This window comes from Vicia villosa, unplaced genomic scaffold (assembly GCF_029867415.1).
Source record: "Vicia villosa cultivar HV-30 ecotype Madison, WI unplaced genomic scaffold, Vvil1.0 ctg.000567F_1_1, whole genome shotgun sequence".
In the NCBI taxonomy this organism is placed as follows: Eukaryota; Viridiplantae; Streptophyta; class Magnoliopsida; order Fabales; family Fabaceae; genus Vicia; species Vicia villosa.
Window position 1 is genome coordinate 350,587 of NW_026705260.1, and position 144,179 is coordinate 494,765.

At 32.7% G+C, this 144,179-nt stretch overlaps 13 protein-coding genes and 1 non-coding gene across 14 annotated transcripts; 6 read left to right on the forward strand and 8 right to left on the reverse strand.

Moving 5' to 3' along the window:
- Nucleotides 1-14,713: 14,713 nt before the first annotated feature.
- LOC131629438 (putative DEAD-box ATP-dependent RNA helicase 29) lies at nucleotides 14,714-21,182 on the forward strand. The gene is made up of 11 exons (XM_058900223.1): nucleotides 14,714-15,217; nucleotides 15,348-16,509; nucleotides 16,604-16,661; nucleotides 17,960-18,064; nucleotides 18,222-18,267; nucleotides 18,969-19,042; nucleotides 19,181-19,233; nucleotides 20,163-20,244; nucleotides 20,365-20,421; nucleotides 20,512-20,650; nucleotides 20,821-21,182. The coding sequence occupies exons 1-11, from the start codon at nucleotides 14,872-14,874 to the stop codon at nucleotides 21,066-21,068; spliced, it is 2,370 nt and encodes a 789-aa protein (XP_058756206.1). The 5' UTR covers nucleotides 14,714-14,871; the 3' UTR covers nucleotides 21,069-21,182.
- A 5,256-nt stretch (nucleotides 21,183-26,438) lies between these two features.
- LOC131629440 (uncharacterized) lies at nucleotides 26,439-26,964 on the forward strand. Its single transcript, XM_058900226.1, has one exon. The coding sequence runs from the start codon at nucleotides 26,460-26,462 to the stop codon at nucleotides 26,808-26,810; it is 351 nt and encodes a 116-aa protein (XP_058756209.1). The 5' UTR covers nucleotides 26,439-26,459; the 3' UTR covers nucleotides 26,811-26,964.
- A 278-nt stretch (nucleotides 26,965-27,242) lies between these two features.
- LOC131629439 (ras-related protein RABA1f) lies at nucleotides 27,243-29,578 on the reverse strand. Its single transcript, XM_058900224.1, has 2 exons — nucleotides 29,170-29,578; nucleotides 27,243-27,850 (listed from the first exon to the last, which is right to left on the reverse strand). Exons 1-2 carry the CDS (start codon nucleotides 29,388-29,390, stop codon nucleotides 27,418-27,420), a joined length of 654 nt encoding a protein of 217 aa, XP_058756207.1. The 5' UTR covers nucleotides 29,391-29,578; the 3' UTR covers nucleotides 27,243-27,417.
- A 6,937-nt stretch (nucleotides 29,579-36,515) lies between these two features.
- Nucleotides 36,516-46,603, reverse strand: LOC131629441 (uncharacterized). Its single transcript, XM_058900227.1, has 19 exons — nucleotides 46,205-46,603; nucleotides 46,055-46,129; nucleotides 45,771-45,921; nucleotides 44,198-44,266; nucleotides 43,930-44,102; nucleotides 43,374-43,511; nucleotides 42,897-43,022; nucleotides 42,164-42,262; nucleotides 41,823-41,943; nucleotides 41,670-41,733; nucleotides 41,173-41,227; nucleotides 40,972-41,096; nucleotides 38,662-38,735; nucleotides 38,329-38,378; nucleotides 38,107-38,193; nucleotides 37,825-37,875; nucleotides 37,665-37,748; nucleotides 37,271-37,321; nucleotides 36,516-36,873 (listed from the first exon to the last, which is right to left on the reverse strand). Exons 1-19 carry the CDS (start codon nucleotides 46,508-46,510, stop codon nucleotides 36,790-36,792), a joined length of 1,983 nt encoding a protein of 660 aa, XP_058756210.1. The 5' UTR covers nucleotides 46,511-46,603; the 3' UTR covers nucleotides 36,516-36,789.
- Nucleotides 46,604-46,658: 55 nt separating this feature from the next.
- Nucleotides 46,659-46,731, reverse strand: TRNAR-CCU (transfer RNA arginine (anticodon CCU)). The gene has a single exon. It is a non-coding gene; the product is annotated as a tRNA-Arg (tRNA).
- Nucleotides 46,732-48,032: 1,301 nt separating this feature from the next.
- LOC131629457 (uncharacterized) lies at nucleotides 48,033-60,513 on the reverse strand. The gene is made up of 3 exons (XM_058900243.1): nucleotides 60,354-60,513; nucleotides 59,296-59,762; nucleotides 48,033-48,704 (listed from the first exon to the last, which is right to left on the reverse strand). Exons 1-3 carry the CDS (start codon nucleotides 60,511-60,513, stop codon nucleotides 48,033-48,035), a joined length of 1,299 nt encoding a protein of 432 aa, XP_058756226.1.
- A 2,432-nt stretch (nucleotides 60,514-62,945) lies between these two features.
- On the reverse strand, nucleotides 62,946-64,102 carry LOC131629458 (uncharacterized). The gene is made up of 6 exons (XM_058900244.1): nucleotides 64,015-64,102; nucleotides 63,860-63,945; nucleotides 63,647-63,796; nucleotides 63,431-63,533; nucleotides 63,200-63,313; nucleotides 62,946-63,010 (listed from the first exon to the last, which is right to left on the reverse strand). The coding sequence occupies exons 1-6, from the start codon at nucleotides 64,100-64,102 to the stop codon at nucleotides 62,946-62,948; spliced, it is 606 nt and encodes a 201-aa protein (XP_058756227.1).
- Nucleotides 64,103-69,958: 5,856 nt separating this feature from the next.
- Nucleotides 69,959-71,754, forward strand: LOC131629459 (LOB domain-containing protein 2-like). The gene is made up of 2 exons (XM_058900245.1): nucleotides 69,959-70,339; nucleotides 71,683-71,754. Exons 1-2 carry the CDS (start codon nucleotides 69,959-69,961, stop codon nucleotides 71,752-71,754), a joined length of 453 nt encoding a protein of 150 aa, XP_058756228.1.
- Nucleotides 71,755-77,501: 5,747 nt separating this feature from the next.
- LOC131629442 (glucosidase 2 subunit beta-like) lies at nucleotides 77,502-79,815 on the forward strand. The gene is made up of 6 exons (XM_058900228.1): nucleotides 77,502-77,682; nucleotides 77,792-77,905; nucleotides 78,047-78,142; nucleotides 78,363-78,545; nucleotides 78,630-78,773; nucleotides 78,904-79,815. Exons 1-5 carry the CDS (start codon nucleotides 77,565-77,567, stop codon nucleotides 78,731-78,733), a joined length of 615 nt encoding a protein of 204 aa, XP_058756211.1. The 5' UTR covers nucleotides 77,502-77,564; the 3' UTR covers nucleotides 78,734-78,773; nucleotides 78,904-79,815.
- Nucleotides 79,816-80,353: 538 nt separating this feature from the next.
- Nucleotides 80,354-81,574, reverse strand: LOC131629443 (zingipain-2-like). The gene is made up of 2 exons (XM_058900229.1): nucleotides 81,136-81,574; nucleotides 80,354-81,035 (listed from the first exon to the last, which is right to left on the reverse strand). The coding sequence occupies exons 1-2, from the start codon at nucleotides 81,572-81,574 to the stop codon at nucleotides 80,449-80,451; spliced, it is 1,026 nt and encodes a 341-aa protein (XP_058756212.1). The 3' UTR covers nucleotides 80,354-80,448.
- Nucleotides 81,575-103,856: 22,282 nt separating this feature from the next.
- LOC131629445 (basic leucine zipper 34-like) lies at nucleotides 103,857-107,002 on the forward strand. The gene is made up of 4 exons (XM_058900231.1): nucleotides 103,857-104,896; nucleotides 104,996-105,086; nucleotides 105,211-105,337; nucleotides 106,069-107,002. Exons 1-4 carry the CDS (start codon nucleotides 104,280-104,282, stop codon nucleotides 106,230-106,232), a joined length of 999 nt encoding a protein of 332 aa, XP_058756214.1. The 5' UTR covers nucleotides 103,857-104,279; the 3' UTR covers nucleotides 106,233-107,002.
- A 1,926-nt stretch (nucleotides 107,003-108,928) lies between these two features.
- Nucleotides 108,929-111,590, reverse strand: LOC131629444 (uncharacterized). The gene has a single exon (XM_058900230.1). The coding sequence runs from the start codon at nucleotides 111,509-111,511 to the stop codon at nucleotides 109,253-109,255; it is 2,259 nt and encodes a 752-aa protein (XP_058756213.1). The 5' UTR covers nucleotides 111,512-111,590; the 3' UTR covers nucleotides 108,929-109,252.
- Nucleotides 111,591-113,531: 1,941 nt separating this feature from the next.
- On the reverse strand, nucleotides 113,532-114,188 carry LOC131629460 (uncharacterized). The gene has a single exon (XM_058900247.1). The coding sequence runs from the start codon at nucleotides 114,186-114,188 to the stop codon at nucleotides 113,532-113,534; it is 657 nt and encodes a 218-aa protein (XP_058756230.1).
- A 24,578-nt stretch (nucleotides 114,189-138,766) lies between these two features.
- LOC131629476 (PLASMODESMATA CALLOSE-BINDING PROTEIN 5-like) lies at nucleotides 138,767-140,399 on the forward strand. The gene is made up of 3 exons (XM_058900261.1): nucleotides 138,767-139,309; nucleotides 139,492-139,519; nucleotides 139,956-140,399. Exons 1-3 carry the CDS (start codon nucleotides 138,979-138,981, stop codon nucleotides 140,116-140,118), a joined length of 522 nt encoding a protein of 173 aa, XP_058756244.1. The 5' UTR covers nucleotides 138,767-138,978; the 3' UTR covers nucleotides 140,119-140,399.
- Nucleotides 140,400-144,179: the final 3,780 nt, after the last annotated feature.

The following is a 144,179-nucleotide window of genomic DNA, read 5'->3' on the forward strand; positions in this document are numbered from 1 at the left end:
GTTATTTACATTTTTACTTGGATAAGATTAAAAGAAAATTTTAATTTACATTATTTTTACTTTTGTATCTTTTTATATATAAAATATTGATAATAAAAAAAAAAATATAGTGTCATCAGACTAAGAGAGTCACATTTGCTAATAACTATATAATAGTATTAAGAATTTATTTAAAAATGTAATTTCATGTATATTGTTCTTTAGACATAATTCATGTTTATGCATTAAGTTATAAATTTATTCTAAAAATTATAAACTTATTTTATATATGTATATGAATGACTAAACAGAAAATCGTGTTGTCCTTCATATGTGGCAGTTCAATAAATTTTTTGTAAAAAACCAAACCAATCCAAACCGCATTCGTTTGGTTTGGTTTGGTTTGGTTCAGTTTTATTTCTAAAAGTCAACTGAACCAAACTAAATTGCGCGTTTTTTCTCTTGTGAGTGGGATGACTTTTAGCGTGAAAACCGCCAAAACCGCACTGCGAACACCCCTAGGCCCTACCATAAAACCCGATAAAACTGACATGGATGTTAGACATATGTATACATTCATAAAATGAGGTGAAATGTGGAGATTTAAAAATTCTTGATTTAAAACAAAATCATTTTCGAAGTTAGAGTTTGAAAATATTTTATAAAAACATTTGAATAAGTATGCATCGAAAATTCAAAATAAAGAAATTAAGTAAAAAAATGAAGATAAGGGATGACAAATGACACTGGAGAATTATAGAGGTCCGTTCTAATGAAGTAACCTACTATTGTCCCTAATAATTGATCTTGAAAGTATCAATTATGCTTAAGAGCTTTTAGAAGGTTATGCCTATGAACCCCCTTATACAGGAAAAATAAAGTTTCGGGCTAACTTCTAACAAAACAACAAATAGAGCTTGAAGTGGTTAGTCTTCTAACCAAACAACGAACACAACTTAAAGCGGTTAGTCTTCACACAAAATGGAGATTTTGTAAAAACTAATCTTAAACCAAATTGGAATTTTAAGTTGGCTATCCTCGTAGCTGAACTGGGATTTTACACGGGCTAACGACACACCGAACCCAGATTTTATCAAACTGGTCTCGAACTTATGGAGCTTTTACATCGGGTTGAACTCATAAACCAAGAAGGATTTTACACCATGTTGGTCTCAAATCAATAGAGCTTTTAATTGGGATGAGCTTCAGAAGCATTGTAGAGATTTTCACTAGATGGTTTCCATTAATCAAAAGAGAATATTTTTTCACAAGCGGAGCTCATGAACCAAACTGAGACTAAAACTAATCCCCCAAAAACAAATAAGAGATTTTTAAGTGGTTTAACTCCCAACCAAAATAATCACTTCCTAATGAAGAACAATTTACTCAAGAGAAAAATCTACTCTTGGTAAATTTACAAGTATCCCTTCGCCCAAAATAATATTCTCATAGAGACTAAAGAATACTCTCAAAGCACTATGACTAATGAAATTTATCTGGTACATGCATAACATGTTCATACTAATATCTTAATAACAAAACTAATATTGAGACAGATGTTCTGACATCTGTTATGTAGTCATGAACAGAATTTTAAAACTGTGTGATTATGCATAAAACAAATATGCAGAAACAAAAATAACACACAAAATTGTTTACCCAGTTCGGTGCAACATCACCTACTCTAGGGGCAACCAAGCCAGGAAGGAAGTCCACTATAATATGAGTTCAAAGCCTAAACAAGTCACATGCTTACAATTTTCCATCCTAATCACTACCCTGTACAACCGTAACCTAAGAACCTCCTAGATATGAGAAATTTCATCTCACTTCCAATCATTGCAGCGATGTCTAAGGATATATGGGTACTTTATCGTAATCGGGATTCTTGTTATCGGAATGCTTGATCATAACAGCGATTGTCTATGGACATAGTAATTAGGTTGTGATGTCAAATATCTTTTCACTAAGGACTTAGGATTAGATACTCTAGAGAACCGGTAATCAACTGATGGAAATTATGTTGTTGCTTTAAGAAGGGAAATTGTTGCATGAAGAATCATTCACCGAGCCCTAGCGATCTACTTATCTCTGTTCATCGTTTCAATATTTTATTTTCTTACTTTAATTATAATTTTATTCAAAACCAATCAAAACCCCTTAGAACTTTTGTTTAGTTGAAATTGTCATAAAACTCTGTATCGTCAAGCAGTCCTTGAGATTCGATACTTGGGATTTTTCCATTAGTACTACATAGGCAGAATAGTACACTTGTTATTTTCCTTATCACCTGGGAAGAGGACCAACACACAAGTTACATGCTGATCATGTACACTTTGCATACGAGGAAGAAGATAGCATGCAGATTTAGATCTATCCAAGATACTCTCCCTAAATCCTAGAACCAATTTTGGTCACAAGGAACCTGGAAAACTTCCCTTGTAGCCTCAAGAAACAAAAAATAATTCTACCTTCAATGATTCAAGATAGAAGACCATGTGACAGAAGCAGTGCTTATTGAAGACCATGTAACAAAGAAAGATTATAACATACATGATGTTGGAACATTTGATAGAACATTCTGTACACAACCACAACTTGAGTAGCAGAAGAAACAAAAATGAAAAACCCTTATGACAAATAGTCATACTCCCCCTAAAGTTAACAACATAATGACAAAACCCAATGGCAGACACAAGACTATTCTCCCCCTTTTTAGCCACAAATTGACAAAATCATAGTTGAAATAATAACAGACTCACGAAAAATGAAAAAAGACTCTTTCCAACCAAAAAGAAGAGAAAAAAACAAATTACACCCACGAAACAGTCACAAGGACGAGAAAAAAACTTTGACAAACGCAACTGACACATGCAAACAAAACTCACCCAATTCTAGATAATTTGAATTTTAAGCCTTCATAATGTCAATACTTTTTGGAGGTTTGATTCATGAGAAACGCAATTTGTGAGAATGTTGAGGACAACTGGGTATTTATACACAAGGAAAGTTACTTTGGAATGTAAAAAAGCCTTGTTTGTAATGTCAGGTCAGTCAATGCATGCGTTTTGGAAGGAGATAAAATCAACCTTGCTAATGGTGCACCATACAAAATAGGAGAGAGAAGCGGCCTTGTTCAAATTTCCTAATTTCCAAGTTTTGACTGCAGGAACATGTTACAACATATTGAATGATATTCCTCATGTCATTGAGAATGTATTCTCTTCAGATTACACATAACACAAGGTGAAGAATTACAATTGGCTAACTGGCCAAAAAGTTACTTCAACACCCTTCTGCAGTGCAATTCCAAGATTACCCTTCACCACTTCAACTTGACTTGCATTTCATGCCTTAAAGAAAAGCCTTCCTTGAGTTTCTTAGACATATCAAGCTTAGAAACAACATCACTTGCCCTGTAGAAAGATCCCTGACACAATGATGACAATATCAATGACTTTGCTCTCTAAGCAGAGAAAAATCCTTGTACTTTGGTAGTAGTAGAATGTTACACTACAATGTCACGACATCCAGTTTGACATTGTACTCTCTTAGTAACCAACCCAAATTGAAATTACATCTTCCTTCATCACAATCTAATCTTTAAGACATACTAGGATTTAATTAATTCTAATCCAAAAGATCATAATATCCTCTAATAATACAATCTTCTTCAGACTTGGTAAATAGATTTCATACTCACATACTTACAACCATTACATGTTTCATTTCTGAAACAATTCATGATCACAAACGAAAATAAACTCCAAACAATGAACTCCCTTTTTAAGATGTTAAGAGCTTCCTTATTTAGTGCCTTATAGCCTTTTAGAATCTTCCACAATCTGGAGTAACAACCTGCTGAAATTATGTTCCAACATTTGGTTGAACATCAGTTCCTTTCAATGAATACATCACTGCATATGGTCCTGGTAACATCACCAAAAGAACTTCTCTCAATAGAGTAACTCAGAACCATACCTTGTTGTCATAGATAACTGATTTACTTTGCTTATAGATCACAAAAGAAAATCATATAAATGTTTCTATCCACCAGGTCACTTATCTTGCATTGAACTAATTTGATCCAAGAATAAATCCTAGAGCTTCTCCAATACTCTGATGTTGCACCTCCAGGTGTGACATCTTGACTTCATCTTCCTTGATCATTAAGTAAGAGAATAAACAACTAAATACTTGTGGCAAACACAAATAGCAATTGTTCTTAAATCCTCTCAAGAGCTTCATATATCCTATCAAATATAAAGCATGTTTTTCTTTATGACAACACCTTCAGACTTCACATAGATGATTTATGTTTATTACAAAAGTCATTAGTCATCATGTAGAAAGATAAACTATCATAAGCTTTAGAGAATTCACCATGAATTCTTCAATTCTTCAATGTCCTTCAACTTCTCTTTTGAAGACACCAACACACGAACAATTTCTAGAATGAAACTAAACGTATCACTAAAAACACTTTTAGTGCAGTTAAATGTCTGGAATAATTAGTGCCAAAATACCAAATATATTAGTTGAAGTTCTAAGAGAGGTATGAGAGAAAGAGGCAAAAACCACCTTCTCTGAGTCATTAACCACTATTTGGTTAACCAATGATGAACTTTACCTTCGAGGAAGTCAAACAAAAGGACCTGTTAAAATCACATTTTCACAGAAGACACATCTTCAGTTCAAGCATCTGCCTTTAGCATGAGTATACTGACATCCTTAACCCTGCTTTCTTCTTAATGAAAATATCCTTTTGTCACTTTGAGTTTTCCCTTTGTTAATAAGCGATGAAAACTTATCCTCTTTAAACTTCAAATCATCTTCCCTCTTGAAGAAACTCCCCTAATAGATATGGATAGTCCTAACAGACCTGATCAAAATATCAAGATTTAGGATTAAGAGTCACCTTGGAAAACACAGATTGTAGACATTTCTTCATTCTCTTAAGACATTAGATCAAATGCTAATTACCTCCTACTTCTTCATGGTTGACAACTCCTTTTATTTTAGAAGCACATACCATATAATAAAACTTCCAACTCATAATAAGATAAATCTTCATAACAAAAATCTTCATATGAAGTCCACCTTCCAGTCAAACCAAAATTACCTTGGAAAAAATAATCAGGAAACCTTTCCTAATCAGGCCAAGACAAAGAAAACCTATACAGTTGTCCCTTAGATAAGCAGTCCAATATCTCCACACTCATATGAATGCTTTGACATTGATAGATCTTTACTCAAGTTCCAGCTTTCTCTTTCAGCATCATAGACTTGTTGTCAGTACATATGTTTTTGAAATTTGGTTTAAACAATCTGTCCAATCTCCTCAACACCTGATTGGATCACCTTCCAAGGAACACAATCATAATAAGAAACCCTTCATTAGAGACCAGGACACAAGCTTATTCTGAGTTGTAAACAAAAGTCATGCTTTTGTTTCCAATACTTGTAACTTTCATGTCAAATATCTTGTGGTGGGGTGGGTAGGGTAGCTCAGTTGGCACTTGGTGGTTGAGCTTAAGGAAGCTGTTGGTCCAGGGTTCAATACCTGGCAGCAACATTTATTTGTAAACAGGTTGTTGATATTGATAAATCAACAACTTTTGAAAAAAAGGTCAAATATCTTGAATAGAGACCTGAGATTTTTCTTCTAAATCAGACTTTCTTCCGATAACTTCATACCCAACACACTAAGATGTACCTTTATGAGTGGTTGAGAATTTCCTAAGTCTATTTGGTCACAAAACAAGTGATAATGAGTCTGACAGAAAAACATACCAACCCCATATAACATGGCATTGATAACTTCGAGGTTACATATAACCAACTCACACTCTTCCATTCAATCTCTTCAGAACCATGATTATCCTATCCTGATTATTTTTCAAGACCTGTTGTCCAAGAATTCTATCATTCCAGTCTTCATAAAGAACAGTAGTACCAGAAAAATACTTTCTGAAGCTGACCCAATGAACCAGGGTGTCTGCTCTGATACCAATTGAAATTTCTCTGGTACATGCATAACATGTTCATAGTGATATCTCAATAACATAACTAATGCCGAGACAAATGTTCCGACATCTTTTATGACATCCTGAACATAATTTTAAAACCTTGTGATTATGTAGAAAATAAATATGCAAAACAAAAATAACACACATAATGGTTTACCCAATTCGGTGCAACATCGCCTACTATGGAAGCTACCAAGCCAAGAAGGAAGTCCACTATAGTATTAGTTCAAAGCCCAAACAAGTCTCATGCTTACAGATTTTCATCCTAATCACTACCCTGTGTAACCTCTATCTAAGAACCTAACTTCCATCTCACTTCCAATCACTGCAGCAATGTCTAACAGTCTCAGTCCCAGTTACTGTATCAACGACCTTTCACCTAACTAAAGATCACACTTCAAATAAACAAGTCACAACTTAGTGACAAGGGAATACTACACTTCCAGTAAAATATACTTAGTCTTGCTTCATAGCTTCAACTAAGAACGAAACTTGATCTTGCTTAAAAGCTTTGATTAAGAACAACACTCAACTCTAAATTTAGAAAGCTTAAAGAGTGTGAACAAAAACTCAACTCATTACCTAAAGGCTTATGAGTGAGAACAACAATGTCTATGACAAGTATCAGAAGATACAAGGGTGATGTACACCTCAAGTTACACAAGAGACTCTAAAAACCCTTACACCTTAAATCCTAATTTACAAACTATGAAAAGATAAAAACAAAATAAATGAAAAATACTAGGTCTAGGGCTGTCTATATATAGTTTTTAAAAGTCTTTGGGCTCTGAATTCTTTAACCATTAATGCTTGATCTACACGCTTGCAACTGTACCATTCTTGTAATAAACTCTCGTTAAATCTTGCAACAAATCTTCGAATCATTAATCTTTAATATATAAACATTAATTATGTTGGAGATTTGACTTCCTTATTCTAGATAAAATCATCTTAACCTGCGAAATATACTGAGATATATCTGGAATAAATCTCACATGATCCAATTAAATCTGTCAAGATTTAAAACAACTCTGCACTAATGTTCTTTTTCATGATTTTACGATATCTGTTAAAACATTTGTCGTTTCAAAGAAGCCCAAACTCTGTTGTACCAAAAATGTTCTGCTCGAAGTCCAATTTTGCTGTATCAGTTAGGATGTTATGACATTTTGTCTGACATCTTCATCAGAGGTATGTTTTAGCAAAATTAATGCCAACCAACCTCAAAGCTCATAGAGCTAACAACTAAAATATGTGAAAAAAAGTATGAAAGATTTAGAAAGATTATGAGAGAAATGAAAATTGGGGTTTATTTATTTTCAATTTACTTACTTTTTATGCAATGTTCTTAAATTTGTTAATGGTTGTTGTTTATCTCACCATAAGAGAGTATATTATTAAGGACGAGAGATTATGAGAATCCTTCTTATGTTAAACCTATACTAAGTTATTCATTTTATGACTATGGGAAGTATAAGTTGCTTTATTTAAAATTCGAATGCTAATTAGTGTTTATGTCCGATGCGAAAGCAAAGTCCATATAGATGTTCATCATGTATCGAAAGATAATGATTCGACATTGGAATGCGAATTAATAAATCACTGAGTTCGATGCGCCACTAACAAGGTGATTTGATCTCAGTTGAGAAACAATCAAGAATATGGCGTCGTGTGACAAGGTGTACACTCTTGATTGACATTTATAGTTGTGTATGAAACACGTTTAGATGTTCATGCCACAAAAGTGGGTGTCGCACATTTTTATCTAATTTTCTATAAAAATAGCTCAGAACTTCTCACAAATCAAACATGAATTATCTTATGGGTGCTTCTTGATGGATGATCATAATCCTAGTATTGCTTTTAATTATTTCTTAATTTCAATTTAAATCTGCAATCAAATAAACCATTTTTTATCACTTTAGATAAAAACACAGTTGAAGTAAGAATTGGTAATCACATATCACTCCGTGGGTTCGATACTTTTTACTACTTGATAGTTGACACAACCGTGCACTTATGGTTCACACACATCAAGTTTTTGGCATTGTCGCTGGGGAGATTTTATGATATCAAAATTTTATTTCCGTGCCGTTTAAACTAATGTACTTTTATCTCTTTTGTTGTTTGCGTAAAATCTTTTTTTAGAATGATTCTCCCAGGGGGTCTATCCAAGAGATAGGTAATTATGTGAACAAGAGCTTAATAATCTTGAGTTCCAAATCCTATAATCCGAAATGTGGCAATCGTATGAATATTTTTTACATGAGCCGTTCCCAACATGCCATGGGCCCAAATGGTCCCTAATATGGCACTATTACTACATTTGGGGATTATAATCTTGAGATATTAATGAAAAACTTTGTTGCGGCTCAAGCGCGCAAAAAATGGACATCTTATGGAATAAAATAGTTGTATTAGAAAAACTCTTGAGCAACTAATATCTATGATTGAATCCTTTGCTACTAAAAGCAAAACGTTAAAGACTCGAATATCCCAATTAACCATATCTCTCCAGGTCCAAATCTTGAGGTATGTGTGAATATTGTAACAACCATAAGGGAGAAAGAAACGGAGAGTCCTAAAGGGATTTTAGAGGATGTTCATACACCATTTGAAAAAGAGGTAGTCAAAGAGTTGAGAAGGAACCACCTTACGTTGCTACTCCTCACTGTAAGCTACCTGTCCATTTTCCACAAAAATTTGCGAAGGCTAAGGTAGAAGTGCAATTTAATTTTTTTATAACTTTTGAGAAAAATCCATCTTGAAGTCGGGGGTGATATATACCATCTCTGATAGTAAGCAGGATAGCCATGTTCATGTTGCCCATTTACACGATACTTCTCACTCTCTTACTCACTTAGATGTTGGAACTAATACCGCTTCAATTCAAGTTTATAAATTATCATTTAGTTCAAAACAGAAGAGTATGTAACTATTATATTTTTTTTTATTTTTACCATCAGTATCCGACGCACTGGACCGACTAATTCAATTTAGGGTCAGTTGATATCATGTGGTTTCAAACCCCCTTCCGATCGCAGTTATGGGAATCGAACTGTGATTCTCCCTATCAAATTCAGCGTCAATCACCATTGAACCAACTAACGATTGATTATTATAATTTTGTTTACATGTAAAAAATTGTTTAGAATTTAATTAATATACACCATCAATTAATTATAAATGTTAAATTTTATGAATCAACTTGAATAGTCATAAATTTTGTTTTTATAAATGATTAAAATTAAAATCAACTTGAATATATATATTTTTTATTTTAAAATCAACTTGAATTAAAATCGAACATTCACTCTATAAAATTGTTTTAGTGCATATCAACTAAATTTAGAATTTATATATTATATATAAATATATTATATATAAAAAACGAGAGACCAAAACCCTTTAGGTTTAGTGGACCGATAGAATTTGAAGCCTAATTCGTAGACCCGACCCGTGTGAGCGATTCACCTCCCTGCCATTAGGGCGAGATTCGGTTTTGCCCCCCTGAAGTTTTTTTTTTACGAAAGCCCCCTTATAAAAGTTATAAGCAAGTTTTACCACACCCTTTTACTTCAAATGCTGACTGGATTTTGACCAATTGGCTTATGTGGCATTAGCATTTGAAATAAAAAATAAAATTGGCTAACGTGTCACAACCAACTACTCCACTATGTTGCTACCTCCTTCTTGTTCATCCAACCTCAACAATTCCTCTACCTCTGCTACAAACTACATTCATTATCAACAACAACAACCACTTCTAGAAGAACAAAACACTTTTCCTGCTATCTGTGGTTTCTCCGGTTTACCACTTTTTCCATCTCAAAACAACCAAACAAACCGAACCAGCAACAGAAACAACTCTAACAGTGTTGTTGATGTTGTTAGTTCTTCTCCTTCAATGGAAGAAACCTCGGCTACAACGAACTGGATTGACGGTATTTTGAAGGATCTTATTCATACTTCAAACAGTGTTTCCATTCCTCAGCTTATCAACAATGTTCGAGAGACTCGTGCACAGGCCCGGCCAATGCTATAGGCAAACTAGGCAAGTGCCTAGGGCCTCAAAAAAATTTTTTTTTTTAGCTATTATGATACCTATATTATACTCAAGTGGATTACTAAAGCTATACAAATATTGCATGTGACTGTTAGTTTCTTGCTACAGTTTGAAAAGGAACCATTTTCCAATAAAAGCTGCAACGTTCACATAATTAATACCTATTAATATTTTTAATTATTCATTCTATATATAAATAAAAAACAAAACCTCTAATCCATTTATTCATTTGGCTATTGTTTTACAAAGAGCATATATACTTGTTTTGTCTCATCTTTCACACAAAAATATTCTCTTTTCTTTTTTATATCTGGATTTTTAATTGATACAAGAGTACAAGACAAACATCATTCTACTGTGCTTGAGGAAGACCTCTTTTCCTTTCCAATTTTGACTTCTCTTTGAAGAAGAAGAAGAAAAAGAAAACACCACAAAAGCATAAAATCAGGTTTTATTTATCTAACATTTTCTCATTTAGTTTTTAATTTTAGTATTTTTATTTGTTTAATTTAATTGTTTTCTATTTTATTAGTTTTGGTGAATTTCATTTATTTATTTTATTTTAGAGCAATGTCGACTCGAAAATTTGAATCTGGAAGTTCAAAATTAAAAAAAAAAGAAAAGAATTGATGCTTTAATTGAAGCACAAAAAGGAGCTTTAGATAAATTTATCAAAACAAACAAAAAAAGTAAATTTGAAAACTTAGGTGATTGTTCATCAAATGAACTAATTAATCATGTAGAAACTAACAACAGAGACATAGACAACCAAAATGAAAATATAGATAATTTTGTAGAAGAAGTTAACAATATAGACAATGATGAAAATGACAATAGTAATTTATTAACAGAAGAGCTTCATAGTGTTGACGCCACTAAAAATATATATGATCCAAGTCAATGGATAAATATTAGTACAAATTTGAGAGATTTATTAGTAGAAAAAGGTCCGATTAAAGTTACCGATATTGATTTTCCTAAGGATGAATCCACAAGACACTTTTCTTCCTCATTTTATATTCAAAAGTTGTCTAATGGAGAAAATCGTGAAAGAAGATGGCTAATATATTCTCAAGATTTGAATAAAGTATTTTGTTTTTGTTGTAAATTATTTAATACTCTTTCTAGTACAAGCAAATTAGCAAGTGATGGTATTTGCGATTGGAAAAATATGGGTAATACGTTGAGGAGTCATGAGATGAGTAAGGAACACATTGTAAATATGAATTCATGGATTGATTTAGAAATGAGATTGTTAAAAAATAAAACAATTGACACACATGTTCAAGATCAAATAAATAGAGATAGAGAACATTGGAGAAATGTATTGTTAAGAATAATTGCGGTTGTTAAAACTCTTGGAAAAAATAACTTAGCATTTCGCGGAACAAATGAAAAGATTTACCAAGAACATAATGGAAATTTTTTAAGTCTAATTGAAATGATTGCTGAATTTGATCCTATAATGCAAGAACACATTCGCCGAATTAAAAATAATGAAGTCCACAATCATTACCTTGGACATAGGATACAAAATGAGTTAATAAGTTTGATAGCAAATGAAATTAAAACAAAAATTGTTCAAAAAATTATTAATGCAAAATATTTTTCAATTATACTTGATTGTACTCCGGATATAAGTCATCAAGAGCAAATGTCTTTTGTGTTACGATGTGTAGATATTTCTTCTACTTCAATACAAATAGTTGAACATTTCGTGGAATTTTTAATAGTAAATGATACAACTGGAAAAGGTATTTTTGATGCAATTGTGAATGAAATAAATACTATTGGAATTGATATTAGTAACTTAAGAGGGCAAGGTTATGATAATGGGTCTAATATGAAGGGAAAACATCAAGGTGTGCAAAAAAGATTTTTAGACATTAATCCTAGATCATTTTATACTCCGTGTGGTTGTCATAGTTTAAATTTAGTAATTTGTGATATGGCTAGTTGTTGTCCTAAAGCTACATCTTTTTTTGGAGTATTACAACGCATATATACACTATTTTCTTCTTCTACTAAAAGATGGAAAATTCTACAAGATCAAATTCCCAACCTAACACTTAAATCATTGTCACAAACACGTTGGGAAAGTCGTATTGAAAGTGTAAGAGCTTTGAGATTTCAAACTTCACAAGTAAGAGATGCTTTATTAAAATTGTCTGAAATGACCGATGAGGCTAAAATTAAAAGTGAAGCAGAATGTTTAGCGACTTATGAACTTGAAAATTTCGAGTTTTTGCTAGGCATGACTATTTGGTATGAGATATTGTTTGCAGTAAACTCTGTTAGTAAAAATATGCAATCAAATGATATGTGTATTGATGTTGCTATAGATCAGCTAAAAGGTCTTGTTTCATTTTTTGAAAAGTATAGGGAAAATGGATTTGAAAATGCTCTGATTTCTACAAAAGAAATTGCTATTGAAATGAATATAGAACCTAAATTTCGTGAAAAACGTATTATTCGTAGAAAGAAACAATTTGATGAGATTATAGACAATGAAGTTATAAAATCACCTGAAGAATCTTTAAAACAGATTATTTCTTATATATAATAGATCAAGCAATAACTTCGTTTCAAAGTAGATTTGAACAATTTAAAATATATTATGATATTTTTGGTTTTCTATTTAGTATTAAGATATTAAAATCCATTGGCATTGAAAATTTAAAAGAAAATTGTTTTAACCTTGAAAAATCATTGAAACATAACGCCGAATCTGATATTGATGGATTAGATTTATTTATGGAACTAAAAGTTTTAAGAGAAATAATACAAGTGGAAAATGATACTCCAATTGACATACTTAATTATATAAAGAGACTTGATTCTTTTCCAAATGCATATATTGCTTATAGAATAATGTTAACAATTCCTATTACTGTTGCGTCTGCCGAAAGAAGTTTTTCAAAATTAAAATTAATAAAATCTTATTTAAGGTCTACAATGTCTCAACAAAGATTAAATGGATTAGCTTTATTATCAATTGAAAAAGAAATGTTAAACGAAATTGATTATAAAAGTTTAATAAATAATTTTGCTTCTAAAAAAGCTAGAAAAGTAAAATTTTAAATAAAGTATGTTTTTGAAAAAAAAATATTAAATAAAATAAAAAGCCTCATTTTTTAATCTCGCCTCAAGCCTCAATATGTATTGGGCCGGTCCTGCTCGTGCACCAAACTTTCCAGGATTTCCACTTGATGCACCGTCGAACTCAAGGGTACAGTAACGCTGCAAGACAAAACAGAGTAAATACTATTTTATAAGTGGATTAACAGTGCTGTAGAAGTTGATGAAAAGATCTACCACAAATTGGACAGCTGATGAGAATGTTTCATGATTGGAGTGCTGCAGATATTTCTACAACAAATGTATGTCATTATCCAATATCTAATTGTTAGTAAGTACAATTAACACAAATCTTACCATACCATGGATCAGTAAGTACAATTAACATCATATAAGTTTTGGACTTCAACATAGGCTCTTGCATGCACACTTGCAATGTCATCGGTCGAAGCAGGCTCAAAATGTTGAAGTTCAATGACCTCAGAGCCACGGAACTGAATCATTAAAAACATATTATGGAAATAATAATATTACTAATTACTATTTAGTAACCCTAAAGTATGGTTTAATCATAATACAACAGCACAAGTTGTCCAAATAAGTTGGTCTTTTTCTAAAACTGGCAAGCTTTTTCTTACTGAATCATGCGCATTAACCTATAGCCAGAGATTGCTCATGAAGGTTGATTTGTTTTTCAAACAAATATAAAATATTTCAAATTAAAAAAAAGGATATTGTGAGATTTTTGGACAATAAAATAGCTTATGTTTGAACTGGGAAAATTTGTAATCTAAATTCTTTCTTTTAGTGTATTCAAAATGTAAAACTAAGATTTGAATGCAACAATTCTTTTTTTTAAGTGAACATTAGACATAAATAAGTTACTAAATGTCAATGCCTATATGTAATATTAAGAAAAATGCCGTAAGAACATGTCACCAAAACATATAAAGGTAGAGATTCTAAAGAGTAGTGTCCATTGAGTTTTAGAACTTTGGAAGTGAGTTTCATTTCTTCCAGAGCTTTCACAATTGCAGGAACTCTAAAATGCGACTCTGGATGAGACTCCTGTCATAAGTGGAATAGCTATATTAATATTACCAATCACAATAATGTGATTTCAGAAATAGAAACAAGTGACAACGTGTATACTCTTATCCATCATTGAACTTCAACAATTTGAGCCTGCTTCGACCGATGATAATGAGTGTAGTTTGTAGCAGAGGTAGAGGAATTGTTGAGGTTGGATGAACAAGAAGGAGGTAGCAGCATAGTGGAGTACTTGGTTGTGACACGTTAGCCAATTTTCTTTTTTATTCCAAATTTTCTTTTTTATTTCAAATGCTAATGACACATAAGCCAATTGGTAAAAATCCAGTCAGCATTTGAAGTAAAAGGGTGTGGTAAAACTTGCTTATAATTTTTATAAGGGGGCTTTCGTAAAAAAAGACTTAGGGGGCAAAACCGAATCTCGCTCTAATGGCAAGGGTGAATTGCATTTAACCCATTTAGAATTTATATATTATATATAAATATATTATATATAAAAAACGAGAGACCAAAACCCTTTAGGTTTAGTGGACCGATAGAATTTGAAGCCTAATTCGTAGACCCGACCCGTGTGAGCGATTAGCATACACATCCTTTCTCTGCCAATTCTGAACTGAATTCCTAGTCGGCGCTGCGGAGGAAAAACTTCTGCACGCCGTATCGGAAAAAATGGGAGGCTTCATGTTAGGTTCGAAGAAAAAGAAAAACAACAAAACTCAAGGCGGTTTTGAAACCATGGGTTTGAATCCCAATGTATTTAGAGGAGTCAGACGTAAAGGTTACAAAGTGCCGACTCCCATTCAGAGGAAGACGATGCCGCTAATCCTCTCCGGCGTCGATGTTGTTGCCATGGCTCGTACTGGTTCCGGCAAAACGGCTGCGTTTCTTGTTCCCATGCTTCATAAGCTTAACCAGCATGTTCCTCAGGCTGGCGTTAGAGGACTCATTTTATCACCGACTAGGGATTTGGCTATGCAGACTCTCAAGTTCACTGAAGAGCTTGGTCACTTTACAGGTTCTTTTTTTCAGCTTATTTTGTAATTGATTATATGATTTTTTTCAGCTTATTTTGTAATTGATTATATGAAGGCTTTTTTAATATGGTTAATGTATTCTGAATCTCTGTTTGCTTGTTTGTGAATCAGATCTTCGTGTTAGTTTGTTGGTTGGCGGTGATAGTATGGAAAGTCAGTTTGTGGAGTTATCTCAGAGTCCTGACATTATAATTGCCACTCCTGGGAGGCTTATGCATCATTTGTCTGAGGTTGATGACATGTCGTTGCGTAAAGTGGAGTATGTTGTTTTTGATGAGGCTGATTGTTTATTTGGTATGGGTTTTGCTGAGCAGCTACATCAAATTCTTGGTCAGCTTGGTGATAATCGTCAGACCTTGCTTTTCAGTGCGACATTACCTAGCGCTCTTGCGGAATTCGCTAAGGCTGGTCTGCGAGAGCCTCGCCTTGTTCGTCTAGATTTGGAAACTAAAATTAGTCCTGATTTGAAGCTTGTGTTTTTCACTTTGAGGCAAGAAGAGAAGTATGCCGCTTTGTTATATTTAATCAGGGAACTTATTGGTTCTGATGAGCAGACTTTAATTTTTGTATCTACTAAACATCATGTTGAGTTTCTCAACTCGTTGTTTCAACAAGAGGGTATTGAGCCTTCTGTGTGTTATGGAGACATGGATCAAGATGCTCGCAAAATGCATGTGTCTAGGTTTAGGTCAAGGAAGACAATGTTGTTGATTGTCACCGATATTGCTGCTCGAGGGATTGACATTCCGTTGCTTGATAATGTTATCAATTGGGACTTCTCGCCCAAGCCTAAAATATTTGTTCATCGAGTTGGAAGGGTTGCAAGGGCGGGTCGTACTGGTACTGCTTATTCGTTTTTGACTACCGAGGATATGGCTTATCTCTTGGATCTTCATTTGTTTCTTTCAAAACCAGTCAAAGCTGCTCCCACTGAAGAAGAGGTCTTGAAGGATATGGATGGAGTAATGTCAAGAATTGACCAGGCAATGGCAAACGGAGAAACCATTTATGGTCGTTTCCCTCAAAAAGTTATTGACCTTGTTTCTGACAGGGTTAGGGAAGTTATTGATACTAATGCGGAGCTGGAAGCGTTGCAGAGAACCTGTAAAAATGCATTTCGTTTATATTCTAAAACTAAACCCTTACCCTCAAAGGAGTCCATTAGAAGAGTAAAGGATTTGCCACCAGAAGGTCTGCATCCAATTTTTAACAAAGTGTTGGGGACGGGGGAGTTAACAGCACTTGCATTTTCTGAGCATTTGAAAACATTTAGGTGAGTGCAAGTTTATATTCATAAACTGGAATTATTCTAAACAACTCTCTTTAAAGGATTTTATAGGCTCATAGTTTTAATAATTCAATATCAGGCCAAAGCAGACCATTTTGGAAGCAGAAGGAGAAGCAGCTAAAGCAAAGCGTAAAGCAGTATGTTTCTATTTTCAATACATTGTCCATAATCCATATTTTGTTTGATTATGGTCTAATTTGACAATTCTATTTCCTTTTTAGATATTTAGAATGAAATTTTCAAGTTCCTCCTTCAATTGACTAAATTTCACGATTCTCTTATGAAACTTAACATTTTCCAAATTGTTTTCCATTTTAATATATTTACATGAAAGTTGGATACGGTGGATCATATGGTTTTATGCGTCTTTTATCATCTGTCATCAATTCTTCTGAAGTCCATTTTATGTTTTTAAATGAATCTAAAATTGCGCAACAGATTTTGGTTATCAAATATTAGTTGAGAAGTTATATGTATATCTCTTCTTGCAGTGTTTTCTCCTTCACTTAAGTCCATGCTTTTTCTTTCCTATTGCCTCAATCTAATAAGTACCGTTCAAAAATCATAACTGTCCGAATCAAAGTTACTAAACGATTAATCTGTAGGGAAGATGTATTTGTCCTATTGAGTATAGGGAGTGAAGTAAGTTGCTATAGGGATTAATTACTGTTTACCTTGTATATTATGTCTATCTAGTTTGATAGCTTGCTCTTCATTGGAAGGTGTAAAATTCTTAGTTGGCAAAAATGTAAATATCATAGTATTTATCTCTGGCTCAGCCATTCCTTCCTTTTTTGTCTTTCCACTCCAAGACTCTTTCTCTTTCTGATATGCATTGCTGCCTGCTCCAACTTTTTTATACGAAAGATTTTGCATTATTCATAGATAGTTTGTGATAAATGATTTTGCATTATTGAGTTTTGGGTGACTCAATTCATTTGTCTAACACGATTTTGATATACCTGTTGTTTATTCCTTCTACACCAGACACATGCTTGTGTGTTGGCAATAGTAAAACATTCTAGCCATGTCTTGATGGTATTTTTCAAACACAAAACATGCATAGTGCAAGAATCACATTGTACATATTGTAGTTGCTTTTAAGAAACTCATTTGGTTATGAAAACTTTAATTTGTTTTGTTTATTATACAACTAATTATGTTTTGGACATTAGATATTATGATATAACATCGTTACAAACACTTGGCTTTCATGTCAATTTCTTATCTTGTTCTTACAGTTTGAATTTTGCTGCACTTTATTGACAACTATGATGTAGATGTTTCATTCATGTTCCATGCTATATCATATTGGACTTTGCATCTAAACCCAATGAAATATCTGTTTTGATGTACATGCCTAAATTACTGTCTTTCTGCTTACCTTTTACCTTAAGATTAAAAATTTAAAGTGAAGCTCAATAAATATTTGCAGGGCCCTTCTGGTCAATGGGTTGATGTGATGAAAAGGAAAAGAGCCATTCATGAATCTACTATAAATTTGTTTCTTGAACAAAAGTCTAAGAGTACTAGTGAAAAGGTACGTAGCTATTACAGTAACTTGGATTTGTACTTGTTCGACTACCCTTTTTTAATTAACCTTCTATTTTCTTCTGATTGACTGTAATCAATCTAGTTAGTTTTATTTAATCATTTTATTTGTATTCATTGAGGACAATACATATGTTTCCTTGCAGGAGGAATATCAACAGGAACCTACTTCAGCAGGGAAAGGGAGAAAAGGTCTTGTTCTATTTCAATGTCATTAGATGTTAAAATTGTTGTACTTTTTTGGTTTGTAAAGTATATTGTCCTCATTTGGTGCTCTTGTATTTATCTGTTTGAAATGATATATTATGCTAGGATTTTATGTTGTTTGTTAATCATGAACTATATCTAGTTCAACCTAAGGTAGGAATATGTTGTTAGGTGATATTTTTGAACCTCAGCTTTTAGAGGTTGCTATGTAGGCTTAGCAAACCTGAAATCTAGGTAGTCAATCCCAAGTAACGGCATGGAGCGGCTGACCCCAAAAGGGGGATATCAAGATAGCATATAGTGGAATGACAGCTATTTGATCATATTTTGGACTAATTACATGAATAACTAACTATAAACATATATTTAATGTAAAATTAAACAAATAACTCAAAACCCATAAAATATTCATAACTCAAAGCACAAGGCTTAGTAAAAAACACTTAAAACCAACAAGTCTCAATCAAAATTCTCAATCAACATCAACAAGTCTTAATCAAAACAGTACATCCCAAAGTTCAAACTTATAGGCCTAAATATTAAAAACAAGGAAAAAACTCCCATGCCAAGTCATTATTATTACCCGTGGGTTTAAACTTTTCAGCACAAGAGTTTCACTAGACGTGGAAGACAAAAGATGATTATTTTCTGACTCTTTTCTGATTCTTTTCTTATGGTTTCATCAGCACGTGGTACTAAGAGAAAGCAAGAAAGTTTCAAGGACGAGGATAACTATATAAGTTCCATACCTAAAAATCGTGTAAGTCACTATCTGTATTACTTTTATTCACATTTATCTAGATTCACATAGACATATACTTGTTATGTGATAGTTGTTAGGCTTTTGAAACAGAAAATTCAACTACCCGTTTAACTTATATCTTGTTATCATTCACAGCACATGGAGGCAGGCCTCGCAGTAAAAGCTAATGAAGGCTTTTCTTCAAATAGGTAAAATTTACTTGATTAATTACTAATCAGTCCTTTTTTTACATATATCCCTTTGGCCATACTATCGGAGCTTGTTTGGCCTGACTTTTAATTGCCCTGTCTCCTCCTTAAAAGAGAAGATAGGCCAAACCACATTCAGTAAAAACTCTTTGAGTAAAGTTACTTTCTTTTTGATAAAAAAAAAACAATAAAAGGACCTTCTTCAAAAGTAGTTGAGAGGAACTTTGAAAATTCTTTTGCGGAAATTTTGTCGTTCAACTCGCTTTGCAACCACGGGCTGCCATTATATTATCTTATTCGTACATACTTGCATGCTCTTCACAGTTTGGGGCGAGGGCCAGTGTGTAATTAAACCTTAGAGCTAACGGTTTATGTGACTATTTTGCTACTACAACAAAGGATTATAACTATACCTTTTCGAATTGTGTTTATCAAAATGAGATTATAACACCTGATCCTTTAGTTTGCTCCATTTATTTATCTCATTTATGCCATTTGTTGTTGTATACGGTTTCCACTACCAAACATTCATATGTTTCATTTTTTTTGTATTGTGATTATAATTATAATTATAATGATAATTAATGATGCTAATGCTATTATGCTTAAGCTCTTCAATAATTTAATTAACTTAGTTTATTAAAGTTTTTAAACATGATGCATTTTATGTCTTTTATAATTAATGTCTTTTATGTCTCTTTTAGTAAAACTCATTTTACGTCTTTTAGTTATAGTTTTTTTTCTAAGCAATGCCTTTATTTATCAAATATATCATTCATTTATAATAACTTGTAATCAAATCAAACATTTTTGTGAAGATATTTTGCCTAACAGCTTTCAATTTTAAATTGGCTTTAAAGTTATAAAACAACAATAGTTAAACAACTTTACCTCTACTGTATTTCTAAATCTCTTATTCTTATGTACAGATTGGAAGAAGCTGTCCTAGATCTAGTTGCAGATGATGGTTCTGGCATTAAGAAACAAAAATCTGTATATCACTGGGATAAGGTAAATACTAAACTGATGTAGTTGAGTTGTAAAAAATAAATAAAAAAGGACAGACTATTTACTTTTAAATCTTTTGCAAAATTTTCCATTCATCTCTCTTATAAACGTTTTTGCTGTCAGAGGAGTAAAAAGTACATCAAGTTGAACAATGGCGACCGTGTTACAGCAAGTGGAAAGGTATATTCATAAGCCTCTATCTTTTATGCCGGTACTCGGTACATAGTATGCAAGTGGAAACGTAACATTTTTATTTGTACCTGAGTACAGATAAAGACAGAGAGTGGTGCAAAAACAAAGGCCAACAAGACTGGCATCTATAAAAAGTGGAAGGAACGCTCACACTCCAAGATATCTCTTAGAGGGACAAATACTGATGGTGATGCTCAGGAATCAACAAGTTCGAAAGGTAGTATACTTAATTCACTACTTCCTGAATCTCAGTTTTAAAACTGCCTCATTTTCTATGTCATGTTTCTTACATGCCGGCTGGTAAATCAAACAATGATTTATGGTGGTAAGATTTTATTGTTGGTATTAACCGGGAATGATATGCCTTTCTGATTTTTTGTAATGCAGGATCTTACCGAGGAAGTGGTAGGAATTTTAACGATAGGAATTTTAGAGACGGCAGGAAGCAGCATTCAATGCCAAATGCTCATGTGCGTCCAGAAATCAAAGATATGGATCAAATTCGAAAGGAGAGGCAGAAGAAAGCCAGCAAAATTTCTTATATGAAGAGCAAGTCGCCAAAGGGCAAAAAATCTGGCAGAAAGGGGGGCAATAAGGGCAACAAGGGGGGAAATAAAAGAAGAGGGGCTAAGTAAAGTAAGAAACTCAAGTGATAGGAAAACATGAATTTTGTTCATTATTATTTTTTATTTGCCAACAAATTTTGTATGTTCAAACTTCTAAGTAATATATCACTATGTGTTGCTTTATATTATGGATCTTGCTCCTTGAGTTCTTGTGCATTTCGACCCCGGGTTATTCTTCGTCTATTGCTACAGTTTAGTTTGATGACTGTTGTGTGAATATTTCTCAATATTTACAAAGTGGTAAACTCGAACATGAACATCCCTTCCGCTGATGTTGAAATATGAATTCGCTTTATAGTTTTTATATATTAGTATTCGAGTTAGTTTAGTGTTCAACTAATCTACTATATTAGCTTTTGCTAAAAAAAAATCTACTATATTAGCCACTTGAAATTTATTCATTAAACCCTATCCATATATAATAAATTGATATTTAAATTAAGTTTTGCATTCTTCAAAATAGACATTTAAGATAAACAAACAAGGACTAAAATGATAAGCATTCCCTTACACCAATTGAAACATAATTTTTCATTAGTGTTCAGTTCAATATGAACAAAGATTGAGAGTATACTTGTTCTTTGACAGAAAAAAATATTATTAGATAGAAACGCAACTTTGAGAACCACATTTAAAAAGTATAAGGTCATTCTTCTCCTTCATTGTGGTTAGAATTCAACTTTAAGAACCATTATTGAGCATATGTCTTGGGGATTTTTTTTAATGCACTATATGGATTACTAGCACACATTATGAAAATATAATAATACCCAAGATTTTGGAGATGCATCTCTGAATGCACCCCAGACACATACAACAAATGTTGATTTTTGAATCACTCCCCAACTTTGTATCTAGCTTGATTCAGAAAATACATCTTGTAAGCTTTATAAAATTGTATGTGTGGAGATACTGAAGCAGAAAGCAGACAAAAAACAGAAAGTTGTTGTTTGACGAAATATAATTAGCATTGATAACATAAAATCAACATGACATAGACGGTGTTAACATAAATCAAACATTACATTTCAATCATGTGGACATTTCAACATCTTCATTATATTTTCGACCAATCTTGAAGAGAACTCTTGTTTCTAAACGGTAAAAAGTATTCCACATAACCCTTATGTAACACTCTAAATTTTCAGATGTAAAATAATAGAATAATTCAAAGGTTTTTTTACATAATCACATAGGGAATCACACACTCTCAAAACAATCATCTGCTCTGTAACACTTAGAATTTTAAAACAAAACATTCAACACTTGTCATCGCATGCTCACCTTCACTTAGAGTATCATCGCAGCAAAATTTCATCAACTAGGCATGCTTCATAATAAAAAATAAATTTCATGCAACACTTTATTGAAACGAAAACAATTAGGCAAGACTTTCACATTTAGCAACATCAAATTGTCGAGAGTATGTCATCTAACTCTCATTAACAAAATACAAATAACAAAATAATAACGTTCGTGCGCCTATTGTTACAAATCAGAGCACGTATTCTAAAATGCAAAATAAAAGGAAAAGAAGAATAGCGTCGCGCCATCCTCCACTCTAAGCATCTACTCAGTTACCTGCTTGTCGGTACTCCAAAGAGGAGCACAAACCACAATAACAACAACAAAGGGGTGAGAAATCACATTAATAAAGTAAGTTGTACATACTGCAAGGTAGAGTATCAACACATATACATATTCTATAACAAGTGCATCACAACATCTCACGAACACATTCGCACGCCAAATCTTAACAATCACACGCAAATCAACATTATGCATACACTTTATTTATGTAATGCAACTCGATGCATATGCATGTGGTACCAACTAATCAAAAGGTTTCTAAGCGAACCAGGTTTACCCTACTCGAACCCCGAATCCACCATGCTCAGATTCGGGACAAATCATCAATCCACCCTGCTCAGATCATTTGAATCGACTTGTCATTAAATTTTCTTCTGAGGTGATCAGACACATGTCTATGATCAATCTTGAAGGTTCTGTTCTAAGACATAAGAGCCTTCAAGATTAATCTATCACTTGATTCGATAACTCTCATAATTCTATCTTCGATCGATACTTTGTAATTCTTATCGATCAATTTCCCTATGCTAAGAAAATTTCTTTTCATTGGAAATTACTGACCTTTTGCCATCTTTCCTCATAATCAGAACATCATTAACACCTTCAGCAGCTAGGGTGTTGTCATTTGCTAATTTCACCTTGTTCTTCATTGAGGAACTCATGCTGACAAATCAATCTTTCCTACCACTCATGTGTGATGAGCATCCTGATTCTAAGTACTACTGGTCTTTGAACTTTTCTTCATCTCTCGTTGTGACCAAAAACAACATTTCTTCTTCTTCTTCTTCTTCTTCTTCTTCTTCTTCTTCATGTTTTGCAAGCCTTGCACTATTGTCTTGATTCTTTTGTTTTTCAGGACAATCACTTGAATAATAACCATACTTCTGACAATGGTAACATTGAATGTGACTCTTTTTAGGTTTTCCTCCACCACCTCTTCCTCTACCTGCAACACCACCTTTATAGTTGCTCTAGTTTGACGAGTTCCTCTCTTGCTTTCCTCTACATGATGAATTATTGTAGCCTCCTCTATTTTTATTGCCGAACCATTTTTCTTTGCCTTTCTTTTCTTTTGCTGATTGCGCCTGTAGAGCTACATTTCTCTTCGACTTACTTGCAGATCTTTCAGCCATTCTTTGTTCGAGAGATTCAGGTATTCATTGAAGTTATTCCTTTGTCAATATTGACAAATCTTTTGATTCTTCTATGACTACTACCACGAGATCGAACTTCGGAGGCAATGACCTCAAGATCTTTGTGATAACTGATCTTGATGTCAACGCTTCTCCACATATCTTGATTTAATTCACCAGTTATGTAACCCCAGTGAAGAAATTAGTTATGCTTTCACTTTCTTCCATCTGAAATAATTCATACGCTCTTTTGTGAGTTTGTATCCTTACCTCTTTCACCTTCTCTGCGCCTCCAAACGATTTTTCCAAAATATCCCAAGCTTTTTTGTTGTTTCTACATCACTCAATTTTTCAAATATATCTGTACTAACACATTGATGAATTGTAGAGAGATATTTATAATCTTTCTTCTTCAATTCTTTATGTGCAGCCTTTAATTCATCTGTAGCATATTCTCCAATTGGCGTTACTCCTTCCTTCACAAGGTCCCAAAGATCTTAATAGCAGAAAACGATCTACATCTGCTTACACAAATTCTCATAGTTGTTATCTTTCAGAATTGGAAGACTCGCTAAGAAATGATCGTTCGGATGATTCATCGCGCTATGCTTTCCACGAATCACAGAGTTAGTGCTCTAGATACCAGATGTTGGATTTAAACCCCAATCTTGAGGATAATTCGAATATATCTTGGTGAGCAAGAATCAATCATTCTGATTGATTTCTTCTCTTGTTCTTCACTCTTCATTCGAGTGAATCAACCATACATTGATTGCAAGATGATTCACGCTGTCCAAAAAATTTAGAAGAAAGAAAGATGAATTGGGAAAGAAAAGGGAAATTAGGGTTTGGGAGAAAAGGGGAAGAAGAAGAATTACCCAGAGTTTCTCTTTCTCTGCATTCAAAACTAAAAACGGTTATTCAACTTTTCTCCACTACTTTTTAAATGATAGGGTACCTCCCTATTTATAGTTGAGATTGCGTACACCAAGCAATCTCTAACTAATTAACTCAACTAAAACATGCAAACAAAATGCTAAGTTTATGTTCGGCTTCGACATTTTGACAACTTCCTTCAAAACACAATAATTCTGACAACAACATACTCTATCGGATTACTTGCTTTGACATAAAAAATTATACTTTCAACAAATATTTCATTGATTGTAAAATGATTTATAATTTAGATTTTTTTTGTTTTCAAAATGAATTATAATTTTGGATATAGTATTCAATTATCAAATAATAACTTAAGCATGACATATTAGAGACGAGTTTGACTTTAGCCAATTTATCTATCCTCTAACAAATGAATTCTATTAACAAATCTCATTAACTTTTTAGTTGTATCTACCCTTCTTATAAATAGACACTAAATATAAGATATATAAATAGAGGAAAGTCAAACTCACTAGAGACTAGTAAAAATAAACAGCCAATATAGTGTAAAGTGTGAACTATCAACCCTTTATGTGTTTTTATGTAACAAAGTAAAAGTTGTTCTTATAATATTGAAGTGTGCTTTCAAATATAGTGTCGTCTTCATGAACAACTTTAATTCACTACTAAAACTACTAACTTCATTGAATAGTATTAAGAAAGTGAAAAGAGTGCAAATAATCATTTCTTCTCTTAATTAAAGTAGAATATTTAGTAAATACAAGATTGAGTTCCAAAATTACTTCCAAAGTATATGAAAGGCAACTTTTAGAGTAAGATTTTATGAAAAAGATATTTGCACATTGAACACAAGTCTGAAAATAAATATGAAATGATTGAGTAATATTTAAGACAGATTTATAATATTTCCAAATTTCTTAAAAATAAAAAAACACGTACTTATCTAAAAGAAAAAAACACGTGCGACTGACGTGGAATCGATAAAATGTATGATAAAAACATGTGATAAAAATCACATATAAATACGAAGAAGGGTTTTTTTGGCGCATTGAGTCTCTCTTTTTTCTCGTTGGCGCTTAGTGGCGGCGGCAATTGTGTTGGTGCAAAGGTGTGCTTGACTTTGACTGTCATAATTCTTTACCTCTCAAATCCATCCACCTCAGGTACTTGTACTTCACTCTTTTTATGTTTTTGGCATTTTGCTATAGCTTTTGTTCTTGAAAAATATGTTATTATTGTTATTGTTAATTGGATTGAATTAGATCTGATCTTCTCGAGTAAATTTCACTAAATGTACTTCATTCAATTATGTATCATTGATGCAATATATATCTGTTAACGAATTTTGTGAAATAAAATTTCCATCTAAGTAGATCTGTTTGTGTTACGGACGAACATAGCATCTAGTGGTTCAGATTCCACGACAAAGAATTTTATAGAATATGATTTGTTTCTTTGTCGTAGGTAATGTTGTTAAATAGCGGGGATAGCTTTGCTATAATGATATAGCACGGCAAAATAAGCCCCAATTGTTATGCGTTATGTTATTTAGTACAAAATATTGAGAAATAGTGGCGCTATAGCATTTGTGTCTCGTGATTTGAACAAACTATTATATTCTGTCGTTCACAGTTGACAACAATGTCGGGAGGTAAAATTAGGGTTTTCTTTTCTTTCTTTCTTTCTTACATTATATATAATGATAAAAATGGAATATTTGTGGATAATTAAATCTAACTTTACAAGTGGTGTATGTGTGTAGCTGAACTCGCTTCAAATGGATCAGTGCAAGGAAAAGCGAGATGCAGTGGAAGTGAATGCTGTTGTTGATGATGTTTCTTCTCCAAAAGCTAAGGAAAAAGTGAATGAGGATTTGGAAGCAGAGTCACTTTTGGCAATGGCAGTGATTAAGAATCAGCTGAATGGGATCCACATTGATTCAAAAAATCACAATTGGAGCCCTCAAACACCTAACATAGGTGTTTTCGACCCTTTTGCTCCTGCATCTGAAGACATGGTGCGAGCACCCCGCTCTCGCAAGTATCACGAAGAAATGAGGAACGGTATTACTCGCAAACTTCTATTCTGTTCCGCCACTCAACATCAAGATGAATCTGTTTCAGAGTAAAAGCTATTGCAGGAAGCTTTTCTTTTGTATAATTTTCAGTGAACAATTGGCATTTGACCAAAGCTAATAAATAGATGTAGCATTAGCAATAGCAGCAACACTAAAGTACACTACTTTTGATGTTAGATTGTGTTACAATGAACTACATTCTAGTTTAAAGGAATAATTTCTCTGTTTGTCACATGTGTTTTGTTATCATATGTATTTTATGCTTTTTTAATAAAGCTTTTCTGCTACTTATACCTTCTTGTGTGATTATTAGTAGTAGTACTAGTATAATAGTATAATGTTTGTCAATATATTTATATATATACACTACAAATTCAGGATTGAACAATCTAAGAACAGGATATCCTTTTCATTCAATACAAACAGTAATTTTGTATATCTAAAGGAAAATTCATATAATTCCTATGACCAAACAACACTTAGTAAAAAAAATCGACGATAATAAACTCGATAAAGCATGTAGAAAAAATACAAAAAAGAAAAAGCTTAGGTATTAAAACATTTCGCATGAATCTCAAAATGTTTGAGAACTGGTTGATTCATGCACAGATAAATATACCATTGGTTGCGAAGACGATCCTTTCTATTATCTGTCAAACTACGCGGAACAGCATCCAACCTTTTTAACAGCTGAGACATCATCTCTACTGCCAACATTGATTGTTTGCCCTTTTGGCAAGGCGGCAGGGTCATCTCCAATCTCAAGAGTCTTCCTACTAACAACTCGGTATATTTGAGTAAGTACCTCTGTGAAGGAATTATCGACATTCAATGACTCGAGGGCAGACGTTTCCATAAAAAACGTGTTTTCTCTTTCAGCAAATGCTTTAGCATCCTCGGTGGACACGGCACGCAGGTGACGAAGATCAGCCTTGTTCCCCACAAGCATAATTACAATGTTGGCATCTGTGTGGTCACGAAGTTCCTTTAACCATCTTTCCACATTTTCAAAAGTTACATGTCTTGTAACATCATACACAAGCAATGCACCAACAGCTCCTCGATAATATGCGCTTGTAATCGCACGATATCTGTGGAAATAAAAATTAACAAATCTGAGATGGATATATACAGAACAATGGAATACAAAATACAACAGGGAAAAAAACTCCTATACTAATCTTCCCAAATACAATGGTCAAAACTTCTGTCCTTAAAAATACCAAGTTAGTCCCTCAACCATTGCAAATGCCTCCTTTCCACTCTAAGAAAGAGCATGTGTGTTGTGAGTCACTCACTACGGTTGTCAATTGCAAAAAAAAAAACAGTGGTTTATTCAAACTCCGCTACGCTCTAGCTACTATTTGAATAAACCACTGTTTCTTTAGGTTGATTGCTGAATAGTGAGTTGCAGAACAATAGCGATTTGTTCAAATTCCTAAAACTCAGGGTCACCGCCACCATGCGGTAACTAGAAGCTTTAATGTATAGCTTCAATTCTAATTTCTTTGAAGACACGAGAAATACATGTTGTGCCATGTTTGTCCATGAAAATACCAGTCAAAGTCAAATGAAACCAAACCAAAGTATAGTATCACATTAAATCAGACACCGTAATAGAACAAATAACCCTCCTAATCCGACACTGCACTGCACACAGAGCCAACACTCTAACTTTGTCAAGCATTTATCAGAAATTCGAAACATATTCACATTTTAGAGTTAATTTACTGGTCACAGACTCAAACCTCTGCCCCATTTAATTTAAGGTAAGTTGCCTGACATGTATCGCAAAATCCATCGAACCAGATTATTTTCGGAGCAGCATATTACTTAAAAGTCGAAAAGGAAAGGAAAATTGACAGAAGATTATACAAAAACCAACAAAACTAGAGGAAACAAACATAGGTCAAAGTCATCTATTATTTTTCACACAGAGATATACTCTAAACCTTCATCAACTCTTCAGCAATTTCACCTAAAGAACTGTTTCTATGACATGAATATGATGCATCCCAATCCCCTCCCCCAGAAACCCTGGTAACAAAAAGCCTTAAATCTATTCACCATTTTACAGAAAAAAAAATCATCAATTTCCCAACCTTCTCAATACATGCTTCAAATCAAATATACCATAAACAAACAATATAGAAACAATGTCTCATAAAGCTTAATTTTCTGGTGTCCTAATCATCCAGATCAAGAACAACAACAGAAAATACAAAATCCATATTCATTATCATTCATCTTTGCTAAATCAAAATCTCAGTTTTTTAATAAAAATTCAAACCCCATGAAAATTTAATCAAACCCCACTAAAAAATTTGGTCCAAACAAAGCACAAACAAAAACCAAAAAAAGAAATCTATAAAAAAAAAAAAAGAGATCATAGCGAAGGCAAAAACGCAACCTTTCTTGGCCTGCGGTATCCCAAATTTGTGCTTTAACAATCTTATCATCAACGTGGATACTGCGAGTAGCGAATTCAACGCCAATGGTGGATTTGGATTCCAAACTGAATTCGTTTTTTGTGAATCGTGACAAAAGATTGGATTTTCCGACGCCGGAGTCACCGATGAGAACAACTTTGAATAGATAATCGTAGTCGTCATCGGCTCTGTACGCACCCATTTCTTGGATATTGTGTGAGGATTGAAATAGAAATGGATGGGTGAGGAATGAAGATTAGGGATTTGAAGGAAGGGTTTGGGAAATGAATGGTTTTCAAGTTTCAGAGAGAGACATTGTTGTTGTTGTTTGGAGAAAGAAAGATAAAGAAAGGAGGGAGGAGAAGTATTCAAAGAAATGAAATGGAAAAATATAAAAGAATTGCAACATGGTTGGTTTACTTCTTGCATTTTACTTTTTCCACCCTTCACAAATTGATTTTCTTTATTTATTTCAAAAACTAAACCCAAGTTGAATATTTGTTGTTTCTAATTAGGATCTAGATCAAACCTCGTCTTGATAAGTACATCTATATAAGTATTTGTTTTACGGTAAATATGATAAACTCACACCTCCTAATTTAATTTGAGCAATTGTTGAATTTGTTATACCAATCGCATTTCAATTATATTATCCTCTTCTGAATTCAAAATGTTCTAAACAACTATTTTAAAATCTATTTAAAATTCAATAGCTCAAAACCCAAGCTCTTTTGATAATCTTAATACTTTTAGCACACCTTAAAGTTCAGCAGTATATGCATTACAAGAACCTAAATATCTTCTGACGTCTTCAAGTCACTCACTTGCACAACCTTTTAAAAGACCACCACATCCAGCTATCAAGTCATTCTTACTAGCTCTACTAGTGTTCAATCTCACCCAACCCAAAGGAGGAGGATTCCATCTTAATTGTTTAGCCTCTCAAGTCAACTCTATCTTACTATGCAACTCAGCTGCAAAAAAAAAGTACGAGCAACTTTTGTAACATACCGCCACAAAATTCTAGATCTTAAAAAATTCTCATCATGTTGTTTCTTATTCCTCCATATCCAAAGTGCATGTCAACAGTTTTCCTAGAGTTCCGACCACGACGGATCTCCGCTAATACTAAAATCCAAATGCAAATTAGTATTCACTCTTCTTAATATTACTAGTGACAAAAGAGTCTCTCATATCCAACTAAACCACATTAGTCAAAATAACAAAAGACAGATGATAGACGCGTAAGACATGAATAATGGATTTCACCTCTATCCTACAGTGACTACAAAAGGGTCCTTTTGGTTGCATTTTATTTTTTTCTCTCATTGGTCATTATCCTACCATGATACACCAACCAAATCAAGGACTTTATTCGTCCAAGGACTTGGTGAAATTAACCAAAAAAATTCTATATCGACCTCTAACTATCCTCGTCATTTTGCCTACTAAAATTACACATTAATTTATAACTTGCTGAAACAGTATACTCTCATTTTTTATCACTTGGTCAACAACAAATATCTCTTCCATTATTATCATCGGAAGGGAGAATACCTAAAATTTTCGTTACCACATTTTGAGAAAATAGATGCTTTAAAAGATCCACATTCCATATATCATGTTGATTCAATAAGTCCTCTACATGTTAATAAAAAGCTATATTGACAACATATGTATTAATATCCATTAATTCTATACTCTAAAAAGGAGACCAAACATTTATATTGGCACCATTTCCTATAGACCAATATGCAAACTGCACAAACTTATGCCACAATTTATCCAAATTCTTCCACAAACTAGAACCGTTTGCCTTAACAATCAATTCCTCATAACCAACATTGTTTTTCCACAAATTGAAATCATTTTCCTTAACAATTACATCCTTATTATAACCAACATTGTTCCTAATATATTTGTCACGCGTAACTTCACCGCAAAGAGATTGTTCATTACTTCAAATGGTCCAACTAAGCTTCAAAAGACAAGCATTATTCATAAAATCCAACTATCTAATATCCCCATCCTCCTAAGAGCTTTGACAGTGTCATCACATCTCACTTACCCTAGATAAAAAAAAAACATTGTAACTTTTGAATCTCATGCAAACAAACTTTAGGAGAGTTATCTGACCTATAAAAGAAAGGTGTTGAGCTTTCTAAGAGGCCGACTTCGACTTAACTTACTCCATGATATAATTAAAATCATATATTTCTGATGCTCTACCGAGGAGATGGACGCCCAGATATATGTCAAGTGATTGTGTTTCACGGAAGATATACATAACAACCCATTTACGATGAACAGACACAAAATTGTTTATAAAAAAAGAATATTTGTTTTATCAATACTCACTTGCTGACTAGACATAATGTAAAATTGATTGATAATATTTTTTTTTTTTTATCATTTTGAATCATGAAATTGCATATTACTATTAAATTGAAATTATGGGTATGTGGGGCAACTCAACTGAAATGTGTTAACTAAATTAGATAGATGTAACATGTTTTTTTTTAGTAAGCAAGTTGTATTAAAAAGAGAACTAAGGGTTCTCAACACCTGTTTACATCAAGAAAGGGGAAACAAAGTCCCACCAAAAAAACCGAGAGAAATTACAAACCAATTAGCGCTACGAAAGAAATAACAAAGGGTCTTTGTTAAATTCGTAAAAACTACAAATGGGATGTGTAATCTCTCCTATAAACGACCACTTCCAAACCAAAACTTTGATGCTCCAAATTGTATTATCCACATTCCACACTTCATTCCTAAAACAAACCTAATTCCTAAAAAGCCAAAGGATCCATAAAATGGCTAACCAAACTACTCCTACTTTACCTTCTTTAACTTTCTTTTTTTTACAAAAGGAGAACCAATCCATAAAGCCAAGAAAACAATCTTCCTCCACACCGTTAAACGGTTTTCCAATCCACATAGCAATCACAATCCAAACCGCCTTGACCGGAGAACAAGAGAAGAAGGAATGATTCCGACTTTCCGGATCTACTCCACAAAAAACACACTTTGAGTTATCTACCGACAAAGAAATACCCCTTTGTAAGAGTAAATCCGTAGTAAGAAGTTTATTAACAAGGATTCTCCACCCAAATGCCTTAATTTTGAAGGGAACCTCCACTTTCCACACCAAACCTAACGCCCCATCATATTTATTAAACGGACCAAATAGAATAAGCGAACCGGCATAGAACTTATAACAAGATGCTACGGAAAAAACACCATCCGGCTCCGCCCTCCACACCACATCATCGCCCTCCACACTACTCGGCCCACGGGCGTCCAACGAAACGCACAAGGATTCAAAATCCAACTTAAGATTTGGCTCGGATAACACCAACGAATTAATCCCACAATGATTCAATCTCTAACTGCATCATTTATTTATATTTATATATTAATATCAATAATTTATTGATATTTATAAATTATCAAAATGATGTCATATCACACTTAATTTTAAACTCAAGTTTCTTTGAGTTCAAAATATAATTTTTTATGTAGATTTTTAATTATTGTTAATTATTTTTAAGATTGTGATGCTAAAAGTTTACTAATGCATAAAAACACAAATACTTATTTTGATAAATAACAGTGTGTTTAAGTATCACTTAAACTTTGTTTGAGAGTTTAAAAGAGAAGATAGGAGGACTTAAAAAAATTGAGTAAAAAAAATAAAAGGATTTAGGTGGAGGATTTTGAAAGATTTATTTTTATTTAAAAACCAAAATCTCTTAATTTTAACAATTAAGAAAATGTATTAAATAAAAAATTTAGAGGGTATTGAAGGACTTAGAAAAAAAATTTAAACATAATTTATTTTGTCATAATATTTTTAAAATTAAAAATATATTAATAATAAATACTATTTTTTCTCAATACAAAAAAAAAAAATCAAAGATCTCTCTATAAATTATTTTTTAAAAAAACTTTAAAATCTTTCATTCTTCTCTCTTCCAAACTAGCAAACAGAATCATAATCTTAAGTGACACAACATCACCTCTAAACCTTTTTTTTATTTAAGTGATATGTTGAGGGATATGTTAAACAATTTGAGGAAGCAATTTAACATTTCAAATATTTGGAATTGAATTCCGAGGCACTTGCAATTTTAAAACTCAAAATACTGTTACTCCATTCTATTTTCTAAATTTAATTTATTCTTTTGAGTAAAATAAAAATGTCAATCATTTTAACATTTCAAATCACTTATTCTAGGCCTAGGAAGCAATCAAGCATACAAATGCAAATGTCATACCAACTCTTTAAAAAGTAATTAAGTGTACTAATAGTTTGTTATACTTAAATTGATTTTAACATGTTTAATTATTTTGTAATAAAATTAAATTTTTTTAATTAAAATTAATTAAAATTTAAATTTAAAATTTTTAGTTTTGAATTTTTAAAATTGATTTTTACACTCAATTTTGTTATTTACCTTACTTTTATGTGAATATATCTCTTTTTTAATTCAAGTTTTAGAGAGCAGCCCAATTAAATGAAGATGAGGCCATTAACATAGATTGTACATCTTTTACCACAGTTTTTTTTAATCAAATTTTACCATAAAGTTTGATTGGATCATTTAATTTTTGCATACCAAATATGAGTATTAGGGGACAGAATGGGCAAGCATTTCGTGTACCTGTTGGCAATATAAATAGTATCTTGCTTTTCTTGTTTAGCTGTTTCAGTCCCAAAAAAAGCACATTTATTGAGTTAACCATTACCTTGCTGAGTGAGTTATGTCGAGGAACCTGGATCTGTTGCGCAGTCCACGTCATTGACAGCAACCACTTGATATTTTTGTCCTCTATAGGGTTCAACACTAGATACTCTCAATATATGACAAGATCAAATTCAGCTATTACTCTTTAGCAGTCCACAATAAAATAGAGTAACTACCCTAACAAACACTTCATTCAACTAACAAAGCCTTAATACTAATTAACACCCCGTCCCTCTAATTGGAATAGAGGTCAATTTGGATACAATTTATTTATTTATTTTAATTTTTAATTTTTGTTTTTCGAGTGATGATGGATGATCTTAGATAAAAGCAAAAACTAATGGTGGTGGATCCATTAAGAAGTTTAATGAAAATAGTCTTGATTTCTATTGAAGATTAAAAGTGATTATTAAAATAACATACATGATCAATAGTTCCGGTATCTGAATTTCAATTATAAAAATATAGGTTAATGGGTTTAGATAATGAACATTTTTCTAAGTGTTTTGAGGTGAATTTTGAAGTATTGCAAGGAGATCATTTTGTTAATAAGGAATGAAGATAATGTTTTTTGAATTATTAGGAATGTCATTGATAGTTTATGAAGTGGAATCAAGATCATTGACTATTCTAGCATTGAATGAGTGATTGAGATTGGTTTTCTTGAAATAGGGTGGAAGATCATGCCTCTTGAAACAAACACAAATAATGTGGTGTTTCCTCGACCACATCATGTAGAGTTACCTCTACCATTTTTTTCTCATGCCATGGCCTCGAGTTGATGCTTTGTTAGAATTGGAAAAATAATCTACAATTTTATTCTCATCAATAGGAATGGAATTTCGGTGTTCTTGTTGAATGAACATTGAAAACACACTGTTGATGTGTGTGAGAGAGATAGAGAGAGGGGCATCAGCATTATTTAGGAATGAACATGAGCAGATTAATCATTTAGGCCTTTGAGAAGATAAATAACAGTCATATTCACGATAATCTTTGATCTTAAGGAATAAATCACAAGAACATTTTGACATAACATATACAAATAGGTATAGTGAAAATTATCCACTTCCTGACACAATTTTTTCAAAGTAGTGTAAAAATAAGTGATAGATTAATCACCTTGACGAATAACATGAATTTCTTTTTAAAGATCAACGATGTAGAAGATGGTGCCTTAGTATTAGTATCATTTTCATTATTGTCAAATGTCTTGTAGACTATTTGTGTATCTATGTGTATGTTGGAGGTAATTCGAGGGGGTCAACGAGGGAGCACTTTATTTTGGACACACTTTTTGTGAGAGACACACCACATCTCCACCTAAAACCTTAAGGTGATAGGTGTGTGAGTTCTCTCACTTATAAAGTGTTCATTCTTTCCTTTTTTAACCAATGTGTGACTTCTTCCTCACACTTGATTCTCAACAGTGTACACATGTATGACCATCCGTTAGTTTTGATGATGACAACTATAAAGTAACAACTTTGAAGAGAACAACTCCATAAGTCAAGCGGCTTGTGAATGTTGAGAATTCTCTATGACAGAGAGAGTTTAATTCAATTGTTAATTAAAGCTTCTGATGATGGCACCTGATCAGGAATATATCTCAAGCCTCATCAGACAAAAGATTCATGTTCCAATTGAAGTGTTAAGTTAGTGTTGTATCAAGCAAGAGAACTTGGAGATCTGAAGTTGTAAAAGTGTGAAGCTCGCCTAATCACGTGCTTACTGTCTTAGAGTAATCAGTTAAAATGTAACACGTCAAGAGTAAGTCTTTAATTTGTTTAAAAATTTGGTCTATTGGTTCTTTAGTTTAGCTAGTGTAAAAACTTTATTTGTCTATTGTTGAAGGTTTATAGGAAAATTTCATAAGAAAATCTCAAGTGTGTTTAGCAAAACTGTCAAGATGAAACTCTTGAGGATAGTAATAGGTCAAATGATTAAGTTGAATCTATATAAATTTCTGGTACATTCGTTCTTTCTTTTCTCTCTTTTATTTCTATTATCCGTGATGTGTAGTATATCTCTCTTCATATAAATCTTTTTTCTGTATTTCCGTTGTCTTATCTGTATGTGATTATCAATTGTTTTAAAGAACAAATTTTTTGTAAATTGATTTTGATTTTAAATCAACACCATTCACTCCATCCAGATGATTTCTATTTTGGGCCAAAAATTGCTTCCTCAATTAGTGATCCAAAAGTAAACTTGAACTTTAAAAATAATAAAAATGAACATTAAAAAAATGCATAATTTCAAGCATGATTAAAAAATAGAGTATTTATTTGTGTCCGCGTGCAGTAAAATCAGCATTGTTGTCATTGTAAAATTGATTTCTTTCTCATAATAACAAATCAAAATGTGCATTTGATTTAATACCACTTTTCAGACCACATGGAGGCTCTTGTTTTATGACGCCAAACATGAATAAACATTGAATAAGAGCAATATATATCCATCCATCCACTTCTTTAGACCAAATGGAGGCTCTAACCTTTCATATGACATCAGTTGTAAATAAAATTACCTTTATGACCAGTTCATGTTTAAATATTAATATTCTAAAACACGCATTAAAAATATTGATATATTATTACACAACAATGAGTAACTTATTACCTGCAATAGGTAATTATCATTTCTTCGAAATACAAAATTGAGTTGCTTTATTTATCACTATCAAAGAATATGCTCTTTCTGCGGTGCTGTATTACAGTTTTTGAATTTAAGTTAGAACCTGAAGATGAAAACTTTTGCTCGTACTATTATACTATATGGTGAATAAATTAATGTTACAAAATTTAATAGAAGAAAAGCTCCTCCTGTTCCTTTGCCTTCTTGTCCTCCTCATTCCTTTGGCCTTTTACTCATGGTTTTACGCTTGTTAACATCAAGGTATTTCTTTCGTAACCGGATGGTCTTTGGAGTAACCTTCATTCAAATAAAAAAAGTCACAATCGAATAATATGTCTTCGAACGAAAACAAAGTGATAATTTATTATGAGTAAAAAATGCAGTGATATTTGTAAATTGTAACCAGTAAACTCTCGATTTGTCCATCAAATTAGGGTGTCATCACATTAGCCTTCTAAACATTTCCATCACAAAATCATTGGCTGACTATTTGATGGAAAAAATTGTCAGAGGATACACATGACAACATGATATTTGAAGAACCAATTCAGGATTTAGTCATAAGTCATAACCCTTTAGAGGGTACTAGGCATGAAGTGGAGGTGGGTTGGGGAAGAAGCACCCTTACATATTTTCATCGTAAAAATCAGATAAAACTTTTTACAGCATTTTTAAATCCTAGATTGGAGCATACCTCGATAAGCTCATCTGAAGCTACATATCCTATAGCTTCTTCAAGCGTCATCTGCAACCAGAAATCATTAGGTGTAAGCTAGCATATCAAACTTAAGAACCGTCATCATATTAGGCTTTTCTGCTAACTACTTTCCAGTCACATACAAATTATTTCACACAGCCACAAAATGATGCCAGATCTAGTACATAAAATTTGCTAGAAATGCAGTGTCACAAAAAACATATTGATAATTTTCTATTTCACCGGTTAATATCATTGAAATTCATCCATGCTTCATTGCTGGACATCTTGGTGTTCAAATGCACTTAAACCATGAATTAAGTAGGTATCAAAATTCTCAACTAAAATAAGCAAGAATTAAGGGAATAATTTTTGGCATATAAAGACATACGAGGCGAGGTGGAGTCAGCTTCACATTCTCATCCTTGGAAGCAGAGCGTATATTTGTAAGTTGTTTAGCCCTCACTGGATTAATCTGCAATTTATATCAGTCTTTGTCAGTGAGTCGCCAACATTGACGTAACACTGGCAGTTAGGCTAAGAATTCTTACATCAAGATCTGTATCCCGTGAGTGTTCTCCAACAATCATACCATCATATGTCTGTAAACAGAAGAACAGGCATTACAGGCAGTATGTACGAGAAACTTATATGTGCAATACAAGTAAAAGCTAGATGAAACAGTATAAAGTAATTTAAATTAAGCACACACTCTTGTGTCTCACTATTACTCCATGTTCAAAGTATTTGAGCATAATTTGAACAATGATCCAGAAGGAAAGTATGTGATACAACATATAACACATGAAATAGCAAAAGGGATTGGCTACTACCTCCATTCCAGGAGATACAAAAAGAGTCCCACGAGCTTCTAAGCTCATTAATGCATGAGATGTGATTGAACCACTACCCACTGACACCTGTTCAGTTAGAGTAACATCATTCAGTACGCAGGAGTTTAAAAACTTGACCAAAAACACGCTCAAAGCAGCTTTATGATTTATAACAAATATATCATGTGAGTAGTAACGCGATGTGATTAATAACAAACATACCAGTACTCCTTTCCTCACATTGCCAAGAGGGCCTCGAAATTTTTCATATGCTGCAAGGTTACAATAATACACATTGTAAAATATATGAATGTAGGATGTAGGTATAAAAACAACTCTGATAATAGCTTCATTATAAGTGCTCAAAAATAGTATGAGAAGTTATTCAAAATTCAAATAAACATGCATCATGATCCACAAACATAAATTATGAGCATAAACTAAATCATGGGGGCAGCTAAACAGCATGATTTGGAAAACATATAATAATCATACTGAAAAACATCTTTGCATGCTAGATGGAAGAAGAGAAAGTTTTTAGTAGAAGGTGCATACTGAGGAAAGCACGGTGCATGAACCCAGTTCCACGTGTCTCACTGCTGAACACACTCCTGTAACCAACCAGGCCCCTGAACAAACAGTAATAAAGAAGTTACTAGATTTGTTGCAGATCTGATTTCACTCTAACTGTAACGTATGTTGGAAAATATTAATGTTATACTCCCTTCGTCCCAAAATAAGTCTTTTTACCTAAAAAATTTGTCCCAAAACAAGTGTCAGCTTTATTTTCAGTGCAACATCAAATTCAATTTTAACAACTTTACCCGTAATTAATATTGTCCACTACTTTCTAGTTATTAAATAATACTATGCATTTATGACAAAGAATAATAACCAACAGTAATTACGGACAATTTTGTAAAAGTGTCACATTTGTTCCTTCAATCATTATGTTTCTCATCTCAGTATTTAGAGTATCTCTTGAGATTGGTTTTTATATTTCTTTATTATTATTATCATAATTTCTTTCCATATTTAACTAGGATAATTAGGATCTGGAGTCATGTATTAATATAATAAAGGCTGGTGTTCGGCATTTTTTTAATCAAAGTTTTCATGCTTGCATTTCTTTCTTTATCTAAAACTCTATACCATTTTGTCTGGAAAAACCAGACTTATAAGAAATGTGGCAAAAAGGGAGATTTAATGAACATGCTGTGCCGCTATGCTCAGATATAAGTGTTTTGTCCAAAAGGAAAAGTTCTTATGTGTCTCACTAGGATGTTACTCAAAATTTTGTACTACATTGTGAAACTTTGTTAACATATCAGCTTTGAATTTGATTGGTTTATTTAATATAATTCATATTGCTAATCTAATACATAATGTAACTTTATAAGTTTTTGTTCGAAAATGGAAAATGTTATTATAAATTTAATTTCCCATGCACCTTACGGTTCCAAGATCTAGTACCTTCAATATGATATTGGGAGTCTGCTATAATAGTTGTATTTGTAATCCTTTTAAGAACATTGCTGTCTTGTCGCTCTTTGGCAATCAGGTTTTTGTTGTTGCCCGGCATGTGAGGTTCACACTCCACCTGCTTGCCGTCTGTTCACTGTGCTCAAGTTTTGTTTGCCAATCCTACCTGTTCAGACCACTTTTAGCTTTGTGCGTCTCTCATTTGAGTTTAATTCAACACTGTTTGCAGCTCACGCGGCACCTCCTTGTGATCCTTGTTTCTCCAATACAACCTAGATAGAATGTTTCTCTGAAGACAATGGTTTTGTCTAAATTACAGTTTGCCACTGGTTGTCTCAATTGTGGTTTGGCATTCAGTTTGTCTCGGTTGCAGTTTTTCTTTGGTTTTATCTCAGTTGCGCTGATGCACCAGTTGCAGTTTTGCAATGGTAGACACAGTTGCAATTTAATACTGATTTTTCTTAAGTGCGGTTTGCCACCATTTTATTTGTTCCATGGAGTCTTTTTGTCCCGGCCACAATACGGTCTGAACTATGTTCTTACCTATTTTCAATATCAAATTATATTATTATTGTTTTCGAAGGGTGCATTTGTAACAAGCTTAAGCTTAAGTCTTAACTCGAGTGAGTGTTACAAAATATGGCAATATCTTCTAATATTCTTGTTATTATCTGAGTATCTTAGATAATCTCAATGTATTAGTTTCTTATCAGTATTTTAGAATATCTCCTTAATATTAGTCCACATTTCTTGTGATTATCATGATTTGTTACACTATTCAATTAGGATTTTTGAGCCTTGTGTTGGTATAAATATAAGAGTTGGTATTTGGTCTTTTTTGTATTAAATAGCATAATCATCATCAATCATATTATGAACCATTCTTAGAATTCAAAATATTCATTCTTTCACTTCTCCCATTGTCTCTTCATCGATATAAGACAAATATTGGATAATAGTGAACTGAATTCCCAAAGCTCAAATTATTCAATTAGCTCACGAGACCAAACAGTAAACAAGAAATCTCAACTGAGTTAGTAAGATGTGCTATCTGCAACCAATCATGAAGCCGAAAGCAATTTTTTAGTGAGAAAAACTAGAAAATTCATATTAATTAACGGACAACCAACTAGTGATTGAAGAGATGCTTAAATTTATCCCGCTTTCCTAATAAACGTCTCAGAGCAAGATTACTCAAGATAGCCTGTGGGTTGACAAAAAAGGTAATCGCTTCCACGAAAAAGGGCAAAGAGGTATGTATACATATGGGGTTTCCATAAAAAAGATATACATCTAAATTTTGTTATCTGTGATGTGTACAGTACATGAGGTTACATATCAAAGAGATAAAGTCAAGATGAAAAAAGAGACAACAAAACCAACCTTGATGGACAAGTCAAGGACAATCTAGTTCGCCCAATAGCTCCGGCGACAGGACCCATGTCGGTAACCTCAGCTCGTCTGTGAGACAAAGCCTCCATTACAAAGCCAACGTGCTCATCATTTACCTGGGATAGATCCATTGTGATGTTAAAAGTTAAACTCATGTACAAGCATACTATGAACACCAAATTGAATTATTACCTCAATTGTAACTTCTTCTATTGGCTCAAGTTTCTGACCTTTTTCGGTTTTATACCTAATAAATTCATAGCAAAATCACATTAAAATGAAGTAACATAACATAAAACTAGGTATCAAACCAGTCTTGAGACTCCAACTTAACATAAAACTAGGTCCCTGAAATGGTATTAGATTGCTATAACCAAATGTTTACGAGATCAATTCTTGCAGTCCGTTATTTAAAAATTAATTTAAGTATATAGAAAATGAATTTGGGCATTAATCATCCTCCCCTATATAGCTTAAGCTTTATAGGAGACCTGGTCTTTGAAAAACTCAATAGTCTCCGTCAAAATCTAAACAATAACACGCAAGATATACACAGGAAACTTAAGTATTTGCTCAGTATTATTAAATAGAATGACAAACTCAAAAACAACGCTATGCAAGCAAAACCACATCAAGTCAAAACCAATAATCACACTAAAATTTTAGAGCTTCAATCCTCAGGAACTCACATGACTTTAGGTGGAGAGACGGATAGCTCAAATCCCTCACGCCTCATATTCTCAATTAAAATACCTGTTAACATAAATGCGTTGAGCAGCAGCCTAAGCACAATAAATCATAGAATTTTAACATGTATGCAATTTCAGTAAACAAGAACAGACCCAGCTGCAGTTCTCCTCTTCCTTGAACTTCAAACGTTTCTGACAAGCCTGGAAGCACATTTATGGCAAGGTTGGTTTCAGCTTCAGCCGTTAGTCGATCACCAATTCTTCCCCCAGTCAACTAAAAAAAATCCAGCATTAGCCTATTTACTTGATAGAAACAATAACTACAACTTAATAACATATAAGTTTATTTAAGGAAAAACTATATAATACAGCTTCAACAAAGACCATATGGTAATGTCAGAGTTTGGATTTGGATTTGGGAAATCTCTGACGAAACTTGTTACACAGACAACTAAAGCAACAAATAAAGTAAAGGTAACACAAACACAACTTACATGAGTACCATCACGACCAGCTAATGGGGAGTCGTTTACACCAAAGGTCATAGAAATTGTTGGTGGATCCAATTCAACTGTGGGTAATGCAGACATAATCTAAGGCATAAAAACACGAAGTTACTCCATGATAGTAAAATTCTCAAAATACAGGACATTAGTTACATATAAATTGATTGTTAAACATAAATAAAATAAACAATGTTTATCTCAACCAGCAACAAATGGATATTAGGGTGATACTAGACAATTTGGTTTAATTATTTTATCCTGGTTTGGATTATCTTATTCTGATTTCTAATTTAGAAGTTAGAATAGGAATAGATAATTAGGGTGATTGGCTTATTAGTAGAGTAAACATTTGAGATACTTTCATTATTTTAAGATGTTGAACTTTTCGTCAATCAGATAATCATATGAGCATTACGCCTTAGTGAAGTACTCTAGGTTTATCTCGACTTCTGAGTACCAAGCTAAGAGGAATACTCTTAGATTGCCCTACGATAACTTTGGTATTCAAGAGACTAATTTGGCACTCTTGTTTGAACATTGAAGTTATCTGCAATATTAACTATCATCTGCAATACTCAAGAGCCTTATTTAAGCATGTCTATGCCTTGGTTTAAAATTGTACAAAAATGAAAAAGATAATCTTGAAAGTCACATCATATGACACATGCCTTTTTCATTAAACTATAAAAAAGGAAGTATAAATATGAAAACTTGTAAATACCTCCACAGTAGTGACTGTATGACCAATAGATGGACTTGCCAAACCAGCAATTGAAATTATATCACCAGCTCCAGCACAATCAGTTACAACCATGGCTGTACCCTTCTTTTTCATCAGCTTCACCACCTTTTAAACGAAAACTCGTGAAATTAATGCTTCCAGTAGAAGTTCAAGATGTATTTATCTCATAAATGCTATTTAAGAAACAATACTAAGGATTAAGGACTTCAACATTTCAGTTTTTACGTTAGCCATTACAGAATAATTTGTATTAAGGAGCTATTTACTGTTTCCATAAATGACTTTTAAGCAAATGCTGTCTACACGGTGAACAGTAAAAATGTCCAGTGGATAGTTTAATAAATTAACACATTAACTGAAAACTGTTTAGCTCTTACCACTTTCCATCAAAATATCAGACCAAATTACCATTATATCCAACTATAAATGTAATTGAGGGCTCATAGATCTACAAACCTTTCCTTCTTCAACCTTTTCAGCACCAGAATCTTTGTTACGTAGTCCGTGAACCCTGTCACCAACACGAACAACCCCAGAATACACACGTCCGGTCAAAATCCGCCCAAGATAAAAGTCCTTCTCCATCATAGAAACCTGAAAATCACTATTAAGCATGGTTTTTCACTGGTTTTAAAGTATAAACCCAAGAACAGTATCGGGAAACACAATAAAGAGAATTTGCACAAGAACAAGTGAGACCAGCCTTTCCTAAAGCCATTCTGTTTTGGTAATCTCTTATAATTAGTTGTGACTTGTTATTGTGATCATTTGAATAAGGGAAGCAGATTTTGAAGTAATGAAGCATGAACATTCAGTTTGCATTCAAAATTCAATAATAAATAGGATCGAGCTATCTGAAAATCCTTCTATATAAACTGCAGTTGATAAAAAGAGAAAAAGTGCATTGGCAACAAAAGAAAAGAAACACTGCATCAAAAAGACAACTTCCACGAAAGGAAGCTTATCGGATAAAAGCGACACTAATAAATTCATCAATATTTTAAAAACTAACCAGCATTTGGAAAGGTGCATCAATGTTTGCATTTGGTGGAGGAACATGTGTTACGATGGCATCAAGCAACTGTGACATATTTTTGGCCTCGGCAGGAGGATCCTTGGTATAGGTGGTGGATGCCCATCCTTCTTTAGCAGAAGCATAAAGAACTGGGAAGTCAAGTTGCTCCTCTATAGATACAAATGTTTAATAAAACATTAAATTTCAGAAAACAGAGTTGGAATTACAAAACAATCAAGCATAATCCTCATTTTTTTTTGTGTACCTGTAGCACCCAGGTTCGCAAATAGATCAAACACCAGACTCTCAACCTCATCGCATATCTCCTCAGTAACTACATGAAATAAAAATCACGAGATTTAGGGATTGAAGACAAGAACTATTTCATTCCATGTTTGATTTTTTTAAAAAAAATATGGAACACTAAAAATCTAGAAATCAGGTACAAGGCAAAACTCTAAAACTTTATTATTCAACAAGTTATGGGACAGCTTTAACAGTGCAGTCCAAAAACATTTTTTTTACTCAACAGTCATTCTCTCTCCCTCTCACTTCCCTCTCCTCTTTCTATACTTATTTATAGAAAAATATAATAACATTAAAAATTATCATATACACACAAAACACATATATCTTAGGAATCCCACTTGCAGGCTGTGAATCGAATCCTAAAATATCTCAAAGGCACTATCTCTTGGGGATTGCACTTGGCTCCTACTTCTGTCTCTCCCATTTCTCTTCAAGCCTATTGTGATGATAACTGGGGGGTCTAACCCTAATGATAGAGGGTCTACTTCAGGCGCTTGTGTGTTCCTAAGGAAGAATCTCCTCTCTTGGTGGGCTAAGAAGCAGCCAGTGATATTTCGTTCCAGCACTGAAGCAGAGTACAGAAGTTTGGCTCCTAGTACTGTCTCTCCCATCTCTCTTCAAGCCTATTGTGATGCTAACTTGGGGGTCTGACCCTAATGATAGATTAGAGGGTCTACTACAGGAGCTTATGTGTTCCTTGGGAAGAATCTCCTCTCTTGGTGGGCTAAGAAGCAGCCAGTGATATTTCGTTCCAGCACTGAAGCAGAGTACATGAGTTTGGCTCTTGCAACCTCTGGGCTTCTTTGGTTTCAATCTCTACTATAAGAATTGAGCATCAACTACTACTCCCCCAACCAACTACTGTGACAATATGAGCACTATTGCTTTGGCTCACAACCCTATTCTACTTTCAAGCACATGGATCCTAGCCTTTTCTTTATCAGGGATAAGGTCCTCAACAAGCAACTAAGAGTTGTGCATATTTATGGTCAACATCAGTGTGTCATGAATAAGGCCCTATCTCCAGTCACGTTTGAGGGGTTTAGGTCCAAGCAACTATGTGGAAATTTTCCTCATCCTCCTTGGTTAAGCTTGTAGGAGAATATTAAAAGAAACAACCTTAGAAAGTTCTAGAATAGTCTGGACAGTCACACCACTGCAACTACTGTACATTTGTTGCACAGTATTCCTACTAGGTGTAATGTGACTAATCCCTTGAACTTAGGAAACTAACTAACTGAAGTTAATTAGATTCTTGTAATCTATAAATAGATCAAACCTCTTGTAATTCAGTTAACTGTCATAATATACAAACGGAAGAGAAATTCAGCAGAGAATTTTATGCATTTCTAACAAAAATCCAGAAAGAGGATACATGGAGAATAAAAAGGAAACTGGAAAGATTGAAAAAAGAAGTTGGTGCAGTTTCTTGGTCTGTTTTTAATTTTTTTACTTGCATGTCATCAACATAAATTATATTCTTCATAAAATGGTATTGAGATATTGTGGCAGAAAAACAGGGAACCAACCTGCAGGCCGGTCTACTTTGTTTAAAAGAAGAATAGGCCGCAACCCATACTTTAAGGCTTTCGCAAGAACAAACTTAGTTTGAGCAAGTGGACCTTCCCCGGCATCAACAACCAAAACTGCTCCCTCAACCATACCAACTACTCGTTCAACCTAGTAATAAAAGAAACACACAAATAATAAGCTTAGAAGTACACCACAAGTAGTATGCAGTTCTCACTAACTCGCATCGAAAACAAAAATTGAACATCAAATAGCAAAAGAGTGAGTTCAATCTTAAATTTACCTCGCCACCAAAATCAGCATGTCCAGGAGTATCCACCATGTTGAGCTCATTTTCTTTCCACGCAATAGAAGTAACCTAAAAATAAAAACTCAACCATTCAAGTTACTGCAGATCACAAAGAAGCGTTGGATAGAAAAAGGAGAAACAAACCTTGGAAGAGATAGTGATGCCGCGCTCGCGTTCGAGAGTGATGGAATCCATGGCGCGCTCGTGCGGGATATCAGCGCCGCACTGGCGAAGCAGACGGTCCATGAGCGTTGTCTTACCGTGGTCGACATGAGCTATGACGGCGACGTTGCGAAGGCGGCCGGGGTCAAGGCATCCGGTGGGATCGGAAGAGGAGGCGGCGGCGGGAGCGGCGGAGAAAGAGCGGGAGAAGTAACGAGAGGGGTATGAAGTGGAAAGTGACTTTCTGGTGGAAGACAAGAGAGAACGAAGAAGAAGAGGACCCGCCATTAGGGTCTTGGGTTGGAGTACCTGTTATGCGAGGGTTTTAGCGGTTTACCACTACCATGAACAAAGTAGTAGCACTAATTTTTTATTCTCACAGTACCATTTTCGAAGATGTGAATTTTTGCCAAAAAAAATAAATAAAAATATAAATCGCGCCAGGAAGGGGTCGAACCTTCGACTTTCTGCTTAGGAAACAGACGCTCTATCCACTGAGCTACAGGCGCTTGGTTGTTAGTTTCCAGTGCAAATCATAATAGTTGTTAATATCTAAAAGAGATGGCTTATGTGTTTAAATGTTGGTGATCTTAGGGGAACAAAAAAATAACCCCATGATTAAAGATATTCATTGTGTAGTTTGGCTAAATTTATTTTAGCATCAATTTTCATTTTAATGTAAATCTTAGGATGCAAAAGTAGAGTAGAATATTTCAAATTTTTAAATTATTTCTATTAAATAATAAACAATGTTTTTTTTAATTAATTTGATAATATAAATTGCGGTACAGTAAAATAAAATTATCGTTATCCTGAATAGAGTAGTATAAAGGTTATAAAATTTTGTTGTCTTCTTATAAATTTTATAAAAGAGTATAATTTATTGTTATTCTCTAATTAAATTGTGAAATATTTTTAAGAGGCCCTACTTAAGCGTAAATTAGCATTGAAATATATAATCGGAGGCCCTTTTTGCCATAGCTTAAACATGAAAAAGTGTGAGGCCCTGTGCTGTAGGTCGCCTTGCACGCCCTCAAAGACGGCCCTGTATATAAGTAATACTCCATCTGTCTCATAATGAATGACTCATTTGAAATAAAATTATGTTCTAAAGTAAATGATCTATTTCAATTTTTAATAAATTTTTTTGAATTCTAGTCTCTAATTAATATAAATTTCACTATTTCCAATACATGATAAAGGTACTATAGTAAAAGCAATATTCTCTCTTACTTTTATACATTTTTCTTATTATACTCCCTCCGACCGGATTTATAAGCAAAAGTCTTCATAATACTTTGGCCTTAAATATAAGCAAAAGTCAATATATTCTACTTTATTTGTACCTTTATTCCAAAACTACCCTTTTTCTAATTTCTATAACATTAAAGACTAAGTACACATATATGTATACTCCATTTAATTTTGTCTTCCGTGTATTTTTTTTCTATCTCTTTCTTTTATCTTATTTTACATTTTTTTTCTCTTTTTTACTTCCTACTTTTATTTTGAATTACTATTTGAAATTGAAGAATAAATTTTAACGTCCATTTCAAATTTCTGCTAGTAGTTTTTTTTCCTAATTCAAATTGAATATTTCTTGCTCATTCTTCAATTTTTTATTTAAAAAATAAAACAAATAGTACGAGTACTGTTTAATTTCATATTTGAATTAATTTTATATTTTATACATATCAATTTTTTTCACTTGAAAATTAATTAAAAAAATAAGTACTAAATAGTTATAATAACTCATGCAATTCAACCATTTCATTTTCATAATTTAAAATTTTAAAATGATACAACATATTTAGCCAATATAATGTAAATATTCATAAGTTTTTTGAACTAATTCTCTATCACATTTGAGTTGAGTGGGTAGCCTTCCTTGAGCAAACAATGCATCTTTTTTCATATGAGGAAGTTTATAATTATTTGATCCTTTCTTCTTCATTATTTCAACCATACATGATTGAAGTGTGAGGAAAATCTTGTTTGAACTTTTAATATCAAAAGACTCATAAGCATTTTCCACGACTTGAATAAGCTCATCAACTGAATTAACCACTTCTTTTTGTTGCAATGATTGTATGGCACTGAAAAAACCTAAATCCAAAACATTTAAATCGGGAGAATTAGGTGGTTGACAAGTCAAACGAATGTCGAAGCCTCCTTCAGAAGCTGCTCCACGAAATTCTTCATCATCTAAAGAAACATGACACGGTGCATTATCTTGCTGAATAAAAATGGTCTCACATGCATGCTCTCGTGGCCATTTTTCTTTGATGGCTGCTAAGATCTTGTTTATTAAAAACATTCGACTGACCTCTTTGGTGATAGAAGTAATTGGTTTTGTTTCAAGTGTCCCTGTTGTTCGATTGACACTTGACCTTTTTGCTGGCACTTTATCAACTAGTGGAAACACACCAATTTTTCCAGTGAATGTCACATTATCTTCATCATCAAATCTGGGTCTAGCCACCTGTCATACCCCAATTTTTGACCTGCATATTTCATTCAACTTCGGTTTGTCGCATTTTTATTTCATGTGTATTCATCGTTAAAAAAAAATTGGACTTTTTATTAAAGTCAACAAAAATAGCTTTCATTCACATTTTCGCATGTTTTAACTTTTAGTTTAATTTCATTTATAAAAAATTTAGTTTTAGATAGTTTAGATTAATTTTATTTATTAGTACTAATATTATTTTATTTTAGCTTAGATTTATTTTAGTTTATTATTGGTAAAAAAATATAAAAAGAGTAGAAGTTTAAGTGTATTTTGAAATTGTAGTTTAGGCCCACTTCCCATTTTATTATTCCTTAAAGCCCATATCTTTTGACCTAAAAAAAAACTCTAGAATGTCACTATATATATTCTTGCATGAGCATTGAATGAGGGGAGTCTGAGGAGCCAAAACCTAGCCGCCACTTGCCCTTTAGTCTCTCACCAAACTTTATGAAAATCTCTATCCTCCTCTCATAATTTCTCATCACTGTTCATGTGAGAACAACAAAAACTGTCACAATAACTCTTTCATGGTATCACCCTTCATATTCTCATATTTAACACACCTCTAAATCATAGCAACTTTCTTTCACCATTCAATAGCCAGCTCACCTTTGAACTCCACTTCCAATACCATAAACAAAAAGCTTCTTAACATCAACTTTCATCAAAACACCATGTAAAGATTTTCCTAAAACCTTTTATTTAATATTTTACTTTTTTTTCCACTTTTATTCTTACACGTATTTTTTTTTTCATTCTTATAGTTCTTCTTTAATTTCTTTTGCTTAATTAATTAATAAATTTGTGTTAATTTATGATGGTTAGATTTTAGTTTGTTATTTTGTATATCATTTTAAAGTTCTGTGAGATGTGGTCATGGAGATTTTTTTTAAAAAAATTTCTAAATGATGGACACATGAGAACATGAGAAAGTATTGAGGTTGTTCACTATGTTTTTTTTTATTTTGAAAAAAAAGATTGTTCATTTAGAATAGAGAGAGATATGGAGAGTGATTATTGAGGTCACGTTTTGTGCCTGCAGTGAAGCCATTTTCACTTTTGTTTTTTTCTTTAATAATCTAAATGATTTAAAAAGGTCAAACATGATTTTATTTTTCATTTGTTTTATGTTTATATGATAATAGGTGAGATTTGGACTTTGGTTGTAATGTGGGTTAGTTTATTCTTTAAGAGTCCATTAACTCTCTCTATCACACACCCCATTTCTTCCTTTTATTTATTTACTACATTGTTTTAGTTTTCTTTTAATTTGTTTATAATTTTTATTCTATAATATATAATAATAACAAAAATACCAAATTTAGATTTAGATCTTATATTCATAAAAACTCCAACAACAAAAGAAAACAAAATATTTTCTTTAGAATTCCATTTAGATTTTTATTTCTTTCTTTTAGAATTCTTTCGTAAAAACTCCAAAAAATAGCTTTTTCTAATCGAATCGAATTTTGAGTCTTAATGGATGAATCAAGGAGGGTTCGTACGTACTTGTGCGAGTTGTCCTAAAAGTATTTGGGTGATGGCCGTTAAGCTTTTATTCGAATACTTGGATTTCATTAAAGGCTCCATAAAACTCGATTTAATTCACCCTCTCTTTTTTTCAAAACACTTCCTTTTAATCAAATTATTTTAGTCTATAATGGATAATGAAGAAGGGTTTGTACGTACTTGTACAATTTGTTCTTCAAGCGGTTAGGCGATGGTCGTTAAGCCATTGTTTAAGCGCGTAGACTCCGTTAAAGACTTCATAAAGCTCGATTTAGCAAATGCTCTTTCAAGCGTTTAGGCGATGGCCGTTAAGCTTTTGTTTGAACGCTAGAATTCCAATAAAGATCTTTCAAACTCAATTCATCTCTCCTTTTTTACAAAACAATTTTAATTCACCTTTTCTTCTTTACAAAACACTTTCTTTTAAACAATCAAATATTTTTAAGTCTATAATGGATATTGAAGAAGGGTTTGTACGTACTTGTACAAGTTGTTCTTCAAGCGTTTAGGCGATGACCGTTAAGCCATTGTTTGAGCATGTAGACTCCATTAAAAGACTCCATAAAACTTGATTTAACGAATTCTCTTTCAAATATTTTAAGCGATGGCCGTTAAGCTTTTGTTTAAATACTTGGACCCAATTAAACAACTTTCTCCCGCCCTAGTGCGAATCCTTTTTATCACCTACGAGGGGGTTGTACGTACTTGTACAATTTTCTCTTTCAAGCATTTAGGCGATGGCCGTTAAGCCTTTGTTTAAATGTTTGATTTCTCTTAATAAACGACTTCAAATTTATTCACCCCTTTTAATTTTAAAATCTTTTTTTTAATAAACGAGACACTTAGTCAAAATTCAAATGCAATTATATTTCCACATGTGAAAATTGAATGTTTTCCACTCGAATGCGATGATGGCCAAAATCTTGTTTTAACTTTGATTTAGTCATCCATTCTTGTAGTGATGCAAACAATCTCTTACCCATGTGCGTATAGTATTGTTTGAATGCGATCGAGTACCTCTCACTAAAACCAACCAACAAACTTTTCGTGGTTCTTTAGCCCGAACTACGATTGCTCTGACTTTCCCATTGCACTAGGGAATACGTAGGCACAAGATACAAACGTCTTGGCGAGCATAATAATAATAAAAAAAATCTTTCCTCTTTTCACAATAATAAAAAAAAACAAATCCCGTTTCTTTCTTGTCCATATAATAATTAGAACGCAAGTAAATAATAAGCTAACAATCGATCACGAGATTAACTAAATGGGTCCCATCGAGTACGATGGAGGTAAGGGGTGCTAATACCTTCCCCTTACTTAACCGACTCCCGAACCCTAATCTGGTTTTCATATTTATTTTATCTTTCTTTGTGGGTTTTATCATTATTTTCCCTTTCCTTTTGGAATAAATAAAATCTGGTGGCGACTCTGTTATATTTCGAATGTTCAAACGCTCGAATATTTTTAGCCGGCCGCTACAGCTGGCGACTCTGCTGGGGACTTCCAAGAGAGTCAACCCTAATTTAGTTTTATTGTGATATTTGCTAGCTTTATTTACTTGCTTCTTTATTGTCTTTATTTTATCATTGTTTGATTGCTCATTATTGCGGTTAGAATCTCTTGATTATTGGCGCATGTGAGAAAAAGCTCTACACCCGAGCTCGAGTGATACGTAAGATAAGATGGTGGTCTAGTATTAAACTCGCTTGACGTAGTGTCAAGTGGAAGATACTAAAACCCCGCCTGGAGTAGGTCCTTTGAAGAGATATTTGTGACTAAGTAAGTTATTTACTTGGGCTATGATGTTTCCAATTCGGACTGCCGACTCTAGGGACCTTTAGAAAAACCCTAAACCATGACTTTTAGGAAATGGTGGTTTCGCACCCAACTTGCGTAACGTAACTATTACTGTGGGTAAGTGCGAAAACCACACTCAGAATAGGCTTCGTTTGAAAACACAGTTGGATGGTAAGTTATTTACTAGATGACTGAGTTTTCAAAAGGAGCTCGCAACTCTGGGATCCGTGTCTAGAACCTTGTCGATAAAACCTTAGACTGTGTGCCAAGTAATTTGAATCTTTCTGTATCTAGTTGATTGAAAATCCATTACTTGTGAATCATACATGATATGATATAGCATTCATTTTTGCATTAAAAACAAAATAAAAATCATCATGCATTTGCATTCATTAACATGCATTCTCATTTCCAAAATCCAGTACTCATACTTTTCTTCCTCCAACGGTTGGCAAAGCAAGTCAATTACCCGACACTCTATTAGACTCGAAGCATGTCTCAGAAGACGCTGGGTGAGCTCCAAAAGGGATAAAAAATGAATTCAGAAGATTCGTGGTCAATATCATGGAAATGCTTCAAAGCATTAAACACCAAGAAGGGTTAACCTTGACACAAGATATGGTTAAACAACCTCGTGACCTGAAGAGTGCCAAGACACTGGGAACATGCTCAAAAGCCAGTTATCAGACGAGAAAGCTCATCCTTGTTTGTATTGTGCTGTATTGCATTTGAATTTTGTCATTCGTAATCGTAATTTTAATGAAATGAGCATTGCGTTTGTTTTGAATCAATCATAACATATTTCCTTGTTTTAATTCCGTATCACTTACACAAAATCCAAATACAAAAAGAAGTTTTGCTTTTTCCACTTCACTTTCTTTATCAGCTTTTTGTCCAAGCAATATTGGAGGGAGAATGATGAAAAATGAATATCCAATTTGCATCAGTGTGCTTTCAAATAAAGCTTTGTTGATGATGTACAGGCATTCTTTCAAATCCCCATACACTGGAGATATAAGGAAGATAATCCCTAGTCAACCCCTTTGAGCCTTAGAAGTAGGTGTTTTCTTTTTTCACGAAATTTAAACCCTTAATCAAAACCTGGGGCAGGGTAGTTGTTCAGCTAAAGTGTTTAATTCATAAGATTTCCAAGAGAATCATTTCATGGGAACCATTTCCGACCAAAGGTTCAACCGCATCCTCTCTTCGTACACAATGTCGAAGTAGTAGTGAACATCCAAAGCTTACAACAGTTGTTTCCCTTGGAACATAAACATGGCAGTCACAACTCTCAAATTCTCATATTATTGTACAAATGTCATACAAGTTTGTTTTAAAAAAAAATCAAAGAAAATCCCGCTAAGTCAAAACCTAAAAAGGAGACTTAGGCAAAAATTAGGGATACAAAAGTCAAAATAATAAAAAGAGATCAAAATATCATTGTCAAAAGAAAAACACGAACAAACTTGTGTGACTTCCAAAGAAAAGTAGGTGAGTGCCACCTATGAAATCATTGGTTCTCAACCATCATATGCAAATTCTCTTGGAAGTCGAATACTTGTTAGAGTTAACTGAACTTAGGACTGGAGTACATCACGAAGAATGGGTGGGTTAAAAATAAAAGTTTTGAGCCTATATCATTTGTTTCTTAAACCGTGAACCTGACCACGTTACAACCTTCAAAAGTCCTAATTGAAACAAGGTTTCTTTTGAAAGCATACTAAAGCAAGGTTGTGTTAACCTGACTCCTAAATGTTTGCTAATCATTTGTTTTGATACCACGATATCACATCATCTTTCACAACTTGAATTTCAAACTTCCATTGCATCCTCATTGGGATCTATTCATCGTATACTGCAGTTTCATTTTAATAAATGATTTGTTTTTAAAACTTGCATGCACGTCGCATTAAAATTACCATTTTGAATAGAATAGTTTCATTTGTAAATAAGCACTTTCCATCAAGGAAGTTCCAACAATGGAAATCGTTCGAAGAGCCTAAAGTGGCATCAGCAAAGTCACATCACTTCAAAAGTCCATCATTCAGGGGCGTTTCATTCCAAAGTTCCCAAGTATTGGGGCATGGCATCTCAGGATCATCAATTTGAATCCAAAAGCTTTGTTGAAGTAAATCTCTACAGAGACTCAGCATTCTGGGGCAAATCAAGGCCAGGATCTTTCCTTCAAGTAGTCCAAGTTGGCTATGCCATATTAAATAATCCTCAAACTCGGAATTAGTGTCGGGAATTATGCTTGCACAAACTTCCTACCAAGGGACCTTTCCCACTTCATAAAAACAAAGTTCATTACCCTTCACTGGGCATCCCTTCAAATATTTCAAACCATAAATTTCATTCATTGCATGCATTCATAAATCATGCATATCGTTCATGGGGAATCATCCCACAACATTTACAAATCAAAAATTCAACCCTTCTTGGCCTTTTCCATTGAAAACCAAGCCTGATCCATCATGGATACTCAAAAAATTCATTGCCCATTAGAACACATCCAGTAAATTCCTTACTTGCATTGATCAACCATCATACATCATTACACGTGCATCAATTTGCAAAAAAGAAAAAACAACAAGGATGTCTCAGACATAAGCAAAAAGCATGCATGGATTCATAATCCCCAACGATGCCACTGCTATCATTATTCTCTTGCTAATCCACTAATTGAGCATGCTTGTTAGCCTTTTCCAACCCGCTGGTTGAAATTGATTATTTACCTGCTGGTCTTTTGAATCAGCCTATTGGTTGAGAACCGTTATGTTCATTTTTGTCAACCCACTGGTTGAAGTTTATCTTTTTCGTGTCAATCCACTGATTGACTATCACTTGTTTTGTCAACCCACTGGTTAAAGTTTGTCTTTTTGTGTCAATCCACTAATTGAACATCACTTGTTTTGCCAACCCACTGGTTGAAATCTATCGTTCATCTTGTTAATCCGCTGGTTACAGTCAATCACTTAATTTTCAAAGCAACCCACTGGTTGAAAACAGTTTTTCTTTGTCAATCCGCTGGTTGATAGAGTCAACTCACTAGTTGAGAACAAATTTGTTTCACCTTCATTAATCCACTGGTTAATGTTAGTCATGTCTTGTTTTAAAGTCAACTCGATAGTTGATGGCATTTTGTTTTACCTCCATCAAGTTAATGTTTTTCCTCTCTCCAATATCCATCAATCCTTTTGTTTCCCTACCTTCAGTAAAAGTTGGTAGTTCACCTTCAGTAAACGTTGGTGTATCCCTTGTTTCTCTACCTTCAGTAAAAGTTGGTAGTTCACCTTCAGTAAACGTCGGTGTATCTTTCATTTCTCTACCATCAGTAAAAGTTGGTAGTTCACCTTCAGTAAACGTCGGTGATTCTTTTGTTTCTCTACCATCAGTAAAAGTTGGTAGTTCACCTTCAGTAAACGTTGGTGTATCTTTCATTTCTCTACCCTCAGTAAAAGTCGGTAGTTCACCTTCAGTAAACGTTGGTGTATCTTTCGTTTCTCTACCTTCAGTAAAAGTCGGTAGCTCACCTTCAGTAAACGTTGGTGTATCTTTTGTCCCTCTACCTTCAGTAAAAGTTGGTAGTTCACCTTCAGTAAACGTCGGTGTATCTTTCATTTCTCTACCATCAGTAAAAGTTGGTAGTTCACCTTCAGTAAACGTCGGTGATTCTTTTGTTTCTCTACCATCAGTAAAAGTTGGTAGTTCACCTTCAGTAAACGTTGGTGTATCCCTTGTTTCTCTACCTTCAGTAAAAGTTGGTAGTTCACCTTCAGTAAACGTCGGTGATTCTTTCATTTCACCTTCAGTAAAAGTCGGTGTGTCATTTGTTTCTCTACCAGTGAGGTATTTTCCCCTGTAGATTTGTAATATGTTCTCTAGTGGACTTGGATTCCATTCCCTAAGTGGGTTTGGATATCCCTTTGTTGCAATTCCTTCCCCATTTGGGTCGCTTTTGTCGATATTCCCTTGTGGAGTTCATCCGTCTTTTACTTTGTTTCTATGGTGGTAGTTTGTCTCTTGTGACACCTTGTACCATTAATTTCTCTCATATGCATTCACGCATATCATATCATATCATAGGTATATTTGCAGTTCCTAGGGCCAAAAATTGCGTATTTTTGTATTTAAGTCCCTTCAATCACGTCGAGACGAAGATTTCAATCTTCATATCTCTAGATTGAAGACACTTAAATAGGGGCATCTGTCATACCCCAATTTTTGACCTGCATATTTCATTCAACTTCGGTTTGTCGCATTTTTATTTCATGTGTATTCATCGTTAAAAAAAAATTGGACTTTTTATTAAAGTCAACAAAAATAGCTTTCATTCACATTTTCGCATGTTTTAACTTTTAGTTTAATTTCATTTATAAAAAATTTAGTTTTAGATAGTTTAGATTAATTTTATTTATTAGTACTAATATTATTTTATTTTAGCTTAGATTTATTTTAGTTTATTATTGGTAAAAAAATATAAAAAGAGTAGAAGTTTAAGTGTATTTTGAAATTGTAGTTTAGGCCCACTTCCCATTTTATTATTCCTTAAAGCCCATATCTTTTGACCTAAAAAAAAACTCTAGAATGTCACTATATATATTCTTGCATGAGCATTGAATGAGGGGAGTCTGAGGAGCCAAAACCTAGCCGCCACTTGCCCTTTAGTCTCTCACCAAACTTTATGAAAATCTCTATCCTCCTCTCATAATTTCTCATCACTGTTCATGTGAGAACAACAAAAACTGTCACAATAACTCTTTCATGGTATCACCCTTCATATTCTCATATTTAACACACCTCTAAATCATAGCAACTTTCTTTCACCATTCAATAGCCAGCTCACCTTTGAACTCCACTTCCAATACCATAAACAAAAAGCTTCTTAACATCAACTTTCATCAAAACACCATGTAAAGATTTTCCTAAAACCTTTTATTTAATATTTTACTTTTTTTTCCACTTTTATTCTTACACGTATTTTTTTTTTCATTCTTATAGTTCTTCTTTAATTTCTTTTGCTTAATTAATTAATAAATTTGTGTTAATTTATGATGGTTAGATTTTAGTTTGTTATTTTGTATATCATTTTAAAGTTCTGTGAGATGTGGTCATGAAGATTTTTTTTAAAAAAATTTCTAAATGATGGACACATGAGAACATGAGAAAGTATTGAGGTTGTTCACTATGTTTTTTTTTTATTTTGAAAAAAAAGATTGTTCATTTAGAATAGAGAGAGATATGGAGAGTGATTATTGAGGTCACGTTTTGTGCCTGCAGTGAAGCCATTTTCACTTTTGTTTTTTTCTTTAATAATCTAAATGATTTAAAAAGGTCAAACATGATTTTATTTTTCATTTGTTTTATGTTTATATGATAATAGGTGAGATTTGGACTTTGGTTGTAATGTGGGTTAGTTTATTCTTTAAGAGTCCATTAACTCTCTCTATCACACACCCCATTTCTTCCTTTTATTTATTTACTACATTGTTTTAGTTTTCTTTTAATTTGTTTATAATTTTTATTCTATAATATATAATAATAACAAAAATACCAAATTTAGATTTAGATCTTATATTCATAAAAACTCCAACAGCAAAAGAAAACAAAATATTTTCTTTAGAATTCCATTTAGATTTTTATTTCTTTCTTTTAGAATTCTTTCGTAAAAACTCCAAAAAATAGCTTTTTCTAATCGAATCGAATTTTGAGTCTTAATGGATGAATCAAGGAGGGTTCGTACGTACTTGTGCGAGTTGTCCTAAAAGTATTTGGGTGATGGCCGTTAAGCTTTTATTCGAATACTTGGATTTCATTAAAGGCTCCATAAAACTCGATTTAATTCACCCTCTCTTTTTTTCAAAACACTTCCTTTTAATCAAATTATTTTAGTCTATAATGGATAATGAAGAAGGGTTTGTACGTACTTGTACAATTTGTTCTTCAAGCGGTTAGGCGATGGTCGTTAAGCCATTGTTTAAGCGCGTAGACTCCGTTAAAGACTTCATAAAGCTCGATTTAGCAAATGCTCTTTCAAGCGTTTAGGCGATGGCCGTTAAGCTTTTGTTTGAACGCTAGAATTCCAATAAAGATCTTTCAAACTCAATTCATCTCTCCTTTTTTACAAAACAATTTTAATTCACCTTTTCTTCTTTACAAAACACTTTCTTTTAAACAATCAAATATTTTTAAGTCTATAATGGATATTGAAGAAGGGTTTGTACGTACTTGTACAAGTTGTTCTTCAAGCGTTTAGGCGATGACCGTTAAGCCATTGTTTGAGCATGTAGACTCCATTAAAAGACTCCATAAAACTTGATTTAACGAATTCTCTTTCAAATATTTTAAGCGATGGCCGTTAAGCTTTTGTTTAAATACTTGGACCCAATTAAACAACTTTCTCCCGCCCTAGTGCGAATCCTTTTTATCACCTACGAGGGGGTTGTACGTACTTGTACAATTTTCTCTTTCAAGCATTTAGGCGATGGCCGTTAAGCCTTTGTTTAAATGTTTGATTTCTCTTAATAAACGACTTCAAATTTATTCACCCCTTTTAATTTTAAAATCTTTTTTTTAATAAACGAGACACTTAGTCAAAATTCAAATGCAATTATATTTCCACATGTGAAAATTGAATGTTTTCCACTCGAATGCGATGATGGCCAAAATCTTGTTTTAACTTTGATTTAGTCATCCATTCTTGTAGTGATGCAAACAATCTCTTACCCATGTGCGTATAGTATTGTTTGAATGCGATCGAGTACCTCTCACTAAAACCAACCAACAAACTTTTCGTGGTTCTTTAGCCCGAACTACGATTGCTCTGACTTTCCCATTGCACTAGGGAATACGTAGGCACAAGATACAAACGTCTTGGCGAGCATAATAATAATAAAAAAAATCTTTCCTCTTTTCACAATAATAAAAAAAAACAAATCCCGTTTCTTTCTTGTCCATATAATAATTAGAACGCAAGTAAATAATAAGCTAACAATCGATCACGAGATTAACTAAATGGGTCCCATCGAGTACGATGGAGGTAAGGGGTGCTAATACCTTCCCCTTACTTAACCGACTCCCGAACCCTAATCTGGTTTTCATATTTATTTTATCTTTCTTTGTGGGTTTTATCATTATTTTCCCTTTCCTTTTGGAATAAATAAAATCTGGTGGCGACTCTGTTATATTTCGAATGTTCAAACGCTCGAATATTTTTAGCCGGCCGCTACACCACCGCTACTAAAAACATGACCTTTTGAATATAATTTTTGTTTCTGCAAGTCCTATATGGATCATCCTCATTTGCAAGAAGGTAATAATTTGTTGAATTTTTTGACATATAGAACCATTTTTCATCTATGTGCACAATGTTATGCATGGATTTAAAAATTGGATCATGAGGAATGCTACTTTCCTCAAGCATGCTCAAGCATAATCTAAGACATTGTTTCATATTATCATCCTTCATATGTGGCTTCAACGCACTTGAATGTTTACGCAATACACCTTCAGACACATATTTTTCCAATATTGACTTGCTTCTAATACCTAAAGCTTTTGCTAAAGATTGAAAAGTGCTACGCTTAGGTAACGAAATATCACGAATTTTTTCAAAGTCTATCTCAACTCTTTTACGACCATAATTTTTTGTTTTCTTGTGGCATGCATCACCTGTTTCAATAATCTGTCTCCAAATCCGATAAATAACATTTGTAGAGACTGAATAAGAGGAAGCAACTTTTTTAACAATTCCACGATTAAGTTTTCCTTCACTACAAAAATTTATCAATATTTCATAAATAATTTTCCGCTGCGTTAACAACATTTCCTATAAAAAATTAAATAAACATTAACAATTGTTTTAACGTGAGTTAAAAACAATAGCTCAATTACTAAAAATATTTAACAATCTTTTATTTATAGTCTAAACCAAAACAATACTAGTACCCCTTCATTTAAAGTGAGTTTAATTATACTCAATTTTTTTCTATGAAAATAAACCAACTAGCCTATTTTAATAATCATAATACAATTTCATGTCTTTAGCTTATGGAAATGAATATGCAGCAAACTCAGCATTTAAACTAAAAACATAAAAATATAAGTCAAATAGAAATTCAGACTGGTGTCTTCTTAGTACTCCCTACGCCGAGTATTATATCAAATTGAAAAAGAAACAATCAGTATGGTGTCTTAGTACTATGTCAAGTAAAAATTAGGCATTTAAAATAGAAACATAAAAATATAATAAATGGAATAATATAGCATGTCTTCTTTAAAATAGTTCATGATAGTAAGTAGAAAAATTACCTATTATCTCATTTGGAGAGATATCAACATGGTTGTTTATCTGATTGATAGAAGAATGAGTTCCAGCTTCATTTTCATCAAAAGCTTCTTCATATGAGAGATCAACATTCATCAAATCATCTCTACATTCTTCTTCTGCTACTTCATATGAATGATTCATATTTAAATTAATATTAGATTCTTTTTCATTTGAAGGATACACATTCAAATCAACATATGAGGGATTTACATTCAACTCAACATTAGTTGTTTCTTCTTCATATGATAAACACAAATTTAAATCAATATTAAGAGGCATTTTAAGACATTAAAAAAAACTAGATTCATTTTTAGTGTTAGTTTTAGTCTTGAATATATAGAAAGTTAAGTAAAAAATTAAGGAGGGGACTGTGAAACTTAAACCGGGAAACATTACCACCAAAAATTTCGTTTAGAAAATTCAAATAAGCATCTAAAAATTTTAAGAAAACTAAAAGTTATAGAAAGTGTGCTTGGCATTTTTTTTTAATGTACTAACCATATAAAAAATGATTTATTAGTAGGTGTATGATGCTATTAAAGGCTACCATTGCTAATTCAATCATGAATAACACATTACCAAGTAAACGTGGGCACCATATCCAATGCTACATTTAATTCTGGCTGAGGATAATTTGGTCCATCCAACTTAATTTTCTCACAAAAGTAAAAATTCTTAATAAGTGTGAAACTAGGAAAATTTGCTTATAAATCCGGCCAGAGGGAGTATGTGAAATAGTGTACTGAGTCACTCATTATCGGACAGAAAGAGTATAATAACATAATTGTACTTTGTCTAATTTGTCTTTCCCTATTATAATATTTTACAATACTTGACAAATGAACAAAATTATTATAATCCAATCTTATCAAGTTTTCCATTTTAAAGGTGGAAAAAAATGTTTAGAGAGAGAATCTCTCCCCTCTCTCTAAACTTAGGGTTCCCCAATGTTCCCCTCTTTTGATGGGTATCACCTCCCCTATTGTAGGGGATCCTCCTCCCTCATTGGAGCTATTTACCACCATTATGGTGGTCATCTCCTCTTCGATGGAGGTTTCTCCCCATTGTAAGTTTCTCCTCCTCTCTTTCCATTTCTTTGAAATCCTCACTCATGTCAGATCCATACATGTTTCGTCCTCCAACCTCCATCAAGCTCCTCCTCATCTCCACCATCAACCATCAATCGTTTGCAACCCAAAGTCACCTCTACCAACTGATGGTCCAGGGTGGTATCAACATGGAAAACAACCCCCATCAGAGCCGTCACCACCGGAATATAAGGAAGCTCTGGTTTTTTATGTGTGTGTTCATGTAATAGTTTATTTTATTGTACTTGTTTTGCTGTGAGTTTTATTTTTTCTTGTTTGGTTTGTTTTGTTGGGTGTGTTGTTATTAGGCTTAGTTTGTTTTAAGTTTGTGCTCAAGATATTTGATGAAATGCCTCAAAGAAGCTTAGATGAAGAAAATGTGTTTTTGAGTAAGAATCTTACTTGGGATCTGGAAAATCAAACTCCTCTTTTCAGTCAACAATTGTTTCATTCACAAGTTGTGAGATTAATTAATATTTTGAACCTGGATAATCAATTTGAGCGTGATAAAGCTAGTGTTAAAGCTAAAGATATGATCTGTAATTGGATGGATTTAAAGATTGGAGTTCCAAAACTCACTTGTCTCTTGAGGAAGAACTTTGCTTGGTTGATTGGATTAAAGTTTTGGTTTGGTTATATCTTCTCAAAGCTTTTTAATGTCCATAGCTTGTTTGTCTTAATTATTAGTGATGTTGTCAATTTGTGGATGGAAAATGCCCTAACACATTTTTTTTCTCTATGTTTGTACTCTCTCTCTTTTTCATCTAATAAATGAGATTGTTTTCTATCAAAAAAAAACTTCTCCGTTTTAGATTTATCTCATTTCAAAATTTCTCCACTCTTGACACTCTTTCCAGTCGGATTCCACTTTTCCGCACGCTTTCATCCCCATTTTCATTTCTTCCTAATTACACCATTTATTCTTTCTATCCCTTCATCGCATAATTTGTTGGTTCATTTGTGAATTGATGGTTACAACCCTTTTCCCCATTTGTGTGAGATCTTTGACATTTTTTGTGTTTCAATTGATGGTACTTTCTTCTTGTTTCCACTTCTTCCATTATTCACACTTTCTAATATAGGTTTTCAGAATTCCATTATACCTTCACACTTTACCAACTACATGTTTTCTTCTTTGTACATCTTGATCGAAATATTTTGTGGTTCTATTGTGACTTGATGGTTACAATCCTTTTCTGCTATTGTCTAACATCTTCAAAATTCTATGGGTTTCGATTGATGGTGCTTAATTTGTTTTTGTCTCTTAGCAATCGTTTATGATTTAGGACTTTATCATGGATTGATCTTTGTTGTTCATTTTTTTGCTCAGTTTATGATTTCTTGATTTATCATTCATGGTGTTGTGTTTACATCCCTTTTCCCCAATTTCTTGACATATTTTACATTTTCTTTGTTTGATTAATGGTGCTTTGTTGTTGTTTATTTTTTCAAATTTTTTGTGTTTTCATTATTTTATGCTTAGATCTAAAGAAATGAAACAATACTTCCATGCATATCAGATAACACAAGATTCAATCTCGCAGCACAATCTAAAGAAATGAAACAATATGTCGTGCCAGTATCAATAATAGCAATCAAAGGTGTACTATTGGTAAAGCATGTACCTCGGATTAGTTTATCATCAGTAGTAGTCTCGGAACTAGATAGAGCAAACACTTTCCCCTCTGCATGTTCCTTCTTCGGCTTGTCACATGTGGTACTAATGTTCCCTTACTCACCGCAGTTGTAGAAAGTCACAGTCGAACCAACTCTACAATCATTAGTCGTGTAACCTGGTTTGCCAGACTTGAAGCACTTCATTTTAGCACATATGCACTCAGAAGCACGATGACCTTTAACACCACACATATAGCACTTAATAAAAGTAAGAGCTCCTCCCTCACTCGACTTCCTGTCATAACCAGCTTTCTGTTTCCCTTTATCAGCATAATGTTTTCCTTAGAATTGACCTTTCCCCTTCTGATCATTTAATGATTTGTAGCGAGCAACACTCTCCCTACTATCCTCATCATAAATCCTACTCTTATTAACCAACTCAGTAAAACGCGTAATCTGTTGATAACCAAATCGCCTTCTTGATATAATGTCTCAAACCATTAATAAACTTGAGACACTTAGATATCTCAACATTAACAGTGTTGTAATGAGGACAATACTTAATCAACTATTGGAAACTCCGCTACAGTTTCATTACCCTGCTTCAGCTCAAGAAATTCCACCTCTTTCTTCCCACGCACATCTTTTGGAAAATAGTTATCCAGAAATTCATCACGGAAAAGATCCCAACTAACCTCTATTCCATCTTCATCAAACCTCTGAACAATGTTACCCCACCAATCCTAAGCTTCATTCTCAAGCATATGAGTACCAAATTGCACCTTTTGAGCATCTGTATAATTCATAACTTGAAAGATCTTCTCAATCGCCTTCAGCCATGCTTGTGCCTTATCAAGTTCATGCCCTCCTTCAAATATCGGAGAATTGTTCCTTCAAAATTTTCCCAAAGCACGGAACTCATCCTCCTCCCTGTTACCAGCATTCACATGCGGAGGTTGCCTAATAACATCAGCCAACCTCGACAATTCCTCAGCAATAGCATCGTCATTCCTTCCTACAACCATAGTCTAAACAACCAACAAGCTAGACATCAGACAAACAATATCGATCGTGTCACAAAAACAAATCGAATACAAAAGGAAAATAAACATGTGAATAACCTTGGCCAACTGACCAATCATGCTCTAATACTACTAATGTAACACCCTCTAACCCCACGACAATTATATTTTATAATGAGAGTAAAAACATGCATATCAAGAAGGGCACCACGTGTATTTCATAATACGACAACAAAATAACATAAAATGCATTTGGCCATGTTAATAACACGCATTTGAATATCATGTTTCGTATGCAGATAACAGCAAAATAATAAAATGATACCATTAATAATATCTTAACATAGTAATTCATGCTTACAAGCATTAGGCACTAAAGTCACATATCACAAAATCTCAACATATCCAAAACGTAAAGAAAATAATACAATATCTTTCAAACATAAACATGAAACGAACATATCCACACTGTTACATAACCAGAGCATGAACTCTCTACCTAGGAATGCGATAAACAAATGAATAACTCATAGACTAAATCCTCGTATGCAAGCGTCTCTACTCCTCGGTACCTAAGCGATATTGTATAAAACATCATTTCAACAAAAGGGTGAGAATTCATATCATTATGGAAATATATAATAATTGACAATATATATCAACATACAATAAAAGAATTTATCACACTTCCAACGTACATGTATTCAACACTTTATAAACACATATCATATATTTATACGTACAGTATAACTCAATAGATTCAAGATACCAAGTAATCCAATCACAATTATCAACAAGTACTAATTTACACAATTAACACATAAACACAATTTATATTGACACATGTAACTCCAATGCGACTCAATGCAAATGCATGTGGTACCAAACTTTATCCTTAGTGGATTCCCCACGTCTATCCTTTAGACAGATAACCACCAAAGTCCGTCCTCTAAGCTTTCAAACCAATCCTCTGGGTTTGGGACAAATCATTAGTTTCCACCAACTAACGAACATCACCTCTTTCATCAAATGAATGCATGTGCAATATCAACAATTATATGCAATTAAGACCATCTCTCAATCTCAATAATACAAGCATACATCACATAATTCAACACATTTGAGTTACCTCATCATTGCACAATTATACACATCACATGTCATTCATTACATATAGTGCATTCTCATAGCATTCATCACATAAACACATTATAATAACATGTATCAAATAGATCCAAATCATGTTAATCTAAACCATCATCAATTCACAACATGCTCTTACACAAAATCAAGTTTCATGTAATCATAAATATTTGCTTCAAAAACCATCCAAACCATTTCAAAAAATTCTGGAAAATTCACCACAATTCATGATAAATCACAAGTATACAATACCTAACTCAGTTTTCAAAAATATAAAGTTTTGGAAAGCAAGTCTCGCTAAGCCCGGTCCATCGCGCTAAGCGCCCTTGCGATTATGCAGAAAAATTCTGCTTCAGACAACATTCTATCTTCTACGAATTTCTCCACCAAAACCCACCCAAACAATTATAAATCATGGGTTAAATGTATTCTAGCATATATCTAACATGTAACATCATATAACATCATCAAAACATGATTTCAAACATCAATTTCATGATTTCACATTTAAACTCTAACGTATCAAAATATATGAAATGAGAACAAATCCCTAATTTCATGTTACTACCCATCACATATCATTACATATACCCATAAATCAAAGAATACCAATCCTTACCTTAGATTCTCTCCTCCTAGGGTTGTCTCGTCTTCTCTTTTTCTATTTTATCTTCTTTCTCCTCTTTTCTTCACTTCTCTTGTTTTTTCTTCTATTTCTTTACTATCTTTCTATTCTTTATTTTAGTTAACCCTTACTAACTTAATTCACACTAATGGGCTTACTAGCCTCACTATCACCTTTTCTCATCCTAACACACTATTAGGCCAAAATAACTATTTTATCATTTCCCCACTTATTAACCCATATATATATATATATATATATATATATATATATATATATATATATATATATATATATATATATATATATATATATATATATATATATCACAAAACACATCATTTAATTAATTACCATATCACATAACAATTAATAAAACAAATAAATAATAAAATAACCAATAAAAATCGAGGTGTTACAGCTACCATTATGCTTTAACACCCAAATGCAATGGATTGACCACGTGCATACACTTAATGAACACTCACATATCTGGTTCTGTCTCAGAAGGATTTGGTCTTATGAAAATAAATGTGTGTTTATGTAATAATTAAAAACATTGGAGAGTATTTACTAATCAAATTCATAATGTGTATTTTAGCCTTAATATTAGAGGCTCCCCAAATATTTCAAAAATGCACGTTGACTTCTTTGAAACCCAACATAACTAGTCAAGTTGATGGAGGTGACAAAGCAAGTCCTCGACACGAGAGAATTTACATAACATGATCCCATTCAATGCGAGTTCCACAAACAACTTACTCTTCTTGAGTAGCACCCTCATCTATAAACGCATTTGTTATTTCCATCTGTCTAACTTGATGTCAATTTAAAATATATAATACTCTATCGAGTGATGGTCTCCAAACTCGAATTTACTATGGGAATAATATAGTTGTATTTAGCAGTGCTAGACACATCCTTTTGTGTTGGACATGAATAAAAGTTAGCCCAATTTTGTGCAAAGACACACTAATAGCATGACATGGTTCTAAAATGAGAGACTTGGCCTTGGTGCGTGGGTCCCCTCTATGTGTTGGCTGACGCGCGTCTGGGGTGAATATACTCTTATCAAATCTTTGCTTTTTGGAAATCGCGCCAAGTTGATTAGGTCCAACAATTTTGCTGTCAACGCTTGTTCCTTTTAAGGAAACATAAATCTCCTAGATTTTAGAACTCCCCAAATCTCTAGGCACATTATTGGGTAAATAATTCCCTAGACCATAACTGACTCTTTTGTTACATTTTTTCCTCTGCACCACCAGCCAATCACCCTGAACTACATTTGTTTTTCCTGATTCTTTTGATACAATTTCAATGTTATCATCACCCATTTCATGATGCAGTTCTGTTAGTCTTATCTTTGTTTTTTGTTGGACCTCTTGGTTGCGCCATCGTAGGAACAACCGATTGTGTTGGATTATCTGGTGTTTTCTTACAACGGTGTGATGTCCATAACAACCACATTTGAAATAAATAATGTGAAGACCTTCATATTGTACGTTGTACCATTGACCATTAACATTGACCTTTCTGACAACCAACAAGGTCAGATCAATCCCCTTACAAATTCTCGCAAACCTTCCCTTATTAATTACATTCAGTGTGTTAGTATTTACCTTAGCAGGAACATCCATAACATATGCAGAACCAAAAATGACACTTTCATTGTAATACAATAAGTTAAGCCCTAGAAATCAAATCTAAACCAGAGTCTTTTCCACTTCTGCGAGAGGAGATGCAAAGTCCGGAGTCCATCGAGCCACTGCCAAATAATGGTCAAACAACATCCACGAGCCTTCTAACACATTTTTCTCCTCATATGTGAGCACTTCACAATATACCATAAAGAAATCATTGTCAACGTCTATGATCTCAAAAATCTTCGGTAAGTTTCCACAACTTCTTCAACCTATCCTTCATCAAATGAAACCAACGTTCTTCCTAAGGAGTTTAATGACTAACACTTCCTTCCAAGGGCTGCAGAGTTATTGAAAAAGTTTCTCATCAATTGTGACCTTTAGTAGCAACCAGTTTTTAAGTTTCTTTTTAATCAGGTCCACTTTCTCCTTTACAGTAGTGACTCCTCTGCCTTCAGTGAGAATATCTTGGAACGACGATCTATGAGACTTAGATGCACCTTGATCCATCCAATAGCTTGACTGACAACAGCAATGTGGAAGCGGCAAAAACAAATGACTCTGTAGAAAAATGCATCTACTATTCAAAAAGTTATTGCTATTAATCTAAACTAGTTGTTAAAAATTAACAATTTTTTAAAACAAAATTGTGTTGTTAATAGATAAATAAGTGATAAATTGAATATAATGAAAACTTCTCATGTATCTTTTATTGAAAGATTTAGTGTGAATAGAACTAAAATGATAAAAATAATAATTAAAATGATATATTTATTTTTTGAGATACTTATGTCAAATATAAAAAAAATATAGTTTTTTAAAAGTAGGAAAAAAGAAGAAATATATCTAATTTGTTGAGATATTTATGTGAGTGAATCTCGATCCAACTTAAAGTCTTGGTTCAAATCCGATGAGAACACACAAACACAATAGTGTGATTTTTTTTTAAAGAAGAGTTTTATTACTTTATATGTAGTTATACTATTAATAAATTAATTGACACCTACTATATACTATTTTTGATTGATGATGATAAAAATATAATAATAAACATAATGTAAGAGTGAGTGTGCATGGGTGGAAGTAACGAAACAGTCTCAAGCTTCTTTTTTGGAAATGTGTTGTTACTGTTTAGTTGCTGTTTTGTTTTCCCTATTTTATCGGATTAAGTTAAACTAATACTCTGTGATTAGCTCTAAAGCAAAACATTGTTATTTATTTTTGGGCCTAAACCCTCTTTCTTAAAAAAAAAAAAACAATGTTATTTTAATGTGATTCACTATTTAAATAATAACCACTCCAAGACACCCTACCTTAGCCATCTTTTCATGCTACTCCTACCCTCAACAATACTGCTTTTTATAGGTAAGTCTTATTTATAAATTATATACTTATTCATTATTGATTTTGATTCATTCCATTAACTATTTCACGAGGTTTGTTTCTTCCATTATTCTACTCTTATTTTCTCTACTTTTTGTGCTCCTGTTTTTAGAGAGCATTAACAAGTTTTGACTCTCTTTAATGGTGGAGATAGTAAAGGGATTTTATATTATAAAGGAATCATTAATTCAGTTATGATTTCTTTTGTTACAAAACGAAATTTTAATTATCCAACCGCACTTGATTGAGATGACAAGAGTCTCTTCTAACTTAATCAAAAATTTCATCTCTGTTCCGAGCATGCATCATTGTCAAAAATTTTGAGAGAAAATTTCACTGTCTAAATGATCCTATATATTCGATTCAAAGAATTAGTCTATACAGGTTATAAAACAATATTGAAGAGAAATATTTGATCTAGAATGAATTTTTCTCTCTCACCTTCAAAATATAATAATCAAACAAGAGTGATTCATATATTAGTATTCATAAAACCAAACCCTATGTTTATTAAATAAAACGGTTAGGTTTAAAGATTTTGTAAATAGAAAGAAGGCGAAATCAAATTGAATAGGTCAATTGATGTTAAGTTTTCTTAGTTTTGTATTATTGTAATTATAATAAATAATAAATTTTATTATTCAATTTATTTCCACCAAACCCTTTTCAAAAATACTACATTATAAGTTTATGAAATAATTAATATATATTTAATTTATATAGATCAAAACTATTAATTATTTAACAAATTTTATTTTTATTAATTAATGATTGAAATGTGTAATATTGATGTTTGCGCATTTAAACATTTTTTTAAAAAATAGCTTAAAAAAATCATTATATTATTATATGATTATGTTCTTATATATGAAATTTCATTTCAAATCTCTTTACAGGATGCAAGAAAATATCAACAACAACAACAACGCGACGCAAGCATGTTCAGCATGCAAACACCAAAGAAAAAAATGCAGTGACAACTGCACATTAGCACCCTACTTTCCCTCAAACAAAAACAAAGAATTCCAAGCAGTTCACAAAGTTTTTGGAGTAAGCAACATAACAAAAATGGTAAAAAGTTGTGAAGAAACAGAAAGAAAAAGAGTAGTGGAATCATTGATTTGGGAAGCAATTTGTAGACAAAAAGATCCTATAAATGGTTCTCTTGGACCATATAAAAAAATTTACAATGAGTATAGAAGATTGTTGCATGAAGTTATGATGCTAAAAGGTCAAGCTCATTTATTGCACATGCAAAGTAATCAAGGTTTAATGTCAACTAAACCAATAATAAGTGATTCTAATGGAATGGATTATCATCTTCAGCAGAATAATGGTGTTATGGATGCTGCTGCATTTTATAATGCTTATTATTCACAAGATTTTGATAGTTTGAGGAATGAAGTTGGTATTCCGATTCAACAACACTCATCACAGGATTTGAAGCAGGTACTATACAAATTATAGAACTTTATAAATTATATGGTATATTTTGTTTTGTTTAAATATAATTTTATTTATTAAAAAAAAACTGATATATTTATTTTAATAAGATTTAAGATTTTTTTTTAAACAATATTTTTGTATAATTAGAAATTTTGTGTAATTTTTTTATGTACTTAACCACAATAAAGTATCATATTTTAAACATAAAATTATAAAGTGATTTAAAAATCAGAAAAAGTTAGTAAATTATTTTTTAATTTATTTTTTATCGGTTTTAAAGAAATAAAATGGGATTGAAGAAATTTTCTTTTTTTAAGGAGGTGTTGAAGATGGTTGCAAGTTTTTATTTTAAAAAGTCAAATTTAAAAACAAAATGTTTTTGAGTAAAAAGAGATTGAGTTTGTTTTTTGACCTAATTTTCTAGTCAAACAAATATTTAAGTGAGTTATTTTAAATCAATTTTTACTTGAATAACCAAATTACGAAAAAATAGATTTTATAGTTCTTATTCAAATTTTTTATTTAAAAATAAACAATATTTAAAAATAAAATATTTTTAATAAAATGGATTGAATTTGTATTTTTTTTTGCCTACTTTTAAAACCGTTTCCAATTAAATATATCAAAAATCACCAAAAAAATAGCTTTTATAGTTTTATTTCTTTTATTTTACTTTTATTTTTGTTTTATAACCCCAATTTTTAAGAAAAAGTGTTAATAATTTAGAGTTAAGTTAAGAATCAAATAAAGTTTGGATGAAAATTCTTTCATCTAAAATTCAAATTTATCGGAACCACTTGAAAGATTTTTATAAAAAAGTGATAAAAATTTATCAAATAAGTCGGAGACTCTTCCAGCTTAACTAGGTATTCGATTCAAATTCAGTTCTGAGTACGTGTTAAATTTTTTAGGAAGAGTTTGTTTGCGCATAAGATACCGATTTATATATATATATATATATATATATATATATATATATATATATATATATATATATATATATATATATATATATATATATATATATATATATATATATATATATATATATATATATATATATATATATATATATATATATATATATTGAAAATTCTTCAACAAACACTCCTCCCTCTCCTTTGTTTACTAACCATACTCTCTTGATTTAAATACTGTTTTTTATTTTCTTATATTACGGAATAAATATGTATTGCACTACTAAAAAAATAATTATTTATTCGAATTGATATAATTCATATAAATAACACAAATATATATTATATATTTCAGCGTTACATGTAAATTACCATTTAAATTAAACAAATATAATAATTAATGTATATTTTTCTGTTTCGATATTTTAGGTGATGAATTCAATCAGTGAACAATGGGAGCAAATGGAAGAAGGCACTAGGGTTGGCAATCATACCGTGTGAAGAAAGTTTCATACTTGGATTTGAAATTTCAAAACTAAGATATGAGCTTTGATTTTTAGCATTTTTTCAATATTATAAAAATGTCTTTTTTAAGTTAAGATTTTATTTTTTAGAACATATGCATTAGTTTTGCATATGAGCTAGGGACACCTTTTTCTTTGTTTTTATATTTTCTAATGTAAGTAGAAGGAATAAATTATGTTTATCAATCAATTTTTATTAGGTTACCGAAAAGAATATACATCTTGTTGGTATAGATAGTATCAATCAATCTTTATAAGTCTTTCTCCAACCATACAGTCTCATATCTGCACACAGCTTCAAGATCCCTCTCATTTCGAATGAATTCGGCGACCACTTCTCGCCCTCTTCAGTCTCAGGAGTGTCTCATTGTCATGCCTCATGCACCAACAACCATTCCTCGTCCTCGTTGGCCTTGGGTGTTACAATATTCATTCACTACATTCATTTTATATTATAGTATCAAAGGTATATATGATTGTAATGGAACCTAAGATTTCCATTGACTTGTATTGTTTCCTTGATGCCATGAAGTAATAAGTGAATCACGTACATAAATCTCCCTATAAAATGACGAATTCACTAGGTAAGCCACATAACCAAGCCACCACTCATGCTTTCAAGGTGAGGATGAACAACTTACATTTCTATGAATCTCTACATGCCAAAAGTTTTGGAGGACAACTATGAGTTTCATATGTTCATCTGGGTCAATGGTTTCTTCATATCTCCCCATTCATATCAGTTTCTAGAATTCTATGTGGATGGGGTACTAACTTGTTCTTATAAGGAAATAGTTTATGTTTGGGAAATTTATGTAGCCATCTGTATGATCAATTGACAAGGAGAATGAGATACTGACATGGATGTCACCAAGACTCATATATGGATGGTGGAAACCTATAGGGTGTAGGGGAATGAGTTCTACATCTTCTATGATTGTGTGACTGGGTAATGATATAATTCCGCATGATCTTCATTGTATTATGCAACTACTTCACCATCGACCGAATCAGACCTTTCATTGGCCTCCTGGGTTCTAGTGGGATTTAATAGCTTACATCGGCAATTTCAATCCTTTGAAACCTTTTGTTATGTAGTTCTAAAGTCGTTGACTGTCTTTGAACGACATCAATAAACCCATTAGTAATTCATTTATTTTGTCATTGGCCACTAAAGTTGACATGGCTGATGTAGGCAGTGGTGTTGTCGTCTCCTTGACAGTTTGGAGACAATAGCATAACTTTCATGTTCAACAAACAGATTTCTAGAGGTGGGATGTTTTCGAGATGCCTTGGAAGAGAATGTCACGATTGTTGGTAGCTAGTGATGAGATTTACTCTCCTTGATGCGATAATGATGTTATGAGCCCACGTCAGGACATTAATTAACCCAGATGATCTCCCTAGTCATAGATCGACGGGGACGGGTGGAAGTAGGGGTGTTCATGGGTTAGGTAAGCCCAGTAAAACCCACCCAAACCGACCCAAAAAAGTGGGTTGGGTCGGGTTATTGGGTGAATACGGTTTTCAAAAATGAAAAATGAAAACCCATTCAAAATAATTGGGTTATGGGTAAACCCACACCCAATCCACAAAACCCATGAGTTATTGAGTGATTATATTTTTTTTCTCTTTTTTGTAATTTGACAAGTGATGACTTTGATGTTTTTAATTTTACTTGCTTCAATTTCAACCTTTTGAACATCTTTTATTTAGTAAGTAATGATTTTAACTTATTTAGGATGTCACACTTTGATTATTTTGATGCTAATTCTAGTAAGTTGCAAGTATTTTATGCAATTTTAGGTTTTACTGTAATGTAACTTTGGTTTTTACAAATATATGTTTATGATAAATTTCATTGTACATTTAGACATTTGATGTTTAAAAAAATAGCAGTAATATGTTAAACTATTTATTAAGAAAAAATGTGACATATCATTAAAAATTATATAAGAAAAAAAATATTGGGTAACCCACTATCCAACCCACAAATTTGTGGTTTTACCCAAACCAACACAATGATATTGTGGGTGGTTATTTTACCTCACCCAAACCAGTGTACCATGTACGGGTTGGGTTATGGTTTTGGCTAAATTCAACCCAAACCGACCCATGTGCACCCCTAGGTGGAAGCCCGAACGACTCTTTTTCCTCGATTCATCATTCTATTGTTATTTGATGTGATGGAAATGTTGATGAACGATTCTCACACACGATGCGATTGATCTTGCAATGACTAAAGATGCTCCTAAGTATGAGGGTAAATTAAATCTGGTGGCGAATTTTGGTATACCACTAATTTTTGGATGTTATGATCTGATGTTGATGAGGGTAATACCTACAAACAACTTAACATCTAAGTTAGTGGCAAATGTGAGATATTTTAGGGTTAGAAAATGTGTATCTTGATGTGGCACCCTAGTTATTTTTTATAGCAAAGTTCTTGAGTTTTAGAGACCTAGAACCTTCGAAGTAGGACATATGTCCAAGAGAGGAACAAACTCTCTCAAATCAAGATTCAAACATGAGATTTTGAGAGAAACACACTCCCACCTAACGAGATTGGAACCTAATACATTGAGAGGAGCACACTCTATCACTCTCAGAATCCATACATTCACAATTAAAATAACCCATAAAACTATATTCTTGTATAGTCTTGTTCAAATAATTAATTTAAACACCATTCCAAACCTAAAACTCAGCCTCAAATACTCCAAATTATCATTATCAAATATTTTGAATTAACTACCAAAATCCAAAATTAGAATAACAATACCATCCAAAAGATTAACAACATGAACGATGATTAACAAAAAAAAAAAAAAACCCAATATGCCAATTATCTAATCCCACACCTTAAGATGAACAATAAATTCAACTTACATTTAAAAAAATATCAAAATATTCAATCTCACATTAAAGAAAATAGAAATGTATTGACAACTAAAAACTTCTAAGAACTAATAAATTACCATTTTATAATTGGAAATCTCTCTTCTCAACCTTTGGGGTTCTTATGCACCATGTGCGTTTCAAAAATATCTTTTATTTTTGGAGGTGTATTTACGGAAACACTTATTTTATTTAACGTTGAATTATTCTGTATCTACGAAACCTTTTTCTTAACGTTGTATAAATGGTTCTGTAGATACATCTACGGAAGAATTTAACGTTAGATAAAAAAATTGCTTATACAAAAATGAAATTTCGCCAAATACCCAAAAATATTATAAAATGGATTGAGATATCTACTATTCTACTATCTACTATCTAACCTTTATTAAGAGATTGACCAAACTCCCTAAATTGTTCTTTCCTCAAAAATAATTTACACTACAAATTGGACATTTTGTTAACTAACAAAATAACTCTTCACATTTTTATCTTTTGCACCAAGTGTTCCACTTTCATTGGTCCACACACTTTCTACAACATAATACACTACCTCATTCTCTCTCTATAAAGTAAAATTTAAATTGAAAATATAATATAGTTGAATATTTATAATTATTATTCATTTATAATTAAATCATTCATTTTAAACTTACATGTTTTTAAATACATTTTACACAATATTAAATAAATTTACATGTTATTAGGCTGTATCTTATGGGTCACTATCAACATAATACATATCATATTTTATAGCATATCAATTGCATGATAGTATAATGTATTTTTTTTTTAATTTTAATAATATTAAAAATGTATTTATCTCACGGGTCACTAACAAAACAATATTTATATTAAATTAATCCATAATTATTTTAATTCAAGAGACAAAATCTTTATTTTTAAATATTAATTTTTTCTCTATCTCATAATTATATTTCTTCTTCTCTTCGTATGGTTCTTTAATATAATTAAATCTATATATTTACTGTTCATTTAAAAAAAAAAGTAAATTATTTCAAATTTGGCATTTATATCTAAAATTTTACATTTGTATTTGATACTATCTAAGTGTTATGACATTAAGACTCATTCATGTGTTATCACATTAACAAATATTTTGTTGTTATTTTTTTATTTCATAATTATTATTTGAAGATTCTAAATTACTACATATTTTTTTAGTTATTTGCACAATATCATAATTAAATTACTCATCCTCAAAATCCACACTGTTGGAATTGCAAAGCATTGTGAAATTGAGTATGAAATAGTTGTTAAACTTGCTAAGGTTTATCCGTCTTCAATACTTGACTCTATTTTGTGATTGTGTTCTTGACTTATCTTAAACTTTTCTGTGGATCATTATTTTAAGTTAGAGCATAATTTTCATACTACTAATATTTTATTGGTAAAAGGCGAAAAAAGAATAGTTTGCTTTGTACTTATCACATGGCTCCGTACTAATATTTTATGAGAAAAGTTAACATGTGCCCCAAGGGCACAAGTTAATGAGATATTAATAGAAATATTTTTTTAAAACGCGTGAATTCAATGCATCGAAACTTTAAATATGATTTTATTGCATTTAATTACATTTAACTTTTTCTATTTATAGTATCCTTAGCATGTGCCCTTAGGGCACATGTTAGCATGACCCATATTTTATTAATAAAAAAAATTGATGATTAATTTCCATTTTATATATGCAATTTGGTCAAACTTTTTTACTTCACATTTTTTTCATATCGTTTAAGAAATACTACACCACAAATAATACACACCCGGCACACCTGAGCGACGACACGTGTCTCTCACTAGTTGTCTTAGATTATTTACAATGGAGGTGTTGAATTTTTTTTCAATAGTTGAATTGGTACAATGGTGTGTTGAATCATATGTTGAAAGTGATGTGGATTATTTAGTGTTGAAAACATTCAACATGTTGAATGAGAAATTAGTGGGGGCCACATAATATTTTTGGCAAATTATTATTGGTTGTTGTGAGTGTTTATATTTTTATTTCATGATAATTATTTAATGTCATTTATTTTATAGTAAATAAATTTTTTATTTATTTTTATTTTCACCAAAATTCATCATTTTTTTTGTCTATAAATAGAGACTTGGTTCATTTGATTTGGACACACCAAAAAATTCCACTTTTTTCATAATTTTTCATAATTTCAATTGATAATAATATTAATATATAATTAATAATATTAAAATTCATCATTGAAATTGATAATAATATTAATATATAATTAATTTTAATATATAATCATAAAACAAAAATATAAAAGAAAATAAGAATATGAAATAAAAGTAGTGGGGTAGGGTGTTGAATTTTATTAAACAAAACTATTGTAGTGAGTAAAAGTTGAATGTGTGTTGAATTATTAGGTGGAAGAGAGAGAAGATGATGTGGAGTATAAAAAGTAAAAAAGTAGGGTAGTCTTATATCTCCAATGGTAGTATTTTTCAATGAGTTCTCCAACTAGACATAAATATAATAATTAAATATTGAATCAATTTGCCATGTCATAGTAGAGTTGCATTGCAATGCAACTAGTAAAAAATTATGGTACCCAATCAAATTAATTTATAAGATAAAGTTGTGGGACCCATTTGAATTACATCACTAAAATAAATATTAAATAAATTATTTTGAGATGATATGGCTGGTAGGACCCATAAAGAACTCAAAAATGAGTTGCACCATTGGAGATGGTCTAATAATCTTAAAAAAAAAACAAAAAGTATTTCATTAGAATGAACCATTTTGAAAGTGTACAAGGACAAATTTGTAAAATGAAAAAGTTTTATCAATTTTTGCCTCAACTAGAGAAGAAGTAAAGTCAAGTCATTCAGAAACACTACGAGTACTCCATGAACATCGCCATGGACTCCTATTACTTCCGCTCTATCGTATCTTTTCTCCTCCTCGCTTCAACCGCATCTTCCCTTTCATTTCCAAACCCTTCTCTCCTCGGCATTCATCCTCTAGGTACGTAACCTCTACCTACCCCCTTTTCCCTCAATTCAGCGACGAACCCATTTTTTTCCCACTTTTTCCTCAATTTCTTATTTTGTTGATTTTCGTTTTTTGGCTTCAGATGTGAAATATTATAGCTCTGAATTCATCAAATGCAAGGATGGATCAAAATCCTTCTCTAGAGACCGTCTCAATGACAATTTCTGTGATTGCCCTGATGGCACTGATGAACCTGGTATTCTATTCTATCAATCATATATCACACATGATTAATTTTATCATTTACTTAATTCAATTAAGTTTAATTATTATTCTTTTTATTTTATGCAAAAATGTTTGATAGTTTGTTAAGAGGTTGTTGTTCATTTATTTACAGGAACTTCAGCTTGTTCAGCTGGAAAGTTTTATTGCAGAAACCTAGGAAGCAAGCCACTGTTTATAGTTTCTTCCCACGTTAATGATCGGTTTTGTGGTAAACATTTTCTCCTCTATTTTTTTGGTTGTCATGTTTATCTTTCTAAGTTTCTTGTTTATGTTTGTCTTTGGCTTCAACTTTGATTTCTGATTTTCATTCAATATTGAAAATGATGGAATGTCTATGTTTCAATTTGAAGTTGTCTGGATGATGATCGAATAACACATTTCTTCTGATTTCGACTTTGAGTTTTGATTTTCATTCAACGTTGCTGCAGATTGTTGTGACGGGAGTGATGAGTACGATGGAATTGTTCGTTGTCCAAACGCATGTGTCATGGGTGGAAACACAGAGAACATGTATGGTAATTATAATTCAAAGGTAAGCAATCTGGATGTTTTTGCTGAAAAAGAAACAGAACATGGAGTGAAGTCGGAGGAGTCGGCTCATAGCCTTAGTGGTAACTAACTTGTTCGTTTTTATCCAACAACTTTTTGAATGTGTTTAAAATTTTGGTAAAATAAATTCGAAGCTGCTTGTTTAGGTTTGAAGCTGGCAGTTATTCTACAAGTGGCTCTAGTTGCTTTTTTGGTAATTCTATGGAGTTTCCGTTGCCACACCAGATATAGGAGGAGGCGTTCCCGCTGAATTCAAAGAGACCTTGGTGTTTACATGATTTTGAAATGTGGTAATATTTTAATATATTCCTCATTTCCCTTTCTTAGTACTTCTTGAATATATATGTTAAGAACTTTCCATACATTTTAAGAAAAAAAGCCAAAGGGGTTTAAGTATCTATTTTTGACTAACCGTTGCAGGTTTCATGTTCATTATGGTGCTAGGTACTCCAAAACTATATAGAACTTTCAGTAATGGTGATTGGATAAACAACATAATGTATATTTTCTTCTTCATTCACACCCATTTTTGAACCATTGTCCTTCAGTTGTTCATTATCTTCAAAACCTTGAGCGCCGTTAGAGTTCAAGCAGAAATAATAAACTATGAGAAAATTCCCAACTTTGTCAATGTCAATTATTTGTAGTTATGCAAAATATCAAATCCCTTTTTTCATCCTCTCCATAATCCAAGAGAGAAAATTATTTGTGAAATGCTGCAGTATTAGTACCTCTCAAACCTCACTGTAAACCCCACTGAGCCTATTCCTACATACTCTACGTTTTGGTCATTTTCAAGTTTCACAAGCCCGTATTATGTACTCCTCTAGTATGCTTGGTTGGTTGTAGCCGAAACACTTGCCCCATTCTATATCTAATATTTGCCGGAGAAGCAAACTATTGGATATCTTGACTGAAGGACTTGTAATTTTCTTACTATCTCATCTTTGTACCATCGATCAGCTGTCTGATGCTGTCAAACTCCTGAACGGCACGGGTAGAGCTGGATGTGTTCCTGCTTTAGAGAATTATACAACACTGTTTTAGGTGATTCACAAGGACATTTTGAGGCGCCCCCCAGATTTGATGAAGCAAATGGTGAAATCTAGGGTCAGCCCTGAGACGAGGAACCATTATGAAATTATTGGCAGAGCTACGGTCTAAATGGGAAATATGGAAAGCTTGACAGAATTCATTTCCTGGAGATAGTCTTATCCAGTCGGATTTAAACTATGTAGGTTGCAATGTGTGATCGAATGGTTGTTGATTGCTTGACGAGTGTACCAAATTGCAACAACAGTATAGAAATTAAGATCATTGTTTTGTTATTAATTGCCTTTTTGTCAGGTCTTGTAGTGTTTGAAAACTCAGTTAAAGTTGGGATGAAACATCAAATTATTCGGAAAATGAGAAAGAAAAAAATTTAGAGTATATTGCTTTGCACTTCCTTCTCCATCACAAATTAATCAAATTGAGTAGCATATTTTAGCCAGAACTAGTGCATGGAATATGGCCTGGCCGTGTGACTAAGATTTTCAATATAGTACTCAAGTCTTATATGTTGAATTATTTGTAGTGGACCAATTTCATTTCTATATGCTAAACTAGCTGGTACATATAGCCAAGTCTTCAGACAATCCGAATCCTGAATATTGGTGTCGCCATTCTTATCTCAATGACACTTTTAGGATGAATTTTCACATTTAGAAATGCACACTGTTTTCAGATTTGCAAAATATTTGGGAGCATGAACTATGAAGTGGCAACACTTTATCAACTTATATGTTAATAACCTAAATCAGTCATTGCTTCTGTTTTACTACTGATTCCTTTTAAGAAAATTAGTGCATATAGAATCAAATTACTCATCTTTTTTATTTCCCTTTTCATTATTTATATTATAATCTATAAGGAGCATCACTCCTGTCTTTTACTTTTAGTTGTAGGTCAATAAGCTAAACTACACTAAACAGGGTAGCTGGCTAACTTGGCAATGCCACAAAGACCAGCTTTATCAAAAGTGTCGCGCTTCATCCTGATATAACCAGATTCACCCCACCCAGTACCCCACGAATTCTTCACAATCCAATACTTCTTTCTATTTTCTTCTCCATAACCAACTACAGTCACAGCATGATTAAGTTGCTTTCCACAAAGGCCAGAGAAAACACCTTCTGAATAAAGTTGAAATAGATAACCTCCCGCGTCAATTCCAACAGAGACGGGTTGATGAGCAGCTGCAGCTTTCAGTTTAGCCTCGTTATCAGCAGGAACTTTTTCATATCCACTTATACTCACAGCATAATGTTCAGCTTTTTCCGTGTCACAGGTACCATCTACCCCTTTGTAAGGATAGTCTTTCTCAGTGGTTATTCCACCGTTGTTTATGATGAATGTAAATGCTGTCTCCATTAAGCCACCTTGGCAGCCTTGGTTATCACTTTCGACATCACAATCTATCAGTTCTTGTTCCGATAGAGAGACCAATTTTCCTGTTTTTATTTGGTGGAGGCCTTCTATAGCTGCCACTGCAGCGAATGCCCAACAACCTCCTGCATGAAGACATATCATGAACTGCATAATATGGTGAAATTGAAATAACACATTTCGAAACACCTTAAAGCTATGCAATTGTATTACAAGAAACATTACCACACTGGCCTTGATTCTTGACTTTAGTCACTGCTCCCTCCTTTCTCCAATCCTTGCTTTCCGGAACATCACCATGTCCATCATACCTGAATCCTGTACGTGAATGCGACCTAGTTCTAAGACCCATGTAAGTTCTTCTAAACTCTTCATTTGTAAGATCTGCAAATTCATTGTCTGTGAGATTGTACGAGTTTTTCTGTGCATTTATGCATTCTATGTACCGAACATTTGCTTGGTAAATGTTGAAACGGACTTCCCATTCATCACTATGCTTGTAATTTCGACCATGTCGTTTCGTCCAACCTTCAAACCTCTTCCTTAATACTTCTATGTCAGATGATTTCTGTTTGTGTCCTGAAGGACATTCGCGTGCAGTTATGCATGCATTGCAGAGCATGAGAAGAATGAAGAGAATGGTGGTTAGTATTGTACTTGTCATTATGTGCCTAGTTGTCAATGCAAATGAGAATAGGAGCATTGTGTTCTTATTCTTGTAGACTTGTGTTTAGGGGTGTTTCAAGTGTACAAATATCTCCTTCTGATCATGTTTTTGGTGCTTGCATGTTTTAACAAAACAAGACTTTTGTTTCACAATTCATTTACTCTGCATGACCTTGAGAACATGTTACGTATAGGAATGATAGTTCAGCACATTAGAATGTTGGCTAAGTTTTGTGATCACTCATCAATATGGAAAATTACCAGAATATCTAAGTTTTATTTTTAACCGATCTTCGGATTATCAAAATCATTCACCTAAGAACTAAAGGGTTAACACTTAAAAACAATGTCTAAAATTAAAACACTGAAAAAAGAAGATAATCAAATTGTGACGGGCATAAAATTTAAGTCAGTTCTATACACTTAATTTTCCTTAAGTATCATCGTGGTATCTAAAATTGGATACTTAAAATATAAATGACTAAATTGTACAAACAAAAAATTCAAACCAAAGTGTTTTTTTTCCTTCTCCAAATTGTGCATGTGAGCAACCAATAATAGGTGATAAGTTAGACAGCTATCAACTTATGATGGCTTTTGAATAATTGATGAAAAAAAGACTATATTTGGAGATTTTCTCTCAAGGATTTGTTACGATTCATTTGTTTCGAAGTAGTTGGGATTCTTCTATTTATTTATTTTTTAAAAAAAAGGCAAAAACAAAATTTTGTTAAATATAAATATAGCGAGATAAGGAAAATTAATACAAAGTCTAAAGATTTTGATAAGTCATGTTAAAATATTTCACTTGTCATAAAATCGGTCTTTTTAAGGAGTATTGTCACGAGAGGGGGGGTAAAGGTAATTGTGTGAGATAGAGATGAGTTATGAACTCAAGATGATGGTGGTTAAGAGAGTGTTGGTGCATTAGTGGTGAAATAGATAAGTGTTAGATTATGGACTTATGATTCTCTTATCACATGTGTCCAAAGAAATAATACTTTCAGCCTTTGGAGCGGAAAGAAAGTGGAATCATTTGATTAATTAACAACAAGTCTTGCAAATTTCATGTTATTTGTACATTTAGACTTAAAATGTTCGATTATCGTGAGTTTTTTATATGCGATGTGAGGTATGTTCCCAAAGTTAAGCGAAATTTGTTGTCTCTACGCACGAGGAGTGTTAAATTTTTTGCATGGTTTATTGATTATGGCTAAAGAATCTTAAATGTGTGAGTTGTATATTTTAGATGGTTTCATTGTTATTTGTCATGCATCGTAAGCTAGTCAAGACTTCATGCAAAACCAAACTATGACATTTTAGATTAGTACATGTTAGCGAAAGAAGTTTGGTTGAGCTAGCTAAACAAAATTAGTTAAAAAGTGAGAAATTGAACAAATTAGAATTTTATGATCATTCCATATTATGAAAACAACATAGGGTGAATTTTGAGAGTGACACGTAATTCTAGTATATCGTTTGAGTTCACTCAAATTTACGGGGTCCGACAAGGGTGCAACTCATGGGGTAGTTTCTATTTTCTCAATATTATCAATGATTTTGCAAGAAGAGTATGTGTCTACATTTTATAATTTTAAAAGTGACACCTTTAAAAAGTTTAAGGAATCACGTACTCTTATAAGAAGTCAGTTGGAAATTAAACTCAATATTTTTAGATATGACAATTTTCGGGGATTTGTTTTAGATCAATTTAATGAGTTTTCCAAAAAAGAACGTGTCAAGAGGAATATAACCATTGCAACACACATTAACAAAATGTGATAGCTGAATGGATAAATATGACCATTCTTGAGAGGGTAAGGTGAACGTTGTTGGGAGTTGGATTTGTCAAAATGTTTACGGGGTGAAGTTATTGCTACATAAACTTACCTAATTAACATGTTCATTCTGAGGAATATACTTGAAGATACTTATGGAGTAGAAAACCAAAAGACTATTCTAATTTGAGGGTCTTCAAAGCTTTGGTGTTTTCGCATATCAAACAAATAGTGAAATGTTTCTTTATTAGTTATCCCTAAGGTGTGAAAGTTTACAAATTATGAAAGATGAAATATATAGGATCAAAATTTATTGTAAATAAGGATGTTATTTTTTAATGAGGCTATAAAGTGCAATGCCATAGAAGTGAAAGAAACACAAACTACGGTGGAGAAGACTCAATTTGTGGAGAACGTTCTAACCAATGAGACTAAAGATGAGGAAGAAGTTGAAACTCTCACTTCTAGATCTAGTAAGGGGCATAACCTACCATGACTTCAAATTATGAATTGACACATGATAAAGGAAAGAAATTCTACTATATATTATTATACTTATATTGTTTGTTATGCTTTAAATGTCGATGAAAAATTACAAGACTCAAAACTAAAATTTTTTAGGTAAGTATTCAAAAGCAAATATAATTAAGATGATTGAAGACAATGAATAGTGAGATACATTCACTATGAAGAGTTTTACTTACGAGTTTGTGAAACTAACTCACTATGAAGAGTTTGTTCGCAGATTCATCCTTTTTGTTTTTGGCGATTTTGAATTTGTATTGTAACTATGTACTCTATCCATTTGAATTAATGGATATCGTTTATTTTTAGTAAAAAAAAATTCACTATGAAGAGCCATACTTACGAGTTTGTGAAACTAATTAAGAAATAAATGACTGATTGAACGACCAATATTTAAAAAATAACTTTATCATTATTAAAGTTGAAAAACTTATAAATATATCATATTATGTAAAAAAAACATGGGGACAACTTCTCTACCCATCACAAAAAGTTTGGTAGTGTACCTTCAACCAATGACAAGGTTCCATTTAATTTTAACACATTTAATTAATTATAAAATAATATAATTTTTTGTTATTTCCAAGAAATTTTACATTGAAGGTAACTTTACCCAACTTTTTAAGTTGGGTAGATAAGAATTAAAAAAAAAAAACATTAAAGTCATTTCATTACGAATTTAACAAATTGTTCGTACGGAAGTTGTATAGTTCAATTCAATCTAAATCTCCTATTAAACTAACTAATCATACTTGAATGTTCTAACTCCAATTTGAAGGGATTGGAGAAGACAAGATCAACATTACATGTAGATGCTGCATCTTAAAAATTATAATATTCTTGGATATTCTGTTAAAGTTGTAATAAATGATAAATAAAAAAGTGAAATATAAAAATACACACATTGAATATGAGATACGATATCTGTATTATAATACATAAACAATACACAGCTGTAAAAAATATAATTAAGTGGATCCACAAAGATGCTTTATTGGCAGGCACTTCCTTGATTTAGAAGGAGGGAAATTTAATATATCCCCAGCATCTCTAATGATGATTTAAAGCTTGTCAAAGTATCTTGTCCATTAAAAAACTACAAGAGTTGCAGTTAAGATAAGATCATGGAAGATGGAAGAAGGTGTGTGGAAGGTCATCCACAAAGAGAGAGGGGACATATTATATTATATGCCCTACATGTGAGAATGATTTGTGGACAAAGCAAAGAAAGATAGCATAATGCCTGCAAACAATTCACATGGCTGCATATAACATATTCCTTTACATCATATTATTATATGGCTTCACTTTTTTCTATCTCTAACATATGAGATATTATTTGCTCGAGAAAATAGTGATTTCAACTTTAATAAAGACTTATTTAATAGATAATCGATAAATATTTTTATAAATGTTTGTTGATTTTTAAGTTCTGCTGGTTAGTTCTCACTATTCAATTCACCTAAAAAAATTTATTAAAAAAGTTAAATATTATTTTTTTTAAAATAAAAATTATTACTCTTAGTTCATGATATTGCTATTATATATGCTAGATCGATATATTAATTTAAGTGATTTTTTTTTGGACTAGAGACATTAACATTTTAAAATTTTAATTATAAATCGTCTCATATAATTAGGGACAATAAACTGTGAAAATATTTAGCTCAAACCTTACAAAATAAGATATCTGAAGCTTGAATACAAATAGTCAATTTTTCTTTTCTTTTATCAATTTTCAATCTGGAGAGGAATTTCACTATTAATCTCTTTCATTCATTTTTTTCTTGTGACTTTTCTTTTTATTTTTCATGATGGCACTAGTAAGGTAGCAAATTTAAATTTTAAAAAAACAACTGAAACAAACAAATTCATTAGTTTCAAACAAGGAAAAGTACAAGGGAGAAAACTTCTATGTTTTTGTTACTAAAAAAACATTGTTGAACATGTTGGATATCTATGTTTAAACAAATTCTCGCATTTGAAACTTCATCCACAACTAAATCATCCTTCCTTCGACTTCTTGTTCTTTTCACAAAATTATTTTTCTCCTTAATTTCTTCTATTATTGATTGAGTCGTTTCATCTGGTGGCTTGAATTTTTCCTCTTCTTTCTCTTTTTCAACTCCTCTCTCATCGACCACTTCCCATTTATTTTTCAATTTTTTTTCTCAACTTCGTCATCTTTAAGATGGTTCAACATATTCACATTAGACTTTCCACTTACATATGGATCATATATTGGCCTCATGTGATTTTTCATATTCTGCAAGGATGCTCTTATGATTTTTCATAGTAAATCTAAACAAAAATCTTAATTTTAACTTTTATTAATTTAACCTTATATTAAAAATAAATAAATATAATTATCATAATAATAATATAATATAATATTTAGCCACAAATATTAATAATAATTTTATAAATATGTAATATATAATATTTATGAGTTTATATTTTATTAATTTGTTAAAAAAATCAAAATATTGTTATAAATGATTAATAATATTTTATTTAAATTCAAAAATAAAATGTAAGTAATTTGTAACAAAAAATTAAAATTCCTTATTATTTAGTTTATTTTAGATTTAAAAATAAAAATAAATTTAACATACGTTTATATTTTATTAATTTTAAAAAAAATCAAACTATTGTTGTAAATGATTAATAATATTTTATTTAAATTAAAAAATAAAATGTAAGTAATTTGTAACAAAAAATTAAAAGTCCTTATTATTTAATTTATTTTATATTTAAAAACAAAAATAAATTTAACATAAGTTTATATTTTATTAAATTTTTAAAAAATTAAACTATTGTTATAAATGATTAATAATATTTTATTTAAATTAAAAATTTTTTATGAGTATTAAAAACCACTTTTTTATATCTAAACCTTACTTATTTCATTCATTTTTTCAATTGTTAATTAATTAATTTTATAAAAAGATCTAATTCTATTATTAGTAAATTTTTAATATTGTAACCAAAAGTTAAAAATCTTACTTATTTAATTCATTATTAAATAATATTATAATTTTTGAATTAATTATAATAAATGTAATGACAACCAATCACTACATATTATTAAAAGAAAGAAAATCAAATTATTGTTATTAATTTTAGGCATAATAGTTGAGCATATATTTTTTTAAAACGGTGGACTTAATACCATAAATTTTGAATTAACTATAATAAATGTAATGACAACCAATCACTACATATTGTTCCAATAAAAAATCAAATAATTGTCATTAATTTTATGTATAATATCGAGCATATATTTTTTTTAAACAGTGGAATATAAACTAAATAAAACAAAAACGGTGGATTATAATAAATGCTACAACTATGAATTTCATTAAAACAAAATTTAATCATTAATACTTGATTCTCTCATATTAAAAATCAAGCGTGTGATCTGTTTTATAGTTATCCTTTTTTCAACTTTTCCTCACTAACTCCAAATTAATTTTTTTTTATTACTAAATAAATTTTGTTAAAACGGTGAGTATTATTTCAACAAAAAAAATTTAATTAATAAATTGATGATTCACTCATTTATTACATTAATATAAAATTTTAATTAATAAATTGATTAATTACTATTTTTATTAATTGGTGAAAATTCATAACATAAACCTTTGAATTGCTTTTGTCCCTTCGCATTCCTCCACACCTTTATAAACAACCTTAATCCCGCATTCGTTATTTATTCACTTCTATACCCATTTCACTTATTTACTATTTTTTAGAATTTTTCACTATGTCTATTATCGATAACAACTTCAATCCGAAGTTCTTCTTTCATTGCTATGTTTTATAGATTTGTGTATTTTAATGAGTTGTGCAAATTATTTCAAAAATAATTTGTAGATTAGTTTATCTTATTATTAAATCTCATACTAAATTATTTTATTTTCATGTTAAATATTGTATGTTTTTGCAGATTTAAGGTAGATAGGATAGGGTATAACAAGAAGAAACAATGAAAATTATATTTTCTTTGAAATAAGTAAATGCAAGAGATCGGAGGTAAATCTGGGTAGAGTGTAATTATTTTCGTCGGAAATATTTGGCTAAGCTCCTTAAGTATCTCAAAAACAAATAATTAAATTGTAACTTAAATATAATTTCTCACATACATGGAGAGAATGAAAACCATAGACATTACTCCATGACCTCTAAGATTTTTTATTCTCCTAATTTCCTTTCATTTCTAACACTTGATTTCCTACCTGCGAGGATGTAGAGTATGTCCAAACATTCTCATCATTTATTTGTAGTTCATTATTATTTTTTGTAAGAGCTTTGTTCTATCCATAAAACTTTAGATACAAGGTGTCTATTTCTCCATTTTATTAATTTAATATTTATTTATTATTATTAGTATTAGATTAGTAGTTTTATGACTATTGTGTTTGGTAATATTTTTATTTAATAATTTCAACTTCACATTATGTAAGGATTTTCTCCTTAATATTGACACTTAAATAATAAGTCTACTCAATATTTGTTTCTATTGAAATTATTGTTTATGAGAATCAAATGAGTTGATAATCTCCACCTCCTCAATGTTAAAAAACTGAACACAAGAAAACTTTATCGTGTATATAATATGCTTATTTTTAACACTTTGAAAACTCTATTGTAACTAATTAATGTGCAAGAGATCGTATGTACGAACTTCACAATCTTTCATATCTATAAGGATATAAAACTGATTAAGATATTAAGATATTGAAGTTACTTTCTTCATATTTGTCCTATTTATTTTATTTGACTATTTACTTAGTCTATTATAAATTTTAGTTTTTTAAATTTGATTGTAGTAGTCATTTTATTGCAATTATATATGCCACTGCTTTTTACCAAAAATAAATAAAATATATCATTATAGTTTCCTTATATTTGAAGTATAATGTATTGAATATGACCTAAATTCTTTTGTCCAATGAATTATATCACATTAACAACTTTAATAATATATTATAATGTTGCTCTAAAATTAGACCTACAAAAATATCCATCTCAGTTCACTAATAACTCGAATTTGTTTTCTCGGTATCTTATACAATATATTATAGGTAAAATCAAATCAATAAAAAATTTAATTAATAAGTATTATATCCAACCTTTTTAATCAACAATTAAAAATATTTATTTCCATTAAAGAGGAAATTAGGTATCCATATTGGTGACAACATCTTTAATTTAAATTGTATAATTTTAAACTCGAAGAAATTCTAAATATTATATGCAAAAGATAAAATAAATAAAAAATATAGAAGAGCATGCTTTAAGATTCTTAAAATTATAAACATGGTAGTTTTAATAAATTATAATTTCAAAAAGTTTAAGATAAAAAAACATTTTAAAGTCTTACCGCGCAACGCGCGGGTCAACATCTAGTAATAATAAAAGTACTCAATAAATCTCAAACAACCATATGATCCAACATATTAAAAATAAGGTTCATCTAAAAAAGACTTAATCTAGAGAAACTTAACTACTCATTGATAAATTAACAAATACCATGAGTTGAGAAGTTTTCATCATGACATCATCAAAATCTTTGGAATAGTTACTCCCTAACGACTCCAATGTCATCCAAAATCGCCCCTTGAATGTCCCTAGACGTCATTTTCTCTCTAAAAATTAGAACCCTAAAAAGTTGGCAAAAGACCTTTGAATAACAACTATGCGTGTTAGAAAACACGTCCCATCATGCCGTGATGCAAGTCTCATCGTGCCGAGTTGGAATGCATCGCGGGCGCGATAATTCTAATGGATGAAAGGTATCATTTTTAGCTTTCTTTTGCAAAAACAACTCCGTCTCAATTCAAGTTATGAAACTCCAGATATAATCAAATTACTAGACATACATCATGATGTAAATTATGCTGAAAAATACTCGCTTCTTCACAATTTCTTCACTTTTTCTTCATGATTCTTCTAACTCCCAATTCTTCCACTCATTATTCTTCATACTTTGGCATGACTTTACTCATTATTCTTTCGATTTTATCCGAGTTTGCTTGTAAAAATCACGTTATGACGACTATCATCATGTATCTGCTACCCGCATAGGGATACCATGCACTCATGTACTTTTTAACAAGTATAGTGGCACCCAAGTAAATATAACCTGGGTCACACCTCTTTCATTATCACCTTCTTTGTCTTCCTCCGAATATGGCTAACAAAACTCTACACTATAGGGTCGGCACCATAGCTAGGGGTTTCATCGACAGATGAAGTTCCAACTCATCCCAGATGAAATACCCTAGACGGGTGCAAACCGCAAACATAATATCTCTTGGATTCCCAAAAGGAAAAAGGGAGAATCAAGAATCGACATCACCTTTTTTAGCAGTGATGTCGTTAGAATCATTCCCCATGATAATCACCCCATGGTCATCACTGTGCAACATGGTAACTAGGATGTCAAGTGAGTCTTGATAGATCCCAAGAGTTCTGATGACGCCCTATTTTAGGAAGCTTTCTAGAAACTTCAACTTGATCCTAATGACATAAAAGTGTTTTCTAATTCATTAATAAGATTACTAAGTGAGTAGGTACAAGTGAGGGGCCGCGAGAACTTAGAGACAACCTGCGGTGAATGAGCAATCTCCAAGGCGATTTAAGTCAGATACCTCATAGTGGACACACTGATCCTACAATATCATCTTGGGCTGACCTTCCAATCAATGCATTAAAGCCGATTATTTCCACCCAATAGTTGGTCCTGAAATATCTGTTACCTGGTGGGCGAGTCAGGATAGTATAACATTATCATTTAGCATTTCTTTTGGATATTTATGCCATTTTGGTTTACTGGTTGACTGCATTTTAATTAACTGTGACTCTATTTTAGATTATGTATCTGGTGACGAGTTTTAATCACATGTGTATGATATCTATATGATTCTTTATATGCTATCTATTTATCGATATTCTTTCTTAAATAGCGTATTTGGGATAGTTAATTTTGTGTGCAATTTAATAGGTGATTATGTAGTTCGCTAAGTATGACATTTTATTTTTGACTTTTGTTCTACCTTGTATTCATATGGTTGTGTTTTTTCTCTCTATCATTCCTCTCTTTTTTATATTTGTCAAAGAGGGTGGAGGTATCAAGATACTATTAATATTCGTGTGTCTTAAGTGTTTAATGCATAAGGAATTTTACACCTTTTACAACTCAAGTGAAGAAATGTATATTAGTTCACCTGATTCATTTCATCCTTCAAATTCCAAATAACGCCTTAAATAATTGATCAACAATAATATCTTAAATGTGCTAAATATAAAAAAAGGAGACTGAAAGTGCAGTCACAATATAGTATGGTATCACTTATTTGTTTTGATGTTTTTATAAATTTGATATAGCCATTTTAGTACTTGCGTATTTGTAATTTGATTCTATAATTGTGTGCTTCTATTTTATTCCGTATTTCATTTGTAATCGCTTCGACTATTGTGTTGTTGTATCACGAAGAACCCTCCTTACTCATTTAATAAGAGTATTTGATCCTTGATATGATTTCTTTTTTAGCCTAGCTAGTTTCTACTTTGTCGTTTCATCAGGCGTAGTTTGAATCACAAGTTAGAACTCTTAAATCTGGATTTTTAGCATTTGATTCGAATCAAGTGTAATATATGATTTAAGTCAAAAGTTGAATCAAAAATAGGGATGATTCGAATCACAAAATAGGCATGATTCGAATTACAAACTCATGTGATCCGAATCAAGTGTAAAAATGATTTGAATAAACTGATTCCATGAAGCTATATTTGGGCTCTGCTCAAATTGATTTAAATCACAATTTTCACTTGAGCTGAATCAAGGTTTCAAGACCCATTTTTTAATCCTCGATTTAAATAGTTGTTTCTTTTATGAAAGTAACAAGTGAGTGAAACATATGGGAGAAAACCATAGAAACATAGAGTGATTTTGTTTCTCTTCTTAGTGTGTATATACCCATCACTATGATTCTTTCTCTTCTTCTCTGGAACAACTTTTTGATTATGAATTCATATCAGATTCATTCTACTTTTTGTTGCATCTTGTTCGTGTATAGTTTTTTATTATGTTGAGTGAATTAAAGAGAGCAAAGTGATAAATTTTATTGTGTTGTTCATGATTAATCAATCTCATGATAACAACCAACGCCAAGATCCATTTACCCTGAAATTTGAGAGAGCATTATGAGTGTGTGTTCTTCACTCACATCCATCTAAACCCTTGACTAACACCTTTTGCTTTTAGAGTGATTGTGAGATATTATGGAGTTGTTCATCATCTTCATCCTTAGTCATTTTCCATTGTTCAGGACCTTCATCTCTAAAGAATGATTATTAAGGGAAATTTGTGGTATATTAAGCTATCTAATATTTTTGTGTGAAGTTTGATGTGTGTTATAAGTCCATATGTCATTTCTTAATTTCAGTTTGACATTTGTTGTTATTCATCAAGGGGACAGTTTCATTATACTCCAAGGAAGACTTTCGCAAGATCAAGTATCAATTGTCCATAAGGCAAATATGGAAGTTATACATATTTGGGGGAGTTGGATAGAGACTTCTCGCAGAAAAATTTGGAAGTTGTCTAATCAACGCTTAGCTAATGGAAGTTGCTCAGACAAGAGATCGGTGGGATCAGGTGGAGTGCAACATATGAATACTTGGAGCAGAATTATTATGGATAACAAGGTTATTGGATCAAGATCTTTTAGAGATCTTATTTTCGTTAGTAATTGAGTGCCAGCATCACTGGAGGGAATTATTGTTTGATAGTTCGTTGTAACCAAATTGCTTGTAATCAAACTTATCAAAATAGTGGAAGATCGTGATTATTTTCCAATGGTTTTCAACATCATTGAAAAGTGGAGTAGGCAAAACAAGAATAAACTCCTAACCATTATATATCTTTGTGTATCTTTTCTTCTTCCTTTATCCTCTTTTAATTTTCTAGTATTCATTATTTTGCTATTGCATTAGTACATTATTGCATTGATTGTATGTCATATAAGATAGACTTTGCTTATAGATATTTAATGTACAAGCTTAGGTCTATGGTGGATCAATCTTATTGAAGTATCATGAATCCAATTATGTCTTGATAGAATACCTATATAAAGAATTTTGAAATAGCTCTCTAAAAGAAGTTTTGGTTTCTTGTGCTTGACTTTCTTTAGAAGCAATCAAATACTTAGTAACATTATGTATTATTTCATTCGGTTTGATTCATTGAGATGCTTCCAAGCTCTCTTATTTTTATGTTTTGCTTCCGCGCTTTTTAAAATCTCTTATTTTGTACATGAGACCTGAAATATTTTTGAAATTGTCTTAAAGGGAAATGGTCTATTCAACCACTGTCTAGACCTCTATGTGTCCATATTCTCACCCATCATTGAGGATGTTGCATTGGAATACTATGAAAATTCTCTACCTAAAAGCAAAAAGTTATGCCAGAGTTAATGTTAATGATTTGTTCTTGATGTGGTTACTGCTACACCTATCTGAAGTCAACTGTGTGAAATATATAATTGACAAGATAATGATTTATAAAGAAAATATGAACCAACCTCTCTTCTACACCTCATTCATTAAGTTAATCCTTGAAAAGAGTTGTATCTGGTTTGAAGAAGTTTATCTCGTTAAAGTACTAAAGGTGTTCGATGTACATGTGACAATGCAAATGAAATATTATCAGGATGAGAAGGGAGAGTTATCATTATCAAGATGACTTCTTTAGGATCTACGAGGATAGGTTTGTTGTGTGCAAGGAAACACCTGACAATTTTATTTCCCTAGAAGCCTACTCCTTCGTCTCCTCCCATATCATATGATAGTTTGTCACTTGCTGTCAAAGCCTGCATCGACAGTTGTTTTGATAGGATTTTTCTTCATGTTAAGAAAATGGAATCACACTAAGAGGAAGATGAAAGGGCTGGAGAAAGTGTCATATTGCTTATAGTGAGAAGATGGCAGCTAAAGCTCAAGCAAGAGAGAAAGATTGACTATTCTATCCACCTCTGTGAAGGAAGTTGTAACTGCATATGGTCCGGGTTTATCTTTCAACCTTTTAGATTGTTCAAGAGATGATCAATTTTCTTTCCAACTCCCATAATTTTAGTATTCATAGCATTTTATTTCATCCTATTTTAATTTAATTTTAATTTTTTATTAATTTTGGATATTTATCATTTATTTTTGTCGTATTTTTCTAACTATTGTTGTTTTGTGTGATTTTGTTAATAATGCATGATGACACGTTTTATCCATTTTAGCTTGTTCTTTTGTTGGTAATTATCATAAATATTAATTTTATTTTAGATATGAGTAATATATGAAATTGCATTTAAATTGTGTTCAATTGTATAATTTATGTGATATGTGTATTTTGGTTGTGTTGCTAGTAAATAGTGTGATTTCATTTTGATGTGATTTCTTTTGTTGATGTGTGTTATATTTGTATTGTTGCTTGTCTCTTTTTGATATTTGTCAAAGGGGTAGAAGTGTTATGAGATGATTATCAAATTTTAACATACATTAAGTGTTGAATACAAGAGGTGATTGAGAGCTCAAGAGCTCATGTAACAATTGTCTCAAGAGCTCAGGAATCAACTATGTGATGATCAATAACCAAAACCAAATCAATTTGTTTTATTCAAATAATATCTTGAATTTTTTAATACATCAAAAAGAGGGAGGTTGAAATTGCTCCGTTGGTAAAAAAACAATTCATTTGTATTTTCATGTTCCGTAGTTTTTTGGTGTTTGTAATTTGAATTTTTAGTTTGTTGATTCATTTGTAATTTGATATTTGTGGTAGACTTGTATTTTGAGTCAATCCTTACACTTAATTAGAATTGAATCCATTGTAATTTGTCTTTAGCTTAAGCAAATTGGCCAAAGTTATTATACGCGTGTCTTGAATCACAAGTTAGAAATTTTAAAACAATGAGTTTTTAAAGCTTGATTTGAATCAAGTATATGGCTGATTTGAACCAATAATTCAAATCGAAATGTGGATTTTGGCATTGTATGAATGATTCAAGTCAAGAATGTCTCTTATTTGAATCACATACCATTTTGATGTGAATCACAATATTGTATGACTCGAATCATGATTAAACAAACTTTTGAAAAACAACTAGGATTTGAATCATATGATTTCATGATTCGAATCACATGTATCAAATCAAGATCTAAACCAAAAAAGTCATTTCCTTATTTTATCACCTTGACCCAAGTAATTTTTTTCTCAAATTTAAATCATAACTGTATGATCTTACTCGAATCAATTGTTCATTTTCTCACATATTTTGTGTCTAACCTATTGCATCAATAGAAATCATTTTTTTCATTCTCTCCAAAAATGTTAACAATGATTAATGGTGTTAATATGTCATAGATGGTTGTTACCAGTTGGTGTTCAACATTGAAAGTAATCCCAATCCATACTTTTCGCAAATCTAGAAAACCTTGAGTCTTCTTCTTTCACGCCTTTTCTCTTCAAGTCAAGCCTATAGAAAAAATATAAAGTATGTTGATTAAGTTAGACTTGTTTAGAAGTCGTGTGAGTTTATTCAAGATAGCCAATCACCTTAAACCTTGAATCAAGAAAACTCATTGTTATGGTACTCAACTCTAAAGGTTGAGTGTGAGTGTTAGATACAAGGTACATTAAGAAATTTAATGTATTTGAGTTTATTAGATTGAATATTCGATATTAAGATTATGGTGCTTAAAGACTGATTTCTTGTAAAAAATAGTATTTTATGCTTCATTGAAGACTTCGGTAGTACCTAGTGAAGGTAGTTGTGGAACAAAGTTTGGAGTTTCCAAGATCCTTGAGTAGAAAAAATGATCATACAAGAAATCGGTAGAGTCGAGTAAAGACTGCTGCAGCACAAAATTTTGGAGTGGAACTTTGGGTTTAGCAAAGCATTTGGCTCAAGATCAAGTGAAGATCTTGTGAATTTAGCAGTTTTGAGTATTCTGCTACACTGGAAGGGAAATCCAGATTTAGACATATGTTGGCTTAACTATTACTCCCTCTGTTCCTTTTTAAGTGTCATTTTACCATAAAGCTCTTCAACAAAGATAGCGGATTGTTAGAGTTATTTTTTCTATTGTATCCTTATTTATTTTCTCTTTCTAAATAAATTCAATCATCACTATCTTTTTCAATTACTAATTAAGGGAGTTATTGAGAAAGTAGGGGTATACTTGACAAATTATAACATTAAACTATAAAAACGACACTTAAATAGAAACAAAAAATTCCTCTAAAATGACAGTTAAAAAGGGATGGAGAGAGTAATTGACTTGAAGTGTTCAGTGGTGTCTTGATTATTCGTTGTATAAAAAAATTGTGTATTAATTTGCAAAATTGTGGAAGACTAACGAATCTTTAGTGATTTGCCCCTGAAGATTAGACTAAGCGCGAATTGAGAATGATCACACTAAATCATTATAAACACTGTGTTCAATATCTCTTTGTCTATCCTTTTACATTTCAATATAAATTTGCATGTTCTAAGTTTTATCGTCTTCTAGAATCACGTGTTAATAGGTTTTATCTGCTTATAATGATTTATCATATAAGTGTGTGTCTGTGATAGATCCAAACATTTGAATACTTTCTAGCGATTACGACTATGTAATCGCTTGATGTTAGATTGAATACTCTATTAATTCAATTCAATTTAAATCTTGTGTTAAAATTAAATTGTGTTAATTATTGAATTGCTTGTTTAGTCAATTTCATCTTTTTCAATTGTTGTAATTTCTGATGATCCTAGTTAACTACGATATTCATCGAATATTCAATCAATCTCTTACATGCACCTCAGATTGATTATAGATGTAAGATGAATTTAAAGGATTCATCCAGTTCAAAAGTCAATGTAGTTCTCCCATATCTTTATATGTTTATTGTTTGTTTTACTTACTATTCTCTATATATTTCATATTTGTTTTGATGTTTTTGTCAATTTGATATAGCCATTTTACTACTTGTGTATTTGTAATTTGATAATATAATCAAGTGCTTCTATTTTATTTCGCATTTCATTTTAATAGCTTTGGCTATTGTGTTGTTGTATCTCTAAGAACCCTTCTTACTCATTTAATAATAGTATTTGATCCTTGATATTATTTCTTTTTTAGCCTAGATAGTTGCTAGTTTTTTCGTTTCATCAAGCGTAGCTTGAATGACAATTTAGAACTCTTAAATCTGGATTTTCAGTCATTTGATTCAAATCAAGTGTAATTTATGATTTGAATCAAAAGTTGTGTAAAAAATGAGATTTGCCTCACGACCATTTAATTTTAATCACAAAATAGACATGATTCGAATCATAAACTCATGTGACCTGAATCAAGTGTAACAATTTATCTGAATCAACTGATTTCATGAAGCTATATTTGGGCTCTGCTCAAATTAATCTGAATCATAGTTTTCACTTGATTTGAGTCAAAGCTTCAAGACCCATTTTTCATCCTTGATTTAAATAGTTGTTTCTTTGGTGAAAGTAACAAGTGAGTGAAACATATGGGGTAAATCCTTATATACAAAGAGTGATTTTGTCTTCACTTATTAGTGTGTATATACACATCACCGCGATTCTTTCTCTTCTTCTCTAGAACAATTTCTTGATTATGAATTCATGTCATATTCACTCTCCTTTTTGTCGCATCTTGTTTGTGTGCAGTTTTTTATTGTGTTGAGTGAATTAGAGAGAGGGAAATGATTAAACTTGTTATGTTGTTCTTGATTAATCAATATCTTGATAACAAACAAAGCCAAGAGTCATTTACCTATAAATTTGAGAGAACCTTGTGTGTGTATATTTAATTCACATTCATTCAAACCCTTGACTAACACCTTATGCTTATAGAGTGATTTTGATATTATGGAATTTTTCATCATATTCATATTTAGTCTTTTTCCATTATTAAGGACCTTCATATCTAAAGAACGAGTATTGAGATAAACTAGTGGTACATTAGGGTGTCTAATGTTTTTGTGTGAAGTTTTTTGTGTGTTATAGATGCAAATATCATTTCTTGAATGCAGTTTGGCATTTGTTATTATTCATTAAGAGGAGAGTTTAATTATACTCAAAGGAAGAATTTGGCAAGTTCAAGTATCAAATGTCCGTAAGGCAGAGATGGAAGTTGCACATCTTTTGTGGAGTTGGAGAAAGATTGCTCGCAGACAAAGTTGAGTGTTGTCTAATCAACGCTTAGACAATGGAAATCACTCTGACATGAGATCGGTGGGATCAGGTGGATTTCCACATGTGAATACTTGGAGCAGGATTATTGTGGATATCAAGGTTATTGGATCAAGATCTTTTAGAGATCTTGATTTTTTTTGCAGTTGAGTGCCAGCATCAACAGAGGGAATTATTGTTTGATAGTTCATTGTAACCAAAATACTTATAATCAAATTTATCAAAATAGTGGAAGATCGTGATTATTTTCCAATGGTTTTCAACACCATTGTAGAGTGAAGTAGAAAAATCAAGGACGACCTCCGAACCACTATATATCTCTGGGTATCTTTTCTTCTTCCCTTATCCTCTTTTAATTTTCTAGTATTCATTATTTTGCTATTGCAATAGCTCATTATTACATTGATTGTATGCCATATAAGATATAATTTTCTTATAGAGATTCAATGTATAATCTTAGGTTTGTGGTGTATCAATCTCATTGAAGTATCATGAATCTAATTATGTCTTGATAGAATACCTATGTGAAGTGTTTTCAAATAGCTCGTTTAAAGAAGTTTTGGTTGTCTGGTGTTTGGCTTGCTTTAGAAGCAATCAAATACTTAGTAACATTGGGTATTATTTCATTTGGTTTAATTCATTGAGATGCTTCCAAGCTCTCTTGTTTTTGTGTTTTGCTTATGTGCTTTTTAAAATCTCTAATTTCGTACTTTAGACCTAAAATGTTTTTAAAATTGTCTTAAAGGGAAAAGGTATGTTCAACCCCTATTTTAGACCTCTTTGTATCCATATTCTTACCCAACTACGACGATGTTGCATTGGACTACTAGGACAGTTCTCTACCGAAAAGCAAAAAATTGGGCCTCGGCTAATGATAATGATTTGCTCTTGATGTGGTTACAATTCAACCAATATGAAGTCAACTGTGTGATTGACTAGATAATGTTTCGTAAAGAGAATATGAATTGTCCTCTCTTCTACGCCTCATTCATTTTGTTAATCCTTTAAAAGAATGGTATCTTGTCTGCAAAAGTTGATCTCGTTGAAGTGATAAAGGAGTTTGATATACATGTGACAAAGCCAATGAAATATTACCAGGATTAGAAGGGAGAATATCACTATCAAGATGACTTGCTCAGGATATACGAAGATAGATTTAGTGTCTGTGAGGAAGCGCTTGAAAGTTGCATTCCCTGGAAGGCTACTACTCCATCTGGTCCCGCCTCATCTAGTAGTCGGTCACATGTTGTCAAAGCCTGCATCAACAGTTGTTTTGATAGGATTTTTATTCATGTTAAGAAAATGGAATCACACTAAGAGGAAGATGAAAGTGCTAGAAAATAATGTCATATTGATCATGATGAGAAGATGGCTGCAAAAGCCCAAGCGAGAGAGAATGATCGACTGCCCTATTGACCTCTGTGAATGAAGTTGTGACTACATGTGGTTTGGGTTTATCTTTCAACCTTTTTGATTTTCCATGAGATGACCAATTTCCTTTCCAACTCCCATAATTTTATCATTTATAGCATTGCATGTAATCCCATTTTAATTTTCTATTAATTTTGGATATTTATCATTTATTTTTGTCATATTTTTCTAACTATTGTTGTTTTGTGTGTGTTTTTGTTAATAATGTATGATGGCGCGTTTTATCCATTTTAGCTTTTTTTTTTTGTTGGTATTTATCGTATCTATTAATCATATTTTTTATGCAATTAATATCTAAAATTGCATTAAAATTGTGTTCAATTGCATAATTTATGTGATATGTGTGTTTTGGTTAATTGTGTTGCTAGTAAATAGTGTGATTTTATTTCGATGTGATTTCTTTTGGTGTTCTGTGTTATATTTGTATTGTTACTTGTATCTTTTTTTTTATATTTGTCAAGGGGAGAGAAGTATTATGAGATAATTATCAAATTTTAACACACATTAAGTGTTGAATACATGGGGTGATTGAGAGCTCAAGATCTTATGTAACAATTGTCTCAAGACCTCATGTATCTCTTGTGTGATGATCAATAATCAAAATCAATAATCAAAATCAAATCAAATTATTCTATTCAAATAATATCTCAAATTTTCTATACATCAAAAAAGGGATGTTGAAATTGCCCAGTTGGTAAAAGTACATTTCATTTGTATTTTTATGTTTTGTAGTATTTTGGTGTTTGTAATTTGTTTTTTTTTATTTTGTCGATTTATTTGTAATTTGATTATTTGTGGTAGAATTGTATTTTGAGTCAACCCTTACCCTTAATTAGAATTGAATCCATTGTAATTTGTTTTTAGCTTAAGCAAATTGATCAAAGTCAATTTATGTGCATCTTGAATCACGAGTTAGAAAATTTTAAAAAGTGAATTTTGAAGCTTGATTTATATAAAGCATATGGCTGATTTGAATAAAAAATTCAAATTGAAATGTGCATTTTGACATTGTCTAAATGACTTGAATCAAAGATGTATCTGATTTGAATCACATACCACTTTAATGCGAATCACAATATTGTATGGCTCGAATCATGATTAAACAGACTTTTGAAAAACAACTAGGATTTGAATCATATGATTTCATGATTCGAATCACATGTATTAAATCATTATCCGAATCAAACAAGTAATTTCCATATTTATCACCTTGATTTGAGTAATTTTTTTCTTAAATTCAAATCATGACTTTATAATTGACTCAAATCAATTGTCCATTTTCTCACCTATTTTGTGTCCAACCTGTTGCATCTATATAAATCATTTTTGTCACTCTCTCCAAAAATGCTAACTACGGTCAATGGTGTTAATACATCATAGATGGTTGTTACCAGTTGGTGTTCAACATTGAAAGTAATCTCAATCCATACTTTCACAAATCTAGAAAACCTTGAGTTTTCTTCTTTCACGTCTTTTCTCTCAAGTCCATAAATATATATAGTGTGTTGATTGAGTTAGACTTGTTTAGAAGTTGTGTGGATTTATGCAAGATAGTCAATCTCCTTCAAAGTTGAACTAAGAAATCTCATTGTTATGGTACTCAACTCTAAAGATTGAGTGTGAGTAGTAGATACAAGATACATTAAGATATCTAATCTACTATACAAACAATTAATAAAAGATTGACCAATCTGACTATTATGCCCTTAGTTAAAAATTTCTTTACAAATAAAAAAGGGCAATTCGGTAACTAACAAAATCACATATCACTTTTTCAACCTTTCAATAACCAAGCGCCAATTGTCGGCCTCTCATTGGTCCAACTTTTTAACTTTTCAATAACCAACTTTTTCTCCCCAACACACTTCTTCTCTCTCTTACTTAAATTTTCAAATTTCTTTCACATTTCATTTTCCCACACTTTCTTACTTTCATTTTAATTTTTTTTCATTTAATCACAAAAATTATTAATAATCTATTTTTTTAACTTTAATAAAATTAAATATTTATTTATCTCACGGGTCACTATCAATACAATATTTAATTTATTTTAATCGATCATTACACACTTTCTCTTTCTTAATTAAAATTTCAAATTTCTCTCAAATTTTCTTCCCACACTTTCTTACTTTCATTTTAATTTTTTTTCTCTATTTATGTATCAACTCTAAAAAATAATTTATTTTTTAATTTTAATAAAATTAAAAATATTGTAATATCACGGGTCACTATCAACATAATACTTTTTTTATTTTAATCAATCATTGTTTTTATTAGAGAGATAATATCTTTATTTTTAAATTTTTTTTCTTTTCTTCATTTCACGATTTTTTTTAAAGATTATTTAATACGATTAAATTCATATGATTATTTTTCATTTTACATTTGTATTTAAATATATTTTATATCAGATCAAATAAATTTTTTATTTCACGGGTCATTATCAACAAAGTATCTATTTTATTTTAATCAACAATTACTATAAATTGAGAGATAATTTTTATTTTTAAATGTTAAAATTTCATTTTTTTTATCTTCATCTTTCAAATTCTTTTTTATATAATTATTTAATATAATTAAATTTATATAATATTTTTCATTTGTAATTAAATCATTTATTAAAAATTTATATGTATCTAATTAATTTCATACAATATTAAATAAATTTACCCGTGCGGAAGCACGGGTATCTTACTAGTGTTTTTATGAAATTTTTGTGTTTATTAGATTGAATATTCGATATTGTGATTATGGTGTTTGGAGACTTATTTCTAGTAAAAAAAATTATTTTTTGCTTCATTGAAGACTTCAGTAGTACCTAATGAAGATAGTTGTGGAACGAAGTTTGGAGTTTCCAAGATCCTTGAGTATAACAAATGATCATACAAGGAACCAATGGAGTCGAGTAAAGACTAATGCAGGACAAAAGCTTGGAGCAATACTTTGGGTCTAGCAAGGCATTTGCCTCAAGATCAAGTGAAGATCCTGTTAATTTAGCAATTTTTGAGTATTCTCCTACAATGGAAGGGAAATTCAGATTTTTGAGTATTCTCCAACACTGGAAGGAAAATTCAGATATAGACCTATGTTGGCTTAACTATTAGTTGACTTGAAGTGTTCAATGGTATCTTGATTATTCGTTTTACCAAAAAAATTGTGTATTAATTTGCAAAATTGTGGATGACCTACCGAAATTTTAGTGGTTTGCCATTGAAGATTGGACTAGGCGCAAAATGAGAATGAACACGCTAAACCAATATAAACATTGTGTTTAACCTCTCTTTGTTTATCCTTTTACATTTCAGCATATATTTGCATGTCTTAAGTTTTATCGCCTTCTAGAATTACATGTTGATAGATGTTATCTGCTTATAATGATTTATTGTATAATAAATGTATGTCTGTGATAGATTCAAACATTTGAATATTCTTTCTAGCGATTGTGATGATATAAGTCAGGGATCTGTAGTTGATGTATGTACCCTGTAGAGCCGAGAGAACCCATAAGATAGGGGAACTCACTGAGATTTAGTAATCTCACCCCATTCATCTTATTATTTTTTCAGGTACCATGCAAGATCGAGTTTTGCTAGATGCTTGGATCAAGAGCTTTTGACCAGATGCCGTGAAGACTGTGCCTGATCTTTTCTTCCGCTGTGTATTATTATTATCATTGTGTAGATATATTCATTGTATCCATCTTCAAGATGATTTAAAATGTATACATCTTATGTTATTATTCCTGACTTTTGTATGTACTCAGTACCAGTTATTAGTATTCTGCTGATATGATTCTAGACACATATTAGTAGGCTGTTACAGTTGGTGATTGTGATGATATAAACTCTTGATGTTAGATTGAATACTCTCTTACTTAAATTCAATTTAAATCTTGTGTGAAAATTTAAATCTTGATTATATATGTAAGATGGATGTGTATGATATATATAGACTCCAACTCGAAGAGAATGTTGATTATTCTCTATTTGCAAAAGTTAAACTTAAACTCTAACATCACAAAACACATTGTAATTTCAAATACACATCTAATTTACCCCAAAGAAAAACTTTTGTATGTACATCTAATCAAAACACATTTAGTCTTGTGACCCTACAAGATTATTAACTCAACTTTGATATTATAAGGACATCCCAAACCCAAATCCATCCCACTAAAGAGAGGGTCAGAAGGGCACGTGGTGGCTGATTCCCACTAGTCTTAATTAATCATCATCAATGTAGTAATAATAACAATAAATAAACAAAACATTGGTGACTTTCAAGTAATACCGTTGAGTTGATGAGACCAAACACAAAACATTTTCTCCTCTCCTTCCTTCCCAGCTGTTCATAGCTGTCCAATTCCTTTCTCCATGTGACCCTACTACATGCAGATGCAGATACCCCCCACACATTTATTTTTTTATTTATTGTCATTTCAATCCCCAAAACAATAATAAATAATAATATCACTATTATATTGAATTCAGTTCATATTGTTCTTCTTCTTGTGCCTTTCTAACATTCTCTCTGGCTCCTTCACATTCATACACACATGTTTCTTCATTTTGTTTTGTCTACTTGACACACACAATAATACATATTCACTCACTCACACATTGCATATATATAAATAACATCAACACATTCATTTGCTGAGTCTATTCCATTGTAGCTAGTTTCTGTTTGGTTATTGAGTTTATAGCTTATCTTTCAAATGGCTCAATTGCCACCCAAAGTTCCAACTCCAAACATGACACAACCTTGGCCTGAATTTTCTCCTCATCAAAAAATGCCTAACCTTAAAGCTATTTCACCACTCAATGCTTCAAACTTTTCCAACAGTCAACAAAACCCTTCGTGGGTGGACGAGTTTCTCGACTTCTCTTCCACCAGACGGGGGGCTCACAGACGGTCGGCGAGTGATTCTGTGACTTTCATCGAGGCGTCAATGATGGAGCATTGTCGCGGTAGAGACGGGGGCAACGAGTTTGAAAGGTTTGATGATGAGCAACTGATGTCTATGTTTGGTGTGGATGAGGTTTCTGGGAAAAACATGATGCAGGCGCCTGCAAGAGCAGTAGCGGCTACATTGTCCTCTAACTCAAACCCTTCAACTCCTTCTGATAATAACAGCATCAATGATGAAAAAGAGGACGAGGAGGATGAAAAGTATCACCAAAAGAAACAATTGAAGCATGAATCTGATGAGGATGAATTCGATGAATGCAAACAGGAAATTGCACGAGTCGTCAATGATGATGAGGATGATACTAATGGAAACACAGCAACTTATTCAAGTCAGAAAATTACTGATCCCAAGAGGGTCAAAAGGTAGAATTCAAACATTATTCATGTCACAGAATTGTCATACATGGCTTATTTTGTTGTATCATTGATGTGATTATAATTATTGGTTTGTTTTGTTATCAGAATCTTGGCAAATAGACAATCTGCACAGAGATCAAGAGTGAGGAAACTGCAATACATATCAGAGCTTGAGAGAAGTGTGACTTCATTACAGGTATATATATACATGATGGTAACTAAATTTTATACAAAAGTATATACTAATTAATATATTAATGATATGATTTGTTAATTTTGTTTGATGTTTGAACTAATTATGAATGTGTTGATGAATGAAGGCAGAAGTATCAGTACTGTCACCACGAGTTGCATTTCTGGATCATCAGAGGTTGCTTCTAAATGTTGATAACAGTGCTCTCAAGCAAAGAATCGCAGCTCTTGCCCAAGACAAAATCTTCAAAGATGGTACTTATTCTCTCTTCCTAAACTATTCTCATTTCACCTGTTTCTGTCATGCAACATTGTAAAAAACAGTCCATTAGTATCGGAAGGTGTCGATACCGATACCGTTATTCACCGTTTTTATGATAAAAAAAAAAGAAATTATAGTTAATTCACACCCTGACAACTGCAATCAGTATCGCAACACCGGTACCGATCGAAATCGCAAAAGCCTTTAAGCGATCGCGACTATTATTTAAAACCTTGCTGTCATGTATGTGACTAGTAATCTGTGGTTTTTGCTATCAGTATGTCATGTTAAAATTTAGATAGAATTATAGAAAGAAAGTACAATTTAGTTTATAGACATGTACTTTACAATTGTACCACTAAGCTTGCAATTGCAACTCAGTATTCTCTCTAGGAGACAATTATTAAGTAATTAATTAATGAAAAACTATATTAGAATACCAATGGAATTAGGTTCTTTTTGGTGGAACTATGCATAGTACGGCACATGATTCAATAGACTAGTACTAGTTTAGAAGAGTTGAAAGAGAGCAATTATTAGAGAGTAGGACAGATTCATATTGATTTTAGTAAAAGCATTTGCATGCAGTTGCACATATTAAAATGCTGTCTGTCTGATATCACCATGTGATGTGTCTGCAACAAGTAGTTATTAAGATTACTATTATTACTACTACTACTAGTACTTAAAATTTAAAAATAGTTTATTATAATTAATAATGCAGCTCATCAAGAGGCCCTGAAGAGGGAGATAGAGAGGCTGAGACAAGTGTATCACCAACAAAACATCAAGAGTAATGCTACTACAGTAGTGTCACCATCTCCATCACCTAAACCACCTTGTGATAATGATACTCACATTGAAAATGAACATCTTATCAATGTTTGAGACCTAGCTACTATAGTTCACATGATCCTATGCTGTGATTTCTTTTTTTATTCAAGAAACAGCATAGTTTTGGTAGAAGGAGTAATGAAGGTAAAAGCAAAAAAAAAGATGGTGGGAAATTTTATTAGGCAGAATATTAGTGGTAAGCTTTTGCTATCAAAACTGTGGCAGTCACGTGATGTGTTTTACTTTAAAGAATGGGACCACTCAAAGTTGTATGATTGGAATTCAGTGAGACACATGTGCAACACTCAGTGATATCAATATCAGAGAGAAGAAAGAAACAGTACTTGATGGTGTTGGTGTCTGCTTTAACTAGATGGGGTTTATGTAATGTAATGTTGGAGATTCTTTTATTTCTTTTTTTGTTACTATTATTTCTTGTCTTTGCATTCATTTCAAATTTTCATGGTGTTTTTCAATTCAAGTTGGAAAACAGAAACTAGTGGAGTTTTGTTTTCTTGTACTGCTCTTATTAATATTGCTGTTTTTCATGGATGTAATCATTTTTCTTTGACAAAATAATTGGAAAAGTTAATCCACGTGTAAATATTTTCATCAATTCTCGTTGTGTATATATGGTGAAAGTGTTGAATGTTGCACCATTTTGTGGTGTTAAGGATTGATCATGTTTTCCTATATGAATTAATAGTGACAGATGCAAGAAGCTAGAATGGGACAAGGAATGGGTGATGTTAGGATATTATAGATATTTCTTTATACAAATTTCTGAAAGTAGTTGTGGATTGAATAATTGGTGTCATAATTCTAAAATATGGTCCCTATGCATGTGAGGAAGATGTATTATCCTATCCAATCTAGATGCATCAGAGAAAAACTGAGTGGTCAATTTTTCTCACAAATTTCTACATTTTTTGGTGATAATATGAGAAATAAAATTTTGGTAGTTAACTCTGCAATCACAAACTCTTGCACCAACTTGTGTGTGCGGCAAAACTCAGTGCACAAGATTTTTACTAGCATCAAAGAAAATGCAGACATCTAAGTAGCAATGTATATACACTAACAAATGCACAGGACATTCCTCCCACATGAGCCTTACCTCATAACCAGGTTATCTCTTCCAAGTAGTAAAACTGAATACAATGTTGATGAGCCACCATTGCTAAGTCATCAACCTTAGTACAGTGTATCCGACAACACCATTACATCTGGTGCTGTCGCAGATATTGAAAACGGTCATATAAGTCAAATAATATATATCAATCCTACAAACAAACTCTTAAAAAAGACATGCTAATTCTTTCTTCAGCAAATCTAAAAAGTCAACTTTTTCTTATATTAAGGACCAGAGGGAGTAATAAGAAATCATACTTTAAACTAAAGATACAAGCCTTTTTTATGAACAGCTAAAGAGACAAGCTATAACAACAGAAGGCAAGAAGGAATAAATAAGTTCAACACTAAGTGAGTGATGCCTTGGCTGCGGAAAACATGAAGGGTAAAACAATCACAACAGTGGACAGACAAAATAAAGTAGAACAAATGAGGACTAGGATGGTTAAAATTTTAAAAGATAAAACAACACAGTTGAGGAGCAAAGCAGAAATAGAAGAATGCACAGATCTTTCTTCTACTTGAAAGACTTTTGAGAATTGGAATATTTGAGAATTGAGACAATTGAAACATGAGTAAGAGATAAGCAAACAAATCAAACAGTAAAGTACCATACATAACAGAAAAGTGAGTATACCAGAGCTTGGCAATGAATGGCAGCACATGCATAAAACTTTAAACAATTTTAAAAATATATTTTTTTAAGAAAAGGGTTGTTCTTATGAACAAGAAAGAGGTGAAATCACAAAACATCCCAAAAAAGATTGTCCAACAACTCATAGATGCTCCATGGTTTTCACAGCAGGTAACATCAGCACTAAAACAGCACTACTGCATGCTATTGATAATTCTGGTTAAAACTAGGGACGTGAGTTTCCATCCACATATAACAGTACAATCGCAAGGAGCTAAAATTTTCACCGACTACAAATGAAGTAATCTTAATAAATTCAAGATTAAGTATGTCTTTGGGACAGCGTCAAATTTAATCAAATCACATTAAAAGCCACGTTGATGTAGAAACTAAGCATTGGAGCTTCTAAAAAAGTGTGTTGGAAACTGTGGCAAACGTGAGTCTGAGAGTAAAAACGTGTAACCAAACACTGTAACAGTTTAAGCTTATATGAATAGCAATGCCAAACTATTGCTTGTCCAATATATATTGAGGTTAACACCTGATTTTTCCAAGAGGCCTGTGACAATAGATCAGGCTTTTCTTTAGTTGAAAAAGAAGTAATAATTGATTTGAAAAGGTTAATAACATAAGACAGAGTTTTCTAAAAAACAACCTTAGAGTGCTTCTAAGAAATAACCATAACTGACTTCAATGGATTTTCTGTTTGACCATTTAAGGATACACGTTAAAACTACCAAACTGGTAAAAATTGGACAAGAACTAAAATTCCTAACTTATAATCATGCTGACGTTTACTTCAAACAATTATATATCACTTAATATACACTAAAGGGAAACCAGCATAACAGCATGCTGTCTGAAACCCTCCTAATTGAACCATGACTGTAGCTGTGCACAAGACTAAGACATAAAGCAACAGCATTGTAACATGTGGCTAAATAGGATTATAGTAACAAGTAGCAACCATCATAGAAAACTGATATGCACTAAATTAAATCAATTACTGACAGTTTGTAACATTAATTAACCATGGTGAAGATCCCAAATGGATTTTCATAGTCAGGATTCCTATCTCATTATATTCTTCTAATATGATACCATTTGGTCTAGAAAAAGTAACATACCAAGTAGAACTACAACAGAATTTAGGCTAGACCCAAGAAAGAAAATAACCACCAAATCTAGGTAGAAATTAAGGTTTCAGTTTTAAAATAAAGCTCTGTACATCATAAACATAAACAAACTGGGGCCTCAAACTTAGTATGGACTGAATTTAATCATGTTCTAACAGAAAAGCTAAACCTTACTAAGCAGCTTCTGCTTCACTTAGTGGAGTAGTCTCAAGAGGAATCTTGAGTTTTGCGTACACTTCCTTCAAATGTTTTACTTTCTCATCGAGAGCCTGCAATTGGTTACCTAGGGATTCAACTTTGTTTAGATGTTTTTCCAGTACACCCATCTCCCCCATCCACTTTGCTTCAATATCTTTACAGTTCTTTTCAAAATCTCTAAAAAGTTCTCTCAACCTTATCCTTTCCTCTTCTTCCTTCTTCAGGCGTTCCTTCTCTAGTTCCGTCACACTCAAAACAAGGCCGCCAGACCCAGGAACATCTTTGTAAAGTGGCTCATCAGCTTGTGGACAACGTGCTCTATAATCAGCAAAAGCCTTTTGTGTTTCTTTCACGGCTTTTCGGTAGCCTTCCACAAGGCTTTGCATCATATAAAGTTCCTTCTCAAGCCGATATACCTCAATCTGTCTTTTCTGAGTCTCTTCCATCTTCGCTTTATGCAAATGCTCAATCATGCTATCCCGCCTCTGTAACTCTTCAAGCAAAACTTGCTGATTCATTGAAGATTCTTCAATAGCCTGATCTTTCGATGCATACATCATCCTAGCTTTCCCCATCCAATGTTCCATCTGTTCCATGCAACCTTCAAAGTCAAGTGGCTTAGAACTCCATGGGCTATCATTTCTCAATCGCTTGTTACTTCCATTTAGAGTGTGATGGAAGTTATGATTATCCAGATCAATCTCTCTCTTGTGTCCATTACCAAAAAGTGATGACCCAGTCATCATTTGAGGATCATCCCTTGCAGAGAGGAAATCTCCTACTGAGTTATCATGGAGATCAATCCCAGAACTAAATGGATTCTGTGCTTCCATCCCTTGAATTGGACTCTCGGCCCCAGAAGTTAATCCCTCCATAGGAAACTTGGGTGACAATCGAAACCCACCCTCATGTTCATCTTCTTCAGCATCTTCATCCTCTTCTTCCTCCTCTTGTTCCTGCCCTTCTTCTTCCACATCCTCTTTCACTTGGCGATAGTTCACCATACCCTTCAAATCACTATTTTGACACGGCCTCAAAGAGGGCTCCCCCACACAGTTCTTCTGATCGAATAGCCACATCTCCTGTTCTTCTTCCTTAGACTGCTCAAAATCCATTATTTGTTCCTCGTCACCCTGCTGTTTTTCCACCGATAAAGTCTCAACATTATCCTCCTGCTTCAAACTCAACTCAGTATTGGATTCGTCCAACTCACGAACCTTACTCTCTTCAACCCCACCCATTCTCACATCACCACTCCCATCCACCTCATCCCTTATCACCGCCACCTCTTCTTCTTCCTCCTCATCTTTTGCCTCACCCTCTTCCTCCTCATCCTTTGCCACACCCTCTTCTCCTTCACCCTCCACCGGAGTTTCCTCCAACAGCTCCTTGTGCTGAGACTTAATCAAATGCTGCAAATGTGAGGCATAGTAACAGTTTGCAGGATTAGGTGCCTTCAATTCCTTCTCTAACATGCTCCATATCAGTCCTGCCCAGTCAACCTTTTCGAAAGTCCCATCCTTGACAAAGTTAATCGGCTGCATAATATCCTTTGTCATGATGAATGTATCATCATGCAAAAGCATCCAGTTTGACACCAATTGATTAAGGAAATCAATATCCTCTTTGTCAACTTCATCAACAGCAATGACAGGGACAGCACTAGCCGGATTCTTCTTCGGAAGCTTGAGAGCACGGCCGAGTTCCGCACGGTTCACCATCACCTTGATATCATTAACATAACTGCACCTCCCGGTGGGGTTATAGCTAACAATAAGCTGAGCGAGTAGATCAGTGCGAATAACAGAATCAAACTCGATGTGGACAAAACCCCATAACCCTAGACGCTCCAGAAGGCTCTGGTGGCTGTCAAAGTCGAGAGCTTTAGCAGGTTTGAAAGGAATGGGTTTTAGGGTTTCGAGAATAGTCTGACATTTCTCCTCGAATCGTTTTTTCTGGATTGCAGTTCGCTTCGACCCAGTTTTCTTCCGCTTGTTTCCACGGCGAGTGGTGGTTGCAGGGGTTGGAACGTCGGGTTCAGGATCATCGGCGATTTGGGATTGATTTGGATCCTCCATGACTGTATCGTGATCTGGATTAGGGTTTGTGGAAATGCTTTCGATTTGGGGGTTTTGGAGGGCTTGAGGGGATTGAGGATCGGTGTGTGGGGTTGGTGGTGCTTCTTCTTCAGGGTTTAGGGTTTCGTTGGGAACATCGGCGATTGGGTTGGTCATGGCGCTATTGTGAGAGAAGAGAACAGTGTATTTCAAACTCAAAAGGGAATGCGGATACAAAACCAAACGTTTTTAAAATATTTTTAGTAATATTGTCGGAAAAATTGATGAGGAATTCTAAAATATATGATTTTATTTAAAACTAGTAAAGGACCCGTGCGCCCGCACGGGTCACGTAAAGTTGGTATAAATATTAAATAAATATAATATGGTTATGGTTAAAGTATTATATTAAAATATATATGATTATCATATCAATATTAATTTAATTTATCAATTTGTAGTTGTTTTAATTTATGTTGGATAAAAATTAAAATAATATTAGAGATAATTAATTATTATTGTTGATTATAATTTTAACTCTGAAAAAATATAGGTCTTGATAAAAAGTAAAAAAATAAATAAAAATTAAATAATGTAGTTATTGTGTACTATCATTATCAACAATTTTTATGGGCTCCCACCCCTAGTATGTCTATCCGCCTTTTTTTTCCGCAGACGCACATTATCAACAATTTTTATGGCCTCCCACCCCTAGTATGTCTACCCGCCTTTTTATGAGCATGATTCAAATTGCAAATTTAAATTATCAAAATAAAAAATTGCAAAAAAAAATTATAACATCTATATAAGTCAAGAAACAAAAAATAATGAAATGAGATATTATAATTCAATGCAACACATTTAAATCTCATTATTTAACTTTAAATATATATTTAATTTGATTTACCAAAGAAAAATTTGTACAAAAGATGTATATTATTAATATTAATGTTACTTATCACATATATGTCGTTAATTTCTCATATTTGTGTTAGTTACTCATACCGAATCAAAAATACTAATGTAATGGAATAAAAACAGCAAAAATATTTAATTCAAATTACATATCCAATAACAAAAAAAAAGAACATTTATTAAATAAAAAATAACTTATAATTTTATTTATAATCTTGACAGAAAAAGATTTATATACCAACTCTTTCTTTATATTTGATATATTTAATGAAATGAATATAAATTAGAATTAATGTCAAATATTTTTGTTATAGATATTAAAGAAATGAATATAAATTAGAATGCGGATACAAAACCAAACGTTTTTAAAATATTTTTAGTAACATTGTCGGAAAAATTGATGAGGAATTCTAAAATATATGATTTTATTTAAAATTAAGTTTTTTTTTAAACTCAAAACCAGATAATTAAAAAGGAATCTATAATATAAGAAAATTAATGGTTGTGGAAAAGTCAAAAATACTCTTATTTGATTTTTTGCCACCACATTAAAATTGTGGTTTTTGGGTCTTTGCACCAGAAAGTTCTTAATTTTATTATTAAAATAATATAACTCTTATATTTTATCAAACTTACCAAATCTATCTTTATTCTCTAATTTTTTCTCTTTCATCACTTTCTCACTTCTTTCTTTTAAAAAAAAATCTATTATTGATATTTTTTTATATAAGAAAAATGGTATTTATGATCGAAATATTTTTTTAGTCAAAAATGATATACGGAAAAAATTTATTCAAAAAATCTATTATTAATCTAAATATTTTTATATACGAAAATTTAATATTGATCTAAATATTTTTGTAAATGATACCTAAATAAAAATAATATTTGTATATAGAAAAAGTCAATTATTTATGAAAAATGGTATTTATAATCCAAATATTTTTTATTCAAAAATAATATACGGGAAAAAATCTACTATTGGTCTAAAGATTTTTATATACGAAATTTACTATTGATCCAAATATTTTTATAAATGATACCTAAACAAAAATGAAGTTTGTATACGGAAAAAAAATTTATTATTGATATAAATATTTTTATATACGAAAAATGTTATTTATGATCCAAATATTTTTTATTCAAAAATAGAAAAGGCCAAAAAATCAATTTTTTTTTTGTAAGCAAGGAATATATTAATAAGGAGTACTAGGGGTACTCAAGCCCTCTTACAAAAATCGGAAAACCGAAAAGGCGAACGAAATTACACCACAATTGCAACCTAACTTAAGAAGTGCAAAGGATCTTTGCAAAAATCATAAAAGTTGCATTTGCCATACATAATTTCGCCGTGGAAGGACCATTTCCAAATCATCACTTTAATACTCCAAACAAGGTCCGGAACGCTCCAACTATCATTCCCGAAAATGACTTTGTTCCTCGTTCTCCACAACCCCCAACACACCGCTATCCAAACCAAACTCTCCGTACCCTTCCTAACTTTCTTCCTCCTTAAACCTTCATAGACTAAAAGAAAGTTCTCCCAAACTAACGGAAGCAAAACCAAATCCATCTCTAACCACTCCAAAATGAAACCCCACACTTTCCTAGCCACAACACAAGAAAAGAAAAGGTGCGCTATACTTTCTTCACTATCTTTACAAAAATCACAAAAAAGATCGGAAGGAGAAGAGAGAATACCTCTAACAAAAAGAAGATTTTTAGAAGGGAGTCTATCAATCAAAATCCTCCAAGCAAAAGCTTTATATCTAAAAGGAATAAGAGCTTTCCAAGCCAACTTCAACGCCTTCTCTCTTTCCGGACTAAAAATAGAACCAAGACTATTTACCGAAAGATAATCGTAACAAGACCTTACCGAAAAGGTTCCGTCTCCGTTCGGGGTCCACCAAGAATCGTCCTCCCTCCCACGATCCGGCATGCTACTGACTAACAACTCCTTTAACTATTGAAGCCGAAACAAAATATAAGAATTGTTATTAGCGGAAACACCCAAATTACTCCACCTCCACCTACCCTCTTCCCACACACACATACCTTCCACCAAACCATTCTTCAAAACCGAGTGAGAGAATAAATCCGGAAAAACCGATTTCAAACTAAAATCCCCCAACCAATTAACATGCCAAAAAAGAATAGAATTTCCTTTCCCGAGAATAAATTTACATCTCTCGAGAAAATCACCCTCAATGTGCCGCTTCTCCAACCTCATGATGTCTTTCCACCAAAAGGAAGCTAACCTGCAAGAAAAACCAGAATACCCAAGCAAAATATTTACACCACCATATCTAGCCCTTAGCAACTTAATCCGTTGCGCATCACCGCCTTTAGTAATCCTCCATCTCCACTTCATAAGCAAGGAAACATTGAACTCTTCCACTAATTTCAAACCAAACTCTCCAAACCAAACTCTCCGTACCCTTCCTAACTTTCTTCCTCCTTAAACCTTCATAGACTAAAAGAAAGTTCTCCCAAACTAACGGAAGCAAAACCAAATCCATCTCTAACCACTCCAAAATGAAACCCCATACTTTCCTAGCCACAACACAAGAAAAGAAAAGGTGCGCTATACTTTCTTCACTATCTTTACAAAAATCACAAAAAAGATCGGAAGGAGAAGAGAGAATACCTCTAACAAAAAGAAGATTTTAAGAAGGGAGTCTATCAATCAAAACCCTCCAAGCAAAAGCTTTATATCTAAAAGGAATAAAAGCTTTCCAAGCCAACTTCAACGCCTTCTCTCTTTACGGACTAAAAATAGAACCAAGACTATTTACCGAAAGATAATCGTAACAAGACCTTACCGAAAAGATTCTGTCTCCGTTCGGGGTCCACCAAGAATCGTCCTCCCTCCCGCGATCCGGCATGCTACCGACTAACAACTCCTTTAACTCTTGAAGGCGAAACAAAATATAAGAATTGTTATTAGCGGAAACACCCAAATTACTCCACCTCCACCTACCCTCTTCCCACACACCCATACCTTCCACCAAACCATTCTTCAAAATTGAGTGAGAGAATAAATCCGGAAAAACCGATTTCAAACTAAAATCCCCCAACCAATTAACATGCCAAAAAAGAATAGAATTTCCTTTCCCGAGAATAAATTTACATCTCTCGAGAAAATCACCCTCAATGTGCCGCTTCTCCAACCTCATGATGTCTTTCCACCAAAAGGAAGCTAACCTACAAGAAAAACCAGAATACCCAAGCAAAATATTTACACCACCATATCTAGCCCTTAGCAACTTAATCCATTGCGCATCACCGCCTTTAGTAATCCTCCATCTCCACTTCATAAGCAAGGAAACATTGAACTCTTCCACTAATTTCAAACCAAGACCCCCTTTCTCCTTAGGAAGGCAAACCAAACCCCACCTCGCCCAATGAATCTTCTTCCTTTCCTCCACCCCTTTCCACAAAAAGGAATTTTAAATTATAGAGATCTCTTTACAAACTTGAACTGGAGCCCTATAGAATGACATTAAGAAAATATGAAGACTACTTAAAACCGACTTCAATAAGGTGATCCTTCCTCCCAATCTAAGAAATCTGCCACTCCACCCGTTGAGCCTCCTTTTCAACTTAAAGATCAAAGGCTGCCAAAAAGAGATGCGCCTCGGATTACCACCTATCGGTATACCAAGAAAAGAAAAATTGTGATTCTCCGTGTTACAAGCAAGGAAGTTAGCTGCTGCCCCCACAAAATGCACACTAGAATTGATGCCAATCAGACTACTCTTATGAAAATTCACCCCAAGGACGGACACAAGATCGAAAGCTCTAAGAACCGCCTTCAAAGCCCAAATGTGTTGCCAACTTCCATCCCCCACCAATAACGTGTTATCCGCGTACTGGAGAAGCTCCACCTTATAATCACCATTTATATTTATCCCCCTGAAATTATCCACCACACCAGCCCTTCTAACTAGACCCGCCAACCCTTCCGCCACCAGAACAAATAAAAAGGGAGACAAAGGATCGCCTTGTCTTAGGCCTCAGAAAACATTAAATTCCTTTGTCGGGCTACCGTTCACCAAAACGGACATGTGACTTTTAAACGCCAACGCTTCCATCCACTTCATCCATAAATCTCCGAAACCTAACCTCCTCAACATGTATCTAAGAAAATGCCAACTAACTTTATCATACGCCTTTTCGAAATCAACTTTGAAAAGGATACACTCTTTCTTTTCCTTAACAACATAGTCCACTAGCTCATTCGCCACTACGACTCCATCAAGGAGTTGCCTACCCGGCACAAACGCCGTTTAGCAATCTGAAACAATATCATTCAGCACAAGTTTCAACCTAGAAGCAAGCAATTTAGCCAAACACTTGTAGAGACAACCAACCAAACAAATCGGACGGTAATCATCTAGACCCAAAGGATTATCTTTTTTCGGGATAAGGGTCAGGAAAGAAGAGTTAATCGCTTTAGACAATACCGCATACTTGTGGAAGTCATTGAAGAATTTCACAAAATCAAGTATCAAGAACGACCAACACTTTCTTATAAAAAAGAAGTTGAAACCATCCGGCCCTGGACTTTTAGATCCTTCACAACTCCAAACAGCCTCCTTAATCTCTTCCTCCGTAAAGAGTGCCTCCAACCCTTCGGCCTTTGAACCTTCCAATTTCTCGAAATGAATGCCTTCCAAGATCGGTCTATTGTAGTCGCTCTCTTCGAATTTTTCGGAAAAATGACGCCTAACCTCCTCTCTAACCTCCTCTACCTCATTAAGAACTCCCCTCGTCGTTGGTAATGCACCTAAATAGTTCCTCCTTCTTCTCTCCTTCATCACAGAATGGAAAAATTTACTGTTGTCGTCACCTTCGTTATCCCATTTAAGCCTAGATTTCTGTAGAAGAAGATTCTCTTTTATCCTCATGTTAGTCCAGAACCGACTAGTAGCTTCACTCCATCTTTTGACCGCTTCCTCCATATTCTCCAAATTACAATTTTCCAAAAATTCGTCCTCCTTGTTAATTAACTTAGCACCCTCCTTGATATCCAGGTCAATTTTCCTATAAACGTCTAAATTCCACTTCCTAATACTCTCCTTTAAAAGTCTCATTTTCTCCTTCAACACAAAGTCACCTCTCCCATTCACCTTCAAAGACTTCCAAACGGACTCGACAAAAGGGAGAAACGACTTATCATCAAACCACCCATTGTTGAAAACAAACGGCTTAGAGCCCCAATTTTCCTTGTCCACCACTAGCCAAACTGGACAATGATCCGAAATGTCCCTACTAGCGATGAATTGCCCAACCAACCCCCACTCGGATATCAACTCTTCGGATACCAAAAACCTATCAATCCTACTGCAAGAAATTCCATTACCACTATACCATGTAAATCTTTTTCCCTTACAAGGCAAATCCACCAAATCCACCGACTCCACGAAGCTAGCGAAACCACTCAATTCTGCCTTTCTACTGCCACCCGAAACACCCTTCCTTATTTAGACTCGCAACAGCATTAAAGTCGCCGGCTAGAACCCACGCAGCATCCGAGTATTTCGCCCTCAACTTCAGAATTTCGCACCAAAGCGTCTTTTTCAACGGCAAGTTGCACGGAGAATAAATGTTAACAACATAGAAGTAACACCCTTTACAGCACAGCTTTATACCTAGGTAACCATCCCCCTTAAAACTCAAAATTTCCTCAAATAGGGCAGCCTTCCACATAGTAATCAGACCCCCTTTGCTACCTACAGCGCTCAAAAAAGACCAACCTATATCCTCTTTCTGCCACACAGAACCAATCAGCCTACTGTCCACTTCCTCTAGTTTAGATTCTTGAATTAAAAAGATATCAGCCTTCCCCTGCAAGATTATCTTACTGATCCTTCTTCTCTTCAGCAGACTGCCCCCTCCCCTTATATTAAAAGACCCTATTAACATAGTAAACCTTTCTTATTCACCTTCTTGCTAACCATTCTTGCTTTATCTATCTTCTCCATATCTTCCAGCTTCTTACGGTAATCAATGCTATTGTTGTTGCTGACCACACCCATGTTAGAAATGGCATTCCAAGTTTTAGTGCCAATATCAGAATCGACATTATCCCAAAACCTGTTGTTACAATTAATCAAGTCACCATCTGAAATCGGGTCACTGCATAGCACCATCCCTGCTGAGTAATTATCTTCCTCCTCATTAGTTGTGGAAGTCAACAACTGCTCTTGGTTCGCGCTGTCCCCGGCTGCTGCTGCAATCTGCAAAACCGGAAGTCCAGAATGATCGCACAACAGCCGCTTCTTCACCCTCTTTTTCTTAACAGAATGAGGACCAACCAAATCTATTAACGACCTGTTCTTAAGTTTCGTACCGCTGCTGACCTTCTCCAAAATCTTACAAGAAGCTTCCTTCTTAAAGAATGAATCCACTGAACAGCTCACCAAGGAACAAGAAGAAACAGTCACAGCTTGCAATATGCCTTTGTCACTGTCCAATTCCTTAAGACTAGCATTATGCTTCTTGGCCTCCCCAATCGCCTTATCAAAAGAACAAGAAACCTCCTTGGAACGAAAATTCTCTTCCGATTTAGCGATAGACGCTGTAATCGCGCACTCCTTAGAAATCCCGTGTTCAATTCCCTCAACTTCACCGCCCAGAGGAGTCAAGATAGGCTCCTTCATAAAAACTTCCTTTTCCTCTATTCCTTCCACCGAGCCAGAAAAGGAGTTCTCCAAAGAACTATCAGCCCGATCCTCCCCGTGCTTCTGAAACCATTCCTCCTCCGAATCTGTTACTTCTCTAACCGCAGGTTCCAACCTAGAGTTCAGCAGGTTAATTCTAAGGGGGCCTTGCAGATCCTCCATAATTTTGATGGAGTGAGAAACCCCATCTATCCTGACACACAGCTCCTCATTTAGAAATTTCGAGCAATGAGTTCTAACCATAAATCTGGCCACATCAAGATTAACACCCTTCAAAGAATTATCATCAGAACATATATATGTCCCCACCCTTTTGGCTAAGAATTCGAAGAATTCGAAACCCCAAACATGGAAAGGCACCCCAAACACCCTTAACCAAGTGTCCCGTTCATCATCTACGTCCTTTCTACTCCACTTTTTGATCTCAGTGAACCACTGCTTCCACCAACTCTCACCTTCCCTAACCAGAATCTCTATATCTCCCTCTACTACCTCTTCCAAGAGACATAAATTTGCACCCAACGGAGTCACCTTGATAGAGAAATAGCCCTCGGTTTCAAAGCAAGTTTGAATGTTATAAGTCATACCTGGGTTCGCCACCTTCCCAACGTACGCCTTATCGAATCTTGCAACCGTCTCAGGAGACGAAGAAAACTCCAAATTGACATTCGAAGCCTCCGCGCCGTTCTTATCTCCCCTGCCATTAACCACCTCAGCGAAAGATCTGATCCCAACTCCCGAATCCCACATCTTCTTCATGACAAAAGGCAAACCTTTGTTACGCAGATACGGAGGCCTCGTGTTATCTCCTGCAGGCTTCCCACCATCACTAGAAATTCTCTCAAACCGCGGCGGGTTAGCGTGAATCTTCACCCCATCAATGACGATGTTGTCCAATTTAACCGCCAACACCCTAACATTGTCCACATCTTTGAACCTAGCAAAGCCAAACCTCTTCCCCCGCTTGTTCCTCCTTGGAGGAATCACCACCTCGAAGACCTCCTCAACACACCCAAACAAGCTGAACATGTCCTTAGCATTCACTCTGTCTGGAAACTCCGAGAAATAGATAGAAGAACACCTAGATGCCGCCTCCCCTGTAATCTTTCGTCCCCCAAAGGGGAAAACATCCCAACGCGGAGTAAGATGCTTGAAAGCCCTCTTGCCATTTCTCCTCTGCCAATCCATGGAGGCACAAGAAAGCAGAACACCACACAACGAGAAAGACGCGACAACCCAAGACCGTGCGGGATCCCAAAGCCCTAAATCAGAAACAGAACCACCACCACGATAAGGTCCCTAAGCCCTAAAGCCAGGAGTTTAAACAAAAATCAAGGGGATGAACGATTCCTTTCTAGGAGCTCCGAGGAAGACCGCCGGAGAAGAACATTGGTCGCGCCGAGAAAGTTTTTTGTCTAATTAGAGAGAGTTGAAATTTGACATAACTAATGTCACCTTTGATTTGAAGATTTTCAGCTCCTTAATAGTGTAATACTTTCGTTCACATTTATTTCAGGATTATATAAAGAGAGTAGTAGACAGTAGACACACACAGCTCATGAGGAGTAAACATGGTACGTAGTGGAAGTAGCTTTTGGACCATATAATATGAACAAGGCTTGAGGAATGTGATTCCCATAATTGGATCTCATTTGTTTTTTCAAAGTTGTTCAAAAAAAAACAATTATTGATCAATTATTGATCAATTATTGATCTAAATAATTTTATATATGAAAATTTGATATTGATTCAAATATTTTTGTAAATGACACATAAACAAAAATAATATTTGTATATGGAAAAAAAATCTATTATTTACAAATAATGATATTTATGATCCAAATATTTTTATTCCAAAATGGTATACGGGAAAATAATCTACTATTGATCTAAATATTTTTATATACGAAATTTACTATTGATCCAAATAAATTTGGAAATGATACCTAAACAAAAATGAGGTTTGTATACGGGAAAAATATATATTATTAGTCTAAATATTTTTATATACGAGAAATGGTATTTATGATCAAATAATTTTTATCTAAAAATGGTATATGGGAAAAAAATTATTATTGATCTAAATATTTTTTTATACGAAAATTTAATATTGATCCAAATATTTTTGTAAATGATACCTAAATAAAAATAATATTTGTATTATTATTTACGAAAAATGTTACTTATTATCCAAATATTTTTTATTAAAAAATGGTATGCGGGAAAAAATCTACTATCGATGTAAATATCTTTATATACGAAATTTGCTATTGATCCAAATATTTTTGTAAATGATACCTAAACAAAAATGAAGTGTGTATACAGGAAAAAATCTATTATTGACCTAAATATTTTTATATACGAGAAATGGTATTTATGATCAAATATTTTCTATCTAAAAATCGTATACGGGAAAAAATATATAATTGATCTAAATATTTTAATATACGAAAATTTAATATTGATCTAAATATTTTTGTAAATGATACTTAAACAAAAATAATATTTATATACGGAAAAGATCTATTATTTACGAAAAATGGTATTTATGACCCAAATATTTTTTTATTAAGAAATGGTATACGGAAAAAAGTTTATTATTGATCTAAATATTTTTATATACGAAATTTACTATTGATCCAAATATTTTTGTAAATGATACCTAAACAAAAATGAAGTCTGTATACGGGAAAAAAATCTATTATTGATATAAATATTTTTATATACGAGAAATGATATTTATGATTAAATATTTTTAATTCAAAAATGGTAAACGGGAAAAAATCTATTATTGATATAAATATTTTTATATACGAAATAATCAATTATTTATAATTTTTTTCTTTTTTAATATTTTTATTTAAAACAAATGATGTATTCAAATTCGCGTAACCGAACCCGTGCATACACATGGGTTTGTTACTAGTAGGTTAAAAAAGAGAAAATATCAATCCACCCCTAAATCTCTTAGTCATCCTGCAAAATTTCATTTATGTCTTCTGCTTTCGTAGATATACATGTGAAAGTAGTGTGTTTTTGTAGGTGCATCTAGAAGCTTTAAAACATAGTGAAATTTGAAAAGATCCCAAATTAATTGGGGAAATCTCAAATTAATTGGAAAATTATAAATTACTTGGGAAAATCTCAAATTAAATGAAATCTTCCGTAGTTAGATCGGCGAAAGATTTTGAAAATAGATTGTTCCGTAGATGTACTTACGGAACATTCTATTATATTTTCAAATCAACTACATTTCACTCCTAAATTCTAATTTTTATAATAAAAATGGAACATCAAATTAGAGTAAATCACATTGGTGCAATTGAGATTTTTCAATTATTTTGATTTGTTTCATTTTTGTTATAAAAATTGGAGTTTAGGAGTGAAATGTAATTGATTTGTAAATATAACAGAATGTTCCGTAGGTACATTTACAGAACACTCTATTTTCAAAACCTTATGTAGATGTAACTACGAAAGATTTTATTTAATTTGGAATTTTCCCAATTAATTGGGATCTTCTCAATTAATTTGAAATTTTCTCAAGTTTTAATACTTTCGTAGATGCACCTACGGAAAAAACGAAAGATTTTAAAGAAAATTGCTTCTGGAGGTACATCTACGAAAACAAGGGTAATTTTGACAAATCAATATGGGTAAGAGATCTAAGGGGTTGGGTAAGATATTCTCAAAAAAATATAAGGGACATAAATAAAGTCAAAACTTCAAACCTATCTAATTTTAAAATAAAATAAATTTAGTTTGTTTTTATTGAAGTCCAAATCTACATATTCGTATGAATATCGTTACACCAAGTAAAATTAGTAATACTTAAACTTAAATTAGCTAACTAATTTGCACAATGATCCCTTTCTCTATAAATATGAGTGGCCAAAAAAATATAATTTATCATCTGAAAGTTACAGTTATCTCATTCATTCCCTAATTTCTAAGGCACAACAGATGGTTTACTGTAAGCTTTAACTACTAAGATAGAATCGGTTTCCAACCACAAATTAATCCAATTTTGATTGATAGCATACTCCATTGCCAAAATAGCTCCCATAAGCTCGATTATAATGCACTTTCTGGACCCAAATTACAAGCAAAGCTGCCAAGATACTCACTCTTATCACTCCTAAAAATAACCTCATATGTTGCTAGTAAAAGAGTTCCTGCTGAAGCGCCATTTGTGTTTAACTTTGATCCAATCCACCTGAGGAGGACACCAAAAACCTCTCTGACAACAAAAGCTTTAGGCGGATTGAATTTGAACTTTAAAATTTTTAAGCACCACAAACTCATTAATGGATGAACTTGCATAATTGGTGGTATGATTGCCAACAAAAAAAGTTAAAGAGGGGATAAAAGCACACTAAGACCTCAATTGTATGAGATTGCATTGAAATTTGGCTTGATTGCGAGCTTGTTAGATACAGTGAATGGTGTTTATCACTGCAACTTTGATGACCATATTACATTGTTTCGAAACATTGCTGCCCATGACCATCAAACGTCATCCAAACAGCTAATATGAGGGCCTCTCTCCCGCATGTTTCGCAACTGATACCAAACATTCCTAGTATACCTACAGCTGAAGAAAAGTGATGCAAAGTTTCTTGCTCCTTAAGACACAAAGAACAATGATAAGGAAGGTTTATTTCCCTTGTACTAAGCTTGTCATTAGTAGGCAATTTTTCACATATCAATCTCCAAAAGAGCAGAGATTTATAGGGTGGAATAGAAGGACACCAAATCAATTTTCCCCCAACCGATGCCTTGAGTATTGCTGTTGAAATGAGAATATGCATCTTTCACAGTTAGTTGCCCACTATCAGTCCAAGTCTAAACCATTATATCCTCTTTTAAAATGTTAGTGTGAACTTTCGAAGCCATGTAAGTCAAGGTCGGGCACAGAAGAGCTGAACTAGTAGGAATAAACATTGAGTTACCATGAATTATGTCACTTAGCTTAGCTTTTAGATGCAGTTGACTGCCCTCTAGAATTTGTAAAACATCAACTAGTGCCTTACCGCACCAGTCATCTCTCAAAAAACTTATCTCTTCACCATTAACAACTAGCCAGATGGAGTTATTAGACAAAACATTCAAGAACGATTTACTCCATGTCTAAATTAAAGATAAGACATGGTACTAGACCTGCCTGCCATTTTTGAAGACTATGGCTCTTAAAATACTTGCCCATTTGTCAGTGTCAGTTTTGATACACCAACACTGCCATAGATCAGTTGCATTATTAAGAAGCCTAAGGAACCTCAAACCTAGGCCACCATTATTGAAATCTTTACAACAAGTTTTCTATGCCACGGTAACCAACTTCTTTTTTTTTAATATCAGAACTCCAGGTGAAATTTCTACACCATTTAATTTTATGAAGCAAACTGACTGGCTAAGAGTACACCATAATAGATCATGCCTTATATGAAAATTCTGACCAGTTGCATTATCCCTACTATAGATAAGAGACTTGCCTTCCAAGCTGCAATTTTACCTTTGATTTTATCAACCAGAAGTTAAAAGCACTCTACTTTTGGTCTACCCTTGAAATTAGGAACACCCGAGTAAATAAAAGGAAGCTTGTGGAAACTTCTTTTGCAGGTAATCAAGATGACATGGATGTTTTGATGATGACAACTGTAAAGGATGAAATAGATCTTTAGCATGACAAAGATGTAACATGATGACAACTATGAATAATAGAAGAAATACCCAGCATGATAAAGATGCAATCATAAAGAAATTCAACTAATGTACTTAAAGCCGATAAAGATGCAAGCCATGGGTTTGATAAGGATTGACAAAAGTTTCATACATAGATAAAGCCTCAAACATCAAACAAAGTTTCAGACAAAGGCAAACAAACAGACTACATCAAAATCCTCAAAAGAAATCTCAAAGCAAGTGTCAACATGAAAGAATCTATTATACAAGGCTTAGAGAAGTTAATCTCCTAAGCAAATGTTCTTTCTTTATAGAGGTAGATGGCTATAAGTAAACACACACTTAAAACCTTTTTTAAAAATGTTTTTAAAAAGAAAAAACTTTGAGAAGTATATAGATGTTGCATAAAAAAGGATGAGAGCATTCAAAAAATCAAAAAAATATATTTTAACTCAATCTAATCGATTAGAACTAAGTGTTAATCGATTAGATTATCACTTCCTTAAGGAACAAGGCAATTTGGACGCGCTCAGATCCTATGCAACAACTTTATATCAATTCTTTCCTATTTTGGAACTCATAGCTGTTATTTTTAAATGAACTAATCGATTAACTCAATTGATTAGTAACCGTCATTTTTGCGTTAATGATATTTCCTCTTTTAGGGATTTTCAAGCATATAAATAAAGGTCTCATTCCTCGGTTAAAAGCATCCGAAAATCGAATTTTGTATTGACACACACTTTCTCTCTCTCTAAGTTTCACTTTCTCTCACTAGTTCTTATAGCCAAATGCTTTTGTGAGGAAAGATCTTTTGTGTAACACCCTATTTTTTATTAGATTTTATTTAATTAGGATTATTTGATGTTTGATAATTTATTTGTGTGTTTTATTTAATTATTGTCTGAGTGATAATTATTTAATTGTGTGGTAATATGTTATTTAGCTAATTAATAAATGGTAGAATAATGTTAGAATTAGCTATTGGGCTTAGTTGAATTAGAAATGAGAATAGTGGATGGGTTAAGCCCCATGAGATAATGAGAGTTAGAAGAGGATTTTATGACTTAACCTAAATTAGGAAAAGATAGAAAGATAGAAAGAAGAGAAAAGAGGCATAGAGAAGAGAAGAGAAGAGAAGAAAAGAGAAGAGGAAGTAGATTCTTGAAGAGGGTGGATTAAGAGCTAGAGGTAAGGGTTAGAATCCAAATTCTTGTAGAATTTATGATTGGGTAATGTGTTTGTGTATGTGTTATCTTCAATATTTGCAATTTCATGAAAATGTGTAAACCCTAACTTTTGTGCTAATTTCTATGGATTTACATGATTAAACATGATTTTTATGAATGTTATGGTTCAATAATGATTAATACTAGTTGTATTTGATGTTTGGAAGTGATTTGGAGTAGTGGATTATGTATTTTGTAGTTCTAAACGTTACTATTTTTTTCTGTGAAATCGCAGGTCCGCTAAGCGGCCCCATGCTCGCTAAGCGGATGCTGTTTGTTTTTCAAAAATAAAGGGAGCTCGCTAAGCGGACCCAACCCTCTAAGTGAAGTCCAGTTTGTGATTCTCTACTGTCTTTGACCGCTTGAAGCGGGGTTATTGAAATTTCAATTGCATAAGCGCGCTTGAAGGTCGTTGAGCGGACCTTGCTGTATGCAACTTTTCCAAACTTTAAAATGTTGTATCCTTTGAGCCGTAACTCCTTTTTATGCGCCGTTTGAAGCATTAGGAAGATATTGTGATGTTCTATATGATGGTATATAATTGATTTGCACTTGATTGATTAATTATGATGTGGTTATGTGAAATAACATGTAATTGTCTTATGTGCGTTATATTTTGGTATGTGATGAATAACAATTGTTGGAATACTTTGTGGAGATATATTCATGATGTTTGCGATTGGATATATGATGGTTGTCATGCCTTGTTGCAATTGTTATATTGTTGTTTGAATCTTGTACAATTGGCGGATAATTCAATGTGTGAATTATTGAGGTATGTGGTATGTTAAGATTTGTGTGGATAATCTTAATTGCATATGTGTTGAGATAATTGTACATGCATTAATGGTTGGCTTTGAAATATAGGCGATTAAACTTTGGGTTCACGTGTTGGCTTGGATTCTAGAGGTAGAATCGGAAGCGGTGAAACTTTGGGTTCACAAGATAGACATTAATCCTTAAGTAGAAATAGGTGTAGTGGCTTTGATCTTGTCCGGTTGGAAGTGTGGCTTGGATTCTAGATATTTAATTGGAAAGCGGTGAAACATAAACATGGTACCATATGCATTGAGTCACATTTGTTACATTCGAGTCACATTGTGTGCTATGTGATTGCCTTGTATATTTGTTTTGGTGTGATGATTGGTATATGATATATGAATTGCCTAATTGAGAAGTGTGATGAATTGTGAAATGTATGCCTGTTTATGTTGCATTTCCCATTATTATATTTTCTATGATAATTTGAATTCTCACCCTTCTGTTTGAATGTTGCCCTTTGTTGGTAACGTGTAGGTTCAGACAAATAGTTGCTTGTTCGTGGCTAAGTCGAAGAGCTTCGAGTTTCGCAATTTGATTAGGTAGTGAGTCGATGCTCCGGTCATGTAACACTGGGTTAGGATTAGTGGTATTGAACTCATGTTTTATTCGAATTTATATCTTGATACTACCTTACGATTTCAGTTGATGTTTATTGTTGTTGTGAGAGGCCTTAGTGCCAAGTATTTTGGATATGATGTTATGATTCCGTCTTGGATATTATTTGTGATATGATCATGGTATGGGACATGGATCATTATGAAATTCATGAGTATTCGTTATTTCCGCTGTGTATGCATATTCTTAATGAATTATGTTAAGTAAGATGTGTTATTATGATGACCATATGAATTGTATATTTATTGATGTATGTTTGTTGGTTTTTAAAAGCTTTTAGTTTTTGAAAACATCGTTGTGACGCCCCTTGTTTATATACATGTTCACTCTGAATATTTGTTTATTATTATAACTTGAGGTATTATAAAGGGATGTTACAGGTAGCATTGTATAAGTTCTTCGAGAATGTTATTTATGCATCTTAGATGAACACAATCTACTTAGAGATAAAAATATGTGGTTAGAAGCTAAACTCGTTAAAAGCTTTGGTAGGGGATTGTGTGATTAGTTCCTATGTTTATTTAGGTTGAAGATCGTTAATATTGATGAATTTTCCTTAAGGCTCTTAATAAGCCTTGTTTATTTGAAGGTTGAAGATTATCAATATTGATGAACGTACCATTAGGTTCATGGTTAGCCCGTTTAAAACCATAGGTTAGAAGATCATCCTGTTAAAATCTTAAGAGATTATTGGTTATCCTGTTAAACCAAATTGTGCTCAGATATTTCGTGGAGAGAAGCTTAATCACTTCAATCTACAATTGGGAAGGAATCTTGGCCACTTCAGTCTCAACAATTTTTATGGAGACGACACAAACGATCATATCTTCTGTCTTGTATTATCATGGTTGTAGGACACCCACCATTTCCTTATATAAGAGGGTTCATGAGCTTCATCTACTAAAAATTCTCAAGTATATAATGGAAACTATCAAGATCAGTTATTGGGGAGAGGAGTAAGTCATTTATTTTTTACCTAACCTCTATAACTCTTGGTGTTTTTTGTCTTCCCTTAACTCTTTTATTTTCCGCACTTTATTTTTAAATTTCGCAGTTTAGAAATAGAAAAATGTTTTCAAACTTTAATTTTAATCTTGAAAGTGTTCACACCCATGTTTTTTCAAACCACACAACTCACCCTCCCCCCTCTTGTGTGAGAAGTCTCAAGTCCAATAAGTGGTATTAGAGTCTAACTCTTGTTTAAGTACTAATCGTCTCAGAAGGAAGAAGACTTTCAACACAAGATTCTTTTTCAAAACTCTCCACCACCACCCTTTGAAAAATCATTTTTTTCTTTTATACACATGTGTTTTATTTAAAATTAAATCATTTTTCTTTATAAACTTATTCAATGGTCTATTTTACCTTACTCATCAAATAAATGATGAATGAGTGGAAAAACTTCTTTGACCAAAGATAAATTATAAATTTTGTTTTGTAAAAAAGCCAAAGAAATGTAGGATAATTTGGAAAAGGTATATGGAGTTTCTCGAAGTATCAAGCCATAGGATATGAACACATGGGGCAAATAAGTTATTTTCTAAAATGTTTTAATTGTTACTAACATTTATCTTGAGAATTAAGAATTGAAAATTTTTCCAACTCTTAAATCTATAAGATAGAAACCTTCAGGCATTTCAGGAAAAATCAAGAGAGAAGAAAATCACAGAAGTCAATGTAATTAAAAGATTAAACTTGAGGATCATCACTCATATCATATCATGTTCCAATTCTATCAACATCCTCGTGTTCAAAGAAGATAAAGAAGTTTCTTCAACAGTTGAACAAATAAGAGGAAAGATTTTAACCTTAGGGAGAAATATAAAGAATCATTTTCCAACTAATAAATAACACATGCTCAAAGGCACCATACAAGGAAGATAAGAGATATAAAGAAAAATCAAAATAACATATTTACTTGTTTTTGTAGGCAATGCAGTCTAGAACTCTAAAGAAAGATCATTTGAAGAAGAAAGCAAGAGTATATTCTAGAAGTATAGATGTTTTTAAGTCTTTGATCCAAAAAATGAACGACAATGACTGATGTCAACAGTTATGATCAAAGCAACACTATTTGAGAATTTTTCCATAAAATGATCTGGGATGATCAATAAAGTAAATAACTTTGTGACGGACTTATTTGTCTGTTTGTTTACCAACTCACGTATCAAATGATGTGTGGATAAGGATACACTTTTGAAGTGTCCTCCCTAAAGGAATTTTATCAAGGATTCTTTCTTAAAACAAGTAAAATTATTTTAAGGTTGAAATAATTAGTTAATCTGATTAACCCTTAAAAATATTTATTTTTAACTACTTTTATGTTTTGAATAAATATTCTTTTGTTGTGTATTTGAGTAAAGTAACTTACTAGTCACCTCGCCACAATTTGATTTGAGTCACACTTTGCACATGCTTCAAATCACATAATTTTTCAACATTTTTCTTAAGGGCTTGTTTAGGTTGATTCAAATCACACTTTGTACATGATTTGAATCATATGGTATTTGATTTGAATCATGATTTGTACTCGAAATTCTGGTATATCAGAAATCAGATGTCCTATTGTAACACCCCATTTCTACCCAGCAGTTATATGCAAGAATCAGAGTTTCAAAATTTCTCGACAAACGAATGAGGCGTCACATATTCATTTCCAAACAAATCACTTTATCGCATTTAGCAGATACATAACACTTTCTTTAATCAATCAACAAATACTCAGCATATAATACTTTTCAAAACAGAATAACTTCTTTCATTAGAACATGGAGGAATCATAGTTCTCAATCTTTGAGTCAATAACATCTTATTCAGTTAAGATAAAACAATAAACGACAACATCATAACATCATAAATCTTTTCCCCGAGTGCTACGTATCAGAGCGACAACCGACTCGATTAACGACAACTAAATCTTCATACTTGAATACCTGCATGTTACCAATATAAAGGCAACGACGAACAAGAGAAAAGAGTGAGATATCAAATCATATAAGTGAGCGCATGATAACTTGTATATTAGGATCCGGGCATATATAGTCATCACATCGCAAGTATTAATATTGCTATATACTTCATGCTTTCACTAATTCACAAGTCTCACATACTTTACATCTCACAACAAGTCACCACAATTCATATTCACATCAATTATATATAAATCTCATTCATTTAATTTGCAAGCTAATTCACGATACATCACAAGTATAAGTCACACAGACATATTCAGTTAATTGTATTCACAAGTATTGATATCATCATACTATTCACAAAGTCATCAATTCATATCTTCACATACTTCCATCATTTAACAAGTCACAATTTACAATCACGATATAGTTACAAAGCGTCACAACTACGAATCACATAAGACACATGGGACATGACTCATGTATATGCATGTGGTACCAATCGGAGCTTCAGCCCCCGTCACCAATTGCCCGAATATGAGGCATAAGGCATAAGCCTTCGTCACTAATTTGCCAATCCAAGCCGTCACAGAGTATACATATGAAATGTGACTCGACAAACAAGACATACACAACATACTCATCACAATCACACATCATCACTAGGCATACGCCCACGTCACTTATAATTACCAATTATTAGAGGTAATTCAACGTCACAATTAATCATTCATCTTCACTTAGTCACAAGATTATCATCACAAATATATACAACATCACATATTATCAATCATCACAAACATCGTCATATTTCGACACATCACCGCAATTATACAACTTATCATATAAACAAGATAATCACAATTATCATCATGTTCGGCACGTCATCACAAATACACACTTTGTCAGGACTATCACAACTATCGTCTTACTCGACTAAACTAGCGACAACTCACTAGGGTTCATGCCATAAGGCTAATCACACATGATGCACATTAATAAACATATTGGCAATCACAACATTATTCGAAACAAAGGCATTCAAACCGAAATCACCATTTTTCGGTCGGGTCTTAGAGTAATCTCAACATGCTAATTTATCAAGTAAACCGAATCAACTTCCAATTAACATTTAACTAAATTAGATATCATGTTAAGTATCAAAACGACAAAGTCATGTTCGGTATATCACAATAATTCGACTTATTAAGTCAACTCAAATTAGTCTCATAATCCTCTATAAATTAGTCTTCTAATTAACCCACTAATCCACTATTAACTAACCAAAATTAATCACAAAGCATACTTCAATTAATTGCGCAAATTTTGTGTCGCTACCGATTATCTAATTTTCGGTTATATTCTTAATATTCACGACTTTATCAAACCTCGAGTCATATTACCAAGTCCCTAAAACATAACTTAAACCGGTTAATTCGGACACAATTCTATTCTTTACCGGTTATCCAATTCATTCGGTTAAATACTCAAGATATCGTAATTTACCGATAAACCGAATAGTTAATCTAAGTTCACATTTATTCCAATTAAATAGGCTTATTGAAGATTAATTCAACCATTAATTTAATCGACCGATTAATATCACAATTTCGACAAAATAACACCACCACGTTAATATACTAATTAAACTTAGCTACCACGTCAATTTTCATTAAATTCCGGACAACTAATTATACCGCTTAATTCGGCTATTTCGACCGGGCGGAACAGTTTTGCATTCAATTAGTCATATTCTATTGGTTTACTATTTCTACTGTTTCGTCACCCAAAATCCTATTGTTTCTATTATGATGCTCATCTCCTAATCATATACCCATTTCCATTATTATTATTATATCATTATGTATAGATTAACATAACAAGCACATTGTATAATCACATAATCGCATGACACCACACAAAACCACATAAGAAAACAGAAACAAAATAAAGTGCCCTTCAAGCATTTGTAGGTAGTCATGGATCAGCAGATGTATGCCGCCGGTCACAGGGGCTCCACGCAATGTATCAACAAGACAATTTCAATAATAACAGCGAGCGATTTATAAAAATGCACAGCATTTCAACATTATTCCATATCTCAATTTTAAATTTTCGGTAACTTCTTAACACAACACAAGCAAAACCTAACCCCTAATTTCCAGCAACAAATAATCACAAGCAAATGCGATAAATCTACACATCCAATTTCCCCACATACAATTGTTCATGAGCCCTATTATAAGAAGAGAATCTCACCCTTACCTTATCAAATGAAGCAACTCAATGGGTCTCCAATTGCATCTCCAAGCTTGTTCCTCTTGGCCTGCCTCCTTCTCTTCAAACTTTGTTCTCTCCAAAATGACAAACTACACTTCTCATTCTCTAAAACTCTAATTTATCACTTGCAATTGGGCTTAGTCTTTCACTCCCTTTTTATTATTCTTCCCAATTTTAATTTAGGCCCAATAAGATAAATAGCTCCAATTAAATCAAAATATAACTTTTATTAATATTCCAACAATATAATAAATTCTGACTTGTAAATAATATTATTCTTAATATTATTCTTCGACCGTCCGACTAAAATCCGACTTTTAACTTAATGAATTCAAATACGCTTCTTAAAATAACACCGACAATCCAAATTCGACCAATATATCATATTTTCGTTCTAATCTTAATTACTCAGAAAATTCCCAAAACTTCAAATGTTATTCCAATAATATTTCTAATACTCAAAATATCAAAACTCTTGATTAAATATCAATCTGCTATCCCGAACTAATACCGGCTAAATCGTCTTAAAATACGAAAACTTCACTAAACACTCCGAACATCTAGATTAAGCGAATAATCGAATTTCCGGGCGTTACACCTATGACATGCCGAAACATCTGAATCCGAACAAACAATAATGGCAAGTTATAAACATAATCAAACAATACTGAAAAGTAAACAACACACCAGAATTGTTAAACCAATTTGGTGTATAACAACATCAACTCTAAGGGCTACCAAGCCAGGAAGGAAATCCACTATTAGTAGTATCAATTCGAAACTAAACAACCTCCGGTTTAGAACTTCTCACTTAACCCCTATCCAATGCAACTTCTACCTAGAAACCTCCTAGATTTAAGAAACCCCTCTCACTTCCAATCACCGCAATGATATCTCACAATAAAAATCCCAGTTACTAATATTGACGACCCTTTACCTTAATCTTCAATTACAAGAAATACTAGATTAAGAACCTCTTGATCAAGAATACTTGATCTTGCTTAAAAGCTTCGATCAAGAACAATACTCACTCTTGCTTCACTGCTTCGAGGATAACAATAATAGAGACTTACAACTCCATAATACAGTCCAACTCACAAACCGAGTAGATCACAAACAACCAACCCTCATAGAGAGTGGTACAAATGACAAAGCCCTAGTATTTCTACATCTTGAACCCGTGCCTTTTCTAGGTTATAATGCTTCTATTTATAACCTTTTCCCAACTAGATTTGGGCTTCAAAATCACAACATATCAGCTGCTACAAATCTGCAGAAGATTTTGCATAAAAATAGATCTTCAATCAAATCTTCCTAAGTTATCTCCATAATTAGAAAGTGAATATTTTTGATTTTGACTTGATTTTTCTAGACCTATCAACCCACGCCACATAAGATTGCCTAATATTCCCAGAATATTCTGCATCTCTTAAACCTTGAATGATCCGACAGCCCAGCCCAACCAGTCATGATGTCGAACCACTTATGTATAGGACATCTTGTCTGACATGTTGCTCTAGATGATGAAACATTCCATCTCAACATGTTTATTCAAAAAATTGAACTTCTTGCTCAACCCATTCTTCTTGGCAAGTTAACATATCCTATTTAACACAATGTTGCTATATTGTTTTACTAAAATTAATGCCAATCCTAAAACATAGTGAACTAACAATCTCCCCCTTTGGAAAATTTTGGCTAAAACAAATAAGCACAATGATACAATTCAGAATTACAAAAGAGGAACTACAAACATCAGTAGAACATCTTGTTTGACATCTTATTTATCGCATTCTGAATGAGCTCCATTGCAGCACAAAACTCCACCTCATCAACAAAAAGCATTTGGTGCACATGAGGGGAATAACCAAAGGTCCAAACTCTTCCTCTTTATACAACAAATCCTCTTTTATCTTTATGCGAACCAATACATTAGGGTCAAGCATCCTTTTTACTTTAAGATTATGTTTGGTTCACAACCCCAAAAACATTCCTTACTGGCTGAAGTAGCTCCCCCTTAATTTAGAAACCTTCCTCGCATGGAATATAAGAGACCACATAAATGGCAGTCAAGCACCAACCTGCAGTCTCTAGAGGGAAACTTAGGGGAACAGACCCCAATTTCGGGTAACTCAGAACACAAGACATAATTATGTTCATAACTCATATCACAAGATACAAGAAGAAATGAGATCCAACATCTTATCCAATATCTTTGTGAAACTAGAAATAGAAGAAACAAGAAAGGATCCAGACTGATCTGAACAGGATTTACTAATCTGAACAGGATTTACTAGATTATATCATTTCCCCCTCTTTGAATCCAAAAATTGACAAAGGTACCCATCACACCCCCAAACCCAGACTATACTCACCTATGCCCGAACAAACGCCATACATACATTTTACAAAACAAGTTGCAAGAATAAAGGTAACAACTTTTTTAAATAGCCCAGTAGTTCTCTTGGGAAATAACGATCTTAGTTAATGAGACTGTTCTTTTGTTTTTCAACATCCTGAATGATATTTTACTCACACTGGTGAACGCAAGTTCCAACTAATGCGCATGCAAAACATGTTTTATGCTTCCTTCTGACGTGTACTAGTATGCTCTGTCCATAATATTCCCTTAACAATACTCAACTCTCATGCTTAAAAGCTTGAAGAGTGATAACAAAACTCAACTCATTGCCTAAATGCTTCTGACTGAGAACAACAATGTCTACCAAAAGTATCAAAAGATACAGGGACGGCGTACACCTCAAGTTACATGAGAGACTCTCAAAACCCTTAAACCCTAAATCCTAATTTACAAACTATGAAAGATAAAAAAATGCAAGATACTAGGACTAGGGTTGTCTATATATAGTCTTCAGAAGTCTTTAGGCTTTGAATTCTTTATTCATAAATGCTTGATCCACACGCTTGTAGATGTACCAATCTTATAACAAATTCTCCTTAAATCTTGCAACAAATCTTCAAATCTTCAATCTTCCATATATAAATATTAATTCTATTGGAGATTTGATTTTATTGTTCGAGATAAAATCATCTTGACCTGCAAAATATATTGAGATATATCTGGAATAAATCTCACAGGATCCAACTAAATCTATCAAAATTTAAACAGCTCTGCACTAATGTTCGGGGTCATGATGTTATGTCATCTGTTAGAACATCTGTCATTTCAAAGAAGCCAAAACACTCTGTTGTACCGAAATAATTCTGCTTGAAGTCTAATTCTGCTGTATCATTTAGGATGTTATGACATTATGTCTGACATCTTTACCAAAGGCATGTTTTAGCAAAATTAATGCGAACCACCCTCAAAGCTTATGGAGATAACACATTGGAACATGCATGATTTTGAAGGACCTAAACTTCTCCAATTTCCCCTTATCTAGAACAACATATTGCTACAATAATGGATCTTTGGTCGGGGCCTCCCTTTTTACTTGCAATACCACGAGTTGGGAATCTATCTATAGTTTGGTGTTTTAGGCTCCCATTGTGATTGCCAATGTGAGGTCGACGATGACAACTTCATACTCGACTTGATTATTGGTGGTGGCGAACTCATAACGCAAGGATACCATAATCAACATTCAACTTTGTTCTCCAAAATGAGATTGACCCTAGTTCCTCGATTGTTAGATGACGCGTCTATGAACACGACCTAGATGTAGGCTAACTATCATGTGCATGGATCCATTTCTATAATGAAATTTGCAAACATTTGAATTTTCAAAGCTTTCTTGCTTCAAATGAGATGTTAAATTTAGGAAATTCAATTGACCATTTTGTCAGCTATCCAGCCAAATCAGGGCAGTGAAAGACTTTCTTCCAGGGTAAATCTAATTGGCTACGATGGTGTGTGTGTGTCAGAAAGTAACGTCTCAGCTTCTCGGAAATGGTCATCAATGCCAATGCCGCCTTTTTTATATTTTGAGAGCGTACATCTGGTCTGAACAGAGCCTTAGAGATAAAGTAGATCATGCTCTAAATTGAATGCGACTCTCGCACGAGGAAGACGCTAACTGCTTCATCAGAAACAATAAAGTGAAGGAATAAGGTCTCCCTAGTGGAGGGCCGAGACAACGCTAGTGAAGTTGACAAGGGCATTTTCAAGGATTCAAATGTTTTCTCGCATTCTGGGGGTACATTCGAAGTGTGCTCTCCTTTTCAACAATTTGTAGAATGGTAGAGCATGTTGGGATGACTTTGAGATGAACCTGTTAAGGGTCGTTAGCATTCCATTCAGTCTCATAACCTCAATTTTTGTAGTTGGTGCCACCATTTGGATAAATGCTTCACATTTATCTGGGTTTTCCTCTGTGTCTATCTTTGTGAAATAAAAACCTAAAGAAATTTTATCTTTGATTCCAAAGGTACACTTCTCTGAATTAAGCCTTATATTGTACTATTAGACAACACACAAGAGAGAAACTCGTCGTGCAGTTCTTCTTTGCTAGACTCAGTGATCATATCATCCATATACACCTCTAACATTTCACCTATTTCTTATATGAACACCTTATTCATCATCCTCTAGTACGCTGCCCATGCATTTTTAAGCCAAAAGGCATCACATTGTAATGGTAGTTGGCTTGTTCGATCATGAATGTTGTTTTCTACCTATCCGGCTCATACATGGGAATCTGGTTGTATCTGAAATACGCGTTCATGAATGACAATAACTTACATCCAACTGAAGTGTCTGCCAGCTAGTCTATGTTTGGAAGGAGGTATGAGTCTTTAAGGCATGCTTAGTTGAGATTTATACACATGCTCCACTTCATCGAAGCCTTATTTACCAACATGATATTGAAGATCCATTCAATATATTTGACTTTGAAGATAAAGTTGGCTTCGCATAACACCTAAACAATTTTCATGGTTGCTTCAGCCTTGTCACATGATTGTCGTTTCATACACTAGGACACATACATGGCACTAGGATCAATAATTAACTAATGTGATGCTACACTTGGATCTATGCATGACATCTCGTAGGGAGAAATTACAAAGAGGTCGACATTGGTCTTTAGGAACTCAACGGGTCATTTCTTTACCATGACTGGAAAATCAACACCTATTCAAACAGATGGAGTCAATTAATCAACAAGATGGTCGAACTCTCTATCCTGGATCATTCTTAAGGTATTCATCTTTCCCTGGGTTGATATGCTTAACTTGTATTCCTGCAGGCTTGTGTCCTCCTACACATCAAGATTGACAACATTGGCTACATCATTGATTCCCCCTCTCATTTCCCTAGGGACTACGACGAACACTAGGAAGTTCTTTAGCATTGCCTCATTTATAAGATGAGCTCCACGCAAATTGACTTTAACGAGGATTGACACACCTACATCATTATGGTACTTTATTCTAAAATGGATTAAAGAGGCTACAACGTCTAGTGTTGCTAGGAATGATTTTCCAGGAATGCTATAATAGACGCTTTCATAGCGAACCACGAAGAAAACCACGTTTACAGTCCCTCTGTCCATCCCTTTGCCGAAAGAAACTGATAGATCTATTGTTCCACATGGTAGATTTATGGAGTCGCTGAATGCAAGAAGAGTATTGCATCACATGGCTTTAGATCTTGCATGCGTAATCCTAACTTTTAGAAGATTTCAAGATACATGAGGTCGCAAAAGTTTCGGTCATTAATGAAGATCCGCGCCATCAATTGATTGGCTATGCTGACAATTATTATTAGTGAAAATGTTGCGTTAGGAATTTCGTCCACCTTCTTGTGGTCTTAAAATCATAATATCGGTTTATCTTTCACCTGCTACTTGATCTGCATGCTACTCTATGAGGGGGGCTCTTTATCACCAAATTGCCTTTGATTAACCAAATCAACGACGACAATCAAGGATGATCCAACGTTAGAAGGACAAAGTACTTTGAGAAGTAGTATTAGGGAATAATTTCTTTATCTTATTATGGGCGTAACAACAAACATGACTTAAATTAGATGAATCTAATTGTGAAAATTTGCAGGAATCAAGAGTTCATTTCTATTGAGAGTGCCATAATTTCTTTAAAGAACCAAAATTATTTGGTGAATGGTGAAATATATCAAACATATTTAAATAAACTTTTAATATAATATAGATAAGAATAATTTGCAAAATTAATACTCTAACCCGAGAAAAAAAATGTAAAAGTGAAAATAATTTAATATCGCACATTTTCCTTATAAAAAAGTTGATTGAGACGTTTTAGATTTAGATTAGAGATCTGTCTTCACTTATTTCTTTTATTATCTTACATCATTTATGAGAATTTAATTGATTTACTAAAGTAGAAGAAAGGGAGAAAAAAATAGAAAGAAGAATGTAAGAAGACAAGGTTCATCCAGATCGGTAGTAGTGTGTAACAGTTGTTCCAGTTGCATAACACTCTTTCAACTTCACTCCAAAATTTGTGTCTCTTCAACAAATAAACATAGTTGTTACCCCCTCACATTCCCATTTCCAATTTCCACCATGCCCACAACACAAACCTTCGTTTTTCCGCTCCTCTTTCTTTTTCTGATCCTTTCTCCGTTTTGCTGTGGCGGAGACGCTACGAAACAGGAGCTATGGTGCGTGGCCAAAAACAACGCGGAGGATGCCGCTTTACAGTCGGCACTGGACTGGGCCTGCGGTGCCGGTGGAGCAGATTGCCGCCCAATCCAGAACGGAGGACCGTGCTACGATGTTAACAGTGTGCAGAATACGGCGTCGTTTGCTTTCAATGATTATTTTCTCAAGAACGGTTTGACTGATGATAGCTGCAATTTCAGTAACAATGCTGCTGTTACTTCCATTGACCCTAGTCAGTCATTTTTATCTCTCTATAAATTAATCTTGTTTTGTTTTTGATTTGGGGATTTCTGAAATGCATGCAATGTGACTGTTTTGGATGAATAAAAATTCTGTCTTTGAGGGTTTTTGGAAGATTTTTTGTTTGTTTTGTTGTGCAGAATTTTTACTCTCTTCTGGGTTTTTGATTTTCAGGTCATGATAAATGCAAGTTCCCATCTGGGTAAGTGTTTTATAATTAGGGTTTTCTTAAGTTAATTTAGTTAATCTTTTAATAATGCTGTAAAATTGATTTTGAAGGGGTTTTGTTTGAGTGAGTTGATCTATGATTGAAACTATTTTAGATGGAAATTGATCTAGAGTGATGAATGTATCTCTGTATCCGCGGTGAGTTTAGCAGAATCACTCTCGTGAGCTAATGAAATTTTGCAAAAGCTCCAATTTGGAGTTTCGACAAAATCACAATGTCACATTTGAGTATATTGAATTGTGTTGATTGGTTTTTATTGACTTAAGCTGATACACTTTTTACTAAACATGTTGTGAATTAAGCTGAAATTTTCAGTTTTAATATAATGGAACTTCGAGGTTTGGATCATAGTCTATGGAGATTGTTGATTGTGAAGGTTTAACTGGAGTCTCATTTTTTGGAAATGCAGTTTGGCGGCAATCAATGGAAGTTCTTCTGGATCAAAATCATCACCGTCTGCTGGATTGGGACCTAGCGGAAATGTGAGTGGATGCAGTAAAGCTTCTTGGAGGTGGTGGTTTTGGCTATCAGCCATCACTAATTTGCTACTCATGGTTTCACTTTATGCATAATAAAAGGAGGTGAAAGTAGGCACTGATTTGATGAAGGAATGACAAGAGAAAAAAAAAAGCTTTCCTTGTTTTTGTTCAGGCTGCACAGGTTAGAAATTTTAGGAATATTAAATTGGGTGTTACTATCAATGTAGAACAGAAGTGATGAATATATTGCTTCTGTTTTGAATATGTATCTTTGCTGGTATGTTTGAAATTAAAGTAGACCAATTTGAAAGAGATTTGGGCTTGGATACATTTATAATTTTCGTCAAATTTGTAGCTTTGTTGGTCTGTTTTCACGTAAGCGGTTTTATATCTGTTATTTCCATAGCAAAAGATAAACTAAAGTCGAGCGTTTTGATATAAGCTACAAGTTGTTTTTAGAAGTATTGCCTTCTCAGGGAATGCTACAAGTTGTTTTTAGAAGTATTGCTGCTTCTCAGTGAATTTACTATAGTAGTTTACAAGATATCCATATTTACGGTCTTGTAGCGTTTAGAAGTATAAGCTACTATAGTAAATTTACAAGAATGATCTGATCTGTTTTTAGATATGTCACGGACTCAATTTACTATAGTAGCTTACAAGATATCCACATTTACGGTCTTTGACAATATCAATAATATTTTCAATAAATGAATGCAAGACATTTCATCAAGGTGAAAAGAGTTGTGATACACACTTTATTAGGCGTCTGGTTAGATAGACGCGCACTCTTTAATTTTACATGATGACTTTGATTGTGAAATCATAGTACACATATCTTGATGTAATCATTCAACATAGTCAAAGAAAGATGATGACCACTTAGTTGAACATTGAACATGATCATCTTAGGTAGAGTAATCATTCTTTGGTGCACCTTTTATTTTTATTTTTCTATAGGTCGACATATTGGTGTTGTTTCTAGGTAAGCTATTTGACGCATCTTCTCATTCATATGTATCTACATTATGTAACCGACACTATAAAATCAGGCCTGAGGTACATGCGTCTCTCTTAAGCTATGTTTGGATTGATGGATTATAACGTGTCGCTTAAAGCTATGTTTGGATTGATGGATTATAACGCAGCGTGTCTCTTAAGCTATGTTTGTATTGATGGATTATAACGTGTCTCTTAAAGCTATGTTTGGATTGATGGATTATAACGCAGCGTGTCTCTTAAGCTATGTTTGGATTGATGGATTATAACGTGTCTCTTAAAGTTATGTTTGGATTGATAGATTATAATGCAGCGGAGTGGAACATGATGGAATGAAGTGGAGCGGAATGATATTGAGATTCCATTCCATTGTTTGTGTATATTTTATAGTTTGACGGAGTGGAATAGAATAGTTTAGTTCATTCCATTGCATGCACCCCAAATTGGGTGGAATGAAAATTGAAGAATATGATGGAATAGGATGGAATAGATTCCATCATATTCCATTCCACTCCATATACTCCCTCTGGTCCCATTTATAAGAAAAGATTCTCTTTTTAGATACATTAAATAAATAATGTATCTGGACAACATATTGTCCAGATACATTATTTATTCAATGTATCTGAAAAGGGAATATTTTCTTATAAATAGGACCGGAGGTAGTATTATTTATAAATCCAAACAATAGAATCTAATTAAATTCTACTCCATTCCATTCCATCACATTCCATTATGATATAGAGAATATTTATGTTATGTTGGGGTATATAATACGATTAGATTGCATAGTTTGGATTAGGGGTGTAAGATTAAACCGATAATTTAAATAAAAGGAAAAAACCGATTCTTTTTGGTTGGATTCCAAAATCAAACCGAATCAATAAAAATTGATATGGTTTGATTCGGTTTTAGTTTTTAAGAACTGTCAAATCGATGAACTGAACCAATGACTATAATTATGCTCTAAATATTTTATCCCATTCGTCACTAATCCTGAATTTTGTATCGGTTCAACCATTATCCATCTTTGTTTATGTTTACTTTTTTTCAGCAAAACATGCATCTAGTTACAAACTTCAAAACATAAAAAGTAAAAATCATAAATTACAAAAACTTGCTTTCATCGAACTATTACTCTCGATGTCCGCCACCACTGTTGCTCTCTCTACCGTCATTTTAATATGTTATGATCTCTTTCTTCGTGTTCAAATTCTCATTGTAAATTTTCCGTTTTTTAAACCTTTTTTTCTTCTTTCTTCAACAAAATTCTTTCTAATCTTGTTACAAAATAGTTTTGATGTGTGTTTGAGGTGTGAAACATGTTAATTTATGTGTATTACATTTTGTTGTTGTTATTGTTGTGTTTTATTTGTTAAACTTGAAATCTCTTCCAAATCTTCTAATGTCAAGTGCCAACTTTTATATTTCATAGTGAACTTATTTCATGATGCAATGGAAATCATGTCACTTTTTCTTTCGTATGAATTTAGAAAAACTTGTAACTTGTTTGACAAATATATGGTGAAATAAATTACATTAAATGAATTATTTTAAAAAATAATAGCATAAAATACACTGAAAAATACGATATGAATTATTTTAAAAAACAATAGCATAAATACACTGAAAAAATACCATAGTGGAGAATAGACTGATGAATGTAATGCTTGAAAAAAAATTGTAAATTGTTCAACCAAACTGAACCAAACCAATTAGATTGGTTCAATTCCATTTTTGAAAAATACTAAAAACCAAACCAAACCAAATCGATAGAGATATCATCGATTCAAATATTTTTTTGACCAAAAACCGGTCCAAACCAAACTGATTACACCCCTAGTTTGGATGTATATTTTTAGAAATACACAGACCTAAATTGTCCAATCCAAACATATTAAATATCCTGATGAAACAAAAAATATTTTCAAGGATTAAATATGCTCATGGTCCCTATAAATTTATATCCCTTTATTTTTAGTTTGTCAACAAATTTTTTCTAAAAAATCATCCCTAAAATTTGTCATCCACACTTTTGGTTCTTTCAGTTAACTTTTGTTAATAGAGAATAGTGCGACACGACGATTGTCATCTTTTTGCCTATTTGGACGTTAAATGGGAATTTATGATACCAACATGTAATCAATTTTTCAACATGGATTTAGGAATTCTTATATGGCAATATAAACCTAACCTATCTTCTTCATCGTAACCTAACCCATCTTCTTCATGGCAACTTCACTCGCAACTAGTTGTAACCTAGAAATTCCACATTCAAGTATTTATTATTGTTCACCCAAAAATACTCAATTCGAAATTTTATTATCCCACTTCATCTAGAAATCCTTCGTTCGAAGTCTTCTTTTTCTTTTCCCAAAAATCCATAATGGTATATCCCTTTTGTTCGTTCCTCTTTGTTTACGTCTAGAAATCATTCATGTCAACTTCATCTAAAACCAAACACATGAAATCATCAATGATGTCCGCGTCTTCTATTGAATTTTTTCCAGTAGACTATTTGGTTGTTGTGACAGTATGATGTCATACCTGTGAAAGAAAGAACCTAATAAAGGGAATTTTTTTTGGAGGTGACCCTTTTGACAAACATGAAATAATCTGATTACATTTGCTTTAAATTTTTATTAAAAGTTATGTGATATGCATAACAACAATATGTTTTGGATGATAGAATTAAGACACATGTGACCTTTTTATCTAGCATGAAGGCACATGACATGGTGTGCGTATCAAAGAAGAAAATTATGTTGTAAATGATGAAGATTTGAGAATATATAGAAGAAAGAAGATGAAAGCAAGAATATAGTATGCTTGCATTAGATGATGTAAGGGAATTATTTGAAGAATCCAAGAAGAAGAACAAAAAATTGCAAAAGAAACTAAAATCCGAGAGGATTGTCAGAAAATCAAATTGTTTTGTATTATATTATTATAGTTGTTGAACCCCTATTTCATAGAAAATATAATTGTTAAATCCATGTTTGATTATTAAATCTAGTTGAAATATACTATTATGTTGAATAGTTTATATATTGAAAAAGATTATTAAGTTATTTATGTATTAAGTTAAAATTTAGTTGAACATTTGCACATTCTGCTTGAACATTTGCATATTGATGACCATTTGCACATTGATG

Bases quoted from the DNA above. Each gene is read 5' to 3' on its own strand.
- LOC131629438 (XM_058900223.1), top strand. From the start codon at position 14,872: ATGGGAGGCTTCATGTTAGGTTCGAAGAAAAAGAAAAACAACAAAACT. The intron at 16,510-16,603 runs GTGAGTGCAAGT...ATTCAATATCAG, and splicing joins GAGCATTTGAAAACATTTAG to GCCAAAGCAGACCATTTTGG. The intron at 18,268-18,968 runs GTCTTGTTCTAT...TGGTTTCATCAG, and splicing joins AGCAGGGAAAGGGAGAAAAG to CACGTGGTACTAAGAGAAAG.
- LOC131629440 (XM_058900226.1), top strand. From the start codon at position 26,460: ATGGATCAGTGCAAGGAAAAGCGAGATGCAGTGGAAGTGAATGCTGTT.
- LOC131629439 (XM_058900224.1), bottom strand. From the start codon at position 29,390: ATGGGTGCGTACAGAGCCGATGACGACTACGATTATCTATTCAAAGTT. The intron at 27,851-29,169 runs GTTGCGTTTTTG...TTATTTCCACAG, and splicing joins GATACCGCAGGCCAAGAAAG to ATATCGTGCGATTACAAGCG.
- LOC131629441 (XM_058900227.1), bottom strand. From the start codon at position 46,510: ATGGCGGGTCCTCTTCTTCTTCGTTCTCTCTTGTCTTCCACCAGAAAG. The intron at 43,512-43,929 runs GTTAGTTTTTAA...AGTGATTTTCAG, and splicing joins ATGCACCTTTCCAAATGCTG to GTTTCTATGATGGAGAAGGA. The intron at 38,736-40,971 runs GTTGGTTTTGTT...CTGTTTGTTCAG, and splicing joins TCCTTGACTTGTCCATCAAG to GGGCCTGGTTGGTTACAGGA.
- LOC131629457 (XM_058900243.1), bottom strand. From the start codon at position 60,513: ATGAATCATTCATATGAAGTAGCAGAAGAAGAATGTAGAGATGATTTG. The intron at 59,763-60,353 runs GTAATTTTTCTA...CCTCTTATTCAG, and splicing joins CTCTCCAAATGAGATAATAG to TCTCTACAAATGTTATTTAT. The intron at 48,705-59,295 runs GTCATGTTTTTA...GGGGTATGACAG, and splicing joins ACAAAAATTATATTCAAAAG to GTGGCTAGACCCAGATTTGA.
- LOC131629458 (XM_058900244.1), bottom strand. From the start codon at position 64,102: ATGGTTGTAGGAAGGAATGACGATGCTATTGCTGAGGAATTGTCGAGG. The intron at 63,534-63,646 runs GTTGATTAAGTA...GGTTATCAACAG, and splicing joins CTGTAGCGGAGTTTCCAATA to ATTACGCGTTTTACTGAGTT. The intron at 63,314-63,430 runs GTCAATTCTAAG...GTGGTGTTAAAG, and splicing joins AAATGATCAGAAGGGGAAAG to GTCATCGTGCTTCTGAGTGC.
- LOC131629459 (XM_058900245.1), top strand. From the start codon at position 69,959: ATGGTAAAAAGTTGTGAAGAAACAGAAAGAAAAAGAGTAGTGGAATCA. The intron at 70,340-71,682 runs GTACTATACAAA...TCGATATTTTAG, and splicing joins CATCACAGGATTTGAAGCAG to GTGATGAATTCAATCAGTGA.
- LOC131629442 (XM_058900228.1), top strand. From the start codon at position 77,565: ATGAACATCGCCATGGACTCCTATTACTTCCGCTCTATCGTATCTTTT. The intron at 77,906-78,046 runs GTATTCTATTCT...ATTTATTTACAG, and splicing joins TGATGGCACTGATGAACCTG to GAACTTCAGCTTGTTCAGCT. The intron at 78,143-78,362 runs GTAAACATTTTC...ACGTTGCTGCAG, and splicing joins CGTTAATGATCGGTTTTGTG to ATTGTTGTGACGGGAGTGAT.
- LOC131629443 (XM_058900229.1), bottom strand. From the start codon at position 81,574: ATGACAAGTACAATACTAACCACCATTCTCTTCATTCTTCTCATGCTC. The intron at 81,036-81,135 runs GTAATGTTTCTT...GTCTTCATGCAG, and splicing joins CAAGAATCAAGGCCAGTGTG to GAGGTTGTTGGGCATTCGCT.
- LOC131629445 (XM_058900231.1), top strand. From the start codon at position 104,280: ATGGCTCAATTGCCACCCAAAGTTCCAACTCCAAACATGACACAACCT. The intron at 104,897-104,995 runs GTAGAATTCAAA...TTTTGTTATCAG, and splicing joins GATCCCAAGAGGGTCAAAAG to AATCTTGGCAAATAGACAAT. The intron at 105,087-105,210 runs GTATATATATAC...TGATGAATGAAG, and splicing joins GAAGTGTGACTTCATTACAG to GCAGAAGTATCAGTACTGTC.
- LOC131629444 (XM_058900230.1), bottom strand. From the start codon at position 111,511: ATGACCAACCCAATCGCCGATGTTCCCAACGAAACCCTAAACCCTGAA.
- LOC131629460 (XM_058900247.1), bottom strand. From the start codon at position 114,188: ATGCCGGATCGTGGGAGGGAGGACGATTCTTGGTGGACCCCGAACGGA.
- LOC131629476 (XM_058900261.1), top strand. From the start codon at position 138,979: ATGCCCACAACACAAACCTTCGTTTTTCCGCTCCTCTTTCTTTTTCTG. The intron at 139,310-139,491 runs GTCAGTCATTTT...TTTGATTTTCAG, and splicing joins TGTTACTTCCATTGACCCTA to GTCATGATAAATGCAAGTTC. The intron at 139,520-139,955 runs GTAAGTGTTTTA...TTGGAAATGCAG, and splicing joins AAATGCAAGTTCCCATCTGG to TTTGGCGGCAATCAATGGAA.